This window comes from Lonchura striata, chromosome 18, assembly GCF_046129695.1.
Source record: "Lonchura striata isolate bLonStr1 chromosome 18, bLonStr1.mat, whole genome shotgun sequence".
NCBI lineage: Eukaryota > Metazoa > Chordata > Aves > Passeriformes > Estrildidae > Lonchura > Lonchura striata.
This window is the reverse complement of record NC_134620.1, coordinates 7220698-7340467: the sequence shown is the minus strand read 5'-3', so window position 1 is coordinate 7340467 and position 119770 is coordinate 7220698. Positions and strand designations below refer to the sequence as shown.

The window sequence follows — 119770 nt, the reverse complement described above, 5'->3', positions numbered from 1 at the left end:
AGTCTTTTGTTTCTGGTATCATTGATTGCTAAGAAATTAAAAGTTTTTACATAATTTTACAAAATTATTACATAACCTCAGAAGTCTAATAATTTACAAATACTAGAACATGCAGTGTGTTTCCCCCACATTTATTTTTGGTTCAGCTGTAGGCAGGACAAGTGATGCCTCCAGCAGAGGCAGAAGTCAAAGCATGTAAAAACAGGATTATTAGGATTTTATGTTGTCTAAATATTGCATTTTTAATGCTTTTTGCTCATAGCAAAAAATGTAGGGAACTTTTGTAATGAAGAGGTTGGCTGATGTGAAAACAGAGGAAAAAGGGTGATGCAAGAATGAATAAAAGAGAATATGGAGGGGGAGAATGTAACTTACAATTAAAATGAATAGGCAGTGGGACTGAGCTGTGGGAATAGAAGGGCCCTGGTTGGAGGGGTGATATCCAGACCCCACTGCATCTGGCTGTGTGCAAGGGAAGCCCCTGGCAGACACACAAGTCTATTCAGGGAGAACCAGTTTGGGGACTGGTGCCAGGCCTGCTAAAAAGAGCTCACCAGGACTTGCTTTCCCCGACGTCGGCGCCTGCTGGGGTGACGTTCAGCACAAACGCGTGCGGCCGATGACTCTGGTGGCACAAGTACACGTCCTACTTGCCTTGATTAGATGTAATCTAAACCATGGGCAGTGGCTGAACAGAAACAAATGATAGGGAACAGTACACTAATGGCACTCTGAGATTTTCACCAGGGTTGAACATTCAGCCAGCATTAATGGCTTTACATTCCATGACAAGTGCATGGCAGCCTTTAGAGTAAGCTGCAGGCCAATAGCACAGCAATTCTGGATGAAGGTTCCACATACAAACTGTCACTCTGGGCTTTCCTGGGCATGTGGCAAGGAAGCAGAATTCCCTCTTCTCTGCTGGGCAGACTGCAGGGAAATCTGCATCTTTGTTGTCTATACCTATACTGCTAGAGAGAGGGCAGGTATCAGTCATCTTTCCTTTCACTTTGTTCAATCCACTGATCTGACAGCTCAAAAGGTCTTTACTGCTTATTTTTAATAGATTCTGTATAAATTATAGACATTAGTATCTATAGTCCAAAACTGATGAATCACCATTTTAAAAAAGAAATATTTCTTTTGCAGTTTTACATATCTATAGCAGATAAAAGCTGTGAAGAGATATTTCCTAAAGGAAGTGGTGTCACCATATTTTGAGAAAAAGAGCCAAGCTGTTGGAATCTGTGTTGCATTATGGGGTAATGCAATACCTCTGAGCACTTCCTGTTTATCATGAGTGATACGTTTTTCACCACATCATAAAACTTCCAAGCATTTGTTAATAAACACTTCTAGAGAAAAAATAATACCCAAATATACAACCCCTGGCATCTGTCATTATAAACAAAAGAAGGTTTTCATTATATATATTGGAGGACAATTTGTGTGAAAGCAGTAGATTTTGAGGGTCCCTTCCAGCTCTTGCTGAAGGCCATGTCACATCTCTCATTAGGTCATTGCACCCCAGCACATGATTCTTCTTATATGTAAACAGCAAGATGTTTGAATGAGCATGTGTAATTTTTACTATCATCATTCATCATTTTTAAGCAATGTGGGGATACAAACATCTGCAGAACAACAGGAGAGAGTCTTGTATGAAAATGGCAAAAGTAAGATTTGCTTTTAACAACAATAATCTGCCAGTATTGAGGTACCTAATCAAATACACAAACTGTGCAGATGTTCAGAGTGGTGCTCTCTTGCTGTGTGGCCTTTCTAACTTGTCAGCTTTGTTCCTTCAATTAATTCTTCTGGATAAATTAACCTAGCTGGGAAAGGAAGAGCTGGAGAGCAGAAGGGTGCAGATTTTTCAACACCAGCAACCTTGATGGCACAATTTCCACCCCCAGCAGATAAAATCTTTGGCAAGGAAATGCAAATTATTGTGACTGATTCAGGATGTTCTTGTGATCTGGCTGGGACTTGGTCTGCAGCTGACAAACACACGGGGTGGGGGTTGGGGAGGGAATTCAAGGTTTCTGCCAGTTCCATGGGGAAGCATTTTGATAGGCAACTGTACAACAAAAACACTGTACAGTCAGACACAAGACAGGCTGGTGCCTCATACAGCTTCACCACTGTTAAATTCACTGTTAAGTTCAAAGCAAACTGCAAGGCTTATCTGTTTGTTCAAGATGAGAACATCTGAACTGCAGTTTCATGTGGTAAAATCCTGTTGCATGGAAATTCAAGATGGGCAATGACTGTGTACAATTCTACTTCTTTAAATGGCTATAGAATTTAAAACTCTGCTACACGGACTATTATCAGTTAGACAAGAGGAAAAATTGAACCTCAGAAAGATGTTCCCTCCAGCTACCAGCACTAGATGTAGTAAAATTGAATTAATAATGAAGACATTTGTAGCTTTTTAGATTTTGAAAGTTTTAACAATGGGAAAATGATCTGGCTCACATTATCTTTGTCTTACCTGACATATGGTGATTATTATTGCAGATACACACAGCCTCATGATAAGAGATGCCTTTTATAAGTCCAATACATCCACTGTAGTCAGGCACTACATTTATCTTACTGCATTACCAAGTCTCTGGGTTTTGTACAAGTGACACAAAATTCTTGTGAGGCTATATCAGTGTCCTGAATATCAAGTAACTTTTCAATTTGATGTCTCATTTCCAACTGACATTAACAGCCCGATTGAATCCATGGCCTGGAAATCCTGAGAGAAAGACAATAACAGCTGCTTAAAAAAAAAAAAAAACCACAACAAAAACAAAACAAAATACAAAACAAAACAAACCCAAACAAGAAAGCACATCATACTTTTAGAAGGATGTGGCAAAATACCTGTAGGATGATGCTCTGCATCCAATTTTCCATGTACTATTACTGGTGGCAGGATAAGGTTAAGTGATCACGCTCTGTCAAGCAGCACGTGTGGGGGAGCAGACAGCAGATGTGCAGCCACTTAGCCTATGCCTTGTGCACCAGACCGTGCTATGGAAATGCACGTGGATATTTAATTGCTATTCAACTACAAGTTGCTTGGATTTATGAGTCTGGGAAGTGCAGATGCTGCAGTGAGGAATGAGTGTTTATTAGCACAGTAGCTGTGCTGGCCTCTCCCGCAGAGAGGCAAAGTGCCCCAGTCTAGAGAAAATGGATTAAAAGGGGGCAGTGCACCACTCTCATGTCCCATTTACCTTTGTGAAGTGCAGCTGGAGAGCTGCCAATATATGGATACATTTCCATCATGAACTCTAAACAGATTTTACTGCTGCTTATCACAGATAATAAAAATGCAGCAGCTGTCCTCTTATCAAAACTCAATTTAGAGAAATGTATGGCTAAATAAGGGACATAAGCACCTTCAGGGGCAGCTACATGGATAGATGAGAATAAACCCTTTAAGAGCTAGATTAGGAAGATGGGACCATTACTCTATACTCAAGCATTTTTCCAGTGCTTGTTGCAGCAACCTTCTGTGGTTACTCTGCACGTGTCCCCTTTCCTTCTTGGTTCCTCTTGTACTACACTCTTCCCCATGTCAGCATCCTGCTGGGCTGCTGCAGTCCCATTCAATCCTCTCTCTGCCCCAGGGGTGACCTTCCTTCACCTCTCCAGTCAGCCTCCCTGCTCAGGCATGTTCATCCTGTGCCATTTTGAGGGAAGCCCCACCTAGGAGGTGAAGTGAGAGGTTAAGCATCAACTAGGAGCAAGGCACCCCCCCAAAATACCCCAAATGTGCAGCAAAATTCTGATGTTTGTACTTCTCCCACTCATTGCAGTCTCAATTCTCACAGTGTCCAATTCTTCTCCTTTCCTAGACTGGTATATTTTTTACTGAATTCATTTTCTTGCCATTTACTGAGCTGCATGAGCTCATTAAAGAGTCAGACAAGCACCAGACCTGTACAAAGAAAGCAGCATGACTGGAAGCAGAAGCATCATTTTGATACCAGCAGTCCTTTAGATTTGGCTCAGCTGCCAGGTGATATCACTCCCTAAGACTAGTTTCAGCTGTAAAATCAGGAGGTTTGACTACACTGCTGAGAAGCCTTCGCACTTCTCTTGCCTTTGCCACCCTTTTCTCTGTTTTTGAAAAATGCAGGAAAAAGGAATCATGAGGGCAGTTTTGTAATGGCTTCCTTAACTACCTCCTTTCTGCTTGTCCTCTGGCTCTCCTGTTTCTGCCATTTATGCTTCCCAAAGTCTCTCAGCTATAATTCTCTGTGCTCCTGGTGACATTGTCCTACCCTCTCATGAGCAGCCTTGATCAGGAGAGCCTTTCCACTAGAAATTTTCCCTTGCAAACTGTGCAAGCAAGATAGACAAACCCAGTCCTCCTTCCTCAGGACAAGTGTTCAAAAAAAAAAAAATTACACAATCCCCAAGACATGCACATTACTCACCAAAACAATCCTGGGAATCCTATTTGTGCCTCTCCTTTCTCTCCAGTGGTACCAGTGCCCTGAAGGCAGGACCCAGTAGCAGGACTGTGGCTGTATAAACCCAAAGCCTGCAATGGAGGGCACAGCTCTGTGCAATGATCAGCAGGCCTACTGTGAAGGACAGAAGTATCTTGCTGTGTTTGTTTTGTGATGTGTTCTGCTAATTTATACTGTTGGATTAATAAAAATAACAAGAGAGAAGCTTTCCAAATGGAATCCATTGCTAACTGTCCTTCATAGCTCTATTCTTGTTCCACACACATTAGGAAGTGCACATTATCTGCTAAATCAAGACACTAGAAACAAATAAATGCCTTTATCTTGTAAGGGGAAAAAAAGCCTTTCTAGAAATACTGTAGAAACACTGTAGAAACAGTCACATCCTCTATTTCTTTTATAAAAGGCAGGCTGTGTCTTATTATCATCAAGGAAGAAGTAAACAAATGTAATTTAATCAGTTCTGTCTTTCGCTGATTTGCATCAGCAAGAATAAAAGACAAAGGCAGAATGGAAAACAGCAGCTTTGTGCTAAAAGTTTCAATGCACAAAATACTTCTTTCTCCAGCTGTCAAACATTAAAAACCGCTCTGCATACCAGTAATAATAAAAGTGTCAAACAATTGACCACAATGGGAATCACAATGCTTCATTAAAAGCTCTAAAGCAGAGTAGAAAAGGTTCCAGACATTTGCTAAACAGAACTAAATGCTCAGATACTTTCAAAAAGTGTCAGAAGATGCTTTCATCTAGCCTAGTCATGCAGATAAATATCTCCTTGCTTATTCCAGCCCAGTCTCCAAGCTCCTGCTGTTTCAGCAGTAACAGCTGCATGTGCCACTTGCTGTCCTAAGGCTGAGGCAGCTCTAGTGCACCACAAGAGGTTAATGCCCTCTCCAGTGATGAGGCTCCATTGCATGTGATATTGCAGGGATTTAATCAGTAATTTTGTATTTACATACATAATTGTAATTATGCATTATTTGAGAACCTAACCTATTTGTTCAGCTGACAGGCGATGTTGTGATAAGGAATTTCAGCAGACAGGATATTTATAGATCCTTTATCTCTATGTACAATCAGAGCTAAAACATCAAACAATACCCCGAATGAAGGGTTGCTCCAGTTCAACTTTACCCCATTGTTGCTTTTCCTTTTTTTTCTCTCTCTCTGTCTGGTTATACCTAAAACTTGGCAGTGAGAGAAAAAGGACTGTGACTCACACTGACAACTTCATTTGCTGTAAGAGACCTCAGTAATTGCTCTAACCCACTTACAGGAAAGCTACCCCTCCTCTTTCTCTCCTTCTCCACCCTTGGACAGACAGAGGCTACGCTTGTAACAGGAGCAGCAGGCTGCTCCCAGAGGTCAGGCTATCACTTATGGAGTAACCGGGCCTTCCTTTTCACTTTCCTTCTTCTGCATTTCAAGTTAACCCCTCACAAGAATTTAGAGCAGCTTCAGCTTATGGGGCATCTACCCACCATGGCTTTTTCAGGAACCTAATAATAGGCAGGGTTTGCAAAGGGCTCAGGGCTCAAACACAGCAGGGGTGAGGTGGCTGCTCCCACAACACGCAGGGCTCGGCAGCCAGGACGGCAGCTCCAGGATAAAGCTGCCAAGATGAAAGCAGCTTCTGATGCTTTTTGAAAGTATCTGAGCATTTAGCTCTGTTTAGCAAATTGTCACCTTTTCCTTTCCTTGTGGGATGGGGGCTGGGAATGGTAAATAGAAACAGGAGAAGAATCAGCACAGTGCCATGCAGCACTCTACCAAAATATATTTTCATTTTTACTTACATAATCAACATGAGAGCAGCATTCATAGTGAGGTGGCAGAACAGATGGCAAAGACTTAGTTTTCAGCAAGACGTTAATTAACAACAACTCGGGTTTCTGCTAGAGAAGGGGGTTTGTTCAGCTCTAGCAGGGTTGAGATGGGTTCTTACTACATAAAACAAAACTCAGTTTCCCCAGACAGAATTGTGATTTCTTTATTCCCTTACATCCCTGTTACTTTTCCAGGATACTCTCTAAAACACACCAAACAACCCAAATGCAAAGGTTGGGTCACTAGGTTGGGTCCCACCAGTAGCTTGGGATTCTCCTTGCAAATACTTTGAATACTCTGTGAACATATAAATACAAAGAGCAAAGGGAAGAAGAGTCCTGAGTAAGAGATTTGTGTGCAACTTACGCTACAGGTGAAGCTTGTGTTGTGTGCAGCAGCTTTCACGGAAATATGATTGAAGCTAAAGCTTCTTAGATGTTCTGCATGAAGTTCTCTCTCCTCTTTCCTCTGTTCCACACACTTGGACTTCACATCTTCAGCACACTGATGCAGCTGAGTTGGAAAGAACTGTCCCAAGGGGGACTGAAGCAGAAAGTAGCTATGAAAAATATTTATTCAAACCACAGGCCGAGAATACATCACCCAGACACAATGAATAGGGAAATGGCACATGAAGCCTAAAAGTCTGGCCTCTATTTTTCATCTGATAAACTGTCTGGACACCCAGGCACACTGAACAGCCACAGATATCCAGCTCTTCCCTCCCTGGGCTGCCAGGTGATAGGAGGCTGTGTTTTCCTGCTTTACATTCGGCATCAGTGGCTCTCCAGAGTCACACGCCCAAGTCCTGCAGAGGCCTGTGGGCCACATTCCTCTGAGGATTACATCCATCCCAGCAGGAGAGAGGGAAGAGATGCAGGCCAAAAGGGATGGGCAAACAGTGGGGAGGGAGGAGTGGAGGGGAGCAGGGAAGGAATGAGCAATAGAGAACATCCAAATTAACCCAGACAGGAGCTGGAGGGCAGTACTGCAGAAAAGGGAGAGGGGAAGCAGTCATACACTCCATTATGTAAAACAGGGCATCAGGGCATCTAGATTGATCTGCTGTGGAGCATGGAAATGAACCCATTATTCCCACATCTCAGCACTCATCCCTGTGCTGCCAGCAAATCTCTAACACCTGACAAGAAACGTCTCTGCCCATTCTAGTGACATGCACATCTAGAGAGGTTGCTTTTCCATTACTCCCACTTCCTCTATGCAGGCAGTAGATGGCTGTGGGTCTGTGCTGCAAGCTGAAAATCATGCCCTACTCATTACCCAGAGGGAGTGAACAATATCTTTGCAATGATTCTTTATTTTCTTCAGTGTGTGTGCTAAAAACATGGTTGGGATGACTGAAAAACTACATTACAAGAATACTGCAAGTATCAAGTCTAACTAAAAACGAGTTTGTGCTTGAACTAAGAGAGTCTGTTTCACCTTTCAGCAGCTACTTTAATTCAAAATTTCAGGTAGGCTCCTCTGCCTGTTGCCCTCAATAACAAGAAAATACATCCTGACATTGTTACACTGAGCATAACCAATGTGCAGAATTTTTCAAGACTTTGGTCTCCACCAGTTCATGTTGTGTCAAACAAGAAATGGGCCACAGAGAATATCTTGCATACATCAGATGGCAAAGATTCTTTGCAGGATGATTTTCAGGAGAAGTGCCAGATATCACTGAAACTGTGCTTAGGAGGTGCAAAGTAAAGGAAAGAAAAGAACACCAAAATTGTATTCTGCTTAGTTTGCAGGGGTTAAGAGGGAGATGTGAGAATCAGCAGAACTGCTTCTGTACTTACAGCTGATTTTTTGGGAGGAGAGAAGAGTGATGAAAAATCCTTTGCAGATATTACCTTTAAAAAAATATTATCAGCATAACAAGAGGGTAACTCTTCAATCAAAACAAAAAAGAGAGGCAACCAACAGATGCACAGACAAGCACTGACTTCAGTGGAGCTGCAAGGCTGAATTTGGCTCCAATTCTGTGAAGTACTTTCAAAGCAGGAACATACTGCATACAAATGAGCATTAAATAATTCACATCATTAAGAGAGCTCTGAGCAGCTCATCTGGACTTTGAAAAAAGCTAAAGCAAATGTAGATTGTTTGAATACCATTAGGGACAGTCATTAACAAGCTCTAAGGCATCTACAATATTGACACAGTGACCCATCCTCCTTCCCATGTTATTTTCTTTATTGATTTGTATTTTCTTACACATGAGCCTTAGAGTGTGACAGAGCTCAGCAGTTCATATAGGAACATCCCTTAAAGCACTATACAATTACATTATTGGTATAGTGCATCTTTTAATTTTGGGTTTAGAGAAACATGGCCCTGTTTGGTGTAGATAACATAGACAGTTTCAACACCAATGCATACCAAAGAAACAAAGGCAAATAGGTAAATGGATTCATTAAGGGTGACACAGAAGGAGCTGTGTAACAGAAACAGTTACACTGGATGCCTGGTTTCCAGGTTGAAGCATTTCACTCAATCAGCTCTAAGCAGAGCAGCTGTAGCACTGGGATAAACTGTAGCCTCATACCATATCTCAAATGCTGGGAAACATGTGGGACAGTGCAAGAACAATGCAGAAGAGATCAGATGAAGAACACAAATTGTGCAAAGAACTGAAGGTACTCAGGTGCCAGAGCTGCAGGAGTTGAGAAGTGATGGAATACTGAGAGCTAAATATGTGCAGCAAAGTGCAAAGGGGGAGGCAGGGCAGGCACCAGCCTACAGGCAGTAGAAGGGGAGCTGGAAGGAATCTTTAATGAAGGCAGAAATAATTCTGAGTGACTCAGAATATTGGTATTCACAAAGAGAATTGAGAACAAGCAAAAATAAATAAAGCCGAAAGCAAAACCCAAAGGCCAAATCCCTCTCAATAGCCAGAACACTGATATAATCTGAACAACCAAACAACAGGTCCTTGTGAAAACCCCTCCCCAGCTACTTCCTGCACACCAGCCTCTCTCCCGGGCTGTGGAGGGCTGCAGGCAGCTCCCCCTGCCCAGCCCGGCAGTTTTGCAGGCTGCTCTTGTGCTGACACCATTTTTCTGCAAAATGCGGCTCTGGTGGTCCTCCTTCCACACCCCCAGCCCTTGGCTTTCCTGTGACATCTCAACTAGTGTATTGTGTAACCTCACAAACTTCCCTGAGCAGCTCTGTGTGGCTTTCATTAGCTGCCAGCTTTTGTACATGACACAGGCACACACATCAGTCCCTGACAGACCCAAAGGCGCAGTAGTTTTATTTATGAGTGGATTTAATGCTAGCCAGCTTCAAGATCCGGCTGCCATCAGCCAAAAGTATCTGCAGGCAGCATTTAACTAAAAACCCAAGTTCTACAAGTTTTACAGTAAAGACTGGAAACCAAGTTAGTTTCAGTTTATTTTTTTATACAAGTGTGAACACTTTTGTTCTTTTTTTTTTTTTTCTTTTTTAAACTTTTCATTGAAGCATAATCAAAGAACTTACAGTTATATATTTTGGAGCTGAGATCAGTAAGACTGAAGAACAGGAAAGACACTTCCTGACAGTGAGATCTATTAGTCAATGGAGCAGTCTCCCAAAGGAGGTGATGGGAGCACAAGAAGTGCTTTAGCAGAGCTAAAGCCAGTATTAAGTGCTCCAAGTGATGCAGCCAGCTCCAGAGGATTGCCATGGGACACGGCAAGGCCGCCTACCATTAGCCTGCTAATGCACATCCTGGCCTGGCCAACTGCTAGTGGGAATAGCTCACTGACTTAAAAGGTCATTAACAATAAAATATTAGAAGACAATTTTCAAATGGCAGGGGCAGCTTCTGCAATGTGTCTTCCATTACAAAAGGTGATTATTAGTAGGGGGAAGAAACAAAGAGTTTTTGTTAGTATTTGTATTAGGGTGTATTAATTAGCTCTTCCTTAAACTACCTAAAAGTAAAAACCACTAAATTTCTTAGATCCCCTTCATGTCTACTTTGCCCTGCAGAAAACAGTCCTTTCCAATCTCTTGCTAGCATTACCAAGTAAATAAAAAAGTAAAAACCACCAATTACAAAGCTTAGGACTGGGAACACAGATCTATAATCTCTTTACCTTAGAAAGCAAACAAAACCAAGACAAATTGAAATGCTACAATTCAGGCAAAACCCAGTCTTATAAACTTCTCCATGAGGAAGAACATAATTGGTATGGGGAGGAAGATTAAACTATTTTCCAAAGGTTTTAGTGTCAGTACAAAATCCAGCACTTGCACTGTGCAGCAGGAACATTGTTTCAGTGGTTTAGCTGGTAACTTTCAAACACCTTGTATTTAGACCTTAAATGTCACCTTAGTACTGAGTGTCTGGAATTTGATACTTACTTTAGTGTCCTGATCCATTAGGACTAAAAATTGTACAGGCAACCAGCCCTAGATCTATAGTAAGAGTAACTCATATACGAGTTGATATTTCTCTCACTTCGAAGAGATGGAAATCCTTTGGAGGGGGGACAGAGAGAGGGAGAGAATTACTGTTTAGTTTTAAAAGCAGACTCACCAGCACAACACCAAAGCCTGCCTGCACTGTTGAATTTGACCTTGATCTCAATGGCACCATTTCTGTTCTTCAGAAAGCTATAGGGTAGAAAGAAAGAATTGGCAGAGTCATCTCAGTGGCTGAGCCATTCTCCCATCTCCAAGTCTGTCATTGTAGGGGTTCAGCAGGAGCAGGGATAAAGCAGCTGTGCTCCAGGGAGCCTTCTGACAGCCAGCACTAAGGAGGACATGGAACCTGTAAAGACCAATGACCTTGTGCCAGTAAAGTCTGTCAGGGAAAACTCCTGACATGCCTCTGCACTCACCCCATGCTGGTCATTCCAGCTGCTGGAACAGTTGTGTGGAATTAGCTGCATCAACAGAAAACAATTGGGTAAAATATCTGTTGTCAGTGGCACAACTTGTGTTACCTGTGCTTGTCCGTAACCCAACAATTAGATCCATCGTTAGCAGCTTGGCTTAATTATAACTTAGAACTTCTCCAAGCATAGACTTTGCTCAAGATTTTAAATGACTATAATTAATTAGGCAGAAAGCCTGAAGTGTCTTCTCATGCATTGTTAGAATTATTTTTTCCTTTCCCCACATTGACACCAGAATGTGGTTTCATAAAGGAACTGGGCTGTCAACTAAAAGATTAAAAAAGAGGCATCTCTTTGTAGAAAAACACAGAGAAATGCCTTCTATATCCTATATAAAGAGAAAGAAGGCTTCAGAATTTTAAAATCTTGACTAAGAGATGCAAAAAGGAGTATCATTCTAACCTACACTTGTTCAGTCCCACTCCTTATAGAAAAGATTTCTTTCTTATCTGCTATTTAAAAAGCTTTTTGCACCCTCCCCAGATTTCTGCTGTTATCAGAGACCTGGTATCAGGCAGCTGGGCAAAACTGCCTGAACCAACTGCTTGGATTTTAACCGGTAAAAAGCAAGCCACACAATTAATGCCAGAAAAACAGCAACTTCTTCAGGGACACGGGAGGAAGGAAGGTGTTATCAGGCAAAGAAACGCTTCCCACTGGGCTTTCCAGTGCCCACCCGCAAGAGAAAAACGCTAAAGGGAGGACAGCCCGCCCCAGCAGGGGCTCCCTTGTGCAGGCTGTGCCCTCTGCCAGGCGCCCGCAGACTCTGCCGGCTTTTTGGCTCGCTCCGGCCGGAGGAAGGCGGGAGCCCTCTAGGGGCGGCACACACAGCCCTGGAGGGACGCGGGCACCTGCCCGGCCTCCGCCTTCTCCGTGCCCAGCCCCTCCTGCCTTCCCTCGGCACCGGCCGCTGCCCCGGCACATGCCAGGGCTCAGCAGCTGCGGGATATGCAGAAAATCAGGGTACGAGGGAGTCCCAGACTTCTTCCTGGAAATGCTTACTCTACAGCTCAGAATATGATGCGGGAAGTCTCCGTTCTGTGGTTGGCTCAGTCCTCTCAGGGAAAAGAGAACATCACCAAAGTGCACACTGCAGTTCTGGAGCTAGCCTGGCTCACCACAGCATAGCTGGAATTTTTCTTCGAGGCTATGCAAAAGGACTTGGTTTTGCCTTACTATATGCCTCAAGCATACTGTGAACTCTCGTATAAAATGAGCAGGTTTATCTTTGTCAAGGCTTGTTCAAAGTAGTCCTTTCCAAGAGCTACTTCTATTTGAAGGCTAGGTAACAGCTGCAGCATTTAAACATTTAAATATTTTCTCATTCTAATGAGAACTTAAGATCCTTTCCAAACAGCTCAACATAACAACATGCGAACATGGCAAATCCAAACTTCAAAACATTTTGACTCTTTAAAAAAAAAAAAAAATCCAAAACCAAACAACACCCAAAACAAAACACAAGCCTCAAAAAGCATCAACAAGATATTAAGAATTTGCTGTAGTGCAACCAGTAGCAGATTTTGTTAGTGATACAAACCAGAAGAGTGCAAGAACGGCTTAACACTTTGGAAAAAACCCACCAAGATTGTTTGTTTTTTTGAAATATAACAGATATTGACCATAAAACACCTGCACAGTTACATGAGCAAAACTGCAGTATCAGTTTGGTGAAACAGGTAAATACCCATTACAGTCTCTACATATAGAGACTGTAGACAACTTTTTGCATGACATATTCAAGGTTATGCTCAATTTCTTAAAAAATAAAAATTAGAGACACTAAGATGAAAGCCTGTAATCTAATCTATATTAGTGCTACCTGAATAGCAAACTTGATCTAGATGCAGAAAATGTTTTCTCTATCCCTTACCAAATGGCAGAGATGTGAAGTCTGCATTACTAGAACCCATATTTCTTAAAGTTCTTCCAGTCTCTGAAGAAGCACTTCTGCTCACTTCATTTCCCAGGTGGAGAGGACAGGCATTTCCAGGCTGTTGGCAGAGCCCTGGTTTTGGCTGGGATAGAGTTAATTTTCTTCCTAGTAGCTGGTACAGTGCTGTAGTTTAGATTCAGCGTGAGAATAATGTTGATAACACACTGATGCTGTAGTTGTTGCTAAGCAGTGCTTACTCTAAATCAAGGACATCTCAGTCTTCCAGGTTCTGCCACTGAGGAGGTGCACAAGAGCTGGGAGGGAGCACAGCCAGAACAGCTGACCCAAACTGGCCAAAAAGGCTGTTCCTTTACATTCACTTCCATAGGCTTATTGATTGTTTCTTGCTCAAACCCTTCAGCAACAGAGACTGCAATGACTGGAATCCTGGAGCAGAAGGTTGGCTCTGAGCCCCATGTTGAACACATGGGTGGTGGGGATCTGTTGGATGAGAAGGAAAACAGTCACGAGTACGACAGTACAGCCAAGAATCAGCAATGCCTGGATTTCATCTCCTACTATTCAAAAGGAGACACAAAGCCAATGCTGGGCACCAGCAAGGAGAAAAAACAGTGATGTCCAGTCCTGTTCTCAACTGCAGCTGGAATGGGCTCTGACCTAGAGGAAGGCAGCGCTCTTTGGGAAGGGAAGAGCCCAGGATTCCCATGAGACACTGGAGCGACTCTGTTCAGCTCTGTGTTGTTATTGGCAAAGATCAGCTGGAGCTGCCTTTGGACTGTGGAGTTACCTGGCTGATGGATTCCCACAGCTGCTTTACAAAACCACCGAAGAACAGCAGCAGTCAGCTGCTGCTTGCGCTCCCTGGTGAGCCCAGTGAATCACAGGCTGGAAAACTGCTGCTAAACCTACTCAAGCAAATCCCCAGCCTACACTTTTCTGGGAATTTGCTGCTTTTTTAGGGATTATTACAAATGAAGTTCACCCCTGCAATTCCTCCTGTTAAAAAAATAACAACAAACCAAAAAAAAAAAAAAAGACATTTAGAATCATGAAATGGAAGATATTTTCAAGAGACTTGAGGTTTGATCTGAAGTAGGTTAAAGCATGCCCATAACATCTTGACCAGAACACACCTGATGATTCATTATGGTTATAATTATTTTTGTATTTCAAGAAATACTTCATCTGCTTCCCTGTGATGCAGCATTCTGGGTTCTCGTAGACTTTTATTCTCTCTAGGATAAATACAAAAGCATTTAGACAAACTTCCTGAAAGAGTGCATCTCTCAGATCCCCTTGTTAAAGCTTGCCTTTTGTCAAGTCTCCCATCTCTGTCCTACTCTCCTTATGTCTTCCTCTCATGAGGATATGAACACCTGCACTTCAGGAACAATCACACAGGTTAGCTTAGCTTCCAAGCCTTGTATTTCAGGTTACTATTCCTCTTAGAACTTTCTCTATGTTCTGCAGTAAATTAGCCCTAACATACTATGAGAATTTGTTCTCCAGCCTCCCACTTCAGTGGTCAAAGACCATTTCTTTAACAAGTGTGCAAGTAAATAAATTGTCACCATATCTGGCTGCAACAGAGCCATTCAGATCCTGTTACTGCAGGACACCAGCAGTACACCCTACTTAACCTGCATTGTCACTGTGGTCAGATGGAAAAAAGAAGGAACAGATCAAATCAATGAATTAGAGGTACACAGTCCTGAAATGGTTTCAGTGACATTAATCTTTTCAAGTAAGCACACTGTGTAATCCCAAGGATTGCTTCCTTCTAGTGCTTCCACTGATCTCTCTCCAGAAAAGCCCTATGAAAGAAGGTAATGAGGTGAAATAGGGTAACTACTCAAAGATGTGCAACATGACCTACATGAAAAAAGTTGCAACATGAGGAACCTGAAATATTAGAATGAAATAGATCTTTAAGAAAAGAAACACAGTGCTTTGAGTGACTATACTTTATTAATACTTCAGAACCATCAGATCCTACAGTGGCAAGTTCTTATCCCCACCTGTTTCCAATCACTGTTTTGAAACAACTTCTTGCAATATGCAAATAATACATGAGGCACTGTGTGAATACAAAAGTGACAGTACAAAAAATTCCCAACAATTAAACCTCATGCAATACATACATATATAAAAAATATGGTAATGTAGCATAATACACACAAGCACTAGTAGAACAATCCATGTAAATGAATGTACAAATATGCATAGCATTTAATGATTAATGACAACAGGTTTTGAACTTGTGCATGAAACCAGTCAGCTTAAATAAGAGTTTTAAGAGACTAGATAACTGGTTAAGCCACAGCTTATAAAACCTGCTGTACTGCAGCTTTTCTGCTCAGGGTCACAAGTGCAGACTAGCATATAAAATAAATAAGGACTATGATTCTACAAAACTTGGCTAACAGCTCCTATTTTAAAGTCACTGGCCCTCTTACTTCCATTCAAGATTCATCAGCCAACACAGTGGCAAGAAATGTGCCTAAAGCAACAACTCTGCTCTTGTACTGTTTTAATACTGATAAGATACGTTTTTAAGTCAGCAGGAGTAGTTAAGAGAGGTCTCACTTACCACTCCTCAAGCACAGGACTGGCATTACAGCACGTGGTAGACCCTGAAGAATGGCACTGACTGAGGTTGCTGAGCCTCGAGCTGTGCTGCTGCTCCCACCCTGCCTGCTCAGCCAGCTTGGGGGGACAGAGCTGGGGAGGGCAGGGAAGGCAGAAAGCTTTTCCCCCCACTCTCAACAGTGCAAATGTTTGAAAACACAAACAATCTGCAGGAATAAGGAAAGGCAGAGACAAGAACGTTTTTGAAGTCCTGTAATCAGGGTGAGAACTATTGTTACCTGAAATAAGCGTAAGTATTCCTATGAAGTGAAATACAAATATCAGAGTTTTCTTCTTACATATCCAATACTGGTCCATGCCAAAGCAACAGTTATTGTAGTCTCTTATCTTCCTAGCTGACATGGTTCTTTTTACACACTTGGTGTTGCAGGCTTCCAAAGATCGGACCAAATTCACTATGGACACACATGAAGCAAAAATTACAAAGTGGCAACTAAACTGACTTAGCAGCCAATAGATTTTGTAGCCTAAAAGGCAGCATTTAGGGGAGGGAGATGGTGACAACATAAAAGGATATAAAAGATAAAGAAATTTGGGAATAAAATAGGGAGGACATAGAGCAGAACTGACTTTCAGAAGAGAAAGTTAAAGGTAATTAAAGTAATTAAGTTAAAGAAACTTAGAGTTAAAAACTTTATACTGACCTTTTTTTTTGTCAGTATTAAGTTTTGACCCCACATAAAAAAATATTTTGCTATTATTAAATACACTGAAGAAAAAAATAAGTGGGAAAAACAAACAAAGAAAGCAGTATTAATCATGCAATATTCAGCCAAATGCCTTTTCACAAAGGTTTCACCCTGGTTTCCTAGCTATCATCTCTTTACCCTTGAATATCCAAAAAGAAGCATCATTGCTTAGATAAAAGGATAAATAGTTCCTGGCAGGAATGACGGTCACACATTCCAGCTCCATTTGCCAAAGCAACAAACCTTTTACCTGCCTAATGTATGGCCTCAAAAGGGATAAATAACTTCAAGGAGTGATCCACTTGATCAGGAAGGACCAATGACATTCCTGTGCATGGAAATCCAAAACCATTTAATCAGTAATAACATCAGTATTTGATATGTTAATATGTCCTGGAAATTAGTAATCAGGCTTAATAGTTGACAGAAAATTCAATAATCAGGATCTAACATGTCACAAAGCCCAGATATATTTAACTTTCTAAGGAACTGAATGGATCTTGTCTCTTCAACTAAAAGGCACATAATAAGACATAAAACTCTGAGAGGAGTTTGTTATCAAAATAAAACAGACATTACAACACAGCCAAATTAATTTGCTTGAAACAGTGGTTTTCAGCTGACAGTGCACTGCCAACTCTTCTAGGCTGCCTTTTTTTTTTATTCCATTATTTGCATTCCAAGAAGCTTGAAAACATTTCTTTTCCTATTGATTTTGTCCTCCTCTACTCAACAAAATCTGCATCTTGCTAAATTTTCTATGTGGCCAACACAGATGTTCCTTCTTTATTTTTGTGTGCATCAGCAGCAGCTGAAGAGCTTGTGAGCTCAGGTCTGATGGGTCACACCAAAAGAAAGGTTTATGTGATTCTCTTGAAGACTTTGGTTTCCTGTTCCATGCAAAGATAGTTATCTGTCACAAGATCCTACCAGCTCATTTTAAGGCATTACTTTAACAAGTGTCTGTGACAGATACATGTTCAGAAGTGCAGACACTCCTTCAAGTCTCCATTTGTTTACTTCTCAGCTGACATGACTTATATAAATAAAAATAACTTTAAATTAAATAAAATCCAACCAAAACACATGCAAAAAGTGTCTGGCTTAGCTCTCAAGAGCTGTCAATGCTGCAAAAGAGATACTCCACAGAGCTGGCTGGTTGAGTGGCTTGATTTAGTAACAGAGAGAGGATCAGCCTCTTGGTTTTGATGCTGTTTGAAAAGTTTTGATGAGCTTGGCAAACCCCACCCTGGTTTCCAGTACTACTCCAATGCAACCAGACCTGTTATAAATTTGTGTTTAGGGACAGTACATAACTTCATGTAGATTGGGCAGTTTCACATTCATATTGAAAGCTCTTTTTTCTCCTTCCTGAGTGGCATTTTGTTCATCAGAAGAGTTTGCTCCTCAAAAAGGGGGAATGAACCATTTTCTCCTAGTAGGAATCTGTTTGAAGGCACAGGCCCAATTGCAAAAGGGACAGTAATAGAACTAAGCAGGGAAATTTAATTCAGGCTTAACTAGAGCTAAATTATACATGAATCATCTGCAATCTGCTCTGTTGTGGCTAACATCCCCCCACCTTCTCCCTAAAGCATTTGCTTGATACTTCAGTATTGTAAGACTAGAAACAGACAATGGCTGGTGCTGCATCCACAAGAATACAAATAATTTTACCAAGAGAGTTAAATTTGCACTAAGAGTAGAGCTGGAATAATAACTTAGACTTTACTGTCTATGCCCTTTATAGATTGAGGGTATTTATTGGTTACCTTTTTTGCAATGCCATTTATAAATACCATTTACAAAAGTTCTTGGCCACTTGTTTTGGAAACACCTTTTTTAGGTTAGTTTTTAGGTGTTGGTTTCTTGGATATTTTTTTGCCTGGGACGGAAGCTTCAGCCCCAAATAACTGATTTAAGCTATCAACTGAACACAGGTTTTGCAGTGCAGACAGCCAACTTCTCTCCAGATTTCAGAAAACAAGAGAAGTACTTTTCCCAATATCCAACAAAAAAGTGGAAATTTTAGTGGCTCCTCATGACAGAAGGTTAATGGCACTGGAAATGCTTTTTAAAAGAGCAGTATCACATCTGACTTTGAATTGAGATATGTGTCTATTAAATGCTATTAAAGTCATCACTGTGATTAACAGTAGTCAGCTGCCAGCACTGCTGTAACCACTCGGTGCCCAATTACTCATCCTGGAGGGCTCACCAGCCCCTCCACTCATTAACACACTCCAGGTTTACTCACAGCAGCACTTGCACAGTAACCAGGAATTGCAGAGGCTGGGTGCTCCCTCTTAGCACTCCTTTACACAGGAGGATGTTTGGAAAAATCCATTTAGGAGCATTAGCTTCCACGGTAGTGTTGAGGGGTCACAGTAAGTCACCTTGGACACATTAGTGCTACTCCTTTGGCTGTTTGAAGACAAGAGTTACCACAGCTGAGCTCTGCCTTTTTAATGGGTGTGTTTCTAATTCTTTCAAGCACTGGTATTTCACTCGAAAGAACTGACATTTGTAGCTCTATTTTCCAGCCCACTTCCTTTTTAAAATAGGCATTAATAATACTTAAATGCATTCCTGTCTCTCTCTTTCACTCCTCCATCACTCGGAGGGTGGATTTTACTTAATCTCCCTCTGTTCTAAGAATTTTCCTGCGTTTCTATCATCCATATTCTCAGAAAAAAAAAGCCAAAATTAACCCCCCCCCCCCCCAAATGTTATTTGTAAAATTTTAATCTTGTCTCTGTCAGACCCAGAATATTCACTATCTAGGTGTGTGTCTAGGAAGGAAAGGATGGGGATAGCAGGGGAAGATAGAATCATGAATTACCCATAAGCAAAAGAGATGTTGGATACCTACTAAGCAGAAGAACTGAAGTCAATTTCCAGCCGAACAACAAAAGAATTTAAGTGTGCTTTGTTTTAAAATCTCAGGCTCCTCTAAAAAGCAATTTTTCTTCTACTGAGTGCTAAAATGCACTCAGCAGTCATTCATTTGGAGTCTAGTAAGACATAAAAATTATTGAACATTTGTCTTGAATCCTTCAGCTAATTTCTACAGCTTCCCCCCAAACCATATTTGTGATTTTCCTGTAGATGACACATAGAATTACTTATTCTAGTGATGGGATACAAACAGCCTTTTTTGACCTATTACAATTTCTGTTGACCTGACCAGACTTTTTAAAGCTAGTAAGAAGTATCTGAAAAATAGAGAAATACTTTTAATCCATGCTGTAATCTCTATGATTTCTCAAAGACTATTACTATTCATTTACATCTCAAAGAAATGAAGCAGTATGTCAGTCAGAATGAATGCAAATATAAGGGAACAGCTTCTAAGAATGTAGAATTTCTTCCCTAGAGCATTGCTTGAGAATTAGATTTTATGATTGCCACAGACATCTTTCTAAAGGCCCACTTCACTTAGCTCCCATAAAACAGAAATTATCAAATTTGAAACAAAAAAGGATATTCTTACATAGCTGCAAGCATCCATCAAAAGACTCAAGAATTTCTTTCCTCTGTAATGTAAATCTGCCCAGAAAAGGTTGAAAAAAATAATCATTACAAAGAGTTTGTCTTGTTCGGTACCTTTCACCTCTGAGGAAATTTGGCAAATTTCAGAAACTAAACCATATAATGAACTTACAAATATTTCACACCTTCCTTCACAAATACAATAATTTTCCCCTCTCCTGATAACCCTCAGATAGCAATCAATTCTGCATGATTCTTACTATATTAATAATAGAACTATTTCTAAGACACCAAGAGGCACTAGTGGTCATCAGGATTTAGCATGGAATCGAGTTATCTGGCTAGAAATCAAAGAGAAGTTGATAAATTGAAGGAGATTACTGAACAATTCTAAGGGCTTCCTTAACTGAAGGAGGCTCACTACAAACACTGATGCCCACCCCACCAGGCTGCCATAATAGAAATCCTTCCCCATACACTTGGAGACACCAAAATGTAGGGTGGAAAACTGCTTACAACTTTCTCAGCAGAAAAGCCCCTGCATCAAAACAAGGCAGCTGCTGTCCGAGCTGCTGTGTAGTGAGAGAGGAAGTCACTGAGGAGTTCCTACATGAAAAACTGTAGGATCATCCACAGCAATTCCAGCAAAAGCCTTGGGGTCACTGGACCATCCCACAGCAGCAAAGGATCCAGAGACTGTGGACATAGTGCTGCTTGTTCTTCCTCTGAGCTATTCTAGCTTTTCTACCTCAACTTCCTCCCCAAACAACATGAATGCTCACCATATTTTAATCAATAGGACTGACATATTGCAATGACATGTGCTTCTACATGTGGCATACAATCTTGCTGTCAGATGAAAAGCACTTCTTGTTTGGACACTGAAATTAATAACAAATTTCCCATTGAGCCTTCAGATCTTATTGAGTCCTGCTAGCCAGGCAAGACAAAACACAACCACAGGCTCTAGCACGCCATGAATAGAGCAGTTGTGCAAACACCCTCACATATTCATTACACTTCTTTCATCCTCTGAGCTTCACAGTTCCTTAGAAAGTTATTCAGACCCAAAAGGTTCATGAAGTGTGGCCAGATTAACCTTCCAGTAGTAAAAATAGTTGTTACTAAACTAGTTTCTGGTTCATGTTACTAGACTTTTGGTGAAGGACAGAAGTTACTTCTTTTTAAATTAAATAATTACTCAGCTTGTTACTTTATGATTAAACCTCTAGAGCTTTCTGCACAGGGCAGGGGAGTAAGTCACAGCAAAGCTTTTACTACACACAAGATTTGGCAACAATGAAAGATGTTTTCTTGAAACCTAGTTACCACTAAAATAATTCACAAACTGAAACATTTAAGTGCATCAATGAAAACAAAAAGTCACATTTTAAAAATTAGGAACTGGCTCACCAGACTATGATAGGCAGCCAGAAATCCTTGGGTGAAATATTTAAGGCACTTGAGGGTAGTCAGTTTTTTTACACCAAGTAATAAAGACAGAGCCATTTTAACATTCCAGTTTAAATTAAAAACCACAACAAAATAAAGTAACACTGCAAAACATTCCTCCAAATGTAAAGTTCAGAAAATTAACAAACGCTTACAAGAAAAATAAATTCCTCCTTTGTTATAGTAGACAAAATAGTAGCAGGAAGAGGACATTCACCTGCTTGAGCATACAAACTGTAAAGATCTCTCTTTATACCACAAGAGGGGTCTTTTAGGTTTCCAAATAGCCAATAAGCATGTTTGTTAGGGAGAAATAATTCAGTGCAGTTAAATATTAGATTCCAGTTTATAAACCAGAGCATCCCAGAAAGCAGTTGATTTTCTATCATTTTCCCTGGGATATTTCTAACTAGTTTCTCTGCTTTTCTGGAGCATCCAGTTTTATTTTCTCCTCTCCATACACACAAGTGTTAAATGTTTCTGTTTGAATAAAGAGGCCACATCATTCTTGTACTATCTTTGGCACAAACCAAAAGCACCTTACACAGCACACTGGTGTCACCCAGTCCCTGCACCCCAAATCTGTTCCTACAGAACACACACAGGAAGCAACTTTTCTGTGGTGGGGACAGCTTCTTCCCTCCACCTTGCAAAGTAACATCACAGTTAAGTACAACATACAGTGCTCTTTTAAAGCACTAATTTAAATTTTCACGCTGACTTTATGAAATACATACTCTCATCCATTAGCTTATATCTGTTATTGTTTCTTACCACTTGAGGACAAAGGAATATGACCAACAGCCCTGGGACACACTTTAGAGTCTGCTCCCAGAGATGAAATAGCTGTACAAATCTCCACGTCTGCTCAGTGTTTTTTGAGGGAATGGGGGAAAAAAAAGGGAGAAGGAAAAGACAAATGGGAACTCAGTAAAAGGGGTCTTGCCTTTCTGTTCCACATTTGTCCATTTGTCTTTTTTCCTGATACATTTTGCCCATTGTATTAGAGGCTTCTTCAGTGGAAAGCAGTTCTTACATGAACTTGAACATTCTGGACTAAACAGATTCTGTCACTGTGTGGCTCTTCCCTCGCAGCTGAGGAAGTCAAAGGGTGAACTCTGAGCATCACCATCAGCCCTAGGGCTCTTGGAGTCTCTGAGACAGTCTGCCAGGATGTCCTGAGGATCCCTCAAGAAGACCACCAGAACAGTGATGTTGTCACTGGATCCATTTTCCTTGGCAGCAGCCACCAGTCTCTCTGCTGCTTTGAGCCCCACTCCTTTGGTCTGCATCAAATGATCCAGCACCAAGTCTACAACCTCATGGGGCTTGATGGCATCAAAGAATCCATCACAGGCAAGGAGCAGGTAATCTTCTGAGCCAGTCAGCTCAAAGGAATCACCATCTGCATCACCAGAGACATAGGGCTTCTGGCAGATGTCACCTGAGACAAACATACAAAGCAAAGGCTTGATTACTTCAGATGTAAACAGGTATTTCTTTACCCACCAATTGCTTTTGTCATCCTCAAGGATGGCCAGATCATGTATCTGATGCAGGATGAAAGTAGTCAAAAGCCATGGAATAAGCACAGAAGACTTTTGTTTCTTTAAGATGCTTGGAACCTACCTAAATTCAGTGGGTTTCTAAGGAGTTACTTGAATTTACGCTCCCTTAATTTTGTAGGGAAAATGAGGAATTTATTCCTACATTTTTTCTCTCAGAAATATATTTGTGCAGGGAGATAGTCAGGCCTTCATTTTGCGGGTGTGCCTCCTGTACAGCTTTCAGAATGCCATAAAATTTTTCTCAGCTATCCAGATATACATCACAATGCCCTAAGAATTTGCTCATTGTCTCTAGTTTATCAGTTTTGCATGGACATACTTACAAACATGGGTTGCTACTGATCCAAATAGCATTATACAAATTCCATACTAATCTGCTCCTACTCATACATTACATTTATCTACTGTATTGCTCAGGGTTTTTTTCTCTTTCTGCTCTAATTGGCAATTAGCAAAGTAAGCTTGCTTAATAAGATTATGAGAATACTACAATTAAAATGCCCTAAATTGCTGGATATTGAAGGAGAATGCAGTGATTTGACTTAAGCAGAAAGATCCACAGTCAGGAGAAAGACACATTCATATAAAGTGGACAAAACCCCCTCACAAGTCAGACATTTGAGCACATAAAGGCTAGACAAACATTTACTGCTTCCTTCACTTTTATAAACTAAATGCTGCATATTTGTTAAACTACTGTAAAACATTCCAGTACTTTAGGCATTTATAGGAAGCAAGATCCTGGTAGTAGAAAAAAAATAGGGCTATCATGGCTAGTATGTAAAATAAAACATTTTATGCTCAAGATAAAACCAATAAACTGATGTAGCTCCAACTCATGCAAGTCTTTTCCTCATGGGAAAGACAGTAAGTAGTTTACTATTTGTTTGATGCTGAACAAGACACCATTTACAGTAAACACAGTCTCAGGTGGTGTGTTTCAATCAAGTTTAATCTGAAGTTTACTGATTCTGGTTTATCTCACCAATTGCTCTGGAAACAGCCAAGGTACCATTAACCCGCCAGCAGTCCATGTAGGTTACACAGCCACCCAGAGCCTCAATCCTCGTTCTCTCATCCTGAAAAACAGTGGAATGCATTTTGTTTGCCGCTCCAGCTTCTGTATTTCTACAATGAATATGGCAAACACACATATCAGAATCTAGCACAGAAACAGCCACATAGGATTACTGGAAACAAACCATTACTTTCCATCCCTGTTATGGCTTGTCCATAAAAAAGCAGAATTCTCAAGCTTTTGTATCATCATATGCTTTCCTATATGGATGAGTAAATTTTCCTGCTACTTCTTCCCATTCCATACAGCAGTTGGGTGTATATATAAATGTTCAGAATGAAATACATGATAACTAAGCTAAGTAACAATTGTCTTTGCATTGATACTCCTTTAACTACTCAGTTGTTACCAATATTCATGCAGTAAAGGCAAAGGGTCATGCAATGCTAGCTGAACTTGCAAAGTCCCCATCAAATTTCATGGAATAAAATATCTGGCTATTTAAAACAGATAGGAAATGCAATACACTTTAAGCCAGTTAGGCCAATAGATTAGCATTAGCTTTTCAATGACAGTACTGCAAATAATGAAAGATTTGCATTATGCTAATATTTTAAATTGCTACTAAGATATTTTGTAACAGGCAGATTTAAATTCACACACAAAAATCCTGTGGAAGGCTGTAATTACTACAAATTTTGAATAATCTGAGCAGGAACTGAAGTCAGGACCCTCAGTACCATCCATTAGTACTTCCAAGCAGGTAAGGTGTAGGGATCACCTTGTCAAGACAGGAGAGGACGCAAAACAAAAAATTGTTAATTCCATGCATCCTAACATGCAGTATGTGTAATCATGTAAAGCACCAAACACTTATAAAGGCTTGGCTCCAAAAGGTTTCAAGAGAGAATCCGACATCACACACTTAAGAGGAAAAAACAAGTCAGACTTACTTCTCTTTCTGGTTTGTGAGGTTCCATTAATGTCACAGCTTTCCCTTGCTGCACCAGCATCACCTGAGAGTCCCCCAGCCATGCTATGTGCAGTTTGTTCCCTACAATCAATGCAGACACACCTGTTGTGCCACTCCGCAGCTTCTACAGAAGGAAAACAGGGGTGTCAGGTGAAGATTCAACAAGCCCTACTAGGATATATGGCAATACTGAAAACTTAGGCTTAATCACGTTAAATGCAGCAAATTAGACATGCTAATCCTAATTCAGATACTTGAAAAAAGAGTACAAGATAGTAGAGAGACTTGAAATAAACAATTTATAAACACATTTTCTAATATGCAGATGACTTATGTTCTTCCTTCTCTTTCTATTAATTCCAAAACTGATCTAGGAGATTAAGAGCTCTGTTGTTTAAAACAGACATGTAGAAAAGCAAAAGGATCTGAATTTCAGTAGAATGAACATTCCACAAACACTTTGTTTGTTTGTCCAATCACTTTCACATTCTTCACCCTAGCAACTACAAATATCTCGCTCCACACAGATCTTCTTATCCTTGGGTATTTAAATGAGAATGGCAACAAAGGAAAAACATCTAACTGTCCTAGATCCCCTGTAAAGATTAGTGAGAGTCAAACCTTATGAAATGCTGGTCCCTATTTCATACCTCACTGACAGAAATAAAGATATTGACAATGAGTATTTCCACAGTAGTGCTATAATAAGAGTTCGCAAACAGTGTAATGTAGTTCTGAAAAAAGAATGTTCATTGTACCAACTTATTTCAAAGTTTAATCAATAAGTTTAACGAACTGAGGAGTCTGCTTTAAATCGCAGAACACATTTTTCACTTACAATCACCAGTGACACTAGTGGCCAGACAAGAAAGAGGAAGATAGCAACCATATTATCAGAAGAAAGAAATCTCTTTTCCAGGTAAGAGGTAAGGCAGCAGAACATCTAGAGGTTGCCTGGTTTAGACAAGGAGGCACCAGTATTCTCTCAAATAATTGATACGTCACAATCATTTAAATCACTTCAGCACTTATTTTCAATTACTTTTCTTGAACTCCCAAGCACTGGTTTTCCTCAAAACAAGAAATAATTTGCTCAAACAAAATCTTTACACATAGCATAATTTCATAAAGAAGCCAGTGATTCAAATAAACTTTACTGTCAGAATTTTCTGCATAATACCACGTTGTTCAACAGTTCTCAGTGTTATTTAAATACAATGGAATTAATCTCTACCCACTCACCTCTCTTTTGGCTTTGAAAAGAAACATTTCATCTGTCTTCTGGAAAGAGCACTTCAAGGCCTCAGCTGGATTCTTAACAATCTCTTCATGTAACCCAACGTTTACGTGTAAGTGGGTTGCTGAGTAATTGGCAGCATCCACCCCACCATGGCCATCAAACACCGCAAAGTAAGCACGATCAACATCATCCTTTTGCAGGGAGGGAGAGAGAGGAAGACATTCATGTTCAAAACCAAGATAGCTCAGACTGGTACCAACAAGCAAAGCTTCTTTTTTCTGGGCTTTCTTATATACAAATGACCATTTAAGTCCATTTACATATGTACAAAATGGATAAAATGGGTACTTTGCAACCAATTACTTTTTTTTGTTTGCAGTTAGCCACTTAATGTCCTTAAAAATAACCTGGCATTGAAGCAGCAGACTGCTGGTTATAGAGTCCTCCAGCAGTTTCATGAGCTGCACTTGTACAATTGCTGTTCTCTGTATCATAGAATGGTTTGGGTTGGAAGGACCTTATTGACCATATAACTCCAGCCCCTCTGCCATAGGAAGGGACAACTTCCACTAGACCACGTTGCTCCAAGCCCCTCTCTTGTAGCCTCTTTAAGTACTGGAAATTGCAATAAGGCATCCTCAGAGCCTTCTCTTCTCCAGTCTGAACAACCTCAGCTCTCAGCCTGTCTTCACAGCAGAGGTGCTCTAGCCCTCTCATTATCTTTGTGGCCTCCTCTGGACTCACTCCAGCAGGTCCTTCTCATTTTTATGTACCGAGTCCCAGAGCTGGACATAACTTTGCAGGTGGGGGTCTCACCAGAGCAGGGTAGAGGGGCAGGTTCCCCTCCCTCAGCCTGCTACCTTCCCTGCTTTTGATGCAGCTTAGGACATATTTGGCTTTCTGGGCTGCAGGCACACATCACTGGGTCACATTGAGCTTCTCATCAACAAACACCCCCAAGTCCTGCTCCTCAGGGCTGCTCTCAATCCATATATAAGTTGTGTCAATCACAAGAACATTGTAACTACAGCAACATAACACTAGGTGAACTTCCCATCTTCCCGTATCTTAACTCATGACATGAATCCCAAAGTCACAAGATCCTCCCTGCATCACTTCTTTATCAGGGCAGCTGCTGGCCCCCAGCAATCTGAGTCACTAAGTCCTTGCTCCAGTGCAGACATGATAAATAACTTACAACAACAAATTCACAGATCATCCATCATCCATCACACAGAGCCCTGTGCTTGCAGCAATGCTGCAAAGCTGCCCAGCCAGCCCCCCTTGTTGTGTCCAGACTTACTGAGAGACCAAAGAGCTGGTTGAACTCCGGGAGCAGGACGTGGCGATCCTCCATCTTGCGCCGTGCGTTGCGGATGGCGTGGATGGACACCAGCAGGAAGCGCGCCAGGGGCCTCAGCGGTGGCAACTGCTCCTGCCACTCGGAGCACACGTCCCGCAGCTTGTTAAAAAAGCAGCGCTGCAGCGACTCCCCATCCAGCACTGACAGCACAGAGACAAAACACTAAGTGCTCTGTACCACTTTCCTACACTACCCCATCTTTTGGCCTGTCTTCCCTTCAAGTTTCTTTCCCTACAGCTACATACAAACATCCAGCACCCTGCCTTTACAGGCTCTGCAAGAATTAAAATGAGGTCCTGAGAATAATGTGGAGAGAAAGTTGCAATGGAAAACAGTGGATAATAAAAATTGAGGATAATAGCAGCTTCTTTATTTGCTACATCTTTTTCAGAATAGAGGTTTATCGAGCATAACAAAGACCCAAAAAATCAGTCTACTATATTAGACATAAATGTTATTATTACGTAAGTAAAATCAGTAAGACAATCAGTAGGAATTTGTACATACTGAAAAATAAAAGGGAAACACCAAGTGGGCAGAAAAACCTTCAAGATGAGACTGCTGTTGTCTTGGACACAAGGGCTGAAAAAAGCACTGGCCTGGGTTTGGGTCAGGTTATGTCCTACTGAACCACTTCCACTGAAACAACAAGGAAGTCTGAAAATGTTTGCTGAGGTCAATAGCTCAACTCATAGTTGAGCTGAACAGATTAGAATTTTAAGCTGTTATCCTTATCTTTTTAAATACTCAGGGTTGTAGGAGCTGCAGGGACCAAACACTTCCGCTGCTTTCCAGTTTTGTCATTACAGAGCAGAACTGTAAACACCCATTGGGCATAGCATGAAAAGCTCCAGCCAGACACTCAAATCCTATTCTGGACAGATCCCAAAGATCAATTAATCCAAACTTGTTCATCAGACTGAATGGCTTGGTGCTTGGCATTGTGTCTAGCTTTACAAGACAGTATCCCTCCAAAAAGGTAACAATTTAAAGTTTTGTTATTTGAATAGGAAATCTGCCTAAATGCTAAATAAACTAACTTCAAAACACACTGGAAAAGAACACTTATAGAGCAAAAATAATTTGCTGGTTGCTAGTGTATACTCTAAAGACCTGCAAAGCATAAACTATCTTTCCTATATCTATTTTATCCTGACTGCTGCTAACACTGCTAGCATTAAAACTTCCTCAGAATTCCTTTTTATAACCCCTGGTTCTCAAGCTTTTTTTTTTTTTTCTTCAGCAGTAGTGACGGGCCAGCTTCAGATGCATCTCTAGGCCTGGAGAATTGAAAGCTTAAATTTAAACACACATCTTTGATTAGCAGCCACTACATACTAACCAAAATTACTTTTGATTTGCTTAATATGTAGGTGTTAATGGACAAGCTATAAAAACCTTTGGATATTAATTCATCCCATACACAAAATAACTAAATAGGACAGCATTTCTGACAGCCTTGCCTACAGCTGTTAGTTTATATATTTGTAAATGTCTAGACTAATACTGACCAGAAGACACATATTGCTGTTTAAATATTAAGCTTGTGACATCTGACAAAGAATTTAGTATCTTAACAGCAGAAATGCTTCTACAGTGTACCACAAACAGTGGTACTCACACGTGCACACCCCCCCTTGCTTTTATATAATCACTTCTCTTTCATTCCAAGAATGCTTTTTTTAGCAGATTTATTACTGCAGTGCAGGAAGAGAGTCCATACTGTGCTGTAGCATGAGGAACAGCTTTCCTTCTAGTTGTACAGTTAAAGTGATGTAATAGCAGCTACAAGATATGGGAAAACAAATACAGTCCAAGGGGCCAGAAAAATGAACACTTTTAGAGTAGCTGTTCCTTGCTGAAATCAGGCAATGCAAGTACCTGAACAATGAGCAGTTTCCATCCTGTTTGATAGGGGAAGATGGTCAGCAGAGGTTTGATCTAAATGGCAATGATGACACAAAAACAAGTAGACAAAATAGACAGGAATATGTAAAATGGAAATTACAGAAGGCTTCAACCATCAAAACAGGGAGGGCTCTGGAGCATTTGTTAACAAGAAATAGTAAGAGAGAATGTTAACTAGTTCAACATAAAACTCATCCAAGGATTTTCCAACTTTGCCTGCACTATCTTAGAAGTAGACTCCAGTCCTATCTTTATGGCCTTCAGAGTAAAACAGCAGCCTGAATATTCTACAAATGTCCCCAGTAGAAAGTAACCAGAGGCATCAGGTGCTTGAGACCAAGAAAATGTCCACGTCCTGTCAAGTTCTTCATTACTCCTTGTTTCTAAACATTATTTCTTTATTATTCAGATAGGGTTCATTTTGGTTTGTGGCCCAAGTTTTACACAAGACACAGAACTACAGATGACAGTCCTAGGCTCACAAATGTATAACAGTTCATGTCTTCTATTACTGCTATAGTTCACCTCAAAGATAATTACTTGGGAGACAACGAAGAGTCCGCAGCACAGTGTCTGCTGGGTGCTCTGATAATAGTTTCCAACTGCCTTGTGCAAACCTATGTAATTATCCTAGGTGAGTTACAATATGCTGCTTTTAACTTTCCTGTAGAGGCTACAGTGATCTGGTCACACTGAAATCATATTTGCCAGCTCCCCCTCAAGGCAGAATCCTGCCCCAGGCCAGGTTAGCTGTAGTGAGTGAAGGCCACAAGCACTAGGGCAAGGGATGACATAATCAAGGTGCAGCATGACTTAATTAACTGAGTTCCCCCTCCTGCTGTTTCAGACTTGGACATGAATGCTGAAAGAGGCTTCTGGGAAGTGTCATTTCCTGGCCACTGCACTGCTCTGTTTAGGGCACACCAAACTGCCTTTCAACCCATCCCAGGTAAATGGAAAGGTGAGTATTTCCTCTTACAGAACAAACTGGTTTGCCTAAGACATCTCTTCTCCATTTTAATCTTCTGCTCTGCCTGCATCCTGCTCCATTTAAATTCTTGGCACTGGGACTGAAGGTTTGGTGAAGTCTAATGTTAAACACTTCAGTAGGTAAATGCAGGAGGGACCATCTGTCACACAAGGCACAAAACCAGTACTCAGTCACCAAGGTCTGTTCACTCTCCAGTTCACTCAGGAAAAAATGCAGGCATCTGGTAGAAGACCTGCAAAGCTCTCCTTCCCTCATGATCTCACCTTTATAGAGGAGAGTGGGAAGAGAAGAAGTAATTGATAAAGACACATACTATCAAGCAACTTGTCAAAAGAAAGTTCTGGAGTTTCAGGATGTTTAAGGTGTCAAGAAGCCTGAATCTGGTTGCCAAGACAAAAGCAAGATGGTTTATATGGATGAATTGAAGGTGTTGGTCTGGCTGTAGAACAACTGTGGTGATATCAATGTCAAAACACGGGAATAATTAGCTAAGGTCACTCTGCCAAAAGGAAAAGGACATACTCTTCCCTTTCAGAAAGCCAATGCACAGGATCAGTCAGGGCTCCAGACACTGTGTTTGCATGTTGCCCACAAAACTAGCACAGCTTCCTTTCATCCCACAGATACACAGCAAAAGCAAATAAAGTTCCATTCACTGCTGCTTGCCAGGCAGCCTAACCAAATAAACCTGGGAAACATTTCAAAACACTGAACTCTTCTGAAAGACAGCTTCTGGGAAAACCACAGACAGAAAAAAAAGTATACTTACAGGTGAACCTTTCCTCATCTCCTTCTCCCTCCATTTCCACATTTTGCAGCTTAAATTCAGTCAAGTCTGTTTGGAGAACTTCATCAACTGCAGCATGGATCAGTGATGCTGCAAGAAGTGGTGAAACATCTCTGCTGGTAAGAAAAGGAAGGGGAAGCAAAATAGACTGCATTAGTTTAAACTGAGCTACAACCTCGCAGGGTATAGCAGGTGACCTCAGACTTAGAAACTATTACACACAATAATACAAACTTCATTAGTAGACTAGTAGAGCAAACCTTATGTTCAATATTTATTCACACAAATCTTTAGTAAGAGGCTCAGTCAGACAACTGCTTTCTCAAGAATGTAAAGAGGAAGACGTGTATGAATCATATTTTCAAACTGTTGCCTCACACTCCAGTCACAGATGGTACCTCTTTCTCTTGAGCTCTCAGATGGGAACTGCTACCTTCAGTTCTAGTCCCTGAACACACACATTTTGTTTCCACTCACTATACAGCATTTCTTATTTGCAGTCAACAATATCACCACAGACAGCATCAAGATCTCAGCACTGTGGTAGATATAAATCTCTAAAAAAGTTACTTGAACTCTCCCTCCTTTCACAAGAAGTCATGCTTAATGCTAACCTACAGCCCTTATTCAGTTTATTCTGACTGGAAGTTTTCCAAAGAAACCACCCAGGTAAAAGGTGCAAAGAGTTGAGACTGGGGACTAGGATGAGAAGAGGCTCCAAGATCCATTATTTAGACAAAACCTTTAGGTAAGCATCTAGAACACAATAATGCTACATGGTCTGCTCACCACATGCTTTATTCAAGCCACACGATTTATAAGAAGCACACACTTGCTATAATGTTTTTGAATCTGTAAACAAATAAATCCCATCCAACTCCAAAAGGAGGCTACTATAAAATAACTCCTATAGTCACTACAGTCTCATGGCAAGCACTAACAACTACACACAACACATGTTCCAGCCATTTTCTATGAGCACAATGAAGAATAAGCATCAACATCCATAAAAAAGCACTTTATCCATTGTTCATGGAGCTTTTGATTCCCACAAGGTATTGAATTACCCAACCAAAGCAAATACCACATTAAGGAGCAAGTCAAGGACAAGACTTTGTTTACCCAGGAAACATTTAGAAAGTTCTGCATGAAACTGGTTTGCTGGGGAGTATGAAATGGTGGAAGCATTTGGTCTGTGATGTTGCTCAGCAATGAGTGGTCTGTGTGTACAGAAGGGCAGGCAGGGGAAGGCTGCGGGGGTTTAGATCCCAGTGACAACAAGCTGAAATGCATTTTGCCATTGTGCTCCTGAAAGAGGAGCCTTGTCACATCCTCACAGCCATGTATGAGTACCTCCCGTGGCAGCAAACAGAAAGCATTGTGTCAGTCAGCAGGCTCCAACACAGGCCTGCTTTATGCCATGCATTCTGTGGCACTGACAGCCCAATTTAATGAGTTATTTCGGTACTTCAAATAGATGGCAACGTGTTTGTAGCCCTTTCAGTGCTAGCTGCAGTCATGTCACATCAAGGGAAAACAGAATGTGGCTTTTTATTTCTTTTTTAAGGCTGATATGTTTAGGGGAGTTAGTTCCTTTCTTACCTCAGTTAAAGCAACAATGCTTGCTTATAATGACTCTGACAGACAACATTTTAAAAGGTCAGGCAAAAAATACATCCAAAACAGATATGGCACCCCTGCCCTCCAAAATCCTTCTTCCTGTTGTTGTTCATGTAAAAGAAAAAGAAAGGACTATGAAAATATAAGGTCCACAAACAATGTCAGATGTGTTGTTGACACTGCTGAAATTCAGAAGCTTTAGTCACAGCATGTTTCAGCTCCAAGAATAGAGACAAGAAGCATTAACAGAGATGCATTTAGCTGCACATTGAGAGCCACAGCTTCAGATATCTTCAGAATTTCTCTGCTGTGCTGGAGAAAAAAATAATATCTAGCCTGGGTTCACAGCTCACCATGAGAAAAGGGCTTAATACTTTGATTTTAAATTTTGTACATTTATGTGTTCCAGAGTCCAGAATTACTGAACTGGGTCCAAACAAAGCAGCTTAAACGAAAGGAAATCTACTAAGTGCTATAATGCACAAGTGATGTATAAACCTCTGCTTACAGGATGCCTATAACAAAGAAAAAAATTACAAATTATGTCACATCCTTCAACTTTTTCCAGTTTCCACCCAGTTCCTAAAAAAGGAAATTCAGTGATTCCTCACTACTGGTATGCTTTATTCAGCTTTCCTTCCTATGTATTTCCTCCCACTCCATAGTTCTGCAAATCTTTAAGAAAGTGGTTGTTTATTGGGATTTTTTTATGCAGACAGCTACAACATCAAACAATTGATTCTGACACACTGAAATATACAGAAGTCTAAAAATTACCAAACCTATTTAGTTCAAACTCAGTTCTGAACAGAAAATATTTGTGATCACGCTATTAAATCTTTACTATATCATTACCATATTGGCAAGACTGGTTTTCACTTGAGCTCAAGTAAATGGAGCTCCGAGGAATGGCATCCTTCATTCAGGTTCAACATTTACTAGTCCTAAGTTCACCTTCTAAATAAGAGACTTTAAGAGTTAACAAAATGTGTCATTAAAAAAGAGCAAGAAGTGCTGCTTTAGTTGAGAGCTACAAGGTCTCACTTGGCTGGAGAGTATCTGGAAACAGACACAGTACCTATGGCAACCAGTGCAAAAGTAACCCACTGCAATTACCATTGCAGACTTCAAACCTTTCCTGTAAGCAAAGAAGAATGTCACTTATTGTTAAAATCTTCCTTTCAAAGAAGTCCAAGACACCCTGGTGATGAGCTGAACCAAGCATGATTTAATCTCCATGAATCAGAAGGAACACTGTAGCTGTTTCCTAAGTGGAAAACCAACTGTACTGGGAAGAAGAGGAAAGCTGGTGGGGTGTGTTACATGCATAGGATGCCACTTGAGGGGAATCATAGAAGAAACACTTCAGCTCCATTTCTGACACGCAACACTAAACACTCAGCCTCAGCACACACAGGCTAGTAGTAAACAAGCCTTGAATTTCTTTGCTGCAGGCTATTTCCTTGCTAACATAAAAGGGTGTGTTCTGACCACAGTAAAAAATATTTTAAAAGAATTAAAGCATGTCATAACAGTGCAGACAAGGCATCGTAACTTCACCAGCAGCTGAAGTCAGATGAACAGTGGCTGGAGCATGGAGCTCACATCCTCAGCTACTCACAGTAAAAAACAAGACTTGTTTCAAAAACCTGAGTACAGACAGAAGAGGCAAGTTGAGTAGTAAAGCAATACTTATACTAATAAAGACCACACTTAAATTTATATGCCACCCTCCTCCTTGAAAGATTCTGGACTACTGGACACACTCAGTACTGGTAAAAGGAGCTATGCAAAGCTCCTGTTGATACACATACCTCTGGGCCAAAATAAAGTTACAGACAGAAGCAGAATGCAATTATGATGCATTGCATACTTTAGATTTGGCATAATTACAGAACAGAACTTACTTCTCTTGTTCACCTTGTTTCTCTTCTGCAATACAATTTAGTTATCTATTTTTTTTTTATTTCAAAAGACTAGCTGTCGCACCGCCACAGCCTCAGTGTAATCACATATGTCAGATCAATCATAAGACTGTTGCTGACCCTTTTAGTACCAGTCTTCAGAAAGAAAAGCACCAAAATATATACATATTCTTTTGGGAAGCAGAAACACAGTAAGATAACTTATTAGTTTTTTATTTGGGTCATTAAACCCCCAGTAAACTTGCAACAAGTGTTGCAAACAAGTCACCAGTTCAAAGATGTTCCCACCTCTTCTTCCTCTCCAGTTTAAGAGGGTACATTCAGAAGTCTCTACCAAACAGCTTTTTGGATAACAGGAAAGCATCCAGAGCATCAAAGGTCAGGCCACCATACCTTGGCCAGAGCCTCTGCTACAACTACACTTTTTGTGAAGGCTTGAAAACAACTGACAGTCTTCCTGCAGTGCTCCATGCCCAGCTTACAGTCACTTTGAGGCCTCAGAGTAGTGCAGCAGATGGCAGACCCCAAAAAGATGCTCCTCAGCACTGGGAGCAGAGAAACAAGCTCTGTGTCACCTAGGAGGGTGGTACACAGACTCCCTAGAATATGCCAAACACTCCATGTTTACACAGCCTTCTGCATTTTTATGTACCTATTTTGCAAGCAGAAAAATTCATATTCGCCCCACTTCAAATACACACATTCTCCCACAGTACTGTCAGGAAATCTGTTTGTATCAAATAAAGCACAAGAGATTACCAACTGTCTTGGCCAAGTATTCAGCACTTATCTTTCAGATTAAAGCAAAAAGTGATATAATTTTGTTTCCAGACATTATTACCGAAGTCATGGCAACAAGGCAGCAGTGGTACTGCAGGCCAGAGCACCAGTGTGCAGTCCTCTTTTCCTTTCAGCCTGTGCATACACACTATGCTGGGGAGAAAGAAGTGCTGTATCTGAAAGCACAAGCTCTAGCATAAGTCAGCTGCCTTACATCTGAAGAGGTGCCCTTATTTGCTCCGTGGGCTCTGAACAGCAGATCACCACACACAGCACAGCTCTGCCACTGCGGGCTCGGGGTGTTTCCAGCATGTTGCAGCTCTATCAGCAGCAGGTTTAGTGCAGAACTGCACATGCCAGCAGCTCTCCAGCAAGTGAAAGATCCTCTCACACTGCCAAAATAATAGCAGGTCACAAGTTTCCTCATAAACAAAAGCTGCTTGTACTCACTATTTTCTCCCCAATCTGCTTTTATTTCCCTTTCACTTTTTATTCTTATAATCAGAATGTTTCCACTCAAGCAGCTTTAAGCATTAGCATTTATTAGAGCAGTACCTAGAGTTCCCAGGGTGATGGTGGCCAGAAAAGTTCAAATATATATCCATTAAGGAGAGAACATCTGACATTCTACAATGCACAGGAAGTTATTTCTTGTGCTAATGGCATCAGGTCATTAAAGGAGATGAACAAGAGGGAATCAAAATAAATACATAAACAATGCCACACACAGAATTTCCATCTCTTAGGGTTACATGAAGCAGGTTTTTTTCCAGCTTTCCTTATGAAACTACCAGAAGCAGCAGCTTTAGAATCCAGAATCCATCTGTTCAGGACCTTCAGTCATTACTGAACAGTTTTTATAAAAAATGTGCAGTGAAGAGTCACCTGCTACTTCCATTTTATTCTCAGCAGGAAGAAAAACCCCACAGCAGAACAGGAGAGGCTTAATTCCATAAAAGCCACTTTTCAATTAAACCCTAAACATGTTGCTTCAAAATTGAGTATTTATCCTGAAACAACAACAGAAAGGGTGATTCGCACAGGTTATGAGAGCAAAATATGCAAACGTGTTCCCAAACATGGAAAAGTACCAGCATTACATCAAATGGTTCAAATTAGGAATAAGGAAGTAAGTTTTAGAGAATTTATTAAAAGCAGAGGTGACAGTAGAAAGTTTTCACAGAGGAAGAGACTAAAGAGCGTTTTAAGAAGAGATTGGGAAACCAGAAGCAAGATAAGATTTTCTTTTCCCCCTGCTCATACTTAAATCACATTAGACATGAAAATACCAGAACTGCTGAACTACTCTAAAAGAAGGGAATGCTGGAAATAAAGATACCAGGGCCACACCTTGGTGTGAGCACTACAGCGTAAAGCACAAAGAACACAAAACAGGATGCCGAGGCAACAGCAGATGGCTTGGGAGGGGGCAGAACAGGAAGCCCAAGTCTCTCAACTGTTATTGTAGTAAATCTCCTCCAACAGGAAGGCTGCAGCAATTTCACATTGTTCTTCAGATATGTCACAGGATGACCATACAAATTTCAGCTCCTATCGAGGGGAAGACAAAATTTCTATATCTGGGGGTCTGACTTCATCTCATGTTCTGTTGCAGTGAAAGTCAGGAATATTTCAGGTTAATTTCTAAACCTTGGGAAGTAACTACGGGTCACTTCATTCACATTCACCTATTTTCACAGACTATCAGAACACAGCTATTACCAAAAAGAGTACGTTAATTAAACTTCTGCAAAACAAGATTACTTAAGCCTGCTCTGATTCTTCAAAATGTTATGTGTTTAGCTGCAGTTAGCAACAGGCAGTTCCATTGATTTAAATGAACTATTCAAAGTAGAAATATCTGCAAAGCTTTACCAGATTAGTGATTTAGGGGCAAGGCCCACCAGAGAGCATAATGGTTTGCTGTTTTAGCTGGTGTTTCGCTATGGTATCTACATTTGCAGAAATTTGTTAAAATAATTCATTTTAGATTAGGTCGTTCAGGGATTAGCCTAACATATCCAGCTGCTTCCATGTAAAAAGATGTGTGCAGCCTCGGAGAAGCAACAGCATTCAGCAACTTCTTGTTGGACCCAACCAAAATTATTTCTTGCCCATTCTCTTCTCAACAGAAATCCTGATCAGCAGTAGAGGAACAATGTTCCTCATTGCAAAGGCACAAAGGTTTGTGCCTCCAAGCAACTGAGAGACCAAGCTAATCACCATACGTTGCCTCATGAGCCAAGGATATTGCTGGGCTTTATTGGCTATGGACCTTGATTGGCATGACCCAAACATCTGTGCACATGGGAATGAAGTACCTGAAAACACAGAAATGAAAAGCAGGAACAGCAGAACTGAGTGTCAAACTTGCTTCCCAATAACACTTTGATCTACATAGAAATCCTTCAGCAGTACTAATCACCATGTAAAATACATTCTGTGATGCTGGAGTGTTAGAGAAATCTCACACTCAGCAAATAGAGATCAAGCAACAATATCAGAAGTCAGGTTAGCAAAGTACATCCAATAACACCTTCAGACTGTTAAACTATGTAGAATAACACAGTGATATTTGAGGGTGTGTGTTTTTAACCGAGCTGCTCTCCCTGTGTTCGGGATGCTGCCATGACAGCCTGCAGATCACTGGATCTCAACAGCAGTGACCTCCTGCACAGTCACTAATCTGGCACCCCTTCTGCATCTTCAACAACTTCTGTACAAACATTAAAGTGTCTTCTAAGGTCAGTCCTCACTCTTATTTTACCATTTTTTAAAATATTTAACATCCTTCTTTCTCTTATTTTCTTACTATTCCCTCATCTATTTTATTGAGGAGTCGCATCAACAAAAAAGTTTATTCAGCCTTCAAAGCTGCATTTTGAATTGACCCACAATAGCAAATATGGAGAAAAAAAGAGTAAAGTTGGCCATTTCTCACACAATCAGAGGCTTCAGTTTAAGTTCCTAATTACAGAGATTACAAGAAGAAGGCCTTCAATTTCAAAACACAAGGTTCCTGTCTTGGCCTTGGGCTGTATCAGTCTTCTTCTCCACATGCAAGAACTTAGGCTACCCAACAGGAAAATGCAGCCTTTTTGCAACTGCAAAGTGAGGTTTCTCTTAGGAGTCCAAAACTAAGCTATAATTCTGCAGGGATCCCTACATTTGACACTTCAGGTACACTACATTACACCCAAACTCACAGCTTTGCCCAAACACACAGCTGCCTGCAGCCAGCCATGAGAATTCATAAAAACACTTTTCTTACCTATTTCTGTTTTCCACAAGCATTTTGTGAAAAGAAGAATTGATAAGGAAGGGAAAGGGAGCAAAAGAAAGTAAAGCAGAATTAAAATGCAGCAATCTACTTTTTTTTTTTTTTTTTTTTTAAATTGCCAGCTCAGGACTTGGGCAGCTCCACCAGAGAGGCTGTGGAGGCAGAACTGGCTGCAGGGCAGGTATGCAAAAAATGAAGCTTCTGACACTGGCAAGCTCCTCTCTGTGTAAACACCAGGAGTGACAGGTGAGGTGAAAGCATTGCAAAACCATCATTCCTCTTCTATTTCCACTTGTTACCGTGCCCAATACACAAGAACAGAATGTCAGCAGATATGCAGCTCAGAAATACTGATTTTAAAGCACTGCAGTTTGAGTAACACATCCCATAACTCTATAGCCTCATACCTTCCTCTCTAAATCAACTGGAGAGAGCACCAGCCTGGCCCACGTGGCAGAGTGGGTGCCATGTGATAAGTATTTGTTCAAGACTGGCATTACCTTGTTCTTTAAAGCATTCACCCAGAACCGCTCTTGCTCCATAGAGTTCAAAGATTTAATGCATGTGATGAATTTGCAATCTCACTGTGGAACAAAACCCAGCTGTGTTTTGTTCAAGAGCAATTTAGTCAAAGCACAAGTAAAAAATGCAATGATTATCTATGCCTTTTTACACTACAGACTAAGAAATTGTATTTCTTTGGTATACATTTTTCATCTTCATATTTAGGCATACCATTTAAGTGAGTGATATTATGTCCACAATCATCTCTGTAATATATACGAGTGACTTGATTTTTAAGGCAAATTCCCCAGACAATTTACATAACTAAAAATCACTTAGACAATTTCAACAACAACAACAAATTTATTTGGTGCTCATAAACTCACTGGATGATAGTTAAAAAGGCAATTAATTCAAACCATGTTTACTATCTATCAAATTCCTCTAGTAACCAGGTAACATTCAGCCAGAACCAGACTCCTCCATGCTCCAGTACCACAGCACAGTCTGATCACCACTCCTGTTCTTTGAGACCATCCACAATCACTATTCTGGACTCCTAAAAGCAGGTTAGTGAAGCAGATTGTGGTAGGAACTTTCTAACAGCTGGAGTGCACAGGCCCTACTGCCAAAGCACAGTAAGAGAGTGGAGTATCAGAAGAAATTGGTGGCAGATAACCTGTTCTCAATGAAGTACTAAAGTGCCAGGAGACTTAAGCCACATTCAAATTCTTAGCAGCATTAAAGAGGAAGTCTAAACTGTTCAGGATGTTTATTAGGATGCAGACAGGGGATGAGAGAAGCATCACTGATGAGCAGCTGTCTGTTCCAGCAGTGGTGTGACTAGGCTCCTGAAGTTTTAAGAAAACATCAGCTTGAGAACCCCAGACCAGCACGTCCCAGTGGGGAGGGCTGGGGAGCTGACCACCCGCGGCACCCTGCGGGGCTCCGCACGGACTGCTTCCCTCCCGGACCTGCAGCTGCTCCACGGGACCCGAGCTCGCACTGCTGGCGCGCCAATTGCACACTCGTAGCTGAACCCGCACCGACAGCGGGAGAGAAATACCTTAGAAAAGCACACACAAACAATACTATGAAGGCACGGGGCCGAAGGCCTATGGCCTGAATAGAAGCATGCTATTAACAGTCGCTAAAAGTAATTTAGAAGGAGGAATGATAAAAAATAAACCTCCAAACCTCCAGTTCCCTGGAGACGCTGAGGGCTCTCCCCCGCCCCGGCGGGCCCCGCGTCTGGAGGAAGCGCCTCCCGCGCCTGCACCTGCCGCGGCCCCGGAGCCGGGCGGCCCGCGCCCCACAGCGGGCCGGCCCGGCCGGAGCCCGCCTCCAGCCGCGGCCCCTCACCTGCTGCCCAGGAGGCTCCTCGCTCGCTCGGCCAGCGCGCCCGGCACCTCGGCCCTGCTCAGGGCGCCGCTCCCCGCGGAGCTCCACGGCAGCGGCTCCCCCGGGCCCAGCGGCGCCGGGAAGTCCCTCAGGAAGGAGCTCAGGGGAGCCGCGCACGGCCCCACTTCCAGCGCCATGGCGGCGCTGCCCGGCCGGGAGGGGCGGGGCGGGGCCGGTGGAGCGGTGCCGGCCCCTTTAAGGGAGCGCGGGGCCGGGGCGGGACCGGGGCGGGGCGGGGCGGGACCGGACAGGGACCGGGGCCGGGACCGGGCGGGGCACGACGGGGAGGGGCGGGACAGGACGGGGCGGGGCGGGGCGGGGCGGGACAGGACGGGGCGGGACCGGGACCGGGACCGGGACCGGGACTGGGACTGGGATCGGGACCGGGACCGGGACCGGGGCCGGGACCGGGCGGGGCACGACGGGGCGGGGCGGGACAGGACGGGGCGGGACGGGGCGGGACCGGGACTGGGATCGGGACCGGGACCGGGCGGGGCACGACGGGGAGGGGCGGGACAGGACGGGGCGGGACCGGGCGGGACCGGGACCGGGACCGGGACCGGGACCGGGACCGGGACCGGGACCGGGACCGGGACCGGGCACGACGGGGCGGGGCGGGACCGGGCGGGACGGGACGGCCGCGCCGCTTTCTGCCCAGCGCAGCGCCCGGTGCTCTCCTTCCACACACCCTCTGCCAGCAGAGAAGGGCTGAAAGCAGCAGGAAGGTGTTCCCCAGGGATGCCTCTTCACTGAGCCCTTCCCGCGCTCAGCGCTCATGGAATCCTAGAATAACCTCAGTTGGAAGAGATCATCAGAATCACCCCAAAAATCTCACCATGTGCCTGACAGCATCGTCTACCCCTCCTATAACTTCCCCTCCAAACCCTTCCCCATCCTTGTGGCTCTTCTTTGGATGCTTTCTAATAGCTTAATGCATTTTTTATATGTGGTGCCCAAAACTGTACACAGTACTCAAGGTGAGTACTGACACAGGTAAGTGGCTTTTCTATCCTAAATAACTTACTCTACATTAGATGATGAAGAATCACACAATGAAGATTACCCTGACAATCACGCATGGAGATACATGCAAATGGCAAGGGTGCAAAGAGATTTTACAACCAAAAGTTTGTCTGTAAATAACAAAAGTAAAAGCCATGCTTGGAGGAAGAGGAAAGCATTCCCAATTCAGCTGGGAAGCCATGGAGAATGACCAGTGACAAGTTTCCCACACTTCCAGAATCATCTCCAAGCATCACAGAAATCCCAGGCGGCAGCAGCAACCAGCTGGGCACACAGGTATGTTCAGAGCAGCTGGTGTACAAACAGGCTACAGCTAAGAGAGGACTTGAACAACTGAATCAGTACAAGCACCCTGGAAGCTGTCGTAGTTTATGTCAAGACCTATGACTCCGAGGCACCACATCAACTTGATTTTTAAAACAATCCTGAAGTTCTTCATGAAAAGAATCTATTTGCTCCAACCTGCTTTTACCCAAAACAACTAAAAGAACTACAGGAAAACAATCTTCTACGTATGGCTGGATCTTCTAAGCAGTACTGTAAAACATAGTTCATGTTTGAGCTGTAAGTGTATAAACAAACATTTGATCAGAGGAAAAGGCTTGGTACTGTGGTACTTGGGCTGTGTTCTCTGGTTCAGTAAATGCACACAATGTGCCAACTAAAACAGCAAAGATGTAAATTACCTTTCTAGAGACTAGTTTTTCCTCTCTGCTGCCAGTGCATCCCATGTCAGGTCACATTCCGCACATTCTGTGTTGAAATGCAGCAGCCTTTGCACCTCCCATCTGACCACAATTAGTGCTGAAACAGTTTTGGGACTATGGATTGTGGAAACCCAGGACATCCCTCTGGCTGCCCTGTCTCGAGACCCTGGCAGGGGGCTTGGAGACCTTGGCATGAAGTCAAAAACACCTGTGACTTCGATTTTAGCCTGTGAAAAAAACTGCCAACTTTGTGTGAAGATTTACAGGTCACAAGAGTTTGAGTTAATGTAACACAGGGTGACAAAGTAGAATTTTGGCATTTTTTAGAATGGGGTTCAGGAGGCAAGATGGAGGAATTTGGGTGTGTCTTGTCCTTCTTCTTCTTGTCCTCCATCTTTCACTGTGATGGTGACACTTTTTATTGGTTTAGAGACACTGTCTAACATAGGTGATAGGTACTGGGAATTAATCGTAAATAAAGTACACATAGTTATAGTATAAAATGTGAACACCACCCTAGAGGGAGGCAGAATGCGATGATCCACCTTGCTAGACAGAGCTTAGCAGGTCAGAGAAAGAATGTTATAGATAAAATAAACAACCTTGAGAAGCAAAATCGACACATCTGGACTTCTTTGGCTGTGGGGCTGGGAGAAAAAGACTTTTTACAATCTCGGGGTCATCTTGACCACAGGACCCTGAGAATAGATGACACAAACTGTACTTGAGCAGATGACCAGACATGCTCACACGTGAGCCCATGGAAGGAAAGGAGAGAGTATTATATATTTGTACAATGAGATGTTGCAATGCGGCACCCAGTACTGCAGTGGTTAGATACAGCTCCACACAAAAGCATGAGGACACCCTCCTTTTCACACCAAAACTAACCACCACTGAAATGACAATTCAAGGAACAAACAGGACAAAGTGCACTTTGTCAGACATGATCTGCTATGTGACCACAGAGGAATAAACCAGCATGGATACTCCGTCTGTCTTCCAGTAGCAGGAGGAGGTCTCATTTAACTGGGCCCCATTGACCATGAGATACTAACTTGTCTGCACAGGCCATAATTTGGGAATCACTGCTCAAGACAGATATTCCCCTTCATATTTATAATTTCTATTTTGTATGTCTGTTGGCATTATTCACTTATGCAGCAGAATGACAGACTTGAAGCAGTGTTCTTGCTATTGCAGATGTAATTTAAAAATCTGACAGCTACTAATAATTTCTTATTTTTGAAGATTCAAAGTCAGATGAAGCAAGTCTCTTGCCACACTTAAAGACTATGGCAGCATAACACTGATCTTAATGGGTTCTTATATTCCTGGCACTTGCATTGCTGACAAAGGCCCCAGAAATGTCAGAAGAGACAAATTCTATTTCCTTTCTATTAGACACAGTTAACAGTCCAAGCAGACTTCTGAGTCTCCCTACTGTTCGTGAGGTCTAATTGTATCTATGAATCCCAATTAAAAGCTTAAAGACTTAGTTACTGATGGATAATCCAGAATAGTTTGTTTTGGGAGCAACCTAAGGTGTTTAACTGTTCTAAGAACAGGAAAGCAGTGAAACATCAAAGATACTTAAAAATTAACTTAAAGAGAAACACATTTTTATAAGAAGTTTATTTTCCTGTTGTGTGGCCCTTATACAAAGTAAGCAGCCAGAGCTGCCATTTTGTCCTTGGGTTTCTTTGGGTTGAGTCTTCCTCCAGGTCTCCGGCCTTTGCCCCTTCCCCGCCCTTGCCTCTTCCCTTGTCCCCCACGGTGCATGGGGTGCCTCATGGCTGCGTGTTTCAGCTCCACCAGATCCTGAAACACGGGGTCACAGAACACACAGCCTGAATGCTGGGTCTCATCACCAGGTAAGGGAGATTTGGCTTTGTTAAAATCCACGTCCACGAGCGCCGCCTCACACAAGTCGCACGTCTCGGGCGACACCCGGACCTTGTGGGCGTTCTCGAAGAAGTGCACGACCACGTTGCATTTGTTGCAGGCCATCTTCCACTTGGGGCCCGACGTGGAGTCCAGCACCAGAACCCCGTTCTCACACTCCACGCACTGCCCAATTCCAAGCATGCTAAGGGAATGCTGGCACGTGGGGTGGGTGCACTCATTACAGCCCATTCCTGAGGAAGAAGAGTGAAGCCATACCACCCTTTATCTCACTACTCACACCACCCGGTTTGAAGGAAGTGAGACACGCAAGCCAGAGACATTTGAGTATACTGTAGATTTTCTAAATCACCAAAGAATGGAACTGCTCCCAAAATGGCAGCTTGCCTCTTCACAGTTTCAGAATAATCCCCTACTGAAAAATTTTCCTATAATGGTTTTCAGAATTGCCATATACTGTCACTGTACGGTACAGGCAGTTTAGACAGATTAGTGATGAAAATTCACTACATTTTCAATTAAATGTATGGCTACTGCCTGTTATTTTACACTTGAACTACTCACTGTTGGTCCAAGATATTTTTAATTAAAAGATGGTAATAAAAAGATGCTGAAAAGCTTCAGTGCACTACTTTAAGTTTCAGTCCCACAGTTACTAAACTAACTGCAACTTCTACCTCTTCTTATATCCTTCTGTAACAGCTTTTAACACACCATTTATCTCTATCAAAACATTCCCAAGACCTGGTCTTTTTTTATACTCCTATCCAAGCCTATTCAGATTTGCAAGGCTCAGTACCTTGTTTTCTTTCACTGCATGCTGAGTGTTGTGAAGATCATCTACAGTGCATGCAGGTAAATTATTTTCTTACTTCTTCTATGAAAAAAAAAACAACCCTTCAAAAATTTGTTAATACATTTTGGTCAGTAAGTTTAATGTGAATTTTAGGTATGTAGAGCCTAATTTGAACAACACTTTATACTAAGAAACACTGATTTTAAAACTCCTAAAAAGCCCATTGTATAGACTGTACCTAATTTATTTCAAGTGAGGATGATACCTGCATGTTTGCAAAACTCCTACCTTTTTTCATGTCCCTGAAGGGAGGATGATTGTAACAGTATGGACACAATGGATAGCTCTTTCCCCTGGATCCAGATGACCACAGCACCAGCTCAAAGTCATCCAGGGGACAACGCAACTCCTTGTAGAGTTTAATGGTACCATTCTGGGGGAGACTGTAGGTGTCATCACAGTGAGAGCAGTGCAGGCGGCTCGGCTTGGCCTGGAAGCACAACACAAATCTCCTGAGCAACTGCAGGATCAACAGAGGTTAAAACTTGCTGTAAATCCAGCTGGAGCTGCTCTCTGGTTCGTTCACCAAGGCAAAGCACTACCAGCCTTTTTGTTTTAAAAAAGGCACTCATGATGACCACATTTGAAGCCAAGTTCAATAATAGAAAAGAAGTTTATACTCAGTGCTTCTCAGCAAGTGAAATTCAAATTCCAAGTATGAGGTAAACTGACCTGAATATACTTCATGAAACGATGGCATTTACCACAGCGGGAAAGCGGTTTGCCTGTGGCAGCCAAGGGTGAAAAAGACACTTCCATCAGTTCATCCATACCTGCAAAAGGAATAAGCACACCTAGATTAGAATTCTAGTCCTTAAGAGGAAATTTCGCACAAAATAATCTCTAGACCTGTGAAGAAATGAGAATTAAAATATTTTATTCACAATTCTCTTCCTTGTCTACAAAGACAAATACACAGCATTTTGCACTGAGCATGCACAAACATACTGGTTCAGCTAACCTCAAGTTTTCAAACTCACTACTGCGCAGACACAAAATAAACCTGAAGCAGAGTTTTGGAGACTTGATTCAGTCCATCTCCCTTTGGAGAGCAAATTAATTTGACTGGAAACTTCCATTCCTGGCACAACTTTTCAGAAAGCCTAAATCTCTCAAAGGAGCCTAATAATTTCTACGCAACAACTAAGTAATTGTAGGGAACTTCACATGTAGAAAGTTTTACCTGCAATAGAATCCACAAAATAGTGAAATTTCCTTTTAAAAATGTCAAGGGTATGCTCCAGGACCTGATGATAATTTGCTTTACCCAGAGCTATTAAGTTGAGCTGCTTCTCTACAGCACTGCGGATTGTAGGAAGAACCAATTCTGCATCTAAAGGAAACCAGAGACAGCAGCAATGAAAGGTCAAAAATGGAGGTAGGAAACCATTCATACACAAACTGACATAAAAATAAACATTACTTGAGACAGAAATGTTACTTACACATTGACTTTGATATAGTAAATGGAAAGGAAGGGAAGAGCATTTAACTGACCTATTTTGTAATAACCATGAACCAGAACAATGCCAAGGTTTGTAGGCTTTAGTCTTCGACCAGTCTCCACTGTGACATAGTTTCGCTGGCAAATGTTGTTAATGTGGACTGGAATACTGGCATCAGTTCCTGCCACACAAAGGAAAACAATATATCCACCCTGAACAAAACAGAGTTTTCATCAAATGACTCACTTCTGGCTTCCCTGGTTTAATGTCAAATTACAGAGCTCCTAAGACTGCTTAAATTCAGATACCTTCTTAATGTTACCCAACTTCCAGTGCATAACTTCTCCCTCTCTAGTAACTCTGATGTTCCTTTGCAATTCTGGTAAGTCTGAAACATATGGTTTAACCTTAATCCTTTCATCTCTTCCAAGGAATTACTATTGGGAAGACACCTATTCTCACAATTATTTACTCTGGAAAAACACAGTAGAATAAGAGATTGTGTTTGCTCTGACAGGGCAAATTAGTGAAAATACATTAAAAGAAACAAGTCAAATTGATAAAGAAAAGTAGAATTGTTCTAAGTTGTATAATAAGATACAGAAGGATTACTGAAGAGAGCAAAGCTAAAGCAAGCTGTGAAGACAAGAAATCATTCCTAAGAATGAGGAGGTGCTTCCTTCCACACATCAGCTTTTTCTGACAGAGAAGTGACAGGGATGTGTTATGAAAGGATATTGCTTTGGCCAGAGACATTTAGCCAGAAACCAGAAACTACTAAAAATAAGGATAAGAAAGGGAAAGGAATGTGGGGGAAGAAACAATCTACCATCTGCTGAGGGGAGCTATGGGCATGGGAAAGAGATGATCAGTGTACATATCCAAATGAATACTGAGAGCTCATCACTGACAGAGACAGTGCAGAGGAGTGAGTCAGACTCTTTGCACTCTTGGTGGATGTACTGCAGAACAATATAAGTTACACAAGTTCCTACCAATGCCATGTTTTTCCATCAGAGTGATCAATTCTGCTTCTGTCAGGTAATCAGGAGGGCTGGTTTGCTTTTCCAGCAACTTTATTTCACCAATCGGAAAAAGATCTCCTTTCTCACAGTGGGGAAGGCTCTCTTCTAATGGGATGCTGTGCCATGGCATAATTTCTGTGAACCCTGTAGGTAAAGAAACGAACAACTTGCCAGTCTACCATAAAAACCTCAGTAGTGCTGCTACATTCTTTTTACAGAGGCCTAAGAAAAACTTCTGCCTTTGTGTAATTTATCCCCCAAAAGGCATTTACTGCTTGTAAAAAGACTGGTCTTCACACTGGCAAATGTGGCATTAAATCTTTGAGACTACTAGATGAAAAATAACACTTTTTCTATCATAATTGAAGTATGACAATTAAGACAAGATTTGGTCTCTGGTTTTGAGAACTCAAAAAAGTCTTCACAATTGCACTTGTTCCCAGAGCTTCACTTTCATATCCATTCAGTGTATTAAGAAGGAAAATAAATAATCTGCAGCTAATACTTTCTTCTGATTTGTCTTACCTGGTGAAGTTACCACCTTCCCAACACAGGTAAATCTTTCAGGGCCAATACTGAAGGAAATGGTGGTTTGTAGGTACTTGCAGTCAGCACTGACAGTGGCAATGAAGTGCCGAGTTATGTACTCGTACAGTCGCCACCCATCTCCACCTGGGGAGAAACCATACCTCAGCCACAAAATATAATCAAATTTCAGTACTTGGAAGCTACTATTCTGGGACAAATGTCTCCTAGAAATGTAGGCATTAAGTTGTTTTCTTTTTCTTGGTAATACTATAGTCCCAAGGATCAACTGCTGAAGCAGCTCTGAACTACACTGTAACCTGAAGTGTCAGTAAGGAACAAGTTTGCTCTCTCTTCCCTTCTTGCCATTCAAATAATTTTATTTTCTGTTGCAACTCAGTGATTTTGAAACTGGCACCTTACACCTCAAGGGACTGATTTCCTCACAGTGTCCCAATATGAATGAATTTGCCTGTACCTAATTCTGCTTCTGTTGCAGCTCTCATTGGTGTGATGGGAGGATGGTCTCCTGCATCATGGCCTTTCCTTGGACGATTGATGCCTTCTGATAGCAATACTTTTACCTGGGTGAAGAAAGAAATGCCTCACTCACATTAAATCCATAACAGTACAACATAAAGAAAAGAAACTAGAGATATTTAAAGTTTCTGAAGGCCTATAGGTCATAATACACCAAGCAAGATCTAGCCAGAAACAGACTACAGAATGATAATACAGCTTTTGCTTCATGTACTCACAGTTTCTGCCCAGTAAGGGTTATTGGCTTGCTGTCTCAAACATCCTTTCAGGTCAAAGTTTTCTGGATAATGGGTAGTTTCTGTTCGAGGGTAGCTGATATAACCCTGAGTGTAAAGACGCTCTGCTATTTGCATGGCATGTTGGGGACCCATTCCTGAGAGGGGACAGGAGAAAACAAAATTCATATACACATCCCTGTGATTATGGTTTGCTGCACCTGGATGTACACCTTAGCCAAGTATTTAAATATATTATGGTTTGTCCTTTCCCTAAGACTTTTGACACCTTGATCTTGCCAAACATTTCACTTTTGACAAACAGCTTTCTAAACTCAATCCATTGCCCAAATTGATGTATTATTTGTTTTGTCTGAGAGGCCAAATTATTTTACTTTAAAACAGGGTGAAAATCTGAACTTTTGTACCTACCTAAAGCAGCACTGGCCACTCGGAGCATTTCTACTGTATTCAGAGCCAGTGGTCTCTGCTTCACCTTCTCTTTTTTACTCACAGATTCTACCTAGAAAAGAGCATTTTCACAGTAAAACTTCTGACATTTGGCAAATGCATAATTTTAATCATGTCTATAAATATATATCATAGCTACCATTGTCTATTCTTATAATATCTGCTTTGTTCTCTTGAAACAGTAACCACCAGTATATTTTTGCTTCAGAAAATCTGACTGGAGATAATTTTATCAAGTTCTAAAATTAAAGTCTGAAAGTCCCTGCATCTACTTTCTGTGCTACAAGGATTTAGTGTTCATTCCAAGCAACAGTCCTAACCATAAGAATGCAGATTTTTAAAAGCTTCAAGCAGTCTTTGAACCTTGATGTCTATAAGCACTTAAAACCAAACACACTGTCAAACAAGTATTGAACAGAGCAGAGGGTTATAAGTTAATTGGCTACAAAGACTTTACCATACACGATTAAATATTTAACTGCAGGAATATTGCCCTACACATAATTAAATTCCAATTTATTCAATGTCTCATGGGAAATAAGAGGTCTGCTTGGAGACATCTGAACAGTATTTCCTAGCAGGTTTAGTAATGAAGAGTTGCTATCATGAGTGATGAGCCTTTCCAAAGTCAATACTAAGAAGAGGCTTCTGCTGAGATGATCACACCAGCACAGTACAATCTACAATAAAAAAAATATCTTGCCTTTTACTCTCATTTACACAAAACTGAATGAAGTAAAAACCAAAATACAGATATTCTACACTCTTTAACAAAACAACCAAAAGCCTCAATACCCAACAAATTAAATATTAAATTATATTTCCTTTATATGAAATATGGACCTACTGGCACTTGGTAAATATCCTTACCTTTGCTTCCTTTGCCATCTTTGTTATATTCAGGAACATTTGAGCAACCTCACGATCAAACACCCTCACTCTATCCCAATCCAAAGTGAGAGAACTTTCTTTTTCAGGGTTCACCTATTGGACAAAACATAAAATTAATTCCCACCAACTCTACTGCTAGAAGTGTGAGAATGCATATTCCCAACAAAAGTCCAGCAAGCAAATCCTAGGACATATAGGATTTGTTAGGACAAATTTAGGACAAACCCACAGCAGGACATCAGTGCTCAAACATGCAGTTTTACTCTTTTTTTTTTTTTGGGGGGGGGCGGGGGGGGGGTTTGTGAAGGATGGAGCACTTGATGTTCTGGAGTCTGGGGAATGACCAGAACTATTCCTGACTGAACTGAAATACTGTCCTTGTTTAGTGCTGGGAACAGTAAAGACTGAAATAGGCAAAAATTCAAAGTTTACCATTTTGATTTAGCAGAATCAATCATTTGTATTAAACAGTAACTAGGTCATGTTTTCAGCTCCATGTACAAAAGTTAGTATGAAGTGGCCAACAGGAGAGAGCACAAACCCCTCTGTAAACAGCACCAAGTTTTTCCTAGCATGACACACAAGACACATCACAATAGATGACAGCAGATGCCAGATTTCACCTATTTTTTTCTTCTAAAATACAAAAATGGCAATTTTTTACCATGAATCCTTCATTTGCTTAAAAAATCCTTGTGATCACAAGCCATAAAACCTTGTTGGTTTGCTCTCAGAGCTTGGACAGCAGTGAGACTGTAAAACTATTCTAAGCTGCCAAAGTACTCTGAGGATTCAATTGCCAATTAACACAATGAGCATTTAATTTGCTTTAAAATTCCAATTGTCAGCAATGCCAATGTTTGTTGGCAGGCTAATTAATTCCTGGATTCAAATTAACAACAGTCAGTCCAAGGACCCCAGGGAACAAAAGAGAACCATTTTAAGTAGTTTTTTTGGCAGAATCTAAGCTTAGATGATTAGCACTGAAGAATTCTTATAAGCAGCAGACAATAAGCACTTTAATACAAAACTGACATCCTGGAATCTGCTCTTGAGAGTGGTGACACACATGTGAACAGAATGAGAACACATGAGTAAACTATAGGCATTGTGAATTCTTGTCAGCAGCTACAAAATTACGAATTAACAAAATACAAATGCATTTCTTTTGTAAAATCAAGTACTGTAAAACTTACTTTAGCTTGCAACACCCAGTAAGTCTCAGGCTTAAATGACTGGATTTTGTCATGCCTCTCAACACAGAATCCAAGTGTTGGGGTCTGACATGGCCCAAAGGAGATGAGGGAGCTGTCTAAATTCCCATATTTCCCCTGAAAATATTTAGTCTGGAACCTAAGAGAAGGGCAGGGAGGAAAAAATAAATGAGGAATCTATACATTAATATCCTCGTTCCCTTGAAAAGCAGAAGTTTTTGTAATCATACATGCACAAAACACGAGTAATCTATAAAATCATTCAGGCATTAGGAAAAGAGCATTCTGAGAAACACCATCTCTTACAGCTAATTAAGACATCATCATTTTGCCTCACAAGGAGCTGGGAGGGGACACAGCCAGGACAGCTAATCCCAGCTGAATAACCAAAGGAATATTCCAGATCATGTGACATCATGGTCAGCATATAAAACTGGGGGAATAAGGATGAAGGGGGAACACTTATTTGTTTTCCCAAGTAAACATAATGGGTGATGGAGCCCAGCTTTCCTGGGGATGGCTGAACACCTGCCTGCCCCTGAGAAGTGGTGAATTAATTCCTCATTTTGCTTTGCTTGTGCATGCAACTTTTGTTTACCTATGAAACTGTCTTTATATCAAGCCATGAGTTTTCCTACTTCGTGGAAAGTAGGGGCGGGGAGGCAGTGAGTGGCTGTGTGGGGTTTGGCTGGCATTAAACCATGAGGGCACAGAGCCCCTCTTGAACCTTTGACAAAACTGTCTGCAGTCTGTGCTGTCACCTTGTGAAGGCACAGCCAATCCTCAGATCCAGCTCCTGGCGAGCATCCACGGACAGAGCTTCGTTGCGATTGGGCTCTCCCAAGTGATTCATGGCATTGCAGATGTCTGTGTCGGTGATGGAGCTGAATTTAGCTCTGTAAATCGTCCTCTCCGTGCCACGAGGCTTGTTCATGACAGGAAGAACAGCATCAAGAACCTAAAGAAAATCAGAAGTGTACTTAAAAAGGATTTGAAAGATAAAGGCTTTCTCTCTAAAGATAAAAAAAAAACATTCTCCACAAAATATTTGTTTCTGTGTCACTGCTTTCTTATTTCAGCAAGATGTCATGCTCACACATTAACTGATAAGCCAGAGCAGTATTTGTCCATCCACTCAAAAGCATATAAAGAATTAACAAAACTGAAGGGATTATCTACTATACAGCAACTGCTGGGAGCAAATCAGTATTTTTGGCTAAGGGCAAAGACATTCAGCAGTGCAGCTGCAGCAGCTTTTGGTGAACATGTACCAATGTCTATCTGGGTTTATTCTACTCATTGCTAAGCACAAGTAATGACACAGGGGTAAGAAAGGAACTTACAATAATCACTTCATAAAACATGTTTCTTTAATCTAAAGAAAATCTCCAAACAAGTACTCTTCATGTAGGCTTCTGGGAATTGGATGTTAAAAAAAATCTTAGCAAAGTTTTTGTTCTATGTGTTCTCTGCTTTTTATGTGCAGAAGCAAAATTTAAGCAGCATGATTATACTTGCAAGCAGCTTCTGTGCTCCAAGGAATCTAATTGCTTAATAAACAAAAGATAACAGATGAAGTTTTATAAGGACATAAAAATAACTTCTCCAGCTGTGAAATACAGGCCAATTATTGAAGTACTGGAATGTTCTAACATTTAAGAGGCCTGATTCTTCATCTGAGATGAGCAACACCTCTGAAATTTATTTATACTCTTTAACTGACATCTTACAGAGTTAAAAGCATGTGGGCTTTTCCACCAAGGCCCTCTATGCCTTTAAAACTTTATTCAAGTTTAGTTTGAATTTTACTGTACACTCATAAAACAATGCATTGATAGTCTTGTCAGACATATATTATGGTGTTGTGAGTCTTAAAAATTGAAACCTTACTTCAAAACAGATGTTTTCTCCTTCCTTATCACAATCCAACCACAAGACAATACAATCACAGCCTCTTCCCTCCACCTGTGAGAAAAATCAGCACAGTTCTTCAGCAACTCAAAACAACATCTCCCCCCTCCCTACCCATATATTTTTTTCCTGGTTTCAGCATGGTGTGTGAAGTGTGAACAGTAACCAACACAGACTTATTTTAAAGAAGGCATTTATAAGCTGTGCTTACACTTGCTGTTATAAAGTTAAACTTGCATCCAGTGCTCCAACTCTCAGAAGCAGAATATCAACTGTCAAAAAACTCAGAAGGCAATGGGAAAAGTGACTTTAACATAGATTTTAGACAGCGCAAGAATCAGCAAAAATAAATTATTTATATTATGTTAATAAAATAGATCTAACTGTGACAAAAAGCTACTCCCTGGAAGAATTTTTATTTAGGCACATAGAAAATGCTAACTTTAAATTCTACTCCTAAGAAAGAATACCTGTAAAAATTTCACCATGGTCAGTTTGGGATTAGCTTCTTTCTTTTCTGTGGGAGCTTTACTAAAAAGTTCTGCTGGATCCACTTTGTCCCAGCTGTTATATTTTCCTGAAAAGCAAAAGTATATAAAATGGAGCTCTGAAGAAATATTTATAAAACAAACAGCTTCACATTGCAAAACACTTGGCTTTCAAAATTTATGTGGAAAATTTTCTACACTAACAGATCTTGCTTTACTGTATACCAAGAAACCTCTTCGTTTTTCTGAAGGACCTGGCAGCTCTACAAGCCATATTAGTTAAAACATTTGACGAGCAGGCAAATACCTATGAAATCCAAAGTCATGACGTGACCACACACCGATGTCATCTTGAAGTGGGCGCTCTGTCCTATGAAGGACCCGGTGTACTCGTGCACAGAGCACGCACCGTTGAGTCCCTTGCGAGAGGACATGTTCCCTGTGAAAATAAGATCATAAATATTAATGAGGTAGAAAAAACCCCAGCTAGTGAAACAAATAGTTTTGTGTGAAATTAAATCTTCCTTTCCTTAGATCTTACAGCTACGGTCTTTCTGATCATTGATCCTTTCTGATAATTGATGAGAAAGATCTACTCATTGATAAAACTTTCATTTCAGTAAGTATCAATTCAGGGCTTTCCTAAAGGATATTTTATCTTCAAATTAAACTATCCATTATCTCCACCAGCCTTTCCCTCCCACCATGAAACCTTACGAAAATACAGCTAGTTTTCTAGAACACACACTTATAATAACTTTATTTTCCATATTTATAAAACTTTTACTTCACAGATCTCAGAACAGCCACTGCCTACTTGATCGGCACTTTCCAGACACCGCATGCTCTAAGGCAAAATACTGAAACTAGATTCCTTTATTCTTGGATTAAACAGGCATCAGCCCATAGAAACAATCAGAACGTGATGGGACATCCCGTTCTTTGATGAACCTCTCCGAAGCCAGCGCTGCCAGGGGGCTCCGGCCCCAAGACAAGGCAGCCGCTGCCCAGGGTGCCTGTGCAAAGCCGGCAGCTCGCACTCACCGCCGCGCTCCGGCCGGGCCGGCCCCGCGGCGGGCACGGGCACCCGCCCCGCCTACCTCTGGAGAGGATCTTGGCGATGGACTGCGCCAGCGACGGCTTCTCCGCCACCATCAGCACGGTCCTCATCTTCGCCGCCGCGGCGCGGAGCCGCGGGCACGGCCCGGCGGAGCCGGGGAGGGACGGAGCGCCGCTCAGCCCGCCCGCGCCGGGCCACGGCGGCACCGCGGGCACGGGCACGGGCGCACCGCGCCCCGAGCGCCCGGCACAGCGCCCCGCCGAGCGGCCTCCGCGGGCGGCCCGCCGCGTCACTGCCGGTCACGGCGCCGGAAGGCGCGGGCGGCTCCCAACCGCCGCGGCGGCGCGCAAGGCGCGGGACACAGACGTGCGCCGGGGCTAGGGCGGACACACGGACACACAGAGACACGGACACACAGAGACACGGACACACAGAGACACGGACATACACACACGGACACACAGAGACACGGACACACAGAGACACGGACATACACACACGGACACACAGAGACACGGACACACAGAGACACGGACACACAGAGACACGGACACACAGAGACACGGACACACAGAGACACGGACATACACACACGGACACATGTGCGGACACACGGACACACAGAGACACGGACACACAGAGACACGGACATACACACACGGACACATGTGCGGACACACGGACACGTGCGGACACACGGACACACAGAGACACGGACACACAGAGACACGGACACACAGAGACACGGACATACACACATGGACACACAGAGACACGGACATACAGAGACACGGACACACAGAGACACGGACACATGTGCGGACACACAGACATACACACACGGACACACAGAGACACGGACACACAGAGACACGGACATACACACACGGGCACACAGAGACACGGACATACACACACGGACACATGTGCGGACACAGACATACACACACGGACACACAGAGACACGGACACACAGAGACACGGACATACAGAGACACGGACATACACACACGGACACACAGAGACACGGACACACAGAGACACAGACACACAGAGACACGGACATACACACACGGACACATGTGCGGACACACGGACACACAGAGACACGGACACACAGAGACACGGACACACACACACGGACACACAGAGACACGGACACATGTGCGGACACACAGACATACACACACGGAGACATGTGCGGACACACGGACACACAGAGACAGACACGGACAGACAGAGACACGGACACACAGAGACACGGACACACAGAGACACGGACACACACACACGGACACACAGAGACACGGACACACAGAGACACGGACATACACACACGGACACACAGAGACACGGACACACAGAGACACGGACATACACACACGGACACACAGAGACACGGACACATGTGCGGACACACAGACATACACACACGGACACACAGAGACACGGACATACACACACGGACACACAGAGACACGGACACACAGAGACACGGACACACAGAGACACGGACACACAGAGACACGGACATACACACACGGACACATGTGCGGACACACGGACACACAGAGACACGGACACACAGAGACACGGACACACAGAGACACGGACATACACACACGGACACACAGAGACACGGACACATGTGCGGACACACAGACATACACACACGGAGACATGTGCAGACACACGGACACACAGAGACAGACACGGACACACAGAGACACGGACACACAGAGACACGGACATACACACACGGACACACAGAGACACGGACACATGTGCGGACACACAGACATACATGCACGGAGACATGTGCGGACACACGGACACACAGAGACAGACACAGACACACAGAGACACGGACACACAGAGACACGGACATACACACACGGACATATGTGCGGACACACGGACACATGTGCGGACACACGGACACACAGAGACACGGACATACACACACGGAGACACAGACACACAGACATACACACACGGACACATGTGCGGACACACAGACATACACACACGGACACATGTGCGGACACACGGACACACAGAGACACGGACATACACACACGGACACATGTGCGGACACACGGACACACAGAGACACGGACATACACACACGGACACATGTGCAGACACACAGAGACACGGACACACAGAGACACGGACATACACACATGGAGACACAGAGACACAGACATACACACACGGACATGTGCAGACACACAGACATACACAGAGGCTTGTGCGGACATATGGACACACAGAGACACAGACATACACACACGGAGACATGTGCGGACACACGGACACGCACAGAGACACAGACATACATACACAGAGACACACACACACAGAAACGTGTGGACACACACAGACATACACACACAGACATACACAGGCACATATGCGGTTACAAGGACACACAGAGAGACAGACACAGACAGACACACAGACACATACGTACGCACAGGCGTGGATACACACACATTTACACATATAAACTCACCCACACATATACACACTCATACAGAGACATATACAGGTATACACGGACATATACACACATACATAGATGTACATGCAGAGACACATACACACACATATAAGCACTCACAGACATACAAATATATACATATATATATATATATACATATATATATATATATACACACGCATTCTCTCACACTCAGACCCCCCGGGGCTGGCGCCCCCCGCTGCAGCGCCCCCTGGCGGCTCAGGGCGGCGCGACCCCCGCGCTCCCGGCGGCGGGGCCGGGCCGGGCCGGGCTGGGCGCGGCCGCCGCTCGGGTCACTCGCAGGGACACCGGCACAGGGGCACCGGCACAGGGACACCGGCACAGGGACACCGGCACAACGCACCGCCTCCCCTTCCTGCCGAAGCCCGTGGGGAAGCTGTGCCGCGGGAACCGCCGGTGCCGTGCCGCATGGTGTGCAGATGCCCCCTTCCTTCATCCACACCGGTGCACAGAACGTGTATCACCCAACCCCTCTAAGGGAACACACACACAAGTTGTATCTGCTGTGTTCGAGCGACACGGACCGCTGTGCCTGTGCCAGTCTGTCACTCAGGTTACAGTTCCTGCAGACCCGAAACGCTACAAACAGTGTCGGACACTGACAGCATCTCCTTTAACACAGATAAATTCACCTTAGGACTCTTAAGAGCACCTGCTTCCCTTGCACCCTGATTAGATCATGGAAACAATATTGAGTGATTCTTGAAAAAGTGTATTTTTTTTGCACATTAGATTTTAGATTAACGTTGATGTCTCATTTAAGCAGAAATACAAAAAAGAGAAAAAACAGTGGGAAGAGAAGGGTCAGGCTGGGCAGAAGCACACCCTTCCCTCGTGCCTCCTTTCCCCAGGGAGAAGGCAAGGGCTCCCCCGGGGGATTTTGCCCCTGAAAGCTGCAGCTCCTTTCTCCAAGTCATGGAGGGACTCTTTGCTCTGTCCTGTTTCCCAGGGATGCTGGGCCCTGTTAAGGAGATTTGGTCAGTGGACTGAAGCTGTTTCTAACCTTTCCTGCATCTTTCAGCTCTTCCACACATCCTGAAATCTGTCTAGGGAAGAGATAAAGAGGGAAGCCCCAGGTTGATGGGTTTTTATAAGCACTTTGTGGAAAGAGCTCAGCTCTCTATTTTTACCCCCGTGGTTGTGCATCGATCGTTGCCAATGTTTATAGCACTTTTCCCAGAGCTGCTCAGTACCATAAAAACCCAAAGAGAAGAGATTGGGAAGCAGCCAGGATCAGGATGTATATCAACCTCATGCTGGCTGAAATAAAAAGGAACTAATTCACCTTCAATTTGATTAGTAGACAATTAATAGACACTGAAGTTGTTAGCGAAAGGAAAAATCAAAACAAGCCCAGGCCTTTTAATTCTTTGGCAATATTAAAGTTCGAACATATTAAAACAAATGTGTTCTTCTCTTTCAATGCCTGGTTCCCTTTGACATCTGGGGAACATCTGGAACAATCAGGATGCGAGTTAAAACCAAGTCTTCAGATATGTCAGATACATATTTTTTAATTTCCTCTGGTAAAAGCCCTCTACAAAATCCAACCTTCCTTTTTTCTTTGAATGCTCAACGAAACATGAAATTTCAACTTGCGTTCACCCGGGAAAGCACAGCCGGGACTCTCCCCCACGTGGCCGAGGGACTCCGGACACTCTGAGTCCCCGTGTACCCCGGGCTGGTACAGATGCGTGTGGCTGTTCCTGGGGCCACACAGGGGCTGCCCCGGCCCGAAGGGATCCCGCTGCCGGACACCCACGAGCCCTGCGGGGCCACCGAGTCACGGAGTCTCTTGGAGCGCTTTCAAAGTTGTCCGGAAAGCCTCACCCCGTTCCTATCCCTCCGGCATGGAGCTGCGCCAGTCCCAGCAGCGCGGAAGGGACCGGGACAGAGCGGGACCGGGACCGGGACCGGGAGGGAGCGGGACCGGGACGGGACAGAGCGGGACCGGGACCGGGACCGGGACCGGGAGCGGGACCGGGACGGGACAGAGCGGGACCGGGACCGGGACCGGGAATGGGCCGGACCGGCCGCTGGGGGGCGCTGCCGCCGCAGGAGCCGCCCGCGGGCCCCGGGGCACGGCCGCGCTCGGCGGGGACAGGCGGGACCCGCGCGGCCATCGCCGCCACCCATCCCACCCCTGCCACCTCTGCCACCGCTGCCACCGCCGCCACCCATCCCACCCCTGCCACCTCTGCCACCTCTGCCACCACTGCCACCCATCCCACCGCCGCCACCCATCCCACCCCTGCCACCTCTGCCGCCTCTGCCACCGCCGCCACCTCTGCCACCACTGCCACCCATCCCACCGCCGCCACCCATCCCACCCCTGCCACCGCTGCCACCGCCGCCACCCATCCCACCCCTGCCACCTCTGCCACCGCTGCCACCGCCGCCACCACTGCCACCCATCCCACCCCTGCCACCGCTGCCACCTCTGCCACCCATCCCACCCCTGCCACCGCCGCCACCCATCCCACCCCTGCCACCGCTGCCACCGCTGCCACCCATCCCACCTCTGCCACCGCTGCCACCGCTGCCACCATCCCACCGCTGCCACCTCTGCCACCTGTGCCACCCATCCCACCTCTGCCACCGCTGCCACCTCTGCCACCCATCCCACCTCTGCCACCCATCCCACCCCTGCCACCTCTGCCACCTCTGCCACCACTGCCACCCATCCCACCCCTGCCACCTCTGCCACCACTGCCACCCATCCCACTCCTGCCACCGCTGCCACCATCCCACCGCTGCCACCTCTGCCACCGCCGCCACCCATCCCACCCCTGCCACCTCTGCCGCCTCTGCCACCTCTGCCACCACTGCCACCCATCCCACCGCTGCCACCGCTGCCACCTCCGCCACCCATCCCACCCCTGCCACCGCTGCCACCTCTGCCACCCATCCCACCCCTGCCACCGCTGCCACCGCCGCCACCCATCCCACCGCGCCCGCCCCTCCCGCCCCTCCCCGGCGCAGCGGCTCAGCCCCGGTGGTCTCGCTTGGCTCCGAGCTGCGGCGCTCGCCCCGGGGATGGGCTCCCGCCCGCTGCGCCGGCCCGGGCAGCCCCGCGGAGCCTCGCTCGCTCCGCCGCCTCCTCGCAGAGGCTCTGTGCTACTGCCAGCCCAGGCTTGGCCGCCCTGTCCTCAGAAGTGCTTCTCACCATACTGAAAAGGCTCCGAAAAGACCCTCCCCAGCCCCATGGCAAGCACCCTCATTTCCACAGGAGAAACTCCAGGGAGAAGAGTCCATGTTTGCCAACACTACAGCTGTTGACAGAGCTGGGGCAGGCTTCATCCAGGACTACTGACACCCCATCCTTTACTTCATCCAGCTCTGGCTGGTGTTCCTCCACTTTTCCTTTGAAGATCTGAAGTCTCTCCAGCTGTACCAACAGGGCACAACAGTGAAACCCCAAAATAAGCTGCCTCTCCTCTGTTTTTTTCAAAGAAAACAAAGAAAGTTTCTAGGTTCAAATAATTAGCATTTTGGTTTACATGAACTTGGTAAGTGTATCAAAGCAAGAAACTACCATTCTGTTTAAGCACTTTGCACACTGTGGACACTTCAGCCTCACCAGTCCTGCTGTCTTTTTGACTCCCAAGTTTTTCTACACCAATTTTCCCCCAGGTTATTCCAATGCACAGTTATTTACACAATCGAAGCCCTCACACTGACTGAGACATCCATGTTTCACTTGTCCATCAGAAGATCTTGTGAAGGATTAAAGTCCTGGTCCTCCTAGTTCTGCCACTGACTCACTGATTTGCTTTGGTAAGATGTCTTGGTTCCTCTTCTCATCTCCAGGACTCAGCAACTTCCCTCTGCAGGGATGCTTTGCTGATCCATGCATAGAGATCACTTTAAGAGCAAGATAGAAAAAGCTGCAGAAATATCATGCTCTCTATTGTATTGAGCATGATCATTCCTGTTTCACCTCTCTGGGCTCATTCTTGACCTTAGAGTAACTTTTCCCTGTTTGTTTCCAAACACACTTGAAAAGATTGTCATGAAATTAATAAGTATTGACAGGAGGGTCAGGCAGGCAAAACCACATCTGGATGGATACCAGAGACATTAGAAATTATTAAAATGCAGGTCAGATTATTAAAATAGCTTTTTCCTTTTTCTTTTGAAAAACTAAATAAGAACTAGGAGGCCACAAAAATGTGCCTGAAATCTTGACTACAAATCTGGGCTCCAGATACTTCAGTGCTGGGAAGAAGGAGACAGAGTCTACTACGAACAGAGCAACACCAGCACTTGAAATGTTTCATGCTGGAGTGAAAGTTATGCTTGCCCCTTATAAGAACTTCTTTCTTTAAAACACTTTTGAATAATAAGAGGGACAGAAAAGGGTAAATGCTGATGAAACAGGATATTGCTGGGACAGGCACACACGTGACACACAACACATCATTGGATCTTGACTGTTGACAGTTGTCCTGTCAGAACCCCAGCACTGCTCTGGCAGAACAGACTTTCATGTGCTCTGGCAATGCTGTGCCTGCACTGGATATTGACCATATTTGCTGTTTCAAAGTTCTTGTTCGAGTGATAGAAAAATCTAGATAACAAAATAACATGCCATGAGCAATTTCACTGCCAAAAATAATACCTGGATGTGAGCAAATACATAATTTGTAATTCATAACCATCCAGGGAGGTTTAGACATCACAATGTTTACTGTCTATCTCACTATTCATGTCTCTGTTTTCTAGACATCCAAGTTGTATAAATTAGAGTTGAGGTAAATTCTTGCCTGTCACTTTGAAGAAATAACTTCATTTTGAACAAAAGTTTTTATTGTGTTTGGAATTTGGAATTTCTTCTTTGAGTTGCATTGAATCCTCAGTGCTAAGGGCAGCTGAACCCAGCTGGAGCCAGCCAAAATCTCATCTTTGCCTGAGTTTCACATCTCACTCATCACATATTTTCATATGTTCCCTTCTTCTTGTTGCAACTACATTTTCTTATGGTCTTTCTATACCCCACATATTTGAAATTAAAATGATCAAACCAAGTGTAGCTGCCCTGCTCTTTCTTTGGAAGGACCACCCATCACCCCTCAGGTCTAGGAGCTTGCTGAGGTTGAAATAGCTGTGAAAAAAAATTAAGGACCAGCTTTAAAAAAAAACCCAACCCAACAAACTCTAAGACCCCTCATTACAAGAAACCTCTCAGAATGCAGTTCACAATTACAATGCATTTAAATTACACCTACATGAGAGGTTCATATGGCCTCTTCCTTCTGCTGGCTGACTTTGCCATTCAGCCTAATCCTGAGATTTGTGAGTTGTGGGGTTGCTTCTTCCCTGCTTGTGGCCCTGGCCTTTGAGCTGTGAGTTGATTTTGCATTATACATTTTGAGCTGACACCCGCACTTGTGCTGAAGTCCGAATTTGCCTTGCATCTGTACTGTTTGGAGGTTGCTTTGGATCTGGATCCTTGCCATAGCTCCCTCACCACCAGCTCCAAGCACACACACAGTCCAGGGAAAAAAGCCCCTCTTGTCAACTAGCCCAGTTGCTTGTTATAAACCTTTTTCTTAACTTTTACAGGAAACAGCTCTGCCTTGCTCTTTACAATTTGAAATAAAATCAAAAAGCAGCTGGGTAGAACTGGTAGAGAAGAAGGGGTTTGACATTTAGTGTTAGATTATAGATTGTCCTGCTTTGCAGCTTGTTGGGGTGCATGTTGCTACAAACTGGCTTCAAAATCCTCCCAGGTACAGCCTGCAGAGCTCAGCATCCTCTTCCTGAGGTGTTACCTGCAAGCTACACTGAGCAATGTACCCTGACAAAGAGCTCCAAATGTTGGTTTCTTCTGTAAGGCTCATGCAAGTGCCTGCCCAGCCCTGACCTCTCTGCACACTTCTGCCCAGTCCCAAGGCACCTCCATCCTTCCTGGGTCCTTTTCCCCGCTTCACAACAATTCTGAACAACTGCAGCACAGTGAAGCAGCTAAATGGGGAGATCACTCAAGCCTAAACTGTTGAGAGTTTGATTAACAGAACTGTTGCATTGCGCTCTGGCTTGCAGCGGTGTTGGCACTTTTTGAAACACATCCTATCCGTGTGTTTTACTGCAACAATGAAAACCTCTTCACCTGTTTTTTTTTTTGTTTTTTTTTTTTCTACAGCTGAGGCTACCTAACTCCACCTGGATAGTAAAGGCTGTACAACCTCCATTCAGACTGCCTTCAATGAGTTTGCTAGCCCATAAATAACATCAATCAGCAGTTGTTTTTGAGGTAGGGAAGTAACTTGACAGATTCTTTCAAAGGAGAATTAGATTCCTGATTATCTGTGACCTTGTGTATTTCAGAATCATTACAGCCATTACAGGACATCACTTGTCTTTACTTTGACTGTTCCTGCTTCCTTTGCATCCTCCAACATTTTTCCTATTGATTTTCAAAGAAACTGATGGGGTCACGCTGTGGCCCTCAGCAGCCACAAATGCTTAGTGCCTCCAGCAGCTCATAATCAGCACGTGGAATGAAAAGCCATACATCGCAGGACCAGTTAAACTCTGCATCTCTGCCTGGGAGACTGAGGCAGAAACAACGTCCATGAAGGGGCTTGCCAGTTAGGGCAATTGCCTGGAAAATGGGCTAACACCCAGGGGAACTGCTGGGATAATTCAGCCTTCCTGGGACTCTCCTGATTGTGCTGCAGTGAAACCAATGCCCTGCGCAAGCGACGCTCAGGCACACAGCCCATATTGTCACAGATTTCCCAATTGCCTGCCACAGGCACTTGGCAGGAGTAAGAGCTGTAGCTCTTGCAACAAAACCTGGGCAGAGCGGAGAGCTCAGTGCAGTGACAGGGTGGTGTGACTGCTCCTGAGTATTTTGAAACCACTGTGGTGTTTGCAATGTGATAGCTCTGGGGGTATTTTCATGCACAGCCTGCTGCCATCACAGTATCACCCAGAGGCGAGGGGAGAGAGCTGGATGAGCCAATGCAACGACAGGTTTTATGCCTTTACTGACTCTGAGCTCCAGCTGAAATCAAAGAGCAGCCAGCTGTCATGAACTCTTCCATGGGAGGTGCCTGAGGTAATTTTTCCATAGTTTTCAGGGTAACTCTACATCTCTGCAGAATGGTCTGGAAAATGCTGTGTGAGAGACACTCTCTTCCCATTTTTAAGCCTCTACGGTTGCCGTGATAGAAGGGGTTAACTGGGCGAGAGGCACGGGAATTCTGGAGACTTTTTCAGATACCTGGGGTACCTTGGGCTCCGAAATGTTGACCTCTGACTCTCTAAGTTTATCAGCACGTTCACTAATCAGGGGTGTTTAATGGAACAGCCACACGGATTCCTGACATTCTTGAAACGTTATGACCCTGTCAGTTGTATGAAGACTGAAAGTCTCTTGCTTTTGAACTCACTAGAGTTTGCACTGTCTTAGAAGCCTTTGATAAATACTTGCTGGATTTCTTACCTAGCTGCTCTAATCTGCCCAAGGTCATCATTCCAGAAAAAAAGTTTCATTTTGTGGGCATCCATCACTTAAATTGATCGAATTAATGCTTTCTCTAATTCCAGAATGGTAAAGAGTGTTGTGTGTCATGTTTTAAAAAAAACTAGCAGATAAAAGGTTTCTTTTCCTGTTATATGTGAGGGGGTTTGTGTTCACTGTCAGTCTCTAAAGACCAGTGAAAAACAAATGTAAAATGTTTTTCCATTAAAAACCCCTAACATTACTGAAACAGATCTCCCTCAAGTACCCAAAGGTTTTATCAACAGTGTCCATGTGCATGTTTTTCCTTCACAGTTCACACTAGAGAGTTTAAGCACAAAGGCCTGGATTCAGTTACAGAGACCCAGGCCTGGAGGTATGTGTGATCCCAGCCTTGTCCAGAATTTAAATGGACCCAAATTCAAATGGTTTGAATTTACCATGAATGATGTATCCAAGAGTCACTTCTAAAAATTAAGCTGGAATTTAGCTGTCACTTTGAGCACATTTAAAATTTTACCCCAAATCCAGGATACAAACATAATAACAAAGGCCAAGTAAAATGCTTTGAATTTTGAGCAATAAATTTTTAAAAATTTCTTACGGATAAGCTCCATACAGGGCATGCCTTGCTGGGCCAGATAAGACTAGATAACAGTGTAAGAAAGCCTTGTAATCAGGGTACTGGCAAGAGGCAAAGAAAGGAGGCTGGAAATATCAAGAGTTAACAGGTGACTTGATATGGATGGCAGTCTCTGCTATGAGGCTTTTAAAAGCAAAGAGTTCACATAATTTATAAATGGTTTTGTAGAAAGGCTCACATTTATCCAAGAGGCCATGCCTCAGCATAGCAGACCTCCCAGGAGACTTTTCAGGTGGCTCTTCCTTTATCAACCTCATTTTATTACTCCTAGTTCAATTCTTCTGCTGTTTCTTGTCATATCTCTTGATATTTTTAAACTCATCACCTACTGGCAGTTTGTCATTAGGGTACATTGTTCAGCTGAGCTACACACCCTTATTTTGAAATGGGCAACAGCAAGAGCCTGACCCTTCCCAGGGCAGGGGAAAAGCACATGAAAAGAGCTGAGGAGGTCAGATCCTGAGCACGGTGGGAGCTGAGGTGCTGCTGTTAAAGCAGCATTGAGTAAAAGCGTCTCGCTTGCAGGCTGACAGAACAGTCACCCGTGGTTCCACACACACACCATCCTCTGCCTGTTGGCTTTTTCCTGATGTTGGAGGAGCTGAGGAATGGGGACACACAGTGAACAGGTTTAGATCCCCTGAACCTGACCCAGTACCCAGGCAGACTCCAGCTCACACGTGGTGCAGCACAGCTACCTTGTGTTTCCTATGAGCCTCCTTATGTGGGCTCAAAACCTTGGAAGAATTCTGTAGGAGTCCTAGGGATGTCTTGTTCTCATTACCTCCCCTGACCTAGCAAATGGGGAGCAGGATAGGAATGATCCTTGTATCTAGGTCAGACCTTAATCTTTTTTTTCCTTTACTGAAGATTCACTCCCTCCTTTTTCCTCTGGTTCAGATTCACCTTTCAACTCTGGTTGAGCTCTTGTCTGTCATTCTCTCCTGCCCTCTTCAGCCCAGGGCAAAATCATTTGTACTGATGGGATGGCACTTTTCTTCATTTTCTGTCTCACACATTTCTTTTTCACCCCATCTATCATATCCCCACATCTGACTGATGCAACATAATGAGATATTTAAAACCACAGAAACTGTGCAAATCAACTTTTTTCCTTACCTAATGATGGAGGAAGGAAACCAACCTGGGCCTCACTGATATAAAACTCACTTTGCCAGTGAGACGCACCTGTTTCCAGCCTCGTGTCCCTGTGGTCAGTGGAGCAGGTACAACCACTCTACTTTCTGTCCAGCAAAAGCTTCACCCATTACACAAGCCTGATGTTGGGCATAACTCACCCTGCTCTGAACTGTATTACTGTGAACACAGCATTCACAGCTGCCCTTCCAAGTGACTTGGTCCTCTCCTTGCCCACAGCTTCCTTGGCACTTGCCCCACATATTATATGTAAACCCCTGGGCAAACCTCCTCTTTGGAGCCTTGGTTTTCCCTTGGGTGTCAGTCCAATGCACTAACTATTGCTGATAAAACCCTGGCATGCACTACACTAAGCTTTGAGCAAAGTAAAATATAGTCACAGATTTAATGGGTATCAAAATAAAGCTAAGAAAAAAAATCATGACAGTACAGGAAATTACAGAGCTATGGCAACCACAGGAGGAAAGCAGGAGAATATCACAAAGGCCCTGAAAGTCTGCAGAGGCCAGACAGACACATGGTTCTTCCTGACCCCTCTCTCCTGGCAGAAGGGGGAAAGCGCTCCTCCTCCACTCAGCCAGGGGCCCAGCCTGCTCTTAGTCACCCATTTTGAACTACTACAAATACATTAATTTAGCCAACTAGAGAGAAATAAAGCTTTTGAGAGAAGCAGCAAATAAATCACAGAAGCCCCATGTATAAAAACCAGGCAGCATGACGTGACACCTCCACACAGGGCAGCTGTGACCTGTGTTAACCTGCCCAGGCTCTGGCACTTGAAAAGCATCAGTGAGAAAACTTTGGAGACAACAAACTCATACAAGAATCGCTGCTACAGACATCCTCCTCTATCTATCCCTCCTCAGGAAGGGGCTGGCAGGACAAGCCCAACAGCTTTTCTTCTCCTGCTGTGCTTGTGGACTCTGATCTACGGCATGCAGCCGAGCCAGGCTGTGGGCACAGTCTTTCCCAGCTGCTGGGGTTTCAGCTGAGAGGTAGGTTTCCTGGTCTGCCCTCATTTCTCGTCTCCACAGCCTCCTCCTGAATTTTAGAGGTTATTGCTGTATAAGAGCCGAGCATCTTGTGTGGCATTCAAGAGGAGATGAGTTAGTTTCAAGCAGCAGAGCTTTGCTGAGCTGACCCGGCTCTTCTAAATCAGACTACGCCATGAAAAGGGCAATCAACTCCAGCAAAGGGAAGGACAGAAAGCAGATTAGAGCTGGGGAAGGCTGGAAGAGGAATCAGACAGGGGATGAATCTACAGACACAACAGCTAAGAGAGGCCTGGCTGCCAGACCTACACTCTTCAATCAACAGAGACAAGTAGGTCCCATATTTTGACCAGGTACTTGTTTGCTATTGCAGTTTCTTTGGTGTGTGTGTACAGGGAGGTGACAGTGCCAAGCAGCAGACAGGACAGACGGTCAGCTTGGACCTCATCTCACCACTTAAGAAATGTGTGGCAGAGTAGGAAACCTGCAGGGAAGCCAGGGAGCCCCCATCCCACCCCTCTCTCAACTTGTCCTCCAAGACTGAGGTCTGCTCTCCTGGCTGTACACTGAACCCTCGGTAATCCTTGTTCATTTTAGGGAAGGAGCAGGAAAGCAAACTCTAGGAAGTGTGTGAAACCTGCCAGTCCCTAAGAGGCTGAATAGCTTTCCACTCATACAACTGTTACTGATTTGAGACTCTTGGGCAAATTGCTCATTTCTGGCAAAGCCAGTGACATGTTAATGTGGCTGTACCTCTGCTAAAACTGCAGGGTACTTTGTCTACTGGTGAAATTTTGCTCATCCAAGCTTAAGTGAACAATTTAGCTGAAGTGAACAGCTGGTCTCATGCTTCACTTGCAGAAGTGCTCTGAGCTCTGAGGCTCCCCTTTTGCTGTGGCTTGCTCCCCACCAGTGTTGCTTGTGTCTGCTGCTCTGATTCTAGTGTGCACTGTTAAACTGGAGCAGTGAGAAACTTTAAAGTAGACAAAGTGATAGCTGGGAACTTCAGTCACTGCCCAACAGTTTGCACTCGTGGAAAGCACCACGATCTCTGTGGCTCCCAGCAGAGAGGAAGCTCAGCCAGAAATGGATGGCTGGGTCCAGCTGTGCACTTGAAGGCAGAGGCTGCTTGCACAGCTCCTCTGCTCCAGCACCTGCAGAGCTCTCCCTCTTTTGCTCCTTGGAAGAGAAGTTATTTTTGGCTGTGTTTTGCTATATTAAATATTAGCTCTAGGCTTTCCCCTATGTACCATGTAATCCTGTTCTGTGTGGGCTTTATATATTGTTCTTTTGACATTATCACTATTGCATATTAATAAATTAAACTTCCAATTCATGTTACTCTCTTGGGCCAATGTATATTGCTAGGGGGTGAAAAGAAGGGATTAAACTGGCTTACAGCGTTCTGCTCTTGTACCACTTTACAGCAGATGCATAAGAAGGATCAAGGAGCTTTCTTGGCTTGGAATTGTTATATTAGTAGCAGAATTGTGGGGTCATAATTTTTATTACACTCTTTTAATAAGCTATTGATGCAGACATGTTTTACACCTATGGGAAAATATAATTATGCTGGAACTGTAACACTGGATGCTCTTAGCAGGATATCACAAGGAATTAGGAGAAGAATAAGTCTTCAGTTATGTTGAATGAAGTTTTAGCAAGCTTAGTGGGGAGTGAAGGTTCAAGATAGAGAAAGAGGAGTAAAATCAGCCTGAATGTCTCTAAGTTTGAGCTTTAAGTTACTAATAAGCATAGCTATTGGAGATCTGGTGACAAACTGAACTCTCCTGAACTCCTCAATAGGAGTGCACAGAAGTGCGCAATAAGATGTTGCATAGAGTCAACAAGCCCCAAAAATAAGAATGCACTGAGAAAAGCCCCTCTAGGGTACCACTTATGCTGGGGCTTCAAGACATCTGTTGCATATCTACCTTACAAAATGCAGTGTTGAGTAGTGGAAAGGTGAGGCAGAAAACGAAACAATGCCAGATGCAAGAGCCCCATCAGCCAGTTCCAAAATAAGGGAAAAGTTGAAGCTGACTAAAAGATTGTCCTTGAAATGGGGTTTGATGAGGTAAAAGATATTAGATACTCTGTGAAAGCGCAAATAAAAAGCAGAATGACAGGGTTGAAAGCCACAGATGAGGAGAGGCAGAAAGCTCTGAGGTGGGCAACTACTATCTGTTAACTCCCATGCACAAGAGGAGCCAGTGCTCATCCAGATGTTCTGCAAACACAGCCTCTGTACAGCCACCTCCACCTCCTCAATTAAAAAAAAGAGCAAACAGAACAGTGGAGCTGAAGCCACATACCAGAAATCCCACACCCTGCTTGGCTGTAGCAGGGTGTCTGCTGGAAAAGGTGACTTGTTTTAAACATATTTGATAGTTCCTACAATCGTTCTTACTCCAGTTTGTTTTATGCTCAATTAACAAACCCTACAAAAACCCTGCATCTGCACTGTCAAATATATTCTGTTTGTGTTTAAAGACACTCCCCTCGGAAGATCAGATTTCCTCATCATCATACAATGGTTAAATTATGTACAGTGTCATGAGTAGACAAATACAACTTATTTTAATTGTGACTGTTGTTATTTTATACCCTGTAGCACTACAGATATTACAAGTTCTTTACAACCATTCCAGGAAGTCAGTTCCTTGCTCTGAAAACCTCTCAAAGATTAACTCTTGGTCTTTATTCTTATTCGGTGGTTTAGCACTTGCCACCACAAAACAAATGAGATACAGCTTTGTTCTACAGACAGCTTTACATTTACATACCAACAAGTGACTCCTGGGTTATGATTCCTGCCTGAAGTCCTGTCAAACGTATCTTAATTTGTTAACAGTTTTGCTCCACTAGGCTGACTCTGCTAAAAGGCTATAAAAAGTAATAGTCCATTTGTGAGTTTACTGCTATTTGCTACGAGTGTTAATTCATGCACAAAGACCTATACAGCTGCATACCTGCAGTCAGTAACAGAGGAGAGAGGGTTACACACTGGGGGAGGAAATTATTCCTGTTGTAGATTTGGTGCATATTCATCTGCAAACAGTCACCCCTCCTGCCTCAAGAAAGGAGTGATAACTTCTTGGTTTTAATCACATGCTGCCAGTTCTAATTGCTTTACAAACAACATCAAGGGGAGGGTAATTGGAACCTTCAGCTTCTCCATCACAACAGCGTGGCTACTCCAGAAAGGAAAACAAATCTTCGCCCATTCCAAAAGCTAAAATAAAGCAAGCGATGGAAAGGGAGACTTATAAATTCTGTGCAAGGTAACACCCACATGTTAATGTTAATTTAAAAAGTAAGAATAAGGGTGTTCCTGGTGAACAACTTGCCAGGGGATGCACAGACAAAAATGTTGCATTTGGAAAAGCACAGCCTCAAGCCTGCACCTGCTTTCACACACGTGCAAGGGAAGATGAGCTCGTTGCCACCTTTCACTGCCATGCTTGCCAAAGCTTTTCCTTTTCCCAGGACATACAGAGAGGACAACGGAGTCTGGCAGGTGCTGGGCAATAAACTTTTCTGCAGAAGTGCCCATTGCTTCCCCAAGCATTGACACTGCAGCCACTGCTCTGCTGCCTAGGCACTGCCTGCCAGCCCTGGGCAGAGCCCAGGCAGGGCCACCACAGCACCTCTGCAGCAGGTCTGCAGCAGCAGCAGGTCTTTCTGCAATAACCCCAGCAGGGTGACATCACCAAGCACTACTTCTCTCAAGTTAAGCCCCTAAATTAACGTGAAATACTAGGGATTTTTTTTTTTTTTGTCAGCAAGAACAAAATCCTGCAGAAGTCAAATCCATCAAGGATACCAGTTGAACTCAGTGGCCCCTATCCTGTAGGGCAAAGAGCTGTAATTTCCTAAGATGGTTCTTAATTCTATGCCTTTTCAGGAGATCACAGAATGAGCAAAGTCTGACAACTGAGTGTCCCATTGCTTCAGCAAAATAATTGTTCAAATGCATTGCAAAACTACATCAAGGAAAAGCCCCAAGCCAGCAAAGTGCTGTGTGTGCACCCAGCCTGACTGGTATCTGTAAGCTGTGTTTCTCAAGAAGCATTTTCTGGGTACCCCTACATCAGCACTGTAACACCAAGACATTTTGCCTAACTTTACATAGGAAAAATAAATGTGGCTGTGAAGATAAGATAGAATAAGAAAACAAAAGAACTTATCATTGTTAAAACAAGACTCAAGTGAGACCACATGGAATGAGACAACAGGGAAGCTGAACAAAGGAAAATATTAGAAAAATGCAGGTTGTATTTGGTGGAACAAGATCTTGAAAATCTGAGGATGTTTGCAAAGCAGTTCTAGTTCCTGTGGATACCAAGTACTAAAAACCTGCCAGAATTTGTTATCCTGAGTTAAAAAAAAAAAAAAAAAAAAAAAAAAGGTAACAATGGCTTTAATTATTTGATTTTTAAAACATAGCAGCTCCCTGGAAAAAGGTCTCCAGGAGAAGAGAAAAACAGGTTGTGACTATGGGTGCCAAGAAAACATTAAAAAAGCAATCTGCATGGAAGAATCTCACACTACGTCACAGAGAGCAGAATGCTCACAGGGAGCATTACTTTGATTTCTATATTATATAGAAGCAGGAGACATTGAACCCCCTTTTACCCAATATCTTTATAGCGAAATAGAGAAATGTTTATAAGCCCAGGGAAATTATTCTCACCTTACCCTATGAAAAGGGAAAAACCAGGACTAATTCTATGACAAGTGTTTCAGTGGCACATAGACACCTATTTTCTGTGCACTCAAGCCTTTTCTATGGTCATATGCATATAAACATTACAGTGCCTTCTCCAGTTAAATCTGCCCTGACTGAAACTGTCCTGAAAATACTTCATTCAGTGCTTAGACCCTGAAAAACTTTTGCTATGTCCAAACTTCCTACTCATCCCTGAATGAAATTTAAGAGGGTAACATTTAATGATGTTTTCCTTGAATTCAATCTTGTTTGCATTATGTCACAGAAAAAATGCACTGCAGAAAGGTTCTTCATAATTCCATTATGCTATTAGTGATAGTGGGAGAAATTGTGATATTCAAGTATCAACAGAAATGTCTTCATTGGCTTTCAGAAGAGATGGAGAAGGAAAGAGAAAAAGGGACAATCAGCTGATGTGTCAAACATCCATATACAAATGATGATTCAGAGAAGGGTTGTGATGGTACTGAGGCTAATGAGATACTACAGATAATACAAGAGAAACAAAATCAAATTCACTTTATAACCTGAGTATATTAGAGAGCTAATCAAGAGGAAGGAAGAAAACAAATCATTGCTTTTAGAAGTGGAGAGGAGGGGAAAATGCCAGCAGATGACTCAATGCTCCTGAGTCATTCCAGTTCCAACTATCATTGACCTACCTGGGGAAGTTTGAAGAACACTTTTAAAAATCTTTAAAGTCTGCCCTATACTTTCTTGACTCAAAAGGCAAAACCAGGACAAGAGATTGACTTCTAGATCTGCCATTTACAGCCAGGGAAAAAACAGAGGGAGACGGCTGTGCCTGCTGCATTTAGTGTGGCCTCACATCTGCCAATCTTGCTCTGTTGATCAAATTTTTTTAATATATAAAAAATTGGTTTGCATGTAGTGGTCTGTTAATAATAGAAGATATTTGCTTTTAAGTTTGCATCTCTTTCATCACCCTGCTTTCCCTGGGAAGGAGCTTTCGATGCTTTTACACTTTCCATGCACTACCCCCATAGCCAAAGCTGTGACAGCAGCAAGCACCCAGCATTCAGAACAGTTGAAGGATTTGAAAACATCTATCCAGATTCACACCTGAATACTGGAGATGAAAATGAGCCTGGTGCAGTCAGTTCCCTGTATCTGTTGGAAAAAAACTCAGTACACTGAAAATCTGACCTTTCTGATTGCCTGTCTGTGTCCTGGGCTTCCCTGACATCTTGTTACTAAGTGCTGAAAGTTAGAAACTCTTTTCATGCTTTTCCTTCCCATTTTCACAGAAGAAAAGAAACCATTTTGCAACTTCTGTACAAAGTATCTGATGTTGTTGGGTTACATTAAATACCTGCACTGGGTTTGGGTATTTCCAGGAAAACAATTTGAAAGCTTCTGTAACTGGAACTGAACCATCCTCTATCAAGTTAAAGAGAAATTCACTAATACATAGTAGCCTTGTGTAGACAATGCATTATATTAGCCTGTGTGTCTTGTCATAATATATTCCAAGTGATGTGTGATGATGGCAAATCTGTTATCCATTAAAAAGGTGCTGAAGACCAGCCTGTCGGAAGACATTTTTTCCCCCAGTTTTGCTCCTCATTAGTTTTTGAAGCCTGGAAGTTACAGAACAAAGTTCATGTTAAAGGCTACCACTAATATTATTATACTGCTTTAATGCTGGAGTAATCAAATATGTGAAAACTATATTCCTAATTCCTAGCACCACATTTTTATTCTAAACATTAGAAAAGCACACACATCCTGGAGAGAAAAATGTTTGCAGCTGACTGATATTTATCCAAAAAGTGTGATTTCCTCAAAAGCAGCTTGGTGCAGCTTCCTGCCTGCATGGCTCACACTGCTGGGGCTCTGGTTCAAGACTTGCACACTCTGCAAGTGGACACTAAGGGGTGTAAATTCATCAACTTCTGCTGAACTTTATATTCACACACTGCCGTAAAGTCAGGTCAGAATAAGACTGCACACTTCATAAAAAAGTGCAATTCTATTTTCATGTGTTTAGAAGGGTTGTAGGGCTTTTTTTTTGTTTTAGGGTTTGGGGGTTTTTGCTGTTTGGGGGTTTTTTTTGTGTATGTGGGTTGTTTGGGTTTTTAAAATAAAAACACAAGGAAGCAGAATTAGATTTCTTCCCTAAAAAATTAATAGATCTTACTTTTTTTGTTTCTTGGTTTTTGGTGTTTTTTTGTTTGGTTGGGTTTTTTTGTTTGTTTGTTTGGTTTTGGGTTGGTTTGGTTTTTTGTTTTGGTTTGGTTTGGTTTGGGTTTTTTTTTAGGAATAATTAATTTCTAATTCGATATCAAACATCTTCCTCTGACTTAACTGAGTCAGGTTCTTCCCACTCCAGCCTTCATATACCAAATGTTTAGAGCTTTCTCTTTACATCAGCTAGCAAGATATTTTGGCCATCTGCCTAGTCCTTCCTCTGGGGTTCAAGATCCATAATAAAAGATTTTGCACATCCATCATTTGGAAAAAATGCCTCCACACATAAGTTTTCCAATCATCTTCACACGTTGCTTCTATGCCTTAACACATCTGATGAAAAATCTATAATATACTTTCATGGGATCTTTTTGGAGAGATAGCTCAGTGCTATAGATCAGAATTTGTGATGATTTAGAACTATTTTCTAAATCGAATGAAGGTTGACAAAGAAATTAGTGTATCTCAGTATAATCCTGTTCTGAATGATGATATTAGGAAGTGTCAGACTGGAGATTAGCAGAAGCAGAAGCTTGTGGAATTCAGAGTTCCCTGGCAAAGCTGCAGTCCCTGGCTGCACTGAGGGCAGGATGGAGACTGCAAATATCTGATAGAGAAGGTTTCTGTCAAGGATTTGGACATTATATTTCTTATGGTATACTCACAATTTATGGCTTTTCTTTATGCAGATAACATTTCTCCCAAAAAACTCCATTTCAGAATGTCTCAACATTCAGCATTATTCAGAGTTCTCCCCACCTGAGAGACTCACCAGGACTGGTGCTGCTCATGCAGCTGTGTGCAGCTACAACAGTAGGAGTGAGCTCTGTTGGGAACAGAGAAGTGACTCCTGGACCTTTCTCTGCTCCCGTGAGAAAAGCAAGCCTTGGAAGAGACCCTCAGAAAGCTTTCCTGGTAAGATACACCTATCCTTCTTTCCTGAACAGCAGCTATTCTAAAACATCTCATTGTAAGGACAACCCTGGAGAGCACATGGCAGCCTTCCAGTACCAACATGCTTTACTAAAGGTATAAGAACTTTATCAAGTAGTTGGGCTTTTCTGAGCCACTGAATGATTGCTTGCAAATCCCTCCCTATTTTCATTGAGGTTTTTAAAGGGATGTCTTTAAAAGAGAGAAACTCAACAGTAAAAGACCTCTCTGTGGTAGGGCTCCCAGAAAGAAGATTTTGCACTCCTATTCCCCAGTAGTCACCTTCAGCCCTGCTCTTGCCCAGAAAGTGCTGGAGACCTTTGTTCACATCCTGAGCACAAGGAAGTTCCAGGACCATTTTAAAGGGTGGGAGCTGACAGCAGGCACCACCTCCAGATAGGACTGTTTATGCTGAGGGGGGATAAATGGATGGAGATCTCCATTAATTGTAACCAGTGGAGCAAAGCTGGAAGTGTTTGCTTGCACAGAGATAGCAGTGCAGGAGCACAGTGGGAGCTGTGCTGTAGCTGCAGTCGGCTCCTTGCAAGGAAGGTTCCTGCTATTAATACCATGGCTATCACAGCAGATAACGCTGTAAAAAGCAGCAGCTTGCAGGAAGGCTTAGGTTAGAGCAAGCTGAGGAGTATTCTTTGGATTACAGGGTGAGGTAAAGTCTTCAGGGTGTTCTCCTCTCTCTGCAAGCCAAACAGCCGCGGTGCAGCCGGACCATCCTGCCATGGGTGCTGCAGTGACACCGACAGGCTGCCCTGCCCTGCCCTGCCCTGGGTGTAAAACAGCAGGAGCCAGGCCTGCCTCAAAACACAGCTACAAAGTAAAGGTCAGGAAATGGGGAAAAAACCCAGTTTGTTGATCACAGTATGCTGGGACAGATCCTGATCCCTCCAGGGAAGGCAGGTGTCCTGTGACCTACCATGAAAGGCAAATGAGCTCCCCTAGAGAAGTGATGGTGACTGGGACCAGTTCCACCCATCCTGGCAGTGCTCACGGTGGCAGACAGATGTTGTTTGTCTCAACCAAGCTTTGAACTCTTGGGAGAAGTGCAGCTCTTCTCTTCATGCACCAGTCTTTCCTGATCTACTTTCAGTTCCTTCCTGCAAAGCTGCCCTGTGCAGCAGGCAAGTCAGGGATGGAGAACTTCCTCCCCTGCTTGAGCCCTTTGGAAATGGCTAATTTACTACAACATAGGAAGAGAAAGGAAGAAGGATAGTGAAACACAGCGCAGCCTGGGCCTCGGGGCCATCTCAGGTTCAGGAGGAAAGGAAAGGACAAAGAGCTCAGGGACCCCCCAGTCTGGCTTTTTGCAGGACCTCAACATATCAAATTGAAACGGGCCTCTTTTTGCCCCTGGCTGTTCCTATAGTTTAAATAGTTTAACCTTTAAAGGTAGCATTCAGGAACCATGGTACTTAAGTGTTAAAGCTTACTTGGAGGGTATTTTTGCAAGGGGAAGGAGTTTTACAAGGGCTTTTACCTACCAGACTGGCATTTCATTTCAGCACAGGTCATGTGCAGTGCTGACTCCCTATATAACCTGCCCATGGTCCCTCATCTCACCAAATTCCTCAGTTTGTCCTGAGGAGATCAACAGATTAAGAGAAGATCTGAGTTTTTTTCCCAGTGGTGCTGAGTGCCTGCTGCTCCTCCTAGTCCTGATATAAAGGGTGCTCAGCAGTGCTGCAGGAGGCAGCAATTCATCTCTATCTGTGCTGCTCTTTGCCCTGGTCTGAAACATTATTTGAGACACTGGACAAGAAATGAAGAAAAGCCTTTGCCTATCAAAAACCATCAGAACTCTACTCAATTTTGTTGATTCCAGTATCTCTAACCACAGGCTCTGTTCATTCTCAGAGCAGGGGCTGCACAGCCTTTCTTTATTTTAAACTTTCTTCTTGTTCTGCCATTAAGTAAGGCCACATCGATGTGTCACTCTCTCTTTGCTCATGCACTTGCTCATCCAGTCCTCTAATTTCCATTTTTTACCTCCCTGTACTTCTTTCTCATTTCATCTCTGCTATTATTTTCTGTTTCCTTTGTTTGCTCCAATATGTACAGACCTCAGAAAAGGCTCTCTTGACTTAATCAGCCTTCTGCCTCTTCCTTCCTGTTGTTTTCTAAACTTTGCTATTTTTCTACATTGAATTGCTTTTCCATTCCTCCCATGTGGCTTGAAATGTCTCCTTTCCACAACCACTATCAGAGGTAGCAGTGGCCTCCTTACAAGGGGGCCTTTTTCTTCTTTCACTTGAAAATCATGTCCTCCCTGGACACAGGTCAGTGTTCCTTTTTTCCAGACCTCCTCAACTACTCATTTCCCTGTCTGATGCTCAGGCTTCAGTAATTTATCTTCTGTCCTGCCAGTATCCTGGCAGTATCCATGGAATTCTGTCCATTTACTAAGCTCTATTATGCAATTTTTTTCTGCATATTTTACCTACCAACATCTATCTCTGTAGGTGACACCCCAACAAGGGATGAGGAGGAACAAGGAAGGAGCTTATTTTCTGGACAATTCACCCATTAGAGTCTGTTTGCTGAGCCCATTAAGTGGCTATTTTCTGGTAAGGACACCTCTGCATTAAAAACAACAATCAAGGAGTTTGTTTCATGCTCTGACTGTCATTACAGTTCTAAGGTCTGGGGTTTGCAAGTCACGACCTGCATTCCTTAAATAACATGGATACAGAGAATTTCAGCAACAATCTCCTCAGACAGGGTCGTCACCACAAAACATCCTGCCTTGCATGTGAGGGCAGGCTGGGGAGGCGAACAGCTCTGTGTGACATTACAAAACCAGTTCTCCAGTATGGCACAGCAGCCAGCAGCCTCCCCATGTTCCCACGAGTGTGTATCAGGAAGTGTGTAACTGGGCACACACACTGCACAACCAACCCCACACACCCAATTTCAAGAAAGCCTCCAAGAGCAAACATATTTCAGGTTATAGCTAATTCTTCTCCAGCACTGGAAAAGAACATGTGATATTTCCACTTAACCAGGTATAACAAGTTAAACACACTGCCACCAACACTTCAGCAAAGTGTCTCCTGCTCCACTCATATCCCCACAATTTTACTGCTTATGACTTCTCAAGACAGAGGAAGCCAAAGCAAGAGATTAACTATACTAGAAACCAAAGTAGGAATTATAAAGAGGGGCTTAGTGGCATGTGGGCATAGACTGCAGTCAGGTTCCAAAAACCCACAAGACATTCCCCCATGACATTCCCCCATTAGTAAGGTGGTGGAGCAGAGGCCACATGTCTGCCTCTTTCTCCAGCCAAGAAATGCAGCCAGGACTCACAAGCATATACAGGATACATGCAAATTGCTTCTGGAATAAAAACAAAGATGCACAAAGAAACTTAGTGCAGCCTTAGCCCCAGCCAAGTCCCAGGTTAACCAGCCCCCAGCACTCTCCACATGCCCCTAGACAGCCCTGGAGTTGCCCAGCCTTCAGCAAAGATCAGAGGCTGCCTGAACTGAGCACTCCTGGATGCTCCAGTGCATGAGACACAAGCAAGCCCCACAGCTTTGGCATCCCAAGAAGACACAGCAGCTGCCCAGAAAGGAGAAAAACCTTTAAAATTCATTAACTGCCTGTAGAGTTGCATTAGATCACTACTAACAAGCCTGAATAGGTTTTCAAATCAAAGGTGGTTGATCACATTTTGCCTTGATTTTCCTCTTCCTCTTTTTTTTTTTTTTAATTTTTTAAAGTAGGTTTTTACAAAATTATCTTTCCTAAATTCTTTTTCCCCCTCTTTTTCTCTTGTTGGTTAAATCTGGGCTGAGGTTGATTGCTGTAGGACAGAGGTATGTTAGGAAATTTGATGCAAAGGACAAGAAAACAAAAATCAGAGGTATTTCGTTTGAAAAGAGGCTTTGTCCAAGGCATACTTCTTGTGTGTTTAAGGACAGAGTAATAGATTTGGAAGGATAAGTCATATATCTTAGGATTTTCTTTCCTGCCCCCTTTGATTGATTCATTCCAGTCTCTTCAGATCTTTGCCTGTTCCCACAAACCTGGAATCTCAGGATTGTTTGATTAAGTCATGGTTACCATGACAATAAAAGTGCCTCTGGCCAGTTTGACCTTTGACTGGATTCAATTCACTGGGAGAAATGGACAGAGACTATAGAAAAGCTTCAGCTTCATGTCCACTACTGCATAAAACGGGCTCTCCTGCACTTTGAGAGTGTGAGCTGGCTGCCCTTTTAAAGATATAAATTGGGCCGAAATGCTTTGGAAAGCATTTCTAAGGTTTTGGTAACCAATTTCGTGAGGAATATCACTTTGGATATAAAATGCACACAGTGGTATGGCTAGACTTATTTTAAAGTGAGGCATTTAGGACAACAAAATCAAAAGCTGAAATCAGACTTTGCATGTCTGACCTATACCCACGGAATTTTAAAATAATGTCTTATCCATATCCATCAAATTTTGTATAGGTATTAGCAAATACCTGGCTGTTTTTAAGTATGTACACATGTATAAAAGCAGATTTCAGACTTAGAGCTCATTTCCTCAGATCGTAGCCCACCCTGCCACTGCAGGCATTGTGCTGCTGTTGATCATATAGATAACTATTCCTTTTCAAACACTTTCATTATAAATCCATTTCGGCAAAAATAAGGAGGGGAGGGGGGACAAGAGAGAGATTTCAAAATTAAACCTGTTATGTGATTTTTAAATGGGCCTGACAGAATGACAGCCGAGTGGCCGTTGCAAGGCAATTCATGCATGCAAGATTGCCAGATCCCTGGTGGGAGAGTACGCGGTGCCCGCGCACGTCTGGGGCTCTGCTCTCCCCTCCCTGGCCTGGGCAGGCCCCTTGTTTTACTGCTTCCTCTTTGCAAAGGAGACAAATACATTCTTTGGTCTAGCTCAGAAGAGTAATTAAAGCCAGCTAAAAAGGGGGCTTGCTTCTGGAGCCTCTGGCTCCCCAAAACACAGGTGGCAGGAGGAATCAATGGCTCGAGCCATTTGGGAAGAGTGGGCTTCACTGGGCACACCATGGAGAGAGCAGTGAGCTGCCCTTCCCTGCTGTATGCAGCCAAGGTGAATGTTAGCCAACAAAATGGCATGGAGCCAAGCAGAGGGAAGTAAAATAAACCCAAGCACTGTGAAAATGAGGGGAAGAGAGTATCTGGGCTGGGGCAATAGTTGCACTGACCTTACTTGGGTAACAGACAATGCTCGTTTAAAAGATAGACCCAAGTGGGCAAGCTGGAACTTAGAACCTCTTTTTTTTTTTTGATTTGTTGTTCATTTACTGTCATAAAGTTCTTCCTTCTTCTCACCTAGTTACCTTGAATTCTGAAGCCATGGGAAACAACTGATGGGGATTATTTGAGCCCTCCCACACAGGTTCATGGATGCAGAATCCTCCTGTTTCCATGCTGGCCATCAGGACCTTATCCTGTCAAGTTTCAACAAGTTCAGTAGAGAGCTAACATTGTTACAGGATCTTGGTTCCTAGACCAAGAATTGAAAAAGAGATTTGTCTGAGAGAGAATAGAGAATGGAGGAATTTTTTGTCACCTTTCCCCCCCCTTTCTCTTTTTGGTGAAAGACAACATGAAAATGTCAATAAGTGTATACAGGAAAATGATAGATCTTAAGAAATCTGTCCCTACTGGAAAAAATACTTTTGCTTCCAAGAGAAGTCAAAGTAAAATTTTGAAAGGCACTTACCTGACTTTCAAGGACTATAAACTCCTAGAGGTCCTCTGGCTTTGGAAAAATGTGTCTGAATCCTCTGTAGTTCAGAAATAAAACTTTCATTTGGATGAGGATGATTTCCCCTCTGAAGAAGGAGCAGGCACCCACCCCACTGCCTTGTTCACCATCCCTTGCTACAAGATGGGAAAACACTAATAAGCACAGAATATGCCTGATCCATCTTGGCCTTTCCCTCTCCTCATTCTTTTGATGCTGAGTGCTTCCAGTTGTGCCAGTCTGTAAACTCTCAGCAGTATTTTGTATTTTCCTTCAGTCTCTCTCTCCCTCTCTGTAAGATTTCACCAGCCTATTAGTGTTAGAATGTGTTTATTAAATCCAGATATCTATTTATCTATTGCTCTATCTTTATTCAATTCATATACATGTATGTCTGCTGAGGCATGGTCCTGAGTATAATGTTCCATTAGAGTGAAATGTTTACATAAAGGAAACTGAGGAGTTTAGCTATTATAAACCTGGACACTGTCAGTTTACTTACAAGAATGTCACATGCAGCCCGTGGCCAACCTTCAAATGAGACCCTATCACATCTCTTCTTTCATATCTGTGCCTTTATGTCTTCACTTGTGACCCATCACAGACTTATTGTGGATTAGTTCAGATGCAACAAGAATCTTAATATCAGTGAGTAGCATCGTTATTGGAAATACCCTGTGTCTGTGCAGGGTGAGTATCAGACCATTCCTTTTTTCTTTGAGAGGATACCTATTCCCATAAACCCAGAAAATTATCACGCATTCTGTAACATCTGTCTCTCCCTCAGAAATAACTTTGCATACAATAAATATTTTTTTTTTTACTTATTGAAAAAAAAGGCCTCATGGCAAACCCTCAGTCCCCATCTATGGAAAGTAAGGAAGGATTCGAGAAGGATTAGATTAGCAGAAAGGGCTGTTAGATGAACCAGAGGTACCTACCATATGGAAAGCAATTTGGAAATACCTGCCTTTTCCTACAAGCTGGATTCCCTGCTCTGGGAAAACCCAGTTTATTTTTAGATCCTGTAAATAACAAGATGTTGAGTGACCACCAAAGATAGGCACTGCTCTGTTTCAAACCCTGCCAGCTAGCCATACTCATTTCCAGAGTAACTCCTAGCACAGTCACAAGCTGGTGTGATTTTAAACATAAGCGCCTGGCTGTGACCAGCAATGCCTTCAGCTGAGAGGGAAATCCATCCTTTTCCCCCGGTCCCCCTGCCGGAGGCTGCTGATCGCAGGGCGGCTCTCGCTCCCGGCAGCGATGCTCCTGCCTGCCCACGGCAGCCCAGCTCCCTCCTGCCTCACCCCCTGAAAGCAGCAGAGCTCTAATGACCTCCCATGCACTTACATCTAACAGATACGTTTTTGAAAACAGAATCGGACCTCACACATCTACGACCACTTTAAAAGGCTTCTCACTGCACCTTCTGCTCTCTGTTCTCTACACTCAAGTGGAAGAATGGTACAAAGCCCCCTCTCTCACTGCCCTTTTCACCCAATTCCTCCCAACAGCAAGAAAATCTTAGAAGAGCCAAAGGAAAGCTAAAGAAACAACTCTGAGTCCTGTCTGCCCAGGGAACAGTTTCCACATCTGGCTTTTGCTGCTGCTAGAGGGCTGGGTGCAGTTTTACTATCACTTCTCTCCCTCTGTGACCTCTGCTTTCCATGGATCCATGTGGATTTTGCTGGTTGACTCAGGCCAGTCAATGGGAGAATCCTTCCATTACCAATTTCCAAAGACTGTCCTTCTTTCTATCTGATACTCATCAATTCATGAAAAGGGGAAAAAAAATTTTAAAAACCTCATGGAATCAGTCTTGGTTCACTTCTTCTTTCTTTGTTACTCCACCCATCAGTTGTATAGACTGTCTTTTATTGAACAGCGTGGGCTGAGTCATGTAAGGACAAATTTGCAGGGATGCATTGGACACATCATGTGTCACAAAAGGTGCATGGTCAGAGGCTGAAGACAAACACGTGCATCGCTAACAGCTTACTGGGGTTGTCCACAGTTGCACTGGTTAATGTGTATAGTCAAAATTGGGCAACAGCATAAAGGCTCTTCACACTAAAATAAACAAAAGCTCATGGTAATGAGCCATAATATCCCACCTTAGCTGGTACACCTTTGTACCATCTCTGGAACTGAGAGCTGTGATGATGTCCTACACCTCTGGACACAGAGAACAAAGCCAAAAGGGCTGCTCTGTTCTTAGATAAGTCAGTAATAAAGAGGGAGATTACTTGGGAGGTTTTAATCATTGATTCAGAAAAGCTTGGATATAAATCAAATTTATGAATTATGCCCCATGAACATTGCTGGGGCAGTGCTCATGTTGAGACATTTTACACCATATCAGGCATTACCTGTCTGTGCCTTTTGCTTGGTGCCATACCAGTTGTGCAAAGCCAGCAAAGCATCTGCTGGGTGCTCTGTGGAATCCAGTGGGACCACAACCATGAGGCCATGCCCAGTCTGGGAGTGCCCAATGACACCTGAGTTACTGTCCATTGCTTACTCTAATTGTAACTTCTTCAAATAAATAATTCAATAAGTTATTTTGTGAAAGTAGACCAAAAAGACAGCTACTATCCATTTACACACCACTAGAGGAGCACAGCACACCTCTATCCATGATCTCCTTTGCTTTGTTACAATCCCCTCCTTCCCAGCAGCCATGTTCAGGGCTCTCTCAGTCCAGCACCACCTGAAGCCAAATGGGTTCTTGGAAATGGTTTCCCTTCCCCAGATGAAGACCTGATGTACTGGTTGCTTCTTACAAACCTCATCTCTTCCATTATTGCCCTCACTTTCACCTGCCCATTGCTCCTTTTTAGTCATCTCTTCCCTAATACCTCTTTGGTGACTGGAAGAGAGCAGAAGCAGAGGAGATGATTCATACAAACTAAATCAGGGGTTGAACTTAGTTCAGTTTTGCATTTCTTTCTGAAACAGAAAAGGGGAAACTGCCAGCAGAGCCTCCTCAACCAGTCTATTCTCTCACTGCCACCCCAATACTACTTCTATTTTTCTGCAAGCCATGAGAATCACTGTAAAGGAGGTGGTGATTTTTCTGTCATTCTGAGCCCAAAGAAAGTCTCTGGCTTGGCTGCATGTAAGGTGGCAAATTTAATTCTCTTCTCTTAACTGCTTCTTCACTAAATCTATGTTGCCTTCTAATCTCCTGCATCCCTGTAGAAAAGTCACGACTGAAGACTCAAGTTGTCAAAACATCACTTGTCTTTTCCACCAACGCTGGTGGAAGCATGGCTGTGCTGAGCCAGAGCGGAGTTGAGCGAGCTTTGAGAAAGTCCCTGTTTCCAATTTAGCACAGCTCCCAGGAGGTATTACATTTCCTGGTGCAGAGCAGAAAACGCTTTGAGATCCTCTAGCACAAAGCCTTGTTGTTTTATTCATTTGTACTGCTGAGCAAATTCTCTTTTTGAGGCTTCCAGTGGGGAAATTTCCTCCAGTTTCTCCATAGTAGAGTCCAGATTAAAGCTACCTTTACCCTTTTAAGGTCTAGAAAGCGTGATTTCTTCAAAGACAGCCTTTATTTCCTGTACTCCTAGAAGACCTTTTTAATTTCAAGAAATACTCTCATCCTAATTACAAAAGCATTTGAGCTCATCCTCTATTCAGTTGTTTTGGCAGAGCCCCTGGAAGAGTTCTCCAACCTGAAACTTCCAAGGAATCTGTTAGGAAACCCATCACAGCTTCCAGATAACAGGCTGCCAGCTTTATTAAAAGAGCAATGCTCGAGCAGGCTCGCACTCGCATTGCAGTCATTCTTGGCACTCCTGCAGCCTCCTCCATCCAAGAATTCTGCACCGCTCATTCCACTGGCTGCCTCTTCCTACCATCCCCACAACGAATGTGCCAAGCACCTCCCAGGATCACCTGGAGCACATGATTTTTGCAGCACCTCACGAAGTGGTTTTCACCAAGACTCTGCTGTCCTGCCGCTCTCACCAGGGGGCTGAGAGGAGCAGCAGCAGCAGTCCTGGAGGGCTTTGCTCAGCAGCGGGTGCAGGGTGGCTTCCACCATCCCTGGACAGCCTCTCTGATGTCCCACATGTTTAACACAACTCTGTCCCCAAGCACTGGGCTACAGTTAACCAACCAGATCCCAAGGTTTTTCTTGAATTTTACCCAGATTACAACCAGGGCAAGTTTGCTGCTGCTTCAAAACAATGTTTCTCTGATTACAACCTAGGCTGACAATTATAGTGATTTAAACCCTAACTAATTGTGAAGTACTTTGATCATGCTTAGCACAACTTGTGGTTTGTAGGCTGCAAATAGTTGAAAGGAACTCTTGGGTTCACAATTTCCTTGAATATAAATTATATTTTGATATATAAGGTATGATTTAAATATTAAAATAAAGCTGTTTTTTCCCTCATCCCATTTCTTCTTTGAATATTATTGCTGGTATAATTTTCTCTCCCTGATCTTAATATTTACCATAAAAATTGTCTTAGTTTAAACCTACTTTTCTTGTTAATTTGTTTTATTAAGATTAATTTCATAAAGGTGTTGTGGTTTTGTTTTGGGGTTTTTGTTTTGTTGGTTTGGGGCTTCTTTTTAGCCATTAAAGTTTTTCTTTTGGGCTTTTTTTTTTTTTTTTTTTTTTTTTTTTTTTTATTGTTGCTCAGAGAACATAGGCTGGCAGCACAAATGGTTTTCTCTGGGCCAGAGAAGAAGTACCCAGCAGCACTTGACTGACTCCAGACAGGGTTACTGAGAGGATCTGTGCAAGCTTTGGAGAAGTCCCAGCAGCAATTGCACTGCACCAATTCAGCTCATGCATTTTTGTTAATGTAGTATATGGGCAGTAAATCCTCTCTCCTGTCTTTGCATTTTTAAGAGTTTAGGACACTTGTTTTTACAACAGCAATGAGCTGCATCTGTTGGTTGCAGCCAAAGCTCCTCTAAATGCTCCTAGCCAGGATCTGCACGTGGATCTGCACTGCAGGTCACATTTGCCTGCAGCATTCCTTGAGTACAACTAAAAAGTGGTGCAGATGCTGCTCCCCTTTAGGGAAATTTTATCTTTCCCTCTGTTATGTTCTGCTGCTTCTGCCCACTGCTGGCACAAGCCTCCATCCAGGGCAGCCCTGGACCTTTCCCATCTCCAGCCCAGGGCGTGCTTGCTTTCCATGGGGTTGCAGGTATGAGTGGCTGGTTCAAAGGGAGGTGCACATGTTGGCCCCATCCCCGAACTGGCGCCTCTCTGCCTGGGAAACCTGAGAGTTTCTGTCCTTGCTTATGAACCGTGACATCTGCACATTCCTCGGGCGCTGACCCCCGGGGGCCAGAGGTCACCCCAAGGTCAAGCAGTTTCCTCTTTCACCACCAATAGAGACCTTGACTAGAGGTAAATTATGTTGCAGTTTAAGGAAATAATTTGAAACACTCTTGTAATTATAATAAATTTTGCTGTTTACATTTTAATCTTCAACCCTTTCACCCTCTAGTTCTCTTGTTTAAGGGAAAAAAAAGTGGGGAATTCCATATTTAAGAGAAAAATTCCTGCCATGGTAGACAGTTGAATAAATAGATGAAGTTCCAATAGCACAACAGCTCCAAGGTCTTTGTCTGCCTTCAGCATGAGCATGCACTTTTTAAAGTGTAAAATCTACTTACTCTTCAGATGTTCATGCAGCAAGAATGGAAACATAATATTGTGTCAGGAATGTCACGTGATTCCCAATTCTCCATGTTGAGTAACTGTGAAGTTGCATGAAGAAAAATCTCGAGCACCTTACTCAGGCAAAATTCCAGTTGATGCCAATGAAATTTTACAGTAAACCAGATTTTGACTCATGGCTATAACAAGAGCAGCTGTTTTCCTGAGCATATTGTCATTTGATCATTTTTTCTTGCAGCTCACAAGTGCTGATGGGCTTGGAAAACCTTTCTTTCAAAGGAAAATGATCAAATAATCGCAATAAAGTGCTGTTACTTTTCAGCAGGGTACCATTATTCCATTTGATATTTTAAAACAAGGCCCTGGACATGTACAACAATTCCTCATTTATCCAATACACACCATCATCTGAAAACTAAATTTAGAGTAACACAAGGAAGAAGAAGAGCAATTACAGCAGTAAGGTCTATGGTGATGTTCAGAGTTGAGAGAACAAACACTTAAGGAAAGCAGAGAAAACAGCGAAATTCCTTGGCACAAATAAACACACAGGGCTTTCTTTACAAGGATATCTGAACTTTGTGCCAATCACTGCTCTGAAAGAGAATGTACTCAAGTTCCACCTGTAGGTGTGGGGGTGTTTGCAACCCTGCCTCACTCCAAGGACCCTGTTTGTGTGCTTCCATAGCATAAGTACAACACAACAAGGCCAAGGAAGCAAACAGAGTTTGCAGTTGAGATCTGCACTCCGTAATCTGTGCTCTGTCCCACGTGAGATGTGTGACTGAGGGCAGGCAACTTCTCTTCTCTGCTGTAGAAACAATCACCTTCATAAATGCCTAGATATTTACAATTGCAAGCTGCTACTCTGAGCAACATTGTGCCTGTGTCTATTATTGCAGAGTTCACGTGTTTTGAGAACAACAGCTCATGAAGTGATAAACATTGTGTCTGACAAAGGAAAAAAAAGAAACGCAGAGAAGTAACATAGGTTAAAAGTACTCACTCACCAGCGAGCAGAGAGAAACCTGCAGCAAGGAACAGTCAGAATAAAGAGAAGTAGCCTGGACCTCCCAAATTAAAACCTAACCCCCAGTGCAGTGGGGCTTTCTGGGAAGGAGTTCCTATAATGGGAGGGTCCCTGCAGTTGGGTAAGTGCTAAGGGGCTTTGCCTGCTGTAATCAATAGCTCACTAACACCTTGTGATCCTAAAGCATAGGCAAGATAAGGCACAACACAGCTTACTGGAAGAGGAAAAGGGAATATAAGGGATCCCTGACCAATCAATTTTTTTGATCTTCATGCACTTGCTCCAGGGCTGGCCTGTGTGAATGAATGGTCTCTGCCACAGGACGCTCCTGCCTGTCAGTGCAGCTCTCTGCAGGGGCAGGGCCAAGGGGCCACTTCAGTTCACCCCCCACCCAAGCACAGCCCTGGCTGCCCCACTGCTGCTCCCTCCCCATACTGAATTCTGAGCTGTGCAAGTGATGCACAGGGAGCTGTCTCTCTGTCCTCAAACGAAATAACTTCTGGCCTGAAGGGGTAATGGTGGCAGAGAGCAAGAGTGGACCTCTTCCTCTGCAGGAGGATGAGATAAGGTGTCTCTTCTCTGCTGGAGAGCACAGGGAACAGCAAGACTCTGTTCTGAAATGTGGCATGTTTCTGTAGCCAGTTTCTCTGTCTTGGCAAGACATGATCTAAATCTCTCTATCGCTTCTTTTACACCCTGGCCTGCCCTTCTCTGGCCACCTGGAACGGGCTACCAATGTCTTGGTCTCCTGTCTTGCCAGAAAAAAGAATCATCTTGTAGCAAGCATTGAGGACAGTGTTTGAGCAGACACTCTCCTTTGAGGCACACAGGCAGCCTCCTCAACAACTGTTTTGTCCAAAAACACAATTCCAATCCTCACACTGATCCACATCAATGATTTTAACAGGAGATACTGTTGGCTGGGTAGGAGCTGGAAACTCTCCAGACCTCTGTTCTGGACTTCAGCGGAAAATCTGTTTCTTTAGCACTCTGCTGTACTTTTTGTGCTGCACTGACACAGGCTGACAGAGTAATTCTACCTGCATTCAAAATCAGCAGCTAAAGTCTCACTGCTTTCAGATGGAAACTGTTCCAAGCTCTTAATCTTAATTAAGTGTCCAAATTAGAAATTAATCAGCATTCCATGTTCAAAGAGTTGGAAACAGTGATACTCTGTGTCTTCTTAAAACATGACAAATGAACCGTTTCTAAACACAGTGTATAAAACAAACCTGGACAGAAAAGCATTGAGCTGGTACACAGGCAGAAAACCAGAAGCTCCTCTACATTGGACAGTACTGCTAAATCTTGTCAGTTCCCAGATCTGGCATTACTGACAGCCTGTGCAGAATATGGGAAATGAAACTTGGCTTCTGCAGTCCTCACTTTCCATTCATAATGCCCATCTGTTGCTGAGAGATTTCTGAAAAGCAAATTCCATCTCTCAGTGCAGAGGATGCCCCAGTAATAGCTGAAATATGACTACAGGGACTGACAGATATTTCCCCATCCTCAGTTTCTATAAGCACATTAAAATAAAACAATCTCTTGATTTCTGATAAACCTAAGTAGATTACTCTTTCTTAGGTGGCCTAAGTTCCTCTGATGCTAGGATATCACAGAAATCATTCAGGAGTTTAGATCCTCCCAAGGAGTAGCAAATATCTATTATTCCTACGAGTAGTACTCAGAAAACTCAGCAGTAGTGCTGATCCAAAGTCCCATTGCACAGATGTGCATCAGTGGAAACACTACCAGACTCTTCATAAAAATGAAATGTTTTATTGTTTAACTCCTATGAGGTTTTGGGATACAATATCAAAGAAGAAAAGTGAAAACCTGTCAATAGGCTGGACCACATTTTTGTTCAGCCTTGGGCTGAACTCAGAATCCCACAGTTACTTTCCCCACAGGAAAGTATTCCTAGAGACGTATTTCTCTGGGAATTCAGCCACGGGACTCCTGTCCTGTATTAGCTGCAAACATGAGACAAAAGGATATAACTGAAATCCGAGAAGCCTGGACTATGGACACGCCAGATTAGGAAAGCATCAGGGTACTGTGATCATTGGCAATCTCAGTGTCAAGTGCTAAGAACATGTGTTTAAGCAGATCCGCATTCTGAGGATCCTCTCATTGATTTTTCTGTTGACCAAGATACAGTTCATAAGATTCATGATCAAAACTTCAGCTCCTTTTCCCATCTTCTCTCCAGAGAGCTGTATGTCCCTCACACAGCTAACCAGCTGGCATGGATATGACAAGTAGAGACCAAGATGTTTGCTTTTCCCAGGAACATGTAAGTACAGGACAGATCAGGGCAAGAAGTGTCTGTGGTTTTATCCTCCAAGAAGGAAGCAAATGTCCCAGTGACAGACTCACAGGAACCCAGTATTACTCAGAGCATTTTCTCTTTTTACATCTAAACACAATGATCATGCACAACCAAGCTGTAGTCACGTCACAATAGGGATGTTTCTCCACAGGGAGATGGATGGAGGGGCAGAAAGACAGATGTGGAAACATTCCCCTCAGAACATTTCTACCCAGCTAAGCTAGGTCCAAAGTGCCAGTGATGGCTGTACAGCACAGGAAAAGGCAAATGGAGCTTGTCTCCTGGAAGTATCCAAGTTCTTTCCCTTTCTTAGCAGAATGATTTTAGAAACATGCTCCTTCCCTATCTGGAGACATCTGAAGTCTTTATTTTCTATGTCATTGTGTGAAAGTGTTTAGGTTGGTCTGGAGAATGCTTCCATCCCTCCTTTCAGATAATTTGTTCTCTTCTCTTACCTCTCCTAGTTTTAGTTCCTTTCTTACAATTGATTATTGTATCTCCATCTTTCCTTCTAGTTCAGTGATTAGAAGTCTAAGAGAGAGGGTTTTGCATCACAGTCAAAGACTCAATTTCATTCATTCCAGCTACATTCTCTTTCTTGAAATAGCAAAGTTAGCTTTTAAAGTATTTTGGTTGATAGTCAAACAAAACTCAGCTGGAGTCCCCAGTAAAGCATGGTGAGGAAGGGAATGGAGAGAGCAGCTGATTCATCTTTCTAACCCTCAGATTTCTCTCAGCATCTGGTACTCAGAGGGGAAGCTAAGTATGCTGCCTGCTCTCAATGTGTGGTTGTGGTCACCTGCAAAGCAAAAACTGGTTATGTTGGGATCAACTCCTTGCCTGAGCTTTAGAGAAGTCACAGGAGTGGGAATGGCTGGTCCCAGCCAACACTCAAGGGAAAACCAGAGCACAGAGAGAATGCTCTGGCACAGAGCAGCTGAGCTGACATCATGTTTGCTTCTGCCTGGCTCCAAATGGACACTCAGCTGTTCAGCCAAGGCTGCCTGCAGCAGCAAAAGGGCTCTAACCCCTGTGGTTAGAGCTTGTACAGGATAAACTTTGCCCACTCTGCTTTATTGAAACAGCTATTCCTCTCCCAAATGAGCGCAAGCTGCTTGGGCTGTGACATTTCTCTCACTTACCCTTCCTGCAAGACAGTCCAGGAACCCACTTCTGCTGCTGTTCGGGCAGTGCAGATTATTCATGACTCTGTTGTCTGATTTAACCCTTTTCAGCTCCTGTATCCCCATCAAACGCAGAACTTTTGTTCTGCTGTATATGACAGTGCTGTTGGGAACTAGCATGTCCTCATGCACTTGACATCTAAAGGAGGAAACTGCAAATTTTCACAGGAACTGAAAAACCATGGTAGAGAAAAGAAGGATTTCAGTCACATCTCATGTACAAGGGTTGCCTTACAATGGGCATGTAAAGCAGCTGGCACCAGAAGCCCCCACCCCATCCTCTGCTGGGAGGCACGGTGGCAATGTGGGAACACTGGAAATCTCACCAGGACAGATATTTATGCGAGTGACCTGTTCAGCCAGTGAAATAATTTTGAACAACAAGACAGCTTTTTTCAGTCTGAAGAAATCGGTACGTTCACCCCAGCCATTATTTATTTTACAAGTGTCCTGCATATAATGAAAGGAACAATCTTTCTTACCATCTGCCTTGCTGAAAGGCACATTTTGTGTGTCGAACAGTTTCAGAGAGCTAATGGCAAAGTGCACATTACTAGCCCAGCAGTGAAAGCATTTGTAAACATCATCATCATCAAAGAGGCCTAGAGCTGCAAAGGCTGTTTTTTGCCTTGTGAGTTTATGTCTGTAAATGACTAATTGGTAAAGTTTTATCTGCAGAAGGTGGTTGGTGGTGGAAGATATTTACAAGAAAGAAAAGCAGGAAATAATTCATCTTGAGAAGCTGAATCTAATCTGGGATGCTTGTGAATTAAAATGAGCTTTAAAAATGGCTGTTTTCTTTTTTAAAAAGACATAAAAATACAATTTTACTTTTCATGAAATAAGAAATAGGAATGGACAGGCAGAGTGTGTAAAAATCTGGAAAACAGGTGAGAGTGAGACCATATGTCTCTATCATTTAGATCATGCAGGAGACATCACACAGGAGTGTTTTGGGATGGAGAAGCTGAGCACTTGGCACCCACTTGCTGCACTTGCCATTAATATATTAAAGCCAAAGAAGATACCTTATTTTGAGGGAAACAACAGCTTCACTGTGGAAATAATCTCTTAGATTTTGTTGCATTATTTACTATAACCTCCAAATATTCTTCTTCTTTGAAACAAAACCAAAAAGGAAGAAAAATATATTGCAGTCTGGAGAGCAGTATTTTCCTTTAGTTGTTAAAGTCATTTCAGAAGAGCTTGGTGTTTAGTCTCCACTGCAGGAAATATTGCTATACCTGTCTGAAATAGCTCTTATCAGGAAAATAAAGCTTACTGCCTCTGCTGAAAAATCAAGAGGTGACTCTTTAAAACAGTTATATGACCTCTAAAAGTACCCAAAATAAAGGAACAACAAGGATGCTGGAATCCCCGTTAGCTAAAGGGCCTCCTAGGCTTTCATTGGGTTATGGATGTGTTTAACTAATAGAAAACATTGCCCAGTCTGATTCCTGTCCTAGAAGCAAAATAGGGATAATTTAGTATCAAGAGTGATTAATGTCATTTACTTACCCATTTTGTTATAGCTGTTACTGAATTTAAAATGCTACTCACAAATTAAATATTTTACAACCATTTTGCTCCTAATTAGTTGCAGATCACAGATTTCCTTTAAACATAATGGCTGTTTAGGTGGTGGGTTTGCAATGCACATTGTTTTTTTACAATCGCTTCTGACATTTTGAGAATTTGTTTAATTTTGATTCATTTCAGTTAAATGAGATGAGAGTGTACAATCTCTTTGGAATGGTCTGCTGTTTCAAAGTGTGGTTTAAGTGCATAACATCCTTTAGCTATTAATTTGCACACTTTGCCATATACATGTTGGACTTTAAGAGTCTGAATTAATGTAGCTTAAAGAGATGTTATCTTGATTGTTATTTGGATCAGGATAATTTAACAAACCCTTAATAAAAACAAATACCCTGTCACATAATGAGCCTAAACTTTCAAGGGATATCTTTTGATGATACCTTTTAATAAAAGGTTTGATTTGAGTGAGAAATAGTGAAGTAGAGAGTGCACATCCTCTATATGAGCAGCAGAGAAAAGCTGGTTAGTTTTTTCCAGCTGCTAATGAACAGCAATTTTAGGGTGCCAGGGACTTCTGAAGGTTGTGCTGAAGCCAAGGGTAGGTCTGCCAAGAGACAGGTAAAAGTAGTAAACAAACTTGATACTCTATTTGAGTCTTCCCCTGTTAGAACAAAGTTTATGTGTGTATTTGGAACAAACCTTAATAGTTTGTTTAAAATGTTATCAAAGTGTTCTTACTGCATGGTGGTTTTTCTGTTTTGTTTTTGTCTTCTTTTATTTTGTTTTGGTTTAAATCACAGTTGTTCTACACCTTTATTCTCTTAAAAGTTTACATGGCAAAGAGAAAAACTGTCTGTGCTGGAACATAATGATGACTGAAGTTCCCACTGTCAAGTCTTAACAGAGAAAATTTCCTCTTAAATTCTGGAATTTTAAAAGGATTTTGGTGGTGTTCACAGCAGCAAAGTAGTTTCCTTTAAGCTTAGATCAAAAAAATGTGCTATCTCTGGTTTCTGCCATAAAGGCAGCTCTTCATTGGTGATATTAAAGCAAGTACTTGGAAGAATTGCTAAACTGATTCTGTCCTGAGAATCTCCAGCTCCCTGTTAATTTTGTCCACACAAAAATCAGAGCTCCCTTGAAGGTAGTGCTAAATTTCTCCCAGTTTTAATCTGCCTGGTGGAATTGCCCAGTCATGAAATCCTTCAAATCTCCTCTGAGCATTTGAGTAGCTGCTGTCCCTTCCTCCCCTTCCGACAGCAGCTCTGCCATGTGACAACCTTTGGCCACCTCAAATCGTGGGTGATGTGCTCCAGCAACCACGCACAGGCTACGTTTGCCCCTTCCTTCCCAAATTCAAACATTTGCTCCCTGATCATCCAAATATTGATTTAAACAGTCTTTGATGTCATTTGGGGAAAAGCATTTGAATGTTTTAAATGTGGACTCAGCCCACTACAAGGAATACTCAGAGGATTGAGACAAACAGGGACCCTTTGCACTCTGTCAGCTAATGTCATATTCCCTGCAGCATTTACTAAAATCATTTAGTCACAAAGATAACGGTGTGGATAAGGAATATTTTTAAATGTTTTGAAAAGACACTGTTATCTGTTTGATCTTAACAGATTACTTCTACAATCTGAATTCCATCTCCACGACAGAAAAAGCTCCTATTCTGTAAGAGAGTGTTTATAGAGCACCATACGTATCTGAATTTGTCCTGGATTTGGTCACAGGCTCTTGACCACTTTGAGATCTGATTGAAAAATTAGTTCTTTTTGTGAGTTGTTATTTTCCAGGTACAGATTTCAATTAGCACAAAGAAGCTCTCATTCTCACATAAATGTTCCCAGCTCCAGATTGGTATATTTAACCAGGACTTCCCAGCTCCTAGGTGTATAAACACCAAAATTTCATTGCTATTTTCCCCCCATTGACATGAAAGACAAACATAAACATGCTCAAGAGCTAGCAGTGTTGACTGAAATATTTCTAAAGGGTCTTTTACACCTAAAGCACCCTCCACTTTCCCGTGGTTAAATGCACAATGTGTGTGAGATATGAAACAAAGAAATTCTATAATTACAAAGATCATTTCTCAGGGCTTGTTAATTCATTTATTTCCATTTTTTCTCTTGTGCCAATAAAGTCTTGCTTAACTAATTCAGCATCTTTCATTACAAGTGATGAGGAATACTAAATTATAATGAAAAGTAGGTGCTCTCTTTTGTTAACCAGAGATGCCTGGAAACTGAGTGTGAACTTACAAGTGATATTTTAAATATAATTGGACCATTAATCCTTGATGTACTTGAGTAACTGGCACACAAATTGAGAAAAAATTATTTAGCAAAATGCCAATAGTTATTATTTTGGATTTGTGAGAAGAGCAAACCACACAAATTGTAAGGGAAGGGGAAATTAATCTTGAAACAAAGTTTTTAATAAACATTGTTTAAAATTAAGTTTCACTGGTGCCACTGAGGAATACAAAGATTAAATTTAACTTTGGGAGTGTTCACTAAGTCTGCAAGCTTAAAACAAAGTTATATTGGTTAACAGCTAAAAGCAATGGAAATGAGTTTGCAATGCAGCTCCAGACTGCAATTCAGTAGCAAGCCAAGCAAAGCTGTGAACATTTCTCTCTGCAGTTTTCTACTTCATTTTGAAAGGACAGTTTATGAGATAGTCCAACTAAGATCACAGCCACATGTTCACCCCTGTAAAACACCCAAATTTAAGCTGAAGCTTCATGAGTCCTTTAAACTAAACTGTTTGAAAAGCAAACCATAATTTCATAATTCCATTTATAGAGATTAGCTCCTTTTAAATATACCAAGTGCATCTGCACAAATGTTTACTGGTGGGGTTTTAGAGTTACAAAAATGGGAGGCTGATTTCAAAATTTAGCAGAGAAACAAAAGCTCTGCTAACTCTGCCCAGGGACTGCTCTGACACCTCAACAAGCACAGAAGTATCTTCATGTTTAGCACCAATTTTACAGCTACCAAAGGAAAGAGAAAACCTTTATAATTATTTGTTTTCATATTAAATTCTTAACTCAGAAGTGAGATATGACCCTTAGATAAATCTCCCATGATACCTCACTGATTCCTCCCATTTGGTCAGGACTAACAGAATCATATTAATTGGCAATTCTGCTTGGGGGTGGGAAAGAGGTGGGTTTTTCTTCAGTTACTTTTCTTGAATGTCAAACAGATTAGTGCCCTAAAATGCCTGGGAGATAAATATGCTGCAGCTTTCAAACAAATGAAATTCCAAAATAGTTTGTTAAGGTGAATTCAGTGAATAAAGGAAATAACCAACCTTTTTTTTTTATGCTCTCTGAACTACAAGTCGTTTGCTTTATTTTATTTTAGGTTGGTGTTGAGGGTTTTTTTAAACTATTTGAGGAAAAAAAGCAACTAAGAAACAGATTTGGAAAGAAAAAAAAGAACTGAATCCTATGTTCTGCTACTGATTAAATTTTGTGGACTGTCTTAATTTAAAATAAAATAAAATAAAATAAAATAAAATAAAATAAAATAAATAATCTGAATGGTCTTTTTAATACTAAAACAAAGAGTACACCCCTGAAACACTGGCAGTGTAGGTTTTGTAGCTTTAGTGCTCTCCTAAAACAATGCCACAAATCCGTCACAGCCCAGCTCCCTCCTCTCCCTGCCTGTATGAAAGCGCATTTTAACTGCTTTGTAAAGCAAAATTACCTTTTTAATTTTGCCCCAACAAGAGCTTAAAATACAAACACACAGAATTTTGGAGATGAGCATGTCCTAGGGATTTTAGCAAAGCATTTTATTTTGCAAATATATTGTTTTGAAATGTATGCACAAAAGCTTGTAGAATGTTGTAAGGATGAACTTCCTGAAATTATCTAATAATGAAAAAGGCTCTTTCTATTTAAAATCTTGTTTGTTACTAAGAAACATGGGGTTTCCTAAAAAGATTTTGTCCTAGAAATTTTCCTACTGCATATTCTTGACAAGATAGAAATAAGTGTTGCACATTATTATAAATTAATACAAAATGTTTGTGCAGTTTGCTATAACAAAATCATTAAATAAAATTAGTAAGCATTTGAACTAGAATCTAAATAAGAATTTGACCTAAATTTTTGGACTTTTTTTTGCACTAAACTGTATATTGAAACATGCTTTTAAAATCTGATAGTGAATATTAGATTTTAAAATAATTTTAAATACTCTTCATGATTTTTTTTCCCATGTACAGGTCCACTTAAATTATCTTATTCAAAGTAGTGCACTTTTGAACCCCTAAACACATTCTTAGAGTTAGTGTTACACTGATAAACTAATTTCAAACAAATGTTACTCAGTGCTAACACACAATTTCAACAAGAAGAAGAATTACAACAACAAATACCAAACAAACTATTTGACTGCTTGAGCCTCTGTGAAATCTGAGAAAGGTGGATTTCTCAAACAATTATTATAGGAACTTTGGGTTGTTTGTTCGTTTGGAGCCTTTTTCAGTTTGATGCAGACCTTTTACTGATGAAACACTTTCAAGTTAGGTTTTGGTTTTAAATTCTAGATTAAAATGAAGCTTCAAGGCACAGCTATGAATTTTATTTTAAATGATGACTGAAAATTACTTGCTTTCTAAGGAGAGAACATAACTATTGGCTTTTATACCCATGCCAAACCTCTGCAGTATTTTTTTGAGCTAACCTTTATCCCCTTTCTGGACTTGTATTGGTCTCTGCTAGAAAGCAAGTCAGCTGTAATTACTTACAGGTGAGTTATTCCATCCTAATGAAATAGCTCTATGAAAACGATGTTATTGAATTGAAATGTAGATGGCAGAAACACATTGATTTATTTTGCATGGATTTTTAAATGCTTAACAATCGTTCCCTCTCCCCTCAGTGCTAAAGAAATTAAGATCCAGCAGAGAGAGAAGTGAATGTGAAGTTCACTTGTAACTCAGACCGGTATCATTTTTGCACAATTTGGGGACAGAATGAAAAATAAACTCGGCTTAATAGTTTCCTAATAAAATATCTATTTTTTTTTTTATTTCAAAAAGCCCAGTGCTAGTTACAGTGAGGCACAACACACTTTCACTCTTACCTCCATCCTGACATTAACTGAAAGATGAATTTGTTTACTCTGTTGTGCTTTTTCACAAAGTGTAGATAACTCCACCCATAACCCTACAACTTCCCACTCACACAGTCCTTTTTAACCTTTTAAGCACTGCTTCTGACCCTCCATCCTCCCTGCCACTGGAGCAGGCATTTTCAAGCCACATCCATTTTTATTGACTAGAACCACACTGAAACCTCCAGTTCCCTACTGCAGCCCCCTCTGAAAGTGTCCCCAACAGCTGTAAAAATAGGGGCTGTTTCCACACCAGCCTGACACTGCCCTGGTTTGGCAAAAGGAACCAACTGCCCCCTGCATTTGTCTGCAGGGAGGGGTGGCTCTTCTGGGGCTCTTTTTCCCCTTCTCTCTCCCTATATAGATATATGTGTGTGTATATATATATGCATGTATGTATAATTATTTTTTGTGTGAGGGAGGGACGGGATTTTGTTTTGTTTTTACAGCAGCCATCCAGAGCCCTGGGTATTGATTTTCGGGCACATGAAAGGGATTTTTTACAGGCCTTCCCTGTGGAAGGGAGCAGCAGTAAAAGGTGATACCACCCACTCCGAAGGAATGCTGTGCATGCAATTAGGAGCAAGCTCCCAGCCAGGGGGTTAGAATTCAAAGCAAGGGAAAAGCTCCCCACCTCCCACAAACAACAAATCCATTAAAACTACCAAAACCATCAATACTAATCAATGCATCCAGGGGCCATTAACTATTTCGGTGCTCGGGGTTTTCCCCCCTCGCTCCTTCACACTCCTCCTCCCACGGCTCCGCAGTCCCGGGGGCTGCACCCCTGTGCTGAACTCCCCCACGTTTGGCTCGCTGGCGGATGCTTCTACCACTTTTCCCCGCTCCCGGAGCCGTCCGGGCACTGCCGGCGCTGCGGCAGCCTCATTAAATACCATTAAGTGCCGCTGACTTCAAAGGGCCGGTCAGGAGCGGCGGGAGCGCGGGGCCGGCTCCGGGCGCTGGGGCAGCGGCCCCGGGGCAGCCCCGGCCGCCTCCCGCCCGCGGCCCCGGCGCTGCCGAGCGCGGCTGCCCCGGCCCGGCCCGGCCCGGCCCGGCTCGCAGCGAGGCAGCGCCCAGGGGTAGCAGCGAAGTGGTTAATCAATACCAGGGCTGCAGGCAGAGGAGGGGCGGGGTGGAAGGGGGATAAAAAATGCAGAAAGGAAGGAAATGGAGGGAGTGAGAATTAGACTCACTATAAAACCTCCTCATTCTGATTTACAAAAGAGGGAGGGGGGAGAGATGGGGGACGAGTAAAGAGGGGGGAGAAGAAAATGTGAGCCGAGGAGCACAATGCCCCTCTTTCCTGCAGCGGGGATGTGAGCCGGGCTTTGGGCTAGAGATGGGTTTAACTGCGGGTCCGCAGCCGCGGTGGGATCCGGGGGCCAAAGCACATCCATGTAAAACCGATGGAATTAAACTGATTTTTGCATTAGCTGCGTCCCCATTTTTTTTTTTTTCCCCTCCCATCCAATCCCTCATTCATAACTCGCATTTAGTGACTGGTTTTCTCATTGCCGCTCCCCTCCCTCTCGGACACTGTCAAGTCGAGCACAAGAGCCTGCTTTGTAGAGGTTTGATCAGGAGAGAGCTGAGCTCTTTGGGCTGGCTGCATTTCGGTTACATTCAATCACTTTTGAAGCTATCGATTGGATATGTTTATGGAAACATGTAAGGTATTTTTGGCTGTCTGCTAGCTAGGAAATTATTAAGATTATTTATTTTTAGTAAAAGGTACGAGATTTTTCTGCCTTTCTTGTTTTCAATCCTGCAGATAGGAAAATATCCTGAAGAAAACATTGCATTTTTATCACATTAAAACGATTGTTCGGTCTAAATAAAGATGTGGTTGGCGGGAGTGAGTTTGGGTGCATTTTAAACTTTTAGAAATCGTTTCTGACAGCTTTTAAATTACTAAAATGTTTCGGGGGGTGCCTTTTTGTTGTGAATAGTGCTTTTGTTTTTGTTAGGTTTTTGTTTATTGGGTTGGTTTTTTTCCACTTAAAAAAGCCTTTAACAAGTTGCATTTGTTGAAAAACTATAAGAATCTGGGGGGAAATATAGAAACAATTTGATTTTCAGTGATATGTAGACACATATATTTGGAGAAGGATATGTATATATATAATACCTTTAAACTGTTTTATTCTCCTGTGTCTGAATGAAAGCCCATTTAAAGAAAAACCTTTTTTTTTTTTTTTTTTTTGTAAACTACTTGGGTAGAAATATGAGAATAGTGAAATCTCCCATATTTAAGGGGCAAGTTTTAGGATCATTCAAATTAAAGGGTCCACTTAATTTTTCATGTTAGTGTGTTAAAACAGAAAAGTCAAGGTAGCTGTACTAAATGAGAAGAGAATTACTATTTTAGCTAATCTCAGAGGGTCTTTGATTTCCAGCCCCTCTGAAGGAGTGTTACTTATTTTCTGAAGTTGAAGCAAACCAAAACTCCAATCTGTTTAAATTTAAACATGAATAGTCAATGCTGTCCTGTGAACACTTTATGAATCTATTTGTTCCTCTCTCCCATGGAGTTTTATCAATTAGTTTGAATCCAACCTTATAGTTTCATCCACAGAAGCAAATGTTTGCAACTAGAGAACTGGGAATGAAAGACAAATCACAAACCCCAAAACTACCCTTCCTATATGTAGCAATCTTCCAAAAGGATGAAGTTTAAAGTTAATTTGTAACTACTTCTGTAAATATCTTTGGAAACTTCTGTGAAATTTTCCTTGCCCTCCTCTCTTCTCTTTGTTTCTGCCTGTCACCCACACCCACAAAGCATATGCATGTTCAAGACCTAATTAAGAGGGGTTTATATGAGTTTATACATGTGTTTTCACACAGACGGTAACGGTGGAGCGTGTTACTGTGCTGCTCGTGTGGGACTGCATTAACCTTGCAGATGGGGAGAGTGTTATGAAAGAAATCGTAATTAATAGCATTAAGAAGCTGATTAAAATACAAAATGCGTTATTGCAGCGGGGGTCTCATTAAGGAATAGTCATGCCTGTCTGCCACAGATTTAAGAACTTTCAGCCACAAGGCCTTGAACAGAGGCAGCTCCAGTTTAAGCAAACGCAGTGGAGACTCCACCCCCAGTGACATCAGATTGAGTTACACTGCAAAAACACCCCAAGATCTGGAGAAAAAAAAAATCAGCTTTTCTCCCTCCCCTCCTTGATGTTTAAAAATTATAAAAACGCCATGCTTCTCCAGCATTGGACAGATGCAAGAAGTCCCTCTTGAAAGCAAACTAACAGCAGAACAAATGGCTTTCCTCAGCCTTCCTTTCCAAAGGGAGGGGAGAGCGCAATTGCATATTTGCAGCAAAACACCACCAAAAAAAAATCCAAAGAATTCCCCAGTGTCCCCCAGCCCTGAAACACAAAAATTAAACCAATTAATCCAGCATTACAACAGAGCAATCCTCCTTTCACAGAGCAGGAAGAAACCCGTGGAAGGGGCTGCGGTGCAGAGACAGATCTGGGGCTGGGGACTTAGGGTGGGCGATGGGGACCTTTTATTAATTTTTTTACAGATTGTTCAAAGTGAAACTGACAGATCCTTTTGGAATTTGCTATAAAGTTACACATTTTTCACGTAAACATCCAAGGCAGTTGCCTTTCTCTAGGATGTGTCATTTCCTGTGTAGCTATAATAATATATTAAGTAAAGGGATAGCAATGAATTTACATATTTACATATGTATAGACGCTGTGCATATGAAAGATACCAGCAGAAATCGGCAGAATGAATTTTGTTAAAGTTTGGGAAATGACCACACTGAAATAAGAAACAGGCTTCAAATATTCTTGGCATTCGAGACAGGTCTGGCAAGGAGAGGTTTACAGAGAAGTGTGTGGGACAGGAAAGGTTCAGTGTTTAAAGATTCGGGGAGGTGGATGCCATGCTCAGGACACAGGTCACCAAAAAGAACTACAAAACCAACTTATTTCTTACCTGCTCCCCACGGGCTTTATTTTACTCTGAATCGTGCAATGCTAAACGTGTGGCAAGGCATAAGGAGACTCTCTGGCGACTGATAGCGAGCTGAAGGAATAAACTGCAGGGATATAGAGGTTCACCTTTGCTCCAGGAAGGACATCTTTCTTATTGCTGTAAGATAACTACTTTTTTTTTTTTTTTCTTTTTCCCAAGCAGTAAAGTGTCAAACCCACAAAGGAAGCGATATAATTAGTGCTGGTACCTACTACCAACTAGGATCTCTGAAGGGAGACCAGTGCAGCTTTTCAAATGCCTACCATTTTGAAATCAGAAAAACATTTTCTAACAGACAGAAGAATCCCTCTTGAATCCCCCCTGGCCCTTTTGAATTCACGCCCTGCCTTACATCAAACGCTTTTTTGCTGATTAACTGCACAATCAGGTCCCTGCAGATCAGGGGAAGAATGGAGAAGAGAAAAGCAACCTCTTTTCCAGAGAACAATACCATTATTTCAGCTCCATTGGACAGGAATGTGTGATTTCACAGCCCACTGCCCTTCTCTCCCATCTCCAAAAACACTGCCAGAGATCCACTGCTCCAAGTCCCCACCCATTAGTACCCAGATCCAGCATTTACAACTTGGGTTCAATGTTTGTATGTGTGGCGTTACACACATATATACATACATATATGGAGAAAATATCCAAATCAGAATCAACTCCCAAGCCCAAGAATAGATACAAAGGAAGTATAGTTTATTTTTAAAAATAGCTAATATCTTTCTTCTTGTATAATGCAAAATTTTAGTTCACACGGACACAAGTTATATTTTTGGGCTGGATTTGGTATGAAGGTAGAGAACAAATGAAAGGAAAGAATATTTTTAAATTAAAATAATACAACAATTCAGAAAAAAATACACTGTTTTGTTTTGTTTTTAAAGATAGGCAACTTAATAAAATGTCAGTAAATACAGCTGAAATTTGAAAAAAGCCTTCATACCCACAAAAGTGTAAGAAAGTTTAGTGCTTTCTCACTCAGTTTGTTGATAAATTGTTCTCACTGATGCATGGAAACATTTCCATTTTGCAAACATCTGTTGAAATCAATTGTTGAAGAACCGAGGAACAATGTATTTGGAAGGGGAAGCAACTGCACAGTGGTGAGTTTGTTAGTTAGGAATATGGCAGAAACCTTTCCAAAAAAGAGACTCACCGAGACCTTTCCCTGTGAGAGGGACTCTCAGAGTCAATGACTCTCTCAGTCTTTTTTGATTAATGTTTCAACGATTCCTGTTTTTCACAATTTGCAGGGCAAGAGAAATGCTAGAGATCTTCCCTCCCTAGCCCTTAAACTTTGATATCTCCTGATTTCAGCTCAACCGCGCGTACAAAAGGAAAAGCTCTTGTCATGAAAGTGCACTGAAGTGACCTGGTGTGTTTCAGTCGGTCACAATTAAATCCCCGGCTTGGCTCAGCCCGCGGCTGCGGGAGCGGCGGGAGGGGAGCGCGGCCGGCCAGGGCGCTGCCGCCGCTCCGGGAGGGAGCGGAGCCGCCTCCCCGCGGGCACGCACCCACCGAGCCCCCCGCCAGCGCTCCCCACCCGCAGCAGTAATTGCTATTCTAAATCGGACTAATTTAGCGGTTTCTTTTGCCCGGGCAGAGGTTGCTTTTCTAATTGCGGGAAAGAGGTCCAGCTTTGAAACCGAAATAAAATCTAAATAGTTGCAACCTCTTGGGCAGAGCAGCCCCCCCACCCCCCCCCCCCGCCCCGACCACACCTCTCCGATCCGGGACGGCTGGGGATCAGTTTTGTTCCCCCAACACCAGCACTGCCGAACAAAAGAGAAAAGAGAGAGAAAATAATATTTGCTCAGGTCCCCCCTCTGTTCACCTTTGATTTATCTGTTTACAACCGGGACCCCCTCAGTTGAAACAAAAAATCAATGAAAATGTAGTTGGAGAAAAGGCGGGCAAACTACTGAAAAAAAAAAAAAAATTTGTGAATGGAAGAATGTGTTTGTGCATTCATTGTTAAAATAAAGAGCGATCCGTGACGTGGCCACCGGGGCGCCAATGGGCGGCGGGGTAATATTTTTAAACATCCTCCCCGGGAGCCAATGGCGGAGGCGGTGGCAAAGACTAGCGCAGGGCCGGGCCAATGGCGGGGGAGGTATGCTAATGAGGAGTTGGTCAGGCAGGAGCTGAATGTCAACTAGTCAAAGATGGAGGCTGGAGCGGGGAGGCCATGAGGTTGGTACCGGAGGATTTGCCCACGTTCGGATCGATCAGGGACCCGCGCCGAGGCGCACCCGGGGCGGCGGCGGCGGGAGGCGGGCGGGGGGCTGCGGAGCCGCGCCGCTCCCGCCGCCTCTTTTGCGCCTCTTTTGGCAACTTTCCCCCCCGCGGCGCGGGGACCCGTCCGTCGTCCCTCCCGCCGCCAGGTACCGCGGGGGCCCGGGGCCCGCCGGCCCCGCCGCCGCCCGCGGCCGCATCCGCCCGCCCGGGCGGAAATGGCGGGAGCGCGGGCCCGGGGGGGCGCTGGGTGCCGGGGGGCGCGGCGCTGACAATGGCCCGCGGGGCGAGCGGCGGCGGGACGGGGACCGAGCGGCGCCCCCCGCTCGGGGCAGCGAGGCCGCGGGGCGGGGGACCCGGCGGGGAGCGCGGGGCCGGGCGGGGGAGGGGGAGCCGCTTGACGGCGGCGCCCCTCGCCCACCTCCCGTGCGGAAGCTCCCCGGCGGGGCCGTGCGCTTCCCGCAGAGGCTTTCCCGCGGAGCGGGCAGTGCGGGAGTCCTTTCCCCCCGCATTGTAAATGTGGCGATTCCCCGAGTGAAGTTTGGCTGGTCGGTTTGCGTTCTGGCGTGCGATCGATACGAGGCGTTGAAAACGGCGGGCGGCCGGAGCCGCCGAGGGCGGCAGCGGGGCTGGGGATAAAACTTGGGAGCGGCAGGAGTGGGGAATGGGTGCCCGTGCTCGCCGGGAGCGGAGCGGGAGCGGGCACGGCATGGAGCGCATCGCCCGTGCGCCGAGCAGCGCCGGGAGAGAGACGAGTGCCGGCGGGCTGGGCTGGAAATCTCTAGATAGTGGTGAGCCTTTTTTCCCCCCCTTTTCCTCCTCTCAAACATTTCACCTATGCAAACACTCCTGAGAAACCGAGTGGGATCCCACGAATGAAACTGCTGTCGCCGGAGCCGAGCGCTCCCTCCCCACCCCCAACCCGCGCGAGGGCTGTTCCACGGGAGGGTTCGCGGCTGCCGCCCGCTCTCATTGTGCCACAGCGCTCCTCCTGCAAAATACTATTCACATTTTTAAACACAGCAAAACTCACATCTGTCTAGCTACCACGTAGAATTGTTTTGTTAAAAGATCCTATTTTAGAAGTTCCCTCTTTTTGTTGATTTGTTTTGGTTTGGTTTGGTTTTTGGGGTTTTTTTGCTAAAACCCCCAAAGAGCGAGGCAGTAAGTCACATGCTATCTCCAGCCAGTATTTATATTGGCTTAATATTTAAATCTCGTAAAAGTAATGCTTTGCTTAAATAGTCCAGAGTTTTTGCAATAAACCAGGGTGCGCAACCCAAAGTGTTTCTTTGGCATTCTTGCACTTTGCCCCAATTCCGCTCCGTTTCCCTCCAGTGTGTGGTCCTTGAGTTGTGTAAGGAAAGCTTGTACCCTCAAACACAGACTTGGGGATCTGGAATAAAAAAAACTTCCTAAGGTTTAACGCAAATTCTTTTAGGGTTTTCTTTTTCTTTCCTTCTCTTTCTTTTTCCCTTTTTTTAAAAAAAAACATCTCCAAACCAGTCTAGGTTTCTGGATTAGGGATAAATTATTGTTTAAAAAAAAAAAAAAAAAGGAGGAAAAATTAAAATAAAGGGAGAAAACAGGAATTATAGAATTTAAGATTCTAATTGGGTTGGAACGTTTCCAAATCAATTGGCTTTGTGTTAATATTCCTATGATAGAGTGACAACTAGAATTCATGTAGTGATTTTTCTCACTCAGCCCAAACTCCCCCAGAACTGAATTAGTTTAATTTATTTTAGCATCTGGTACAATTCTTACTTGTCTGTAGAGTTCATGGAAAGTTGTTTTCAAGTTTGGATTTCTTTGCATAGAATTTCTTTACATTGAAATAAAATAATTTTATAAGTTCTCAAGTGATTCTTATTTAACCAATAGTTACATTTTCCAGCTTTAAGTTTGAAATGGTCTAGAGAAACAAATGGTAAACAGTTTGAACCTAAAGACTAAGTTGACTTTTAAATGTTACTTATTGCTAAAATTATTTGGAATGTCTGATTTGTAATGATTAACTGATGTTTTCTCCTTCCCATATATTCTTTCTGAAAAAGGAAAAAATTACAATAATAATGTTTTCATGATGCAAGTAGGTGATTTTTAAAGGTTTCTCACTGCTGGATGGCAGTTGTTTTGAAAGCTTGTTTAGATGCCTTTAAAATAGCAAGACTTCCTTAGCAAGTAAAAGTGAATAATTTAAGCTACTAGAAGAATGTATGCAATAAGTAGCAATTATTTTAACAGCTGATTCAGATGAAAGCAAGAGAAAGGATATTAATTTATCCTCCATTGTGTATTTTAGTTCATTATACCTACTTTTGTAAAATATTGAGGTGCTAAAATGCAAGGACAATCCCAATTCTGATATTTGCTTTCACATGCTCTAATGCAGTACATTTACTATTGATAAGGGAAAAAAAATCCCTAAAGCAAGCTTACCTAAATTCTGGCTGAAGTTAATTGAAGAAGCAGTTGTGAAATATTAAATCTAATTTTAAAGAATGATATTGATTCAATGTGGTTGTTGAAGAAACTCCTTTTTTTTGAATGTAACAAATCTGTTTTAGACTAAAACATGCACAGAAGCCATCACTTGGAGAAGTTTCTAACTGATTTATCATTTATTTTGGAAAGTCTCTGAAGTATGCTGTTGTCCAGAGCCCTTTTTCTGTTGTACTACTGGCAATTATGATGAGCAGTGCAATATTAAAAGGGCATTGGCTGGCAGAAACATGACCCCCTTTAGCAGCCCACCCTCTTCAGAGTGGGCAAACAACCCTAAAATAGATGCCTCCTCCAGTGTATTTATGCACGTGTGTGAAATAAGGTTTTATACATGTGGGAGTGGTTTTAAATAAGGAGAGAGATTCTGGGTTATACATTTTTATGTGTCTTGTCTATAGAAATGGGCTGGAATAATTTAAATATCCTAATTTCAGACATAAGCTCCAAACATTTCTGAGAGCTTTCAAGGCATCCCATTACTTGCTTTGTTTACCAATAGCTTGTGAGTAATTAGTTACTAATTTCTACACTGAATTTTTAAATTATTTCCTTATAGTATTTCCCCTTAGAGAAACTTTCTCCTATATGTTTAAGGTAGTCCCTATCAATGTCGACAGGGATTTAATGCTGTTGTACGTTTCGAGGAATCTCTGGTGTTTATGCTGTAATTTTAGAGTGGTTACACACACAGATATGTGTGAGATTGAAGCACAGGCACTAGATATTTTTGTACCCAGGTCTCATCTTTTCTGTAACATTTTCCATAGCAAATCAAAGCACAGTGTATTTATACCATTCTATATATACACCACACCCCCCAGGCGTTTTCATCAGTATTGGTCAACCATGATAAAATCACAGCACAATTAAGAAAACTTCTGACAGCACAGGAAAGGGTTGGCACTTTCTGTGATTTATTTAAATTGTCTAGTCCAGATTCACTGACTGACCAATTTGGGTTTTATGGAAGCACATACATTTGGGGATACTGAATTATGTCCCTTCTTATTTTATTCTCCATTATGGTAGAAAAATATTTTATTGTATAAAACCTTTATAACATACCGTGCCTAGATATACTGGGCATGTAGCAGAAGACTTGAATGGTTTGTTTAACAAGCCATACTAACAGCGGTCTTTTTCTATCCCTATCCCTTTTTTTCTTCTCTTTCTGTCATTTTTTAAACTAACTTTTTGTTGTTTTCTTTTTTTTTTTTTTTACCTTGTCTAATTACGATTGCAAATAAACTTTGTCATGCAGAGTTTTATTGGGGCTAAACATAAAAACGTTATTGTGGTTAACACTGTAATGTAACAGTCCCTTACAAAAGGATGCAGGGACAGCTGTGCAGAACGTGACAGTGGCTGCTGGTATCGCTGGCTCTGACAATGTTGCACTACTGTCTGCACAAATAAAGCAGTGCAATAATATTGTCAAAGCATTTGGTTCCAGTCCTAATACATCCTTTATGATCAGTTACTGTTGCACACCCAGCCCCTGACATTATGGCATTCTGTAGTTATTTAATGCATTTTAGTAGGGAACCAGCCCCCTACTCTGATTTCTTCCCTCTACCACAAAAGCTCAAATGAGCATTAAAATGTACATATAATGTAGAAATTGCTTTAAAAAATCCCTACCATTTTGTTTGTTTGTTTATTTTGTATTTGGGTTGAGAGCTCTGTATGGAAATTCCTTGGGTTTTGTTCCCCGTTTTGACTGCTTCAGTGTACAAAATGGATTGCCCTTTCTGCCACTAGCTTGGGTTTGTGTGTCCAAGTTGTAAAATAAAAAGCTGGCCTATTCACAATTTAAAGCCCTCTTGTCCTCCTTCAGAGCAATCACCACCATTAAAAATATCCTTACCAGCTTTGAATGTTTTCTTCCTCTGCTCTAAAAATTAGGGATTTATGAACCTAAGGATGTTACTGTTGTGTATAGAATTCAGTGACTTTAATATATATCCATGTATTTACAGACAATTTAATTTTTCTTCCTATTGATGTATTTTTCAAGTTCTATCATATTTCAGTTTTAGAGAAATTACTGTTAAGATAAAAGGAATATTGATACCTTCATTTTCATTTAAAAAAATAGTACAAGATAACTAAATAATAATCAATAGGATTTGAAAGACAATCTGTCCCTGCACTTCCCAACAGCAACGTGGAGCGAGGCTGCGAGATGTGAGGATGATGTAGGCCTAGGAACAGGAACACTGCATTCAGAATTGATCTTTAAATAACAATATGTTGGTGACTGTCACTCGCGGTGTAGTTGGAGGCAGATGTGGTATTTTCGCTTGCAGCTGCTAAGAAAGGGGTTTGGAGGGCTGGGGGATGGGACCTTCCTCTCTCTCTCTCTCTCTCTCTCTCTCTTTTTTTTTCTGAAGCCTTGAGCTGTTACCTTGGGAGCAAAGGGTGGGGGTGGGGAGAGCCGTCATATTGGAAATCAAATCTAGGTAAACGAGTGCTTTCAGATTGCACAGCACATCCCAAGCCAGGCCAGGATGTGCTGGTGAGTGAGTCATGGGGAGGCAGAAAATGGAGGACCACATCCTAAGGGGGGGAGCGTGTCCCATTTTAGACAGTTGAGGAGAAGCCGAATCCTCAGTAATGCACTCCAGTTCTCCAATGAGGGAGGGAGCAGACAAAAGACACCTTTTCAGTCCTTCTGCTTCTGGGGCGAGCTGAAGGCTGTGTCCCATTCGCGCCCAGAGGAGAAGGCTGAGCCTCCATGCCTGAACCGGAGGCATGGTGCTGGTGGCCCATGCGGTGCATTCCCAGGCTCAGTGGAGGAAACTCGAGCTGCCATGGCTCCTTTTCTCTAGAGCTTTTCCTTTCATCCATCTCTGCATTGTAGCACGGTTGCCATTTTTATGTGTGTTAAGGAACGGGGAGGCCTATTTAGCTTTGGCACTTTCCCCTCTTCTTCCTTCTAATTCTTGATTAATTAAGAGGTAAGAAAGAGTGAAATCTCTGAAGGATTTGCTAGGGGGTGTCTTCCCCCCTTGCCATCAATAGGAGTGCAAGAGTGACCAGAGTGGGAGCATGAAGGGCCCTTTGCTGCCCCTGGCCAGGGAGAATGGGAAGGAGGGTAGACCAGTGAGGAGCTGGAAGCCACCCTGGAGCAGGGCAACGCTTTGTTCTCTCTGTGTGTGTGCGCTCGTGTGAGCCCATCAGCGAATAGAAATAAGTGCTAGTGAAAGCCTTGGTGGGGCTGATGCTGGGCTGTAAGATGGCCTCTCAGACATGTGAGCCTGCCTTGTTTGGAGGTGGAGAAATCACAGGGGGAATAGATGCATAGTTATTTTCCTGTATGAAGTTATGTCTTTAAAAATAATATGGTCACTACTCTTCAAAACCTCCCCTGGGCGTGGGGGGAATTTAAGGCGTGTGATACAGGGAAAGGCCTGTGTGATGACAAGGACCATATCCCATTTGGAAAGGGAGAGGGACAACCTTCTGAGGGCTCCTGGCTCTGGCTGGGGCAATGGAGCCCACAAACGCCCTTTGCTGAGCGCCAGCTCTTTGGAAGGCAGGCCCCAGGGGTGTGAGGGGAGAGGACGGGGGTTCCCTGCAGATTTGGGCCTGGGATGGAGGTTACACATTCCAAACCCTCCCTTCCCCACTTTTTCTTTTTTTTTTTTTTTAACCCTGCCTGGCTGAGGAATGTAACAGCGAAAAAAAAAAAGCACTGGAGGAAAGAAAAAAAAAAAGGGGGGGGGGGGATTCGGAAGCAAAGGCCCCTTCAGGAGTCTGTATTTGTGCAAGGGAAACCATTTGCATGTGTGTGGAGATGCCAGAGTTTGTCTCCAGTTGGGTCGGAGGGGGAGGGCGCGGGAGGAATGCGGGGAATCAGGTCGGGCTGCGGGGGGAAGGGCTCCGGCAGAGCCTCCATCCTGTTGTTGCATAAACTTGTTAAAAGAACCCCTCCTCTGTGGAGGCAGCACACATAGGGTATTAGTGTGGTGGAGGAGGCCAGACCTGCGCCCTGGCTACACAACCAATTGGAGCGGAAAGTGAAATCAGATGGTTTAAGTTTTCAGAGGGATTTTTTTTTTTTCAGGGGGACTTTTTGAGTCATTGCATTGAGTGCTAGATCTGTGTTAAGGTCGCTCCTGCTCTGGCCGCTCTTGGGTGGTTTGGGGAAGGGAGGCGGCCGGGCGGGGGCAGGAGGTGCCGCTTCCCCTGGTGCCGTGCCACTGCCCCGGCTGTGCGGGCTCTGTGCGGGCTCTGTGCGGGCTCGGGGCCCCGGCAGAGACCACAGCCCTGCCCCTGCGGGCCGGGCGGGCTGGGGCTGCTGGGCGTGCTGAGGGGAGTCTGGCCCCTGCCGTGGGGGAAAGAGTTATTTGGGGGAGCTCAGGATCAGCCTCACACGGTCTCTTCCCCAGCTAAGGCAACTACAAGGCCTTTCACTTGCCCTCTACAGGCAGGGCCAACAGTGGGATCGGCACTTCCAGGGTGATAGTATTTAGCCCTATTTTCCTCCTGCATTTAGTACCATAAGTCGTCTTTTTTTTTTTTTTTTTTTTTTTTTCCGTCAGACAGCAGAGCGCTGGTAAACACCATGCAGAAAAGCCGTATTGTGGGGTTACAAAGTCTGGGCTGTTTAAGGAGCTCTGTCATTCCTTTTAATGGAGCTCACTGACGCAGATCTGGGTTCTGCCAGCCGAGGAAATATTGCTGCTGAGAAAAGGGTTATTGAAACCCACAAACTAAATATTATGAACAAGAATCAAATGGCAGGACATTCTGGAGTGTAATCCCTCCTGATTTCAGGAGAAGGGGAACGTATTGGTAAGTGGCTGTGGGTGACAGAATCCCTGAATTCGGTGGGTGAAACACACTTGGGAAGGTGATGTTTTCAGAGAGGATTATCAACCCTTACTCTCTGGAGTCTCACACCTGGACAAGTTGACTCTTGCATGGAAGCAAGAATCCCCTTTTTTTCTGGACAGATTTGTACAAACTTGCTAGATAGACTTAAGGAGCCAGGATTGGAATGCTAAGAATTTTCTCTCTTAAAAAAAAAAAAAAAAGAAAGAAAGAATTAAAAAGGCAACACTTCCCAGTCTTAAAACAATGATAAAATTATTAAATAGGATGGAAAACTCTAAATCAACTTCAGTCTACAGCTGTTTAAAGTGTTTGCTTTGACCTTTGGTGATAGTGTCAATTCCGCTGCAGAAAATATATTGTAAACTATATAATGTATTTAATTGCAAAATGTCTTTTAAATGGTCTCCTTTCCTCAGGCTAGAGAACTGGCTGTGGTCAGGGAAACAAGGCTGGACTGTGCCCTTCTATGTTTTGTGAGATTGTAACTGAGATGAAAATTTAAAAAAACCGCTTGCCCCAGTGGCATCTTTAACCACAAGAAAAATAAACAAACAAAACAGCAACAAAGGGAAGGAGAAATGGCTTCCTAAGCTAAACCAGGGAAGGCAAGCTCTGATCTCACGAAGAGCAGAGGCCTCTCAGCTCCAGAGACTCAGCTCAGTACTTTATTTATCCCAACGCTTCATCGTAAGGACACTTCAGTCTATTTGTCTCCTAACATCAGAAAAAGGGGACTTAAACACATAGCAAAGGCTCCACTACAGTAAGACTCCTCCACACACACTGCCAAAAAAAGAGCTTCCATTATTGAGCAACATATAAAGTGTTATTTCCATACTAGTCTGGGTGACATTTCCATTTAGTTTCTATAACTGTGATTAAAGGCAAGAGAGGTTTCTAAACATATCTAGAGATGCTGAGCCTCACAGTGTATAAATAGCATGCATTTCATAATCTCGTGTTTAAACGTTTATTTTAAAATAACCCCCATATACATTCCAGAGAGTCTCCCTGCTATAGGACATAGTGCAACCCAGGCTTTGCATATCATTTGCAAACTAGGTGGAATACTATTGGAATACTATTGAAGGCTGATTCAGTCTTTATTTTTCCTGTTTTCTTAAAAAAAAAAATAAAAGCAATGCGTAGGGAGGCCTGTGCCAATACACCACTTAGAGATAAGGACATTTTTGAGACACATCTAGGCTCTCAGCACAAATCCAGAAACATAAAGTAACTTAATTGCCTTTGCTTGGAACTTGTGGCTGACATTTCTAATTACATCCCTTACCCTCCCCTGCCAGTTGTAGGTTCTCCAACTACTGAACTATTGAAGTTGTGAGAAAGTTGTCAAATCGTGCTTTCCCCCACACTATCCATGCATCAGTAACATCACTTCATGTGCAGATTTGTGTGTTTCCACTGTAAGCTTGCCAGTAGGTTTGTCTCTTGGGCCACTGGAGAAGTTAAATTGTGTGTATTATGTCTTAAGTCTTGTTTGAGATAACATCGAGGCTGAAGAGTGGAAAAGACATGGTAAACAATAAACAAAATAGACTGGACGGGAATAGAAGGAAAGGTAAGGCTGAGCCTAGTTGCATCTTTTTTTATATTCTCAGTCCAACTGGATGTCTAGGTTGCAGGGATTGTTGAGAAGCAATGACAGGATTAAACCTTAGGCTTTGCCAAGGTAACAAGAATACAGAAGTTTGATAAAACTCAATTCTGAGCTGTTTTCAGCAATCTCTGTGAGTGTGGCCTTTTAGTTAGTGTGAGCAAAGATTTAATATAAATAAATCATGTGGAAAAAAGATCTCTGTTTTCTTCCACAAGTGTTACAAAGGATGGGGAAAATAAGGGATTGGGACAGATTGGAAATTTTGATTATTGGGCATTAGAAAAAACCAAACACTGAATGGAGCTTGCCTAGTTCCTTTTTCTTTGGCAAGTGAGGCAGCATCAAAGAGTATGCAGGGCTGCCTCACACCAGCATGCCAAAAGCCAGGGACCTCCAATGGCAAAGACCAGCTCAATGTGGCATGGATAAATTAGCCAGAAATCCATGAATTAGGGGATTGTCCCTTCATTACACTCCAATTTAATCCACTGGAAAGCGGACTGAGGAAAGAGAAGCTTATGTGTCAAAATCATGACCTGATTTGGGATGGCCTGGGAACGAAATTTCCTTCCCCTTCCTCTGGGCTCTCAAGTGTTCCTACGTGACAAATGCACTAGGGCAGGTTAATTGGAAGCTGGAGTGCAGAGGAAGAGTCTAGTTGGCAAAGCACTCCTGAAGCTGGAGGCGTCTCAGCCCTTCCCTGGGAGTAATTTCTGTGGCTTTTAGTGTGTTCGACACTAAGCCAGCCCCAGCTGAAGATTGTGCCTTCCAGCCTTGGACAGAAAAGGTGCTGGGGAGGGGGAAGAGAAGAAAAAGCCAAACAAAACAAGCTAGGGCAAAACACGCGTGCGTCTCCAAACACTGTTTAACCTGTGTGCACAAATGTGAAGTCAGTGCTGGAGAGCTAGCCCTGGAGATCCTGTTTTGCTTTCTAATTTTTGGTGTGTACTTAATCCCGTGATTTCCAATGAAGGGAGGGATATTTAAAACACTGGGCTTTCCAAGTAGGACAGCCCTAGAAAGGAAGTTCTCTGAGGGCTTGATGCCTGTTACTAAGAGGCTCAAAATACAACTATCAGTTAATCAAGTAAATAGCACTTCCCAGCCTCTGACAGCTAGGCAGCTAATTGACTGAGGCTATTAATAAAGGAGAGAAATTTACACAGAAGAAAGTGAGAACTGGGGATGGAGGTACAGAAACCTGGATAAAATCTATACTGGAGTTAAATGTGTCCTGGGAGAAAGGGGTAGTGCCTGTGCACGGATTCTGTGGGTTAGAGATTTACTCCATTCTTGCATCCCCACTCTCCCTGAAGCACATGGTGCTGTGATCCATAGGGCAGTGCACTGCTTTCTAACTTTGTACCCCTTCCCCATTTGCAGGCATGGAATGAAGCTCCCTCCAGTCACCTGCTGCAAGACACATTATCCAGCTTCCTAACCTTAAGGATGAGACCCTATCAATATTGCCTCTGCTTTTGTGATCAGGGTAGTAGTGCAATATTGCTTATAGGGTCTTTTCTTTTGAGGGTTATTCTTCATGGAGAGAAGAAAGCCACAGCAGGAAAAAATAACCCCATATGCCCACCGAGTTAAGGGAAAAGTTGTGAAATGCTGAGTGTTGTTAGATAGGCGAATAATTGTACAGAGATGTTATTTGTGACAAATAATCGTGCTATTCTGGTGACTCAGGTTGTGAGTAATGGGCATATTTTTGATGCTATCTATCACACGGGATTCAAAACGGCTTCATGTTTAAAACACAAGCAGTGATTGAAACCAGAGAAACCCATCATGGTTCCTTTCTAAAATAGTATGAGTTCTGAGACGTTTGAAGGGTGTCTATATTACATACTGATGTAAACACCCACCAAAGGATGGGAGGAGATACATAGCCATACTTGCTGCTTCTGTGCCTGATCCCAGGCGGAAAACCAGTGTGGTGCAAAGCACAGCACAGCACAAAGAGGCCGAGACTCTAATCCCCATAACCTCGGCGAAACAAAGCTCATGCCTCTGCCCGGCGAGTGCAGCCCGCCGGGCTCCGCGACCGTGCGCCGCACCCGGGGCTATTCCAGGGTCGGGCGGCGCAGCGGGGCCGGGCACTGCCTCCGGCCCTTCCCGAGAGCTGCTCTCTGAGGTACGTGGGAACGAAGCAGGGATGGGGGTGTTAAATCTCCTCTCCGCTTTGTGAGGATCAGCTGGGGGCTGACAGCAGCCGGGATGGCCGAGTGGGTGGCCCTGCCTTCCATTTCAGGTGGTCCCCGCGGTCCCTTTCGGGACCTCAGGGGCCCAGGGAAAGGGGTGGTGGGAGGGGACTGAGGGCCGGATCAGGGCGCGGCGGAGCTGCCGCGGGGCCGCTGCCGCGCGTCTCCCCGGGGCGGCGGGGCTCGCCTCGCCGGCCCGGCGAGGGGCAGGGTCCGGAGCCATACTACGGGGCCGTGCCCGCTGCCTCCCCGTTGTACGGCTGCTGCTACCCCCGGTTGAACTCCCCCTTTCCCGTGAGCTGCCCCCCAGCATCATTCCAATGGGAGGCGGCCAGCTCGGGGACAAAGCCAGGATCTTTCCACCCCACCCGGGCTCTCCCTCTGCCCCCAGCCCGGCAGCCGCCGCAGCTGCTGTGCCAGCGCTGGGACCACCGGCCGGGCTGCCCCTCTTTCCCTGTTGCACTACTGTCACGGTCGCAGCGAGCAGTGCAATAATGAAAGGGCGTCAGTGCGCCGGGGAGCGGCGAGAGCCGGGGACGAGCCGGTGACAGCGCGCGGGGACGGGGACGTCCCGCCGCACCCGAGAGCCACCTTAACGGGGCGGAGGGGATACACACGACACTGACGGACGGACTTTGGTTGTGCAACTTTCTTTGTTTAAACACGCAGCGGCCGCGAGCGTGCGCGCAGGGGCAGGACAAGGTGAGCGGCTCCGCGCACCGCTTGCCCCGGCCCGCCGCCTCTCCCCGCCCCGCCGGCCCCGGCCGCGCTCCCCGCGGCCGCGGGTCCTGGGGCAGCCCCTCTGCTGTACCCGGCCAACACCAAATAAATAAAAGTGACCCCCGAGTCCCCTGTCCCTGCCTTTTCTTCCTGGGGGGTTTCTTGCAGGTCAGCAACCTCCCTGCCTCCCTGGCAGCCCCTCGCAGGTAAAAATCCCCTCGACGAGTTTTTCCCTACGATCTGGCGTGCTGCTCGCCTGTTTGGTCTTGTGGAGAGGCCGAAAACGCGAGTAGGAAACGAGTGTCTTCCTTCACTTTGGAGCCTGAAAAACTCGAGCTGTGCCCTAGTGCTGGGTTCAGCCATGAGGGAGCACGGGTAGGGAAGTGAGTGTGAGGCGGGAGGGGAAGGGTGTGCAATAATGGAGATGGGAACAGTGCTTTGCATCTGGGAAGGCCAGGAAATAGCCCTTTGATTATTAGTGGCCATGGTGAAATGGATACTTCTATAAAAGAGGGCTGGGGAGGGGTATTTCCTTAGCAAAGGACCTTCCTGCTCTGGCCTTTTGAACCTGTGCTTCTCCCTGGCACTATTTCTGCTTCATCATGACTTTTTGCAGAGGAAGGTGAGTGCAGAAAACAGGCTGGCTGTCGAAGAGGGATGCAATCTAATCCTAATGAAAAGGCTTTTACAGTCTATGCTTCATTTCCTATTTATTTTGGGTTCTGTCTATCTTCTATCCCTCACATGCACAAGCAGATACAAAAGCTGAATCCTTCCCTGCAGTCTTTCTCCCAGGGAAAAGTCAGCCCCCTCCCCAGCTTCACCTTCAGGCTTTGCGCACACAAAATGGCTGCAGCAGCCTGTGGGTGGGCATGGAGAGCTCAGGAAGCTGCTTTTCTTTTTCCCACCCTGCCTGCCCAGGAAGCCCTTCTGCTTTTATTTTCTGTGGCATTTTGCTCTTGCATAGCTCTGTGCAAATCCAAGGGGGTCTCCAATGTGTAATCTATGCATGGAATGGGAGCTGGGGAGGGAAATGGCCAGTTTGCATGAGAAGGGGACCTGTCGGGCCCCAGTGTTTATTTTTTTGCTGACCTTCTGGGGATATGGTCAGTGAGAGCTGTGACAGCTGCTGGAAGCGGCAGGGGCTTTGAAGATTGTGAAGGTTGTGACCTCGAGGCCCCTTTCCTCTCTCTGTCCCAGGAGCTGCTGAGTCAATCAGGGAAAAGGGGAGGTGAAATGGGGGCTGCTCTTTAGCCATTTTTCAATCGGTGAATGAAACAGGAAAGGACAAATGCAAGAAGAAAAAAGAGCGATTACTTCCACTTTGGTGCATTACTGAGAAGGGGGAATCTCTCTTTGGCAAAAGATTATAACAATAATGGGAAACCACTGTGCTCTTAAGATCCAGCACCTTGAATAAAGGATTTAACTGGGCAAGGAGCTGATGGCAGATCAATAACAGTAAATTAGGGGGAAAGCCTACAAAGTCCTCTTGGTTCAAAGCAAGAGGAAATCCACCTCTTGCTTCCACCAGATAGCAGCCATAGATGTAGCAGCAGCAACATTCCCAGTTGTCCCACTAGCTCCCACCATCTCCTTGACCCTACACTAACACATCTTCATCTTTGCTGAGCTCAGCTGAACCCTGTGGCTGAGATTGCAGAGGCCGCTGACAACGGCTGCACCACACATGCCAAAATAAAGAGACAAAGTACATTGTGCAGGGCTGTATCCTTGTCTGTGTGCTTTCAAATGGCACAAGCTCCCCTGGCAATAGACACCCCTGGGTAGCCCACGAGAGGGCTCTCACTCAGCCCCAGATCCCTCTCTTAAGCCCAGTGAGAGGGGTTTAACTCTTTTTCAGTTTCTGGATAACATGATCCTATGGATCTTTCCTTTTAAAATAGTAATCAGAACAGCAAACAGAGCACCCGGCTTCGGTTGACCAATACACAACAGAGGCAAAGAAAGCAAACAGCAGGCTTTTCACTTAGTTTACACAGGGGGCACTTAAATACTGTATTGGTTACATAATACCATTTGGGGGTTGGGGTTTTACACATTCTTCTACTAAATATATCTGTGAGATTTGTCTTAAAGTGATCAACATAAATCCAGCCACAGCTTTGAGGCCTATGATTAGACCTAATACCACTAGGTAACTCATAGCATATTTACTGAAAACCAAGGCACAATAGAATTTTTTCCCTAGATCTGCTGATCTGCATTGCACTTGCTCCACTGCAAGACAGGGTGTACACTGCCTCTAGAAGGGCTGCCATAGACAGCCACTTCCCTGCAGGAAGCATAAACAGCTGGGCTTTAGGGCCATATCCTGCCACTGCTCCAGTCCTCAGAATTCATTTCAGCACAGATTAGGTAGGACGTGTTCTGGCAATTACAACAAACTAAGTGCTAAGAAAGATTATGAAGCATATAAAAAAATCTAAATCCTAGCTGTAATTGATCAGGTGAAAAGGTATACACTGTTAAGTCCTCCAGAGAAACCTGTTCAGATGGGATACCTGGAAGTACATTCCCTTCCTAAAAAGCCCTCCAGTAAACATCCTGTTTCCATCCAAAGGGAGTAGCAGGTGGCCAAACTGCTCCACTGGAGGTTTGACAATGGCATTATCTATCCAGCTTTTCAAATGAAGCCTGGCTAAATCTGTACACAACTTCTGAGACTCCAGCTAAACCCTTCCTGGGAATGGAAAGCTTCCCCAGGCAAAGCTCGGATCTAGCAGCCCTGCATTCTTGCAAAGGACACATCCCTCTGCTCAGAAGTGAACAGATGGGGAGAAAAGTCTCAAAGCATCAGAACTTTAAAACTGCTCTTCTCTTTAGTGTATTGTCACCAGAAGCTCCATGGGCAGGGATCTCTGCCATAAGGAACTAGCAGAACAGCAGGTGGGTGGATAATTGAGAATAGAAGTTCCTTGGGGCAAACCAAAATAGTCTTTGTGACACTTCATGAAACTACGTACAGTTCCTAGGCTCAGCATCAGACACTGACTCTGTAAAATTCCTGCTTACTCACTCACCTGGGAGATAGTTGAACCTTTTAAACATCTTGAGACACAGAATAATCAGATGATAGGGATAAGCTGCTGTCATGGTAAAAATTCAAATGTACCATTTTGCTTAAATGTAATAAGTCAAATATTTTATAGAGTCACTGTGCTACTACTGCAACAAATAGCAGAGCCCTGGCTCAAACACTGATATACAAACAAGCAATACCTTTGTCAGGAGCTGCTATGTCTTTGTGAGCAGTTTGCCCAAT

The 119770-nt window shown here is 43.3% G+C and overlaps 2 protein-coding genes and 2 long non-coding RNA genes across 6 annotated transcripts; 1 reads left to right on the top strand and 3 right to left on the bottom strand.

Annotated features, from left to right (window-relative positions):
- Positions 1-4524: 4524 nt before the first annotated feature.
- Positions 4525-13099, bottom strand: LOC110481308 (uncharacterized). Of its 2 annotated transcripts, XR_002467240.1 has the most exons (4): positions 13080-13099; positions 10846-10922; positions 6675-6851; positions 4525-4549 (listed from the first exon to the last, which is right to left on the bottom strand). It is a non-coding gene; the product is annotated as an uncharacterized LOC110481308 (long non-coding RNA). The 2 variants fall into 2 exon arrangements; XR_002467239.2 differs by lacking the exon at positions 13080-13099 and having other exon boundaries at positions 10846-11086.
- Positions 13100-21222: 8123 nt separating this feature from the next.
- PPM1F (protein phosphatase, Mg2+/Mn2+ dependent 1F) lies at positions 21223-40901 on the bottom strand. The gene is made up of 7 exons (XM_021549983.2): positions 40705-40901; positions 31216-31346; positions 27488-27687; positions 26187-26375; positions 24925-25068; positions 23939-24032; positions 21223-22829 (listed from the first exon to the last, which is right to left on the bottom strand). Exons 1-7 carry the CDS (start codon positions 40878-40880, stop codon positions 22456-22458), a joined length of 1308 nt encoding a protein of 435 aa, XP_021405658.2. The 5' UTR covers positions 40881-40901; the 3' UTR covers positions 21223-22455.
- A 3188-nt stretch (positions 40902-44089) lies between these two features.
- On the bottom strand, positions 44090-55210 carry TOP3B (DNA topoisomerase III beta). 2 transcript variants are annotated; one of them, XM_021549861.2, is made up of 17 exons: positions 55060-55210; positions 54267-54398; positions 53942-54048; positions 53451-53525; positions 52322-52518; positions 51543-51699; positions 50326-50439; positions 49417-49507; positions 48988-49142; positions 48708-48813; positions 48230-48376; positions 47675-47848; positions 46732-46860; positions 46418-46567; positions 45907-46007; positions 45463-45664; positions 44090-44611 (listed from the first exon to the last, which is right to left on the bottom strand). In XM_021549861.2, the coding sequence occupies exons 1-17, from the start codon at positions 55127-55129 to the stop codon at positions 44130-44132; spliced, it is 2589 nt and encodes an 862-aa protein (XP_021405536.1). In that variant the 5' UTR covers positions 55130-55210; the 3' UTR covers positions 44090-44129. The 2 variants fall into 2 exon arrangements, with proteins under 2 accessions (XP_021405536.1, XP_077643291.1); XM_077787165.1 differs by lacking the exon at positions 55060-55210 and having other exon boundaries at positions 54301-54366.
- A 9195-nt stretch (positions 55211-64405) lies between these two features.
- Positions 64406-84002, top strand: LOC110481335 (uncharacterized). The gene is made up of 4 exons (XR_002467244.3): positions 64406-64633; positions 75464-75689; positions 78182-78286; positions 81036-84002. It is a non-coding gene; the product is annotated as an uncharacterized LOC110481335 (long non-coding RNA).
- Positions 84003-119770: the final 35768 nt, after the last annotated feature.

Coding starts and splice junctions, on each gene's coding strand:
- TOP3B (XM_021549861.2), bottom strand. CDS start 55,129: ATGAGGACCGTGCTGATGGTGGCGGAGAAGCCGTCGCTGGCGCAGTCC. Junction 54,399..55,059: donor CGCCAAGATCCTCTCCAGAG/GTAGGCGGGGCG, acceptor TTATTTTCACAG/GGAACATGTCCTCTCGCAAG. Junction 49,508..50,325: donor AGATGGCAAAGGAAGCAAAG/GTAAGGATATTT, acceptor GCTCTTTTCTAG/GTAGAATCTGTGAGTAAAAA.
- PPM1F (XM_021549983.2), bottom strand. CDS start 40,880: ATGGCGCTGGAAGTGGGGCCGTGCGCGGCTCCCCTGAGCTCCTTCCTG. Junction 25,069..26,186: donor TTTTCAAAGCCAAAAGAGAG/GTGAGTGGGTAG, acceptor TTCCTTCTGTAG/AAGCTGCGGAGTGGCACAAC. Junction 22,830..23,938: donor GGCTGTTTCCAGAGCAATTG/GTGAGATAAACC, acceptor TGTTTGTCTCAG/GTGACATCTGCCAGAAGCCC.